The sequence below is a fragment of the Globicephala melas genome, chromosome 16, assembly GCF_963455315.2.
Source record: "Globicephala melas chromosome 16, mGloMel1.2, whole genome shotgun sequence".
NCBI classification, from domain to species: Eukaryota; Metazoa; Chordata; class Mammalia; order Artiodactyla; family Delphinidae; genus Globicephala; species Globicephala melas.
Genome location: NC_083329.1, coordinates 9,767,425 through 9,911,603, shown reverse-complemented (window position 1 = coordinate 9,911,603; position 144,179 = coordinate 9,767,425). Strand labels below are relative to the sequence as shown.

The 144,179-nt window shown below is 47.5% G+C and overlaps 1 protein-coding gene across 9 annotated transcripts; it reads right to left on the bottom strand.

Moving 5' to 3' along the window:
- Window positions 1-29,414: 29,414 nt before the first annotated feature.
- Window positions 29,415-133,295, bottom strand: FGFR2 (fibroblast growth factor receptor 2). 9 transcript variants are annotated; one of them, XM_060285833.1, is made up of 18 exons: window positions 132,853-133,295; window positions 128,750-129,041; window positions 105,434-105,700; window positions 104,473-104,550; window positions 93,616-93,785; window positions 82,318-82,441; window positions 66,478-66,668; window positions 63,606-63,750; window positions 61,341-61,543; window positions 52,271-52,422; window positions 49,378-49,499; window positions 46,938-47,048; window positions 44,834-45,024; window positions 38,312-38,434; window positions 37,692-37,762; window positions 35,900-36,037; window positions 34,107-34,212; window positions 29,415-31,091 (listed from the first exon to the last, which is right to left on the bottom strand). In XM_060285833.1, exons 2-18 carry the CDS (start codon window positions 128,913-128,915, stop codon window positions 30,927-30,929), a joined length of 2,523 nt encoding a protein of 840 aa, XP_060141816.1. In that variant the 5' UTR covers window positions 128,916-129,041; window positions 132,853-133,295; the 3' UTR covers window positions 29,415-30,926. The 9 variants fall into 9 exon arrangements, with proteins under 9 accessions (XP_060141816.1, XP_060141817.1, XP_069900053.1 ...); XM_060285834.1 differs by having other exon boundaries at window positions 61,347-61,543; XM_060285835.1 differs by having other exon boundaries at window positions 31,069-31,183.
- Between the last annotated feature and the right edge of the window lie 10,884 nt (window positions 133,296-144,179).

Here is a 144,179-nt window from a genome sequence, read left to right as displayed (position 1 = left end):
GATGGCTTTCTCCAGTAGCTTCTCAGCCTTTCCACTAATATTTACAGCCTCTCGTGAACCCCATACTATTCTGAATACTGCTCGCATCCAAGACTACCTGCGGCTATTATTATTTTCCTGTCATTGATTTCGTGCTGGGATTTCTAACTCCCCAATACAGATCTCACGCTTTCATTCCTTTTTCTGTCCTTGGAATGTGAAATATCTCCCAATTTACTACCATCTGCTACCTTAATTAATAGGCTGTTTACCGCCCCTGTAAGACCTTGCAGTGATTCTCTTGGACTCCATCCCTCACTTGGTGCACATTGCAGGCTCTCATTAGTCTTGGTTCATAATTCAGCTTTCAATCTCTTTGACAGCTCTCATCTCTAAGCCAATTTGAATTACATTTTTCTTGTAAAATTTCATAAGACACAAATATGCTTTTTTGGAACCTGGAACAGATTACGTCTACTACATTCCCTCTGTCCACTCCTTTTATAATTTGAAGGGCACCCCCAAATAAATAAATAATAACATCAATCTGGCTTGTCTGATAGAAATTCATGGGTTCTCTCTCTGCATCGGAGCCTCGGGTTTGCATGACTATCTCTAAGGAGTCCTCTCTTCCACATAACATGACTTGGTACATTCCTCCAGCTTCCCTTCACCCCAGCACCCTCATTAGCCAATTTGAATTGCACACAGTGCAATGGTACCCAAATGCATCAACAAAGATGTAAATGAATAAAGGGAATGGCTTCACAGCCTGAACTGCCAACATCACTTATAGTCGGAGGTGACTGGTTAGTCATTCAAACTAGAAAACAACCCATCATTAGAATTTCTGTTGTTGTTAAGTGGAATGGTCATTGTTGCAAATGTCCCTTAAAATGCAATCGTTCTGTATTCATAGGTACAGCATACAGAAGTGAAAGGGGGAAGAGGGAAGATCTGCATTTATTGAACTCCTCCTTTGTATCAAGTCCTGAGGTAGGGCTTGGCTTCACAGGTTTGATTTCAGTGATGAGTTTTAAATCTGGCTTCATCAACCTCATCTGAAGATTTTGGTCAAGATGCAGACATCCTGACCTCACTCCGAGGTCTTCCAAGTCAGTAGTTTTGGGGTGGGGCTCAGGAATCTGTGTTTTTCAAAAGTGCTACCAGGCACTCTTGTGGTTACTGAGTGATTTGGGGAAGCATTAAATTCTCAAAGCAACCCAGAAATGTCCATTTCAGACATTTTTGTCCATCATTTGTTGGATGAGGGGGATAAAAAAGGCTCAGAGAGATGAAATAATTTGCTCTGTGTCACAGGCTGGGAAATCATAAACCCAGCATTAAAGATGAGTCTGTGGGATTCTGGAGCCCATCCTTTCTCCATGAGCCCACAGAGCCTCCATTTTGATGGGAAACAGTTTTTTGTTGTTGTAATTGAAGACACTGAAGCATCATTTTAATGAAAGTAAATACTTTTTCAGCACTGCCAAAAGACATTTAATGTACACTAATGTTCATAGCTGCATTATTCCCAATAACCAAAATGTGGAAATAACCCAATGTCCATCAGCAGAAGAATGGAATATATATATAAACATACCTATATATATATATAAAATTCAGCCATTAAAAGGAATAAAATTCTGACACATGCAACAACATGGGTGAACCAACCTTGAAAACGTTATGCTAAGTGAAAGAGTCAGACACAAAAGTACAAATATTACATGATTCCACCTCTATGAGGTATCTAGAATAGGCAAATTCATAGAGACAGAAAGTAGACTAGAGGTTACCAGGGGCTGGGGCAGGGGGCAGGGGAGGTTATTATTTAATGGGCACAGAGTTTCTGTGTAGGATGGTGAAACGGACTCTGTGGTGATCATTACACAACATTGTGAATGTACCTAATGCTATTGAACTGTACACTTAAAATGGTAAATTTTAGGTTATGTGGATTTTATCACAATTTAAAAAGCATGCAAAAGATACCTGGAAGAATGAGAGCCCCCTGGAACATACCCTAAGAGTGAGATTGTGAAGTAAGCCCCCAAGACTTTCTTCTATTTTCCCCTAAAGTTGAATGAAAAACCGATTTCTGGTTAATCAAAGGTTCCGGTTGGTCACGGCAACACTGTACTTTACTCTTTGCTCATTTTTTCCTCATAGAAAGAATGGCTGGGGGGTAGCATTTTGGCGTGTAGGGTATGAAGTCACCCTGTGTGGTGGGGCAAGTGTATCTCCTGGTGCAGCTCTGCAACTCCTCTGAGGGACAATCAGACAGTCCTCTGGTGTACGTGAGCACATGACCCAAGTTCAAGGCTCCTTTTTGGAACCTGGAATGTCTCCCCTGTAAGAGTGCTGTGGCTGGTGGACGTGAGCACATGACCCAAGTTCAGCAAAATTGAGCCCTTCTCTTGGATATTTTTTTTTAACTCTACAGACTGGAAACATCCTCCTTTTTTTGGCACCAAGCCCCAAAGATGCAACCCCCAAGGTATGGGCAGCACAGGTCATCCAGGGCGGAGAAGCTTCTGCAATTGCCCGGAGGGGCCCAGTACCTGCTCCTGAGACCCTGGAGCTGACTGGCCCTGGGGCCCACTTCCGCCCTGAGAGTTACCCCTCTATCTTTTGCATAGTGTCTCTCTATTTCTTGAGCAGGTTTCTGGTGTCTGCAACACAAAGTCCTGAACACTATGGCACAGTTTTGGTTAAATGCTTGCTAAAAGTTCTTGTTTTGTTTTGTTTTGTTTTGTTTTTGCGGTACGCGGGCCTCTCACTGCTGTGGCCTCTCCCGTTGCGGAGCACAGGCTCCGGACGCGCAGGCTCAGCGGCCATGGCTCACGGGCCCAGCCGCTCCGCGGCATGTGGGATCTTCCCGGACCGGGGCACGAACCCGCGTCCCCTGCATCGGCAGGCGGACTCTCTACCACTGCGCCACCAGGGAAGCCCTTGTTTTTGTTTTAATTTCTTGTTTTTTTAAAAAAAATTTTTAGCTTTGGTGATTGTGAGGTGTACTAGACAAATGAACGTTGTATATATTTAAGATGTACAACTTGATGTATGATTTGTGTATGCATCGTGAAATGATCACCACAGTCAAGCTAATCAGCATACCCGTGACCTCATATAATTACGTGTGTGTGTGTGTGTGTGTGTGTGTGTGTGTGTAGTGAGAACACTTAAGATCTACCGTGTTAGCAAACACAAATATACAATAAAGTATTGTTCACTACGGTCAGCATGCTGTATGTTAGATTTTCAGCACTTGCTCATCTTGCATAACTGAAAGTTTATACCCTTTGACCAACATCTCCCCGTTTCCTCCACCCCCGGCTCCTGGCAGCCACCACTCTACTCAGTGCTTCTAAGTGTTGGACTATTTTAGATTCCACATATGACTGAGGTCAGGCAGCATTTGTCTTTCTGTGGCTGGCTTATTTCACTCAGTATAACCTCCTTCAGATTCATCTGTGTTGTCACAAATGGCGAAATTTCCTTTTTCTTTTTAAGGCTGAATAACATTTGTTATGTAGATATGTATCACAATTTCTTTATCCATTTATCAGTGGGCATTAAAAAAATAAAAAACATTTAAAGATTAAACACGGACATTTAAAAAACAAAGTTAAATCCTCTGATCCTGCGAAAGTCGTTCCATGCCAATTTAAGCAAATTAAAAGTTTCCCTTTGTGAATGAAGTGTCTCGTCTAAGACCCAGGGTGGCCAGCACAGATGATGCTAAGACAAGATGAGAACAGGAGATACAGATGGGAGAATTATGAAATAATTCAAAATAATTAACTTATGTTTTTAATTCAGTTTGAGAAGTTATTTAAGGGAATTTTCTCCTCTGCTATGTTTTTCTAGATGATTTATATCTTCAAGGAAGATGTGATTACATCCTGCAGATCAAAGATACTGAAAAAGGATGCCTATAAAAGAACATTCTAGGCACATGAAAGTTAGGGCTCATGTGCTTCTGCAATGAAAAATGCAATCTGTTCCTTCTGAGAGCAAGAGTGTCCCGTGCAAGCCCAGCATTTGGTTCTAGCAAAGGGAGTTAAAGTTGGAGAAGAAATGCAATGATTGTTGGTCCTCATTTCTCCAGGGCTGTGAGTCTGTTGGATCCCAGGGGACAGTGTGGTGAAGGTAAAAATGAGGCTAATTGAACTTGGCAATGAGTTTAAACACCATGAATCTAGGCATGCAAGTGAATCAACATTAGATGTCCTGAGAGCCAGGAAAAGAGCTACAGCTTAAAGCGAGATCTGCTAAAGCAACAGGAATGGCGTAGGCTTTAAATAAACTTCAGGTTTGTTAGAAATACTTTTTTTTCCTCTTTTAATAGTTAACCTGACCCCAGCTCAAGAATCCAAGATACTGAGTAAGTCTATTGTGTACCTGGAGAAAACTTTCAAAACCTTAATTACTTATAATCTTGGTTTCAGCAATAATCTCAGTAATGCTGGGATAACCCTCCCCTTTCACAGCTCCCAGATGCCCCAAACCAACACACATCTTATCTCCAGCAGGAGACTCTGTTTTTTATGATTTTAAAACATAGCTTGGAAGAGTCTCCATCTTATCTTGGAGCAGAAGTGGTGTCACTTGCCAGCCCAAATATTCTAGTAAGAGTTTGCCTCTCACTCAGCTGCCACAGCTGCTTCTTTCAGCCCCAGCCAGACTCCTGCTGAGATAAAAATACAACTCATTTAGGTCAATGATTAAATGGAAAGTTATAATATTACTAATTAAGTTTGAGCAAATAGAGAACCAAAAAAAAAAAAAAAACCCCAAACAAATTCCTTGAGGGGTCACCTCCATACCTGTCCTCACAAACAATCCCCCCCCATCACTCCTCACCCTGAAAGTAGAAAGTCTCAGGAAAGCCTCCCCCATGCCTTGTCACTAGGGTCTCCGCTTTCAATCTCAAAACAACCACTTATTGTCTCCTAAGCATATTTTTATCTGAGAGCCTGTGTGTTCATTGGACTGTGGAACAAACCTTCCAGAGTCTAGCTCATTTCCTGGGACCGCCAGCCCTGAAGGAGCTGGGGAAGGAGATGCACACTGGAGAAAGAAGTTGGGGAGCCCACACTGAGAGCTATTTATAGTGCATAGGACTCAGGTGTGGCGAAGACGGTAATGCTTCTGAAGATTCAACCAGCTATCGAGGTAAGGCACACTTAGGACAGGGCCTAGGGAGCTGAGAGCCAGGCGCCTGGGATGCAAAAGGCCCTCGGGTGCCAAGTCTGCACTTACTGTACCTCCTAAAAACTGGTGCCCTAGGTGCCTCCCTTGCCTTCTCCATCCCAACCCTATGGTCCACACACCCCCAAGGATGGCCATACAGGTTCCGTTCTCCCAACTCGGCTTGTTTAAAAGAAGACTTAGTGGCGGGCAGGAGGGGTGTTTCTTATCGTAAGCCAAAGCATGGCTGCCCGAGCTGGTGATCAACTCACAGTGCGTACACCTCAGCCAGCCACATCTTCTGATTCCTCCCCAAGTCACCAAACATCTTCCTGTCGAATTCCTGGCTCGAGTCCCAAGCAGCCTGGGCAGAAGAGCTGGGGCTCCCTCCCAGATCACAGTACAGGAGATTCCCCAGCCACAGATGCACAGTGTTCTGGCTTCATTGTGCTTCAGTGGGGCTATTACCCCAGTGATGATGGGCTGACAGTTCTCAAGTAATTAAACAACCCCAGGAGTCTTTAAACAATCCTCTAATTACTAGTCTCACCACCAGAATTATACCTTCCAAATCCTAGCTGATGCTACCTTAGACTTTTGGGAGCTACAGACGCAGACGATGGGAGAAAGATCCCAAGAGAACGTCTCGTCTGGGGTCATGATGTGTGAGTGGGTACAGTTTCCCAGGGTGGTGGCACAGTCAAGACAGCAGTTCAGGGCTTTCCTCTGGGCCATTCCAGCCCCCAAACCACAAAGACCCTCTGCTAAGACCCAGACTGGCAGGGATGTTTTGTTTTGATTTATTTTGTTAAGAGCAGTTTTACGGTTACAGAAAAGTGATCGGAAAGTACAGAGAGTTCCCATATAACCTCTCACTCTCTCCTCATTCCTACATATTATGAACGTCTTGCATTAGCGTAGTTCATTTATTAAAACTGATGCACCGATATTGATACATTATTATTAACTAAAATCATAGTTCACGTTAGGACTCACTCTTGGTGTTGTACACCTTATGGGTTTTGGCAAATGTATAATGACCCGTATCCACCATCATAGAATCATACAGAATAATTTTACTGCCCTAAAAATCCCCTGGACCCCACCTATCCCTCCCTCCCCCTAAAACCGACAGGAATGTATTTTGATCCCCACTGTGCTAGAGACATTTGTATCTTTTTCTCTTTTTTCCCTTGAAAATAAACGGTGGTGATTCATTCAGGTCACAGGCTCATCACCAAGCTGAGCTTGCAAACTCTCAGGAAACCTGGTCAAGAACACACCGTACCTCCCGTGTGCCCTGTACAGCCTGGAGAACCTGGGCCGCTCACTGGACCATAGCAGCCTCTCTCCAGGAGCCCAGGGTCAGAGCCAAACTCAATGGGTGCCCTTTTCTGCTGGTAAAGGATGGATGCGGACTGCCTAGTCATCCTCTTCCTACCTTCACATTACCCAGTGATGGTTGGGTATGCGTGAAGTCCAGACCGTGCTGTAGATAGACGAGTACCCAGAAATGGTGAGAATGCAAAGAGCAGGCAGAGCTTATCAGCTTAGAGCTGTGATTCTCAAAGTACTGCTCAGGCATCCCCAGGGGTCCCCACAACCTTCTCGGGGTTACATGCGTTCAAAATGATTTCCGTAACGAGACCAAAAATTGTCTGCCCTTTTCACTCTCATTGTCTCCAAAGTGAACAGTGGAGTTTCCCAGGGACTACATGATTTGTATCACAATAGACTGACTGCACAAGCCAGTACAAGAATCCAGATGTCTTCCATTAAGGCAGGCAATAGTTTTGCAAAATGTAAAATAACGCCACTTTTCGCTCTTATTTCCTTTGGAAAATATCGTTAATTTTCATTGAAAAAGTTATACGTATAATATATAATGGGATTATTATTGTTGATTTATGTGAAGTAAATACTTGTGTTTTTTCTGGTTTTATTTTCTAATATGGTAGATGGATAGATATAGCCCAGGTTAACAAAGTTTTTTTTGGAATCTTCAATAATTTTTAAGAATGTAAAGCAGTCCTGAGACCAAAGAGCTTGGTCTGATTTATAGCAAATGACTTGGAGCCAGACAGACCTGGGATGAAAACCCAATTCTGACACTTGGACGAGTTATTTGACGAGTCATTTACCCCCAACCTGTCCACCCACCCACCCAGAACCTTGGCTTCTTTATCTGTCAAATGATGATAATAATGTTTACTTCATGGGATGGTTGCAACAATTAATGACCTGACATATAAAAAAAGCACCTATGGGGCTTCCCTGGTGGCGCAGTGGTTGAGAGTCCGCCTGCTGATGCAGGGGACACGGGTTCGTGCCCCGGTCCGGGAAGATCCCACATGTCGCAGAGCGGCTGGGCCCGTGAGCCGTGGCCGCTGAGCCTGGCGTCCGGAGCCTGTGCTCTGCAACGGGAGAGGCCACAGCAGTGAGAGGCCCACATACCGCAAAAAAAAAAAAAGCACCTATGGTCGCTGGCATAGACGAGGCAGTCAATAAACAGTGCAGAGGAGAAGGAGGAAAAAGAAAGTTTAAAACTGAGTTCCCATTCTCCAAATGAATATACAGCATGAGATCATTCATGTATCAATACAACTGGGCATGAAACCACAGTAAATATCAAAGGGGACCTTCTCCCTCACTGTGTGCTACAAGCAATGGCGGCCGAAGCTGGTGGTCCTTGAAAGATGGGGGAATTTCCATGAGCAGAAGGAAGGGTATTTCTCTGCTGTTCTTACAGGAAAGTAGAAGGAATGAAGGCTCAGGGGGAGCAGCGGGCAGAGCCTTTCTGTGGGACATCGAGCAGACTAGCCAGCCTGCCCCTACGTACACTCACACACCAGGCACGTGGAATGAGTACGCATAATCAAGCTTCTTGCACAATCATAATATAATTAACAGGGCCTTGGTGTATCACAGTTACCAACCATCTCCTCTGTTGCTTTTTTTTTGTTTTTTTGTTTTTTTGCGGTACGCGGGCCTCTCACTGTTGTGGCCTCTCCCGCTGCGGAGCACAGGCTCAGGACGCGCAGGCTCAGCGGCCATGGCTCACGGGCCCAGCCGCTCTGCGGCATGTGGGATCCTCCCGAACTGGGGCACGAACCCGTGTCCCCTGCATCGGCAGGCGGACTCTCAACCACTGCGCCACCAGGGAAGCCCACTTTTTTTTTTTTGACCGCACCACGCAGCTTGTGGGATCTCAGTTCCCCCAGCAGGGATTGAACCCAGGCTGTGGCAGTGAAAGCCCAGAATCCTAACCACTAGGCCACCAGGGAATTCTCATCCTCTGTTGCTTTTCAACCCTTGTCTGCTTATCCAAATCCCAGGCCCCATCCAGAGATCTGGATGCAATAGGTCTGGGTAGAACCCAGGCATCTGTATTTTTATACACGCTCCACATGTGCAGCGAGAGGAGAGGCCTCCAGTCCAGTCTGGGCAGGTGCCCAAGAAGGGCCTGAGAGGTTCTGCCTTTAAAGAGCGTGCCTGTAACGTAACTGGAAAGATGAGGTATAGAGAAGGGGCTAAGCCAGTCTGCTACGAGAAGAGAAGGCTCTGTCCAGGGGAAGCAAGACCGTCAAGAGAGATCACAGGAGGTGAGAGAGGGAGAGAGGACTGAGGACTGAGACATCGTCAGGGCCTTGGCAGGAACTGGGTGGCACGCTGCAGATAGGATCATTCTAGAAAGTGGAGTGAGAGGAAGCCCACAGTGCGGAAACAGGGCAACAGCACAGCCCTTACCACCTTCAGGTATAGTTACCATACCCCCAGGGAACCTTGTATGGTGAGAAGCTTGAGAGAAGCAGGGCCCTGGAGTCAAGTGGCAATGCCAGCCTGAGGTGGCTTCACAGGAGGTAGCGGGGGAAGATATGGAAGGAATAAATATCCCAAACCCAGTGGAGGCCAGTGGCCTGCTTGTGTGTCTATATGTGTCAGCCTCTGAGGCAGAGAAGGTGGGGAGAGTAGAGACTGGTTCCACAGGGGCAAAGTGAAGATGTCAGCCCAGCTCAGATGGCCAGAGAAGGATTCTGAGCAATTACTACACACAATTTCAAAGTGGGAATACCCACTTTGAAAAGTCAACATATGTTTGGTTTGAGCCCTGTGATAGTGTTCGCCTGCCCTCCTGGAAAAGGACTGGGGACGCCCTCGGAGAATTATCTAATGTGTCTCACTAGCCCAGGAGGAGGTGATGTGCGGCCACACTAGAAGTTCTCATGAGCAGCCCTGGCCACAGCCCATCAGTGCTAAACACGGGAGGCTTGCCGGCCTGTGCCACGCACTCCTCCAGCACCTGGAGCCCCTACAACCCAACACAGCAGGGCTGGTTATATGTGGGCACTGAGGCTCTGAGGAGTTAAAGAACCTGCCTGAAAAGAGAGAGCTAGACAGCAACCAGGCAGGATTCAAACCCAGGTCTACCACACAAGAGCTTGAGCTCTGGCCATCCTATCATGCTGCTTCTTTCCAGAAAATGAAGTGTGTGAGGAGAATTCTCCATGGGTACCTGCATCCTGAAACTGAAATAAGGGATTGTATTAGTCAGGAGAATTTAGGCTATGATGCAATAACAAACATACCACATATCTGAGAGGCTTAACCACCCAGAAGTTCATTTCTGGCTCCCATCACTGTCTGGTGCAGGGAGGCAGGGGGCTCTGCTCATTGTAGTCACTGGGGGCCCCAGGGGTCCATCTCAGCATGTGCTTCCACAGTGGCTGTGGGAGGGGAAGGGAATGTAGTAAAGAGTTCTCACCCGCAAGTCCCACACATCACTTTACACGTATTTTATTGGCCAGAGCAAGTGCTACGGCCCCACCCAAGTTCATGGGGGTGGGAAGTAGCGTCCTCCCCATGCTGTGTCCTAACGACCTCCGTGCTAACCCCCTTGGGCTCTTACTACGTGCCAGGCACTGTGATAAGCAGTTTGCACGTATCATCCTGTTTGAACTCCACAACCACCTACGAGGCCGAGTGTACTTATAGCCCCACTTCACCAACGAGGGCTGCAAGGCACAGAGAGGTTAAATAATTTGCTAAGGTCACACAGGTAGCAGGAAATAGGGCCATGGTTGAATCCAAGCAGTCCAACACACTCAACCACCAGACTCTGATCATTTATTGATTATCCAACTAACAATTATTTGTGCAGGGCCTGTATGGGAGGGATTGAGGACCCAGTGGAGATCCATGTCTTTTCACTGGTGGATCTGCAGTGCAGAGGACCATGCATTCTGCCGGATTTCATCTTTAGAAGGTGCCTGTTAGAATTTTAACCCCAAATCTCAAAGCTGGGAAAAACCGAAGAACCCGAGTTGAAACGACCCTCTATCCCATCTTCATCCCATTTAATGCGGATTCTCTCTGCATCACCCCCTCCTCTTCCCTGGGGCCTTACAGCCTCTGTGTCAACACCTCTGTCTCTGGGGACAGCTCAGCTTACGACTTCTTCACAGCACTGAGCCCTCGGTCTCCCCATCCTGAGGCCAGGGGCAACTGGAGTAACCCTGTTCCTTGTGGCATTCCCCTGTCACATACTGGAAAGCGTTACCACATCGTTCTCTGGATAAGAATCAGATAAGAACAATGTTTTCAATGCCCCATCCTGCTCCTGGAACGAGTGAGTTTCTTTAAAGAAAGGCAAAGTTCCCGGCATTTCCCAGCCTGGCCTCCTCCCCGTGGCTGCCTCTGTTGTTCTGGTTGCCATCATGTCCCCACTTCTTTCCTTTGTACCAGGCACTCCCTGAAGATAACATCTGCCAGGCCACCCCTCCGGGCCAGGTTTTTCTGTTGGTGGGGGAATACCCACTTTGAAAAGTCAACACATGTTTTGTTTGAGCCCTGTGATAATGTTCGCCTGCCCTCCTGGAAAAGGATTGGGGACGCCCTCGGAGAATTATCTAATCAGTTCTAGTTTCCCAGGCCTTTCTTGTTGGATTTTAACTTCATTTTTAAGAGAAAACAGCCAAGCACCACAGGTTACTAAATTTCTTTCTTTTTCATTTTCCTTTTTATCATAAAGATTAGGTCCAGGCACTAAGATTTGAATTATCCTATGTTTTCTCAAATGGACCATATCAAGGGGCCATGTAACCATGATACCTAGTACTTGCTCAGTACTTTGAGGTTTACCTAGCACTTTTATATTTATACTCTTTGATTTGATTCTCACGTACTTCCAGTGAGATAGGCATCAGAATTCTGTCCATTTTACAGATCAGTAAACTAAGGCTTAGTGAAGTTCAGAAGCTGGCCCAATGTCACATGGCCTTTAAGTGGGAGAGCTGGAGCTTGAACTTCTAGTTTAAACCTACCATGAGGCCATGGCCACTGCATGCTTGCCAAATTCCACTTCAGTGAAGCATAATTTTCACTTTTGATGCTTTTGTGGCCCCAGAATGGAACCAAGATGTTTATTCAGCAAGTGTATAAAGCATTTCTGGGCAAGTGCTATTTGGGAGTGAGCCTAGAAAGGGCAAGCGGGTGGGCAAACACCGGGGGTCCAGCCGAGAGAGGGTGCAATTCATCATTTATCCTCACTGTATGCAGGTGGCCCTACTGAAGAGCCAACCACAAGCGGGCCCCGGGCACTTCACTTGGGATCTGCAGAGAGAGGGCTCCCGGGACTGGGATGCAGAAAAGGCGTCTCCCCCGAGGGAGAGGTGTGGGCAGGCCTTCGAGCTAGGACTTAGAAGACCACGATGAAGGTAGAACAGGCATAGAGGAAGGAAACTGAGCTTCTGGACAAGAGCCCCCAAGGTTTCTCATGACAAAGGTACAAGCTTTGGGGGTCAACAGAGGCCAAAAAGGTGCCCCCCTGAGTCCCTGAGGTAAAACCCTTCAGCTCCAGCTTCTTGTTGTGGTTTTTCATTTCCTTGTTTCCTCCCTCTTGGCTATAAACTCCCTGGGGGTGAAGAGTAGGTTCATGAGACCCAGTGTGCCCACCGAGCAGCCCACAGCTGGTGCTTGATCCGTGGTGGCTGGGAGACTGAATGGGAGGGGCATGGCCAGAGCAGAGGCTGGAACCTGAGTCATCAGTGGTACCACCTGGGCCGCTGCCTTCCCCTCTCCAGCCTCAGTCTCCCTCTTAGAGTCAAAAGGGTTGGCGTGGGTCATCTCTAAGACCCCTTGGACTGTCTTCCTCTCTCTCCATCCCAGGAGCATTTCTTGGCAGGCAGGCAGAGGAGTAGTTTTGTTCAGCCCCCACTCATTATCTCCTGGCCCTTTTTGCCCCAGAGCTTCAAAGTTTGCAGAACAACAGGGAGTTCTCATAGCTGGCATGCATGACCCGCCCCCCTACCGCACACCCCTTGGGCGTTGCTTAGCCGGTAGGGGGCTGTGCTCTGAAGCAGGGGCCTGAGCTGCGTGAGGCTGGCATCTCCCAGCCCCATTATCACAACTGGGCCATCTCTCGAAGCCACATTTCAGGATGACGGGTCAGCCTGGACCCAAAAATGTCTTCAGGTCTACCAGACTTAAAAACGCATCCAGGCCTCAGAGGTGTTAATGAGAGGAGGAAAAAAGACTCATCCCACAGCCAGAGGACCAGGGGCCGTCTGGGCTCCCCATCAACACCCAGTGTTGTGTTTCTGGCTTTCTGGCACCCAATCCAACACCCACTCTCCTCACTTTCTCTCTCAGTAACGGCATCCTGATTTCCTTTTGGAAACTTGCAAGCTGTCTGATGAGACCGTCATTCAAGATGCCTCGCCCTCCCCAAGACAAGAGATGGCACCTGAGCCCGACAGAGCCCACTACGCAGGTTTTCCTTGGAATCTGAATCCTGAGCAGAGGGACAAAAAGCAGGAAATGGTTGGTGGCCTTGTTCCAGTGGCACCACCACAGAGAGACCTTCCATCTGCTTCTGCCAAGACTCTCAGGGCAGCCGCGTTCCGATCCTTCGGCCCTGGCTGGTCTACTTTCCCCTGATTCTGTCCCTCATTCGCAATTGCCTGTTCTGTTGCCCACATCCCCAAAGCCCTATCTGATTCACCTTTCAAATCCAAAGGCAGAGGCATAGAGACTGCACAGCTGGTCATCTTGGGGTAGCAGAGCGAGACCCCTGCCTCTTCCCAAGAATCAGGACCATCAGTGTGGCAAAACCACAGGTGAGACCAGAGCTCCTGTCCCGATGCCACCTCTCAGCTGTATGGCCTCAGGCTTTGGACTTGACTTGGAACCTCAGTTTTCTCATCTCTAAAATGGGAAAGTTTGCCTACCTGTTGGGACTGGGGTGTGGCTTAATAAAATGCCCAGAGAGGACCTAGCACAGGGCTGAAAATCTACAGGACTTTCCGGGAGGGTAGATTAGATTGTCATTCTGATGAGAAAGTCTCATTGCTTCTCATCTGTTAACCCCAGATGTATTTGAGAAACAGAGTCAGCTTCTTTCTGTTTAACATGCACTGAAATCATCACCTTTTCAGTTGCCCAAACCATTGGGTCACCAAGAAAAGCCTTCCCAAGCCTCTGTCGGGAAAGGACTTCTTTTTCTAACTTGAAACAAGGAGCCATTTGCCAAACTGAAATAGCGCAGAAACCTTAGAACCCACAGATTTGAGTGAATTCTAATCTTGGCCAAAACTGGCAGGAGTGTGAGGGTGTGGGGGGAGGGGGTGGATGAGTCAGAGATTCCACCCTTCAGAGGGGGCAGCCTAATATGGCATTGGGGAGCCACGAGAGACGACTTAGGTATGCCTGGACTTCCAGACTGGAGCCACGACTCTGGCCAGGACCCAGCCGTACCCCTCCAGCCCCACCTACCCTCACATACACATGGAGCAGAGCCTTGGGTGGCCAACCAAAGCTGGGAGCCCAGATCAACTTGGGAGGAGCCAGCCAAGAGACCAGGACCTTGACCCCAGAAAGGGTGGCACCCACCTTTCTCCCAGCATGCCCTGGGGCTTGGGCCAAAGGTGGACCTGTCTCTTCAGGCAGGACGTGGTCCTCACTGACTCCAAGGTCTCCTGAGGGCAGCCGACATTGATCAAGTCTGTGATAGGGACATAAACATGTAATAGTGAGTAATAGTGAGGCTTCACTCCACATAACCTCAGAGCAAGTGAAATTTATCTTCATCCCTGGAGAAAAAGACCGGGTAGGGGAGGACCTTCAAAGGCGAGAAGTGATTTCTGATGGTTTTACAGTTTAACGAAAACACAGAGATGCCTCTTCTTTTTTTCTTTAAGAATAGATACCTGTTCATGTATAACTGAATCACTTTGCTGCATACCTGAAACTAACACAACATTGTTAATCCACTATACTCCAGTATAAAATAAAAAGTTTAAAAAAAACAAAAACAAATAGACAAACAAAAAGAGATGCCTTTAAATGGCGTGGGTGGAAGCACAGCTGACTTTTAGACCTGGCTTAGCTCCTCACTAGCTGTGTGACTATGGGCAAATTGCCTTGCTTTTTGTGCCTGTATATATATATATATATATATATATATATATATATATGTTTAATCATCTATAAATTGAGAGAAGTGCTTCTCAAACTGGAGTGCTCATCAGAATTACCTGGAGGGCTTGTTTCCTGGGCTCGGGCTCAGAGATTCTGACTCAATAGGTCTGGGGTAGGACCTAAGAATTTGCATTTCTAACAAGCCCCCAGGATTACAGAATTGCTCAGGCATATTCAGGGGAAAAACAAAGTCTCCTTGCCCTGGATGCCCAGCAAAGGTCCTCTGATTGGACTGGCCTTCTCACGGCTCCATCCCTGGAGGCAGCATGTGAATCCATTCCCCCAAACCACTCAGATCAGCAAAACAGAGATTGCCGATAATTGGGAAGGGCCGAAAGAAGGAATGATGCTGGAGAGAGAAGCAGCAAACACCTCCCTTGGTGTCAGAGCTGGCACTGGAACCCCAGTGAGGCACAGTCTTCAGCCTCTGTTCTTTCCAGCCCACCTGCCTCCAAAGTGGACTAGATCTGGGAGGAGTCCTGGTTCAGGACCCCACCTCCAGGGAAGACTGTACCTAAACATACCAGACAGATGAACCCATCCACATCCTTCCAGGAAGGAGGTAATTACCTTGGCTCTCCTGACAGGTGTTCCCCAGGGAGACTTCAGCCACACGCAGGAGTCACGCTGGGGCATTCGTGTATAAACCTGTGTCCTGGACAAACAGACAGAAAACTCTCAATCACACTTGGGCTTGCAGACTTGCACAGTGTCTATTTGCTGACCTCACAGACACTCCCAAAGGACAAGGGTGGTGATGAAGGTGATAATGAAGGGACCAGTGTGTCTCTGCCTTTGTCCCTGAGGTTTGATACTCCCTAGGAGGTATCTGTTCAGATCAGGATTTCAGGTTTTAGATGATCTGTTCCCAAAAGTGAGCCAGCCATTTATCAGCCTTCCTACCCAAGGAATCTGGAATAATATCTTCAAATAATATCTGGAATAATATCTTCAAAGTATTCGTAGTCTAGGGGAAGATAAAACCCAAAGAAAGAGAAACCACAGTTCATGACAAACACCATTGCTGAGCTTTGGATAAAATTCTAACTCCACGTGCAAGAGACCACGTGGAAAGACTTCCAAGGGCTGTGATGTTTGACCTGGGCCTTGAAACAGTTTGCCAAAGAAAGGCGTCTGGGGAAAGCCATTCTAGATATAGAGAACAGAACGTTGATTAGTGGAGAGGTTGTCCATGGAATGATGGGTTCAGAGTGACGGGAACATAAGGTCTCAGCGGGGAGTGGTGAATGACAAGCCTGGAAAGTTGGTTAGTACGTCATGCTGCAGAGTTTGGATTTTATCCTGAGACGGCAGGGGCCAACAAAAGTTTTTTTAAGCAAGAGAATGGAATGGGATGAGACGTGACATTTTTAGGACTAAAACTGGTAGAGGGTGGAGGGTGGCCTGGCCAGGGAGAGATGGAGACAGCCGGGCTAGTCAGGAGGCAAAGAGATGGGAGGACGGAGGGAAGGCCATGGTTATGGAGATGGGAATGAGAGGGACAGAGCCAGGACAGGACAATGGACAGGAAGTGGTGGCTACTGGATGTGGGAGAGGACAAGAGGGAGGAGTCAAGGCCACATCCAGAGTCTCCGGTTTGGGAGGCTGATGAACGGTCTTGACCAAGTTAGGGAGTGAGGAAGAGGAGAAGACTTGAGTAGCTTGGCATGAATGGAGCAAATGGACACGTGTTGGGCCATTTTCTGTAGGCCACCTCTTCATACTTCACATGGCAAGTAATTCTTGAAAAATACAAATGACTAAGTGATACAGAGTAGATTTCCCCCCAGAACAATCATCTCAAGCCTGGAACTCTATCTCCTGATCCTTAAAGCCAACAAGATCATCAAAAATACCTGCAAAGGGCAGGCAAGGATCAAAACAAGAATAATACGCAAAGCAGTACTGGGAAGGCAACCTCTTCTTAACTCGTAATTGAATCACGTCCACTGACTCTTGTCGGGTGATATAAATTAACACACTTGAGAGACATCCACGCTAGGGACTCTACCAAGGCCCCATGTCCGTGTGTACCCCAACTGGGAATGATGGACAAAGTCCCCTTTCATGCAATCCTCTCCCAATAGAAAAAGAAAAAAACAATTTTAACCACGGAAATAAATAGAGAAGATGATGGCTTTAAAATTAAATGTTGGAAAAACGTCATGCAGCAAAATCCCAAACCCCAATCGTGGTTGAGGATGCCGCAAACCACACACATTTGCACTTCAAGAGTGAAAGATGTTTTGAAAGAGTCCTTGAAATAAAGATTCCCAGGTTCCACTGGGGGAGGACCAATTTCGGTCCAAAACACATCTTTATGGCTGGGTTTTTAAAGCCCAGGAAAGTGTTCCTAATGGAAAGGCTGACCGGTCTGTCCACACACCACACCAGCAAGATCGAGGCTCTTTAAGAAAATGAGATTTTCCTTTGCAACTAGGTCAACGTGGAAAGAAAACAAGAGTTTCTTCTGGAAAGTTCACAGTTTTCAAATGGGACGTTAGAAAAATAACTTCCTTATGGAATGGGATGCCTTATTGCTTTCTCTTTTACCTGAAGCCAGGTTAACTGGTTGAGAAAACAAAGTGGCAGAAAAACAGGAACCACCTGTTGTTCAGAAGTGCTGTCTGACGGGCTGGGAAGACAGACCCTTCCTAGGTAAGCAAGTTCCACTCAGGTGCCACAGGCTCAGGCCCACCGAGCCCAGGCAGGTGCATTGAGAAGTGAGGCTGGCCAGGTAGGGGCTGACAGGTGGAGCTCATGTGCCTGGTCACGAGGGAACAAAGGCTAATCTGCTCTGGGCACTGTGGCCACGTGATGCCAGTGTCACCAACACCTGAATTTCCAGGGGGAGCTTGAGAGATGCATGTTTATGTGAAATCTTCTGAATTTTAACACTGAGAACCAAGTCCAAAAAAACTGAAACACAACATGGGCCAAACACAGCCCAGCTTGCCGGCACCATCTGAGGTCTCTTCTGTCCCGTGCTAATCAGGACTGAGGCAGAATTTCAACATGTCAAGAGAAGGAAAGAAAAGAGAGGACTCGTTTGTTAGGCACTATCTTGATACTAGAAGCCGGGAGACTTGGGTTCCTGTCCCAGCTCTTTGACTAACTCCTCGGTATGTCGCTGGGCCAGCTGCCAGCTCCCCCTTCTCCGGGCCTGTGAAAGGAGGGGCTAGGATGAGGTGAATTCCAAGCACTTGGCCACCTACAGCCTGGGATGCTATGCCCTCAGCTGATGGAAACCATTCAACGCGTAAGAGGTGTTTTCTGGGAATCAGAGGTGACCCTGAGTTAATGGTTCAGGAATTCAGGTGGGTGCAGCCCTCTGTACTCCCCTCTTGGTTTTCAGGTGATTTCTCATGAGGAATCTCCCTAACCTCCAGAAGGAAAAAGAGATGATAAGCTGAAGTCTCAGTGAGGCTCCTGTGATATGGCTCCTGTTTTCCCACCCCTGTGTGCTCCACAGGGATTTGCTGAGGCATTGAGACTCTAGGCAATCTCATCACGCCTCAGCCTTACAATAAGCCTGGAAGGTAGGTACCCTTGTCCATTTCTTTGCCTGCATTTTGAAGATGAGGCAATGGAGGCTCAGAAGTGTTTATCATCTTACCCAAGGTCACACAGCAAGGAGAAGGCCAAGAGAAGGTCACAGTAAACTGAGGGTGGTCTCTATCAGGAAAGGCTGGCCCACCCATTTCTAGGCAATAAAATCCCAAATACTGTAAGAAGAGAGAGTGTCTCAGTTAAAAATGGGCCACTTTCAGCATCTTTGCACACTCTGCCCCTCCTACAACTTTCCTGGCCACATAGAGACAGCCGTGGGTAGCTCTGCCTTAGGTCCAACTTAACAACTCCTTCTGGGACCACATTTCTGTTGTTTTGAAAGATCAACCAAGTAGCCCACCCTCTTTCTAGATAACTCAGTTTAAAAAAAAACAAAAACAAAAACAAAACACAGATTCGTTACCTGGAAAGAAAATCGCTTTTTCTCCTTTCTCTTTGATGGTATTTTCTTTCAGAACCCCGGATGTGGCAAAGGACAGGATATTTATCTGTGTTTATCTGACAAGTGCAGGGGCCAGGACTGCCGGGCCACCCTCATCCTGGGGGGTATCCTGACATCAGAGGACACATAGCAAGTATGCCTTTTTCTCCAGAGAAATGACGTTCCCCTGTGCCCTGGGAGAACTGGGTCTCTCTTTCTCTGGAACCATGTGCCTCGAGCAGCCAGAAAGAACCAGAGAGTCCACACCGCCTTGTCCGCAGCAGAGGGTCACCCCCCCACGGGACCCAAGACTCATTCCGTCATGCCCGAAGCTCCCCTGTGAACTTGGGGGTCTGGGCAGAGGTTATCTTCTTCGTGACCGAGACCTTAAGGTTTTTATTTACAATCACGCTTGCAGTTGCCCTTTAGACCTGTTTCTGTTTTGCCTCTTTCCAGGGCTTTTCCCAAAGTTACTGGACAACAGCTGTGTTGGGGGGTGGGGCCAGAGACGATAACTGCCCCTACATTATAGATGAGAAACCTGAGGCTCAAGGGACTAAATGGCTTGCCCAGGGCCATCTGGCTGGTGAGGGCTGAGCTGGGTTTCAAGCCCAGCTCCTGACCTCCACTGGGCTGGGCGGCCTGCCTCACTCTGCCCCCCTCTCACCCCCACGTGAAGGCCGAGAGGGCTCCCTGCGGTCCATCCAGTGAGGGCGGGCAGGAGATGCCAGCCCTGGCTTTGAAGCCCATGGCTACTCAGAAGCTACCCCACTGGCTTGGAGAGACAGGTGTCGTGTCTACAGCCCCTGGCTGAGGTCTGTGGAGAAATGCAGCCTGTATCCCGGGGGGACAAGGTCTGAGGGCTGGACATGAGACCAGGAAGGAAAGGAGAGGAGGAAGAGAGGCAAAAGGACAGCTATGGACTGAATTGTGTCCCTCCTCAACTCACGTGGAAGCCTCTGTTCCCTAATGTGACTGCATTTGGAGATACGGCCTTTAGGGATGTAATTAAAGATGAGTGATGTTATAAGGGTGAGGCCCTAATCCAATAGGATTGGTGGCCTTAAACCAAGAGGAGCAGAGTCCTCTCTCCCTCCCTGTCCTGTCTCTGTCCCCACAGGCATTGAGGAGAGGCTATGTAAGGACACAGTGGGAAGGTGGCCATCTGCAAGCCAAGGAGAGAGCTCTTCCCCAAACCAAATTGCCTGAAGCCATGTCCTGGACTTCAAGCCTCCAGAGCTGTGAGAAGTGGATGTCTGTTGTTTAAGCTCCTCAGTCTGTGGTATTTTTTATGGCTGCCCAAGCAGACTAAGACGAGCACAGACTCAAAGAAGAGGGAGAAAGAGCAACCTCGCTGTGGCCAGCCACCACCCAGGGTGCGTCACGCCACCCTCACCCCTCAGTTCCCATGCCTGACACCCTCCCCCAGACCCAAATCTCTTCCATCTCCAGGAGGCCTATTCCACAGAGACCTGGGCTGAGATCTACCCCAGTCAGCCCAGGTAACCATTCTTTCCTTAAAAACTCCCCTTCACATGGACAGATTTTCTCACTGTTGACTCCGTTGTCCACCAGGGAATGACCCTCAAGGTTTCCTCTGACCTGGGTCACGTGCATTCCTCCTCAGCCTGTTCTATCCTCCAAGAAGGTCAAGTATGGGTCACCACCTCATGCAAAGCTCATCCACCAGGGAGGGACTAACTGCTGGGCAGTTGCCGGAAGTATGCATATTGAGGAAGGTCTCCCAAATCTAGAAACAGGCCAGCTCGGGTTTGGATCCCAGTCTCCCACGTGGCAGCTGTGGAACTGTGACTACATTGCCTTAACTTCCTGCACCTGTCTCGGGAGAGCGGTGCGAACATGAAAGGAGATGCTAGGAAGACCCACCCCCGCTGAGTCCCCTTCTCTCCAGGGTCAGGCGGGGAACGGGTTTACTGCTCTGGCCAGTCAGGACACCAGAAGGCCCTCGGATAAAATGGGAGCCCCCAGATCCACCAACCTGATTGTAAAATTATTTGAGAGGCCACCAAGTCTCAAATATCCCACCCTCCTCCTCCGTAACAGGTTGAATAGTGCCCCCCCCAACCCCCAAATATGTCCATGTCCTAACCCCTGGAACCTGTGAATGCGAACTTTTTGGGAAACAAAGTCTTTGCAGATATCATTAAATTAAGACTTTCAAGATGTGATCAACCTGGACCATGAAGGTGGTCCCTAGATCCAGTGACAAGTGTCCTTATCTGAGACGCACAAAGGAGTAGCGATCATAAGGAGAAGAGGAGAAGCCATGCGAAGACAGAGACAGAGATGGCAGTGATGCAGCCACAAGCCAAGGAATGCCTGGAGCTGCCAGAAGCTGGAGGAAGCAAAGACACATTCTCCCCTGGAGCCTTTAGGAGGAGCACATCCCTGTTGATATCTTGATTTGGGTCTCGAATGGTGGCAGAATAAATTCTGCTTGTGTTAAGCCACCAAGTTTGTGGTAACTTCTTACAGCAGCAAGAGGGAACTATAGGACTATTCAACAATGAATAATGGCTAATACACCCTCCATCCCTGGTGCAGTGCTGGGCCCACAGCACATAGTTCATGACTGGCTGGCTTGGTGGAGAGTGCTAGAATGAACATCTACGTCATCTCAGAAGTTGTCCCCTGACAAAGCAACTTCACAAATGTCCTTTGGGACAGTCTTAAAGGGCCATCTCTGCAGCTACCATCCCCCATTCTCCTCACCCAATGTCAACTCTACCCAAATAGCCTCTCCTCCCCTGGAAACAGGGTGTGGCCACACATTTCTAGACTGCACCGTGACCCTTGGTTCTGCCTCATGGGAGCTAAGTGAAACACTCCACCGGAGCCTCCCTTTGCACAAACTCTGACAACGTTTCTGCTGTGCAGGACAGACACTGCCCTGCGTTCATCCCGTGGAGCGGGGCCCCGCACCAGCTGGAGTCATGCACGACTTCTTAAGGGGCAAGAAAGGATGCTCTGTGCTCCTCGCTGCCTGCTATGGCTGGGGAGCAGGGGTGGGCAGGAGTGGTTAGAAACTTGGTCTGAGGGACTTCTGGGGAGAAGGCCTGAGAAATGAAACTGCTCAGGCTAATTAGACCTCTCAGAAGAGGTGGGCAGTGGGGGGAGGGGGGTTAGGGACCTTTCAATGCCCCCTGTCCAATCTCCAAGCCCTGAAATGCAGCAACATCAACAACCAAACCATTTGATTTACATAAAAGCAGAACGCTTGCAATGGAAAAGCAGCCCCAGACCAACTCCCTAAATCCTCAAACCACCTTCCACACCGATTGCAGACCCTCCACCAGTTCTGTGAAGAGATTCTGGAACCACCTCTGCCCTCCCACCTCTTTCCTTCTTAATAGCCAGTGTGCTCCTCTGTAGATGTGGAACGGATCTGAACTCTCCTAAGGTGTGCTTGGGTCCCATGAGATCTTAAATAACCAGGAGGCCCTATGTCGTGGGGCGACCAGAGGAATTCGGAATGTTTTTATTTTTCTGAAAAGCTCTAAAAACCTCATCTACGATGGTGCGTGTGCACACACACAGGCAACCACAAATCCCCGCCCGGCCGCTGCCCAGGGGCCCCTTCTCAGGTTCTCTTTGGGTCTACAGGTGCCATGTAAATCAGGTCAGGCCAACAATGTGTACCTTTCAAGGGATAACCACTTACATCCTCGCCTTCTCCCTCGCACCCGCCCCGGCTTTCACTCTGGGGAGCTGCCAAAGGCTCAGCTTCCCCAGAGCAGCTACACACGCCCCGGCTTCCTTTCCCAGGGGTCCCCTTCATGTCATATATCCTGCACTTGACTAAACTCACCTGCTTTCAGGTCAGAAAAATAAGGGCTTAGTGCTTGATTTGCTTTAAACCTCATTTAGAAGACAAGGAAAAAGCTGAGACCAGATCCAAGCATTTTTATTACCTGCATACATATATTTATTGCATATGTAGGTTTTTTTTTTTTTTTCTGGATCTGTGTACGTGGGAGAGTCGCTTGTTGATTTATGGGATAAGGGGCTCTGTCATTTCAAGCCTTCAGCAATCTGACCTTTAGAGATAACTTTAACTCCAGATTTAGGGAAGCAAACAGAAGTCACGCTCAGTGATGGGTCCAGGTGAACTCAGGCAGCACCAACGTGATCTGTCCTCTGATGGCCTTTGTGTTCAGGGAGAAGCTTGGACCAGAATGTGTGCCTACCATCTCATCCATGAAAATCTTAATGCACGCGAGAACACCGGAGTGATGGAAAATAAGGTCCAGCCAACAAGACCGTAAGGAGGGCCACCCTGCCCCCTGACCACAGTGTCCCAGCCCTGCAGAGGAATACAGAGTGTGACGGTCCAAAGGTGCTCTTTCGCTGGGAGAGATCAGATTTACTTCCTGCCAAACAAGCATCATTCAAATCCGAATGTCAACCGCTCTCCTTCCCTGCTTCTGAAAGAACCACGTTATTTATTTAGGCTTTGGTTTGGGGCTGTCTGTGGCAACCTTGTTTGGAAGAGTACCGGGCATGCTGGTACACGGCACTCCAGGGGAGAAACGGCGCCAGGAAGGCTTGTCTTGACACATCACATTGGCCGCTGTCTCCAAAGGATCTCAAAACATCCCGCTTGGCCAAAGGGTATTTTTCATGACTTTCATCCCCACCTGCCCAGGCCTTTCAAGTGGACCCTGATCCTGAAAGCATCCCCCAATTTCAGAACCTTGTTATTTGCTACTATCCTTGACCATAAGCCACTTGCATGGGCCTGGCATCCACCTGGTACATCATCATCTAAACCAGGGGTCCATCAACTTTTTTCTAAAGGGTAACAGACAGTAGATATCCTTACTTGTGGGCCATTTGGTCTCTGTTGAAACTACTCAGCTCTCCGATATAATATGCACTGAAGTGGCCATATACAATAGATAAATGAATAAGCATGGCTGTGTGCCAATAAAACTTTATTTATAGGCATTGAAATTTGAGGGTTATGTAATTTTCACGTCACAAGATACATCTTTATTATTTTCTTTCAACTATTTAAAAATGGTTAGCTTGCAAGCAGTACAAAACAGCAGGTGGGCTGCCAGATTTGGCCTGTGGGCCATAGTTTGTCCACCCCTGTGCTGCACGAGAGCGAGACAAGCTCCCCCACTAGCCACACCCCTAGCCCCAGTCATTTCACTGCCAGTTTCTGGTTTAACGTTTTGTCTTTGCCTTTTTCATTCCCGGCTCTGGCTACTACGGGGAGATGGCCAAAATGAACCAGGAACTTCTGTATTTTGGTTAAATCTAAATCCACTTAGAAGCAACCAAAGGGCTAGTCTCATGGGGAATAAAGACCAGGCCAGGAAGGAGTCTAGGTTTCTGATTTCCTCTCCTGCTGTGTTAGTATATGCACAGATACAGTTAGCCTTTTTCCAGAAGAGGCAGCAAGTCAACTCACAAAACAATGTAAAAAGGCAGCTCCTATTCTGAATAAGGCTCTGGCCATCTTCTCCCATTTAAACTTCTACAGTATGATTAGCAGCAATGAGAGATGCCTGTAGTCGGCCAGATTCCCTGATGAACTTCCCCACAGAACGGAGAGAGCTTATTTCAACATTTCCAACCCTGTGTGGGAACTTACGCTAACTTCACAACTCTCGAAGATTCATTGGGACCGCCCCTGAACAATTTACAATCATAATCCTTGGACAGCACTGCTTCAGGCCTCCTCTATTTTTTCCATGTGATATTTCCATTTGTCACGGTACCAGTTTTGATTTGCTTATAACGACATCACACACAGAGCCAGAGAGGAGCTTCCCTTGCAAAAAACCCTTCCAAACTTTTACATTTTTGGTCTGGTCTGCTTTTTTTTTTTTTTTTTTAACTGTGGTACTTAAACCCTTCACCAGCTTGGCTGGTACAGTCCTGAAAGCATCGAATCGTCCCTTAAAGCTCATCCAGGGCATTGCCTGGCAGTATTTATGAGCAAATGCTTGTTTTAAAAGGGGAATATAATTAACATTGTACATCAACTATTCTTCAATAAAAAAAATAAAAGGGGAACATAACAGGTTCACTGTTGTAAACATAATTTCATGATTTAAAAAAATTTTGATCATTATTTTCACTGACTTAAAACTTATTTTTTTTGTTTGTTTGTTTACAAAAGTGGGGGAGACATGGTCCTAGTGAAATTCACAATTAACTAGCAATTTCATGAATAAGTTTCTTCGGTAAAAATGACAATTATAAACACACACATGTACATATATTTTTCTTTATATCTGTCTCTACATCTATGTCTGTCTACATCTAGATTGCTCGATCGATAGATAAATAAAAGAACAGCTAATATTTGAGTGCTACGTAGCAGGCACTGTGTTTAGTAAAATCTCACTGAATTCAACTCTCACTTGAGAAAGGGATCATTTGTCACGCCATTTACAGACCAAGAAAACATTTCCTCCTTTACTCTTAATTTATAAATCCATAAATCTGTCCCTTTCCAAGTACATTATGCTGAGGATTTTGACTTGTAAGCGATGCAGGCAAGATTCAGTTAAGTGCCGTCAACTAAAGAATTAGAGGGAAAAAGAGACTCAAGAACACACCAACCCAACAGAAGGCAGTATCCTGAGTCACAGGAAGAGAGACAGATTACTTACCTGCAAATGTATTTTAAGCCTAATTCCGTCACTAAACTACATACCCTAGAATTCTACTTTGCAAATAAAAGAAATCCACTGCCTTTTATTTCAAAGGTCCCAGGAGGATGGCAAGGGCTGCTGGAGTTTCCAGATGATCGGCACTGACTGTCCTCATATCCACTGTCTTCTGTACCACCTCATGTGACCTGTGAGACAGGCCTTGGAGGCAATTTTGAAGCCCCTGGGACACCGACGCAGCGGCCAAGTTTATTGGTGCTGGGGCTGCCACAGTTGGTGTGGCTGCTTCAGTGGCCAACATTGGAACAGTGTTTGGCAGCTTCATCAAAACCCCCGGAAACCCTGAGGAAAAGAGGACACAGAGGGGCCCCATTCCAGAATGTCACTTAAGACGTGGAAGGCTTCTGCAGTCCTTGCCCAGCCAAGTCATTTCAAGGCTTCCAAGGAATGAAACGTGAGAGAAGATAAACTTCGCTTTCATCTTCAAAAACATCAAAAAATAAATAACATCAAAATGCAGGCTGGATAAGGACGACTCCAATGTGCATACATAAGTAATGGTGCATTAATCGGTCCCAGGGGATTGCTCAAGCTCACTAGACTTTATTTGCTATAAAACTGGGGACATGGGGCAGACAGAGAGGCACTCAAGGATTCCAGCCAGAAAGAATCTCTGTCCCTCTGCATCACGCGTTAGTGCTTCCTTCCTTTCTCAGTCAAGAGGAAAGACATGGAATTGATCAATTTCTCAGGCCCTCTACTCCGTGAAGCTCCACTGAGCCCTCTTAGCTCTCTTGGCCAGTTTATAGGTGCAAAAGCCAGCCAATTCACTGAAACATCTTGTTTTAGAAAACCCAGTAGCTATTATGTACCTTGATCCATGATCTAAGTCTTATTTCCTCAGCTACTGAAATCTTAGGAAGACCTTTTACACCCACTAGGATGGCTATAATAAAAAGTATGAACAATAACAAGTATTGGCAAGAACATAGAGAAAATGGAACTCTCATACACTGATGGGAATGCGAAACAGTGCAACCATTTTGGAAAAGAGTCTGGCAGTTCCTCAAAGGTTAAACACAGAGTGACCATATGATCCAGCAATTCCACTGCTAGGTAGACAACCAAGAAAAACGAAAACATACGACTACGCAAAACTTGTACACAAATGTTAAGAGCAGCACTGTTCGTAACAGCCAAAAAGTGGAAACAAGCCAAATACCCATCAACTGATGAATGGATAAGCACAATGTGTACCTATCCACACAATGGAATATGATTTGCCAACAAAAAAGGAATGAAGTACTGATATACGCTACAACATGAACGAACCTTGAAAACATTATGGTAAGTGAAAGAAGCTAGACACAAAAGGCCATATATGATTCCATTTATGTGAAATGGCTCGAGCAGGCAAATAGCAGATGGGTGGTTGCCAGGGCTGGGAGAAGGGGGCAGTGGGGAGTGACTGCTAACTGGGACAGGCCTTCTTTTTGGAGTGAGGAAAATGTTCTGGACGGTGGTAATGGTTGCACCATCTTGTGAATATATACTAAAAAACCACAAATATACAAAAACAGGTTCTCAGGAAGAGAAAACTGTTTATTAATAGAGTACCACCTGCCAGAGCTGAGCTAAGCTCCTACGGGCAGCCCTCATGGTAAGACCATGACACTGGTGATAACCAGTTTTACAGCTGAGGAAACGAAGGTCCAGAAAGAATCCAGGACTTGCCCGACATCACCCAGCTATAAGAAATAAACCAATCCAGTTCCCTCCCAATCCACCATCCATCGTCTTCCTCCTGGACGGCATAAGGCTGCAGCCTTGTTTACTTAGACCATTTCCCAGCCATGTGACCCTTAGGAACCTCAAGCAGACCCTCAAATTCCTGATCTGTAATAGTGGTCTCTGTACCTAGCCCTCCTAGAGCCTCAATTATACAGTACAAGCTAGCAGACCAACATCTTGTTTCCAGAATGGGGCCTGGGTCCTCAATCCTCAGCTGTTCAAGTCTGTCAGATTGTTTACTGTAACTGCACGTTTTAGTTTCCTATGCGTGGCATCAAGGAACTTCCCAAAACATCTGGTGGAGGCGAGCTCCCTGAGGTAACAAGGGATGGAGAAGCTGAGAGGAGAAAAGGGTACCCGGTTCTCAGGGAATCCACCCAACGCCCCTGAAGGCCTGACTTCTCCACCGTGCTTCTCCATCCACACATCCTTTCCAAGTTCGCCACCAGCTAGACCTTGAGCAGCCTCTCGAATCACCCCGCTTCCGGGCCGGAGACAGCAGCGTCAGGAACCCCTCCTTCCTCACCAAGATGCCTGCGACTTTTGGTTCTTCACGTCTCGATGACAATCACACTGTGTTTCTACTCATTCCCATTGTTTCCTTAAGTCTCAGGGTGGGAGGTGGGCTAAGCTAAGCGGGGCAGGGGGAAGCCTTATGCTCCAGGATTCTTACCAAGCCTTGCCCGTGTCGGTTTATTTGGGGTAGGTATCAAAAAAGAAGTAGCTCCCATCCTTCTCATGGACCACATTACCTTCGTTCCCTTGATGACAAATCTAATTCTAAAACTAAAATGGCCAACAGCTAGGAGTATAATCTACCTTGTCTATTTACAAGATAGCTTACATTGTAAAAAGCCGTAAGCTGCTCCTTCAGTCTCACAAGTATAGAAGATGGACCGTGGATTTGCATGGATGTGGAGAACCAGCAAGTCCTTCCCGCAGCCTGGCCAAGGGGAGCCCATTGGTGTAGATGGCCAGAGGGCTGCAGAATAATCTTCCTGAACACATGTGACTAAAGGCTGCTTTCCCTTTTTTAATTTTAATTTTTTTATTGAAGTATACTTGATTTACGATGTTATCTTTTTTTTTTTTGGCTGTGCCACGCAGCTTGTGGGTTGGTTCCCCGTCCAGGGATTGAACCCGGGTCAAGGCAGCGAAAGTGCCGAGTCCTAAGCACTGGACCACCAGGGAATTCCCGTGTTATCTTATTTTTTAAATCCCATTCTTTTGGGTGGGATTATAACCCTGTCCTGATAATAAATAGCACAGGAGATTGGCAAATGCACAACTAGGGCTGAGGCCACGCTTCAGTTGGCTGGTGAGACCCTCACTCTACCACTAATGGCCTCAAACAGAACAAAGATGCCACCTTCTCTTTTTTTCCCCCCAGGAGAAATATTTATTTATTATTTTATTTATTTATTTATTTGCGGTATGCTGGCCTCTCACTGTTGTGGCCTCTCCCGCTGCGGAGCACAGGCTCCGGACCCGCAGGCTCAGCGGCCATGGCTCACGGGCCCAGCCGCTCCGGGGCATGTGGGATCTTCCCGGACCGAGGCACAAACCCGTGTCCCCTGCATCGGCAGGCGGACTCTCAACCACTGGGCCACCAGGGAAGCCCGAGAAATATTTATTTTATTCTGAACTGAAAAGTTGAGTTCTGGCCAAGGATGGCACTTTTTAACCACCAACAGCCCCAGAAGGTTCTGAGAGCGTGGCTGAAGTTCAGAAGCCGGATTGTTTTTGTCTCCTTTTCCTGGTGTTGAGGCTGGCAAGCAAATATAATGAAGCCGTAACAGTCACAGATTCACATTTGTTAAGAGGCCAAAAAAGCCCTTTCCCTCTTCAGATTCTGGGTGGCATGGAAATAAGTAAAATTATTTTGAAAGTTTGTTCAAGTTGTCTTTTTGAGATTTTGAAGCAAATTCTACATCATGAGGAAGGCAGCCTAAAAGATTTCAAGGTGCCCAGTATCCAGACCTTCTGACTATCTCCCCTCTCAATACCTCCCAGCCTTAGAACAGCTACCCGTTTGCACAGCTCCCTCTGATGCCATTCATGTGCTCCTCTGGGAGCGGATGGGGCCCAGAAAGGAACACGGACTCCCCTGGGGTCCCAGGGAGCAACTGAGCCAGGACTTGAACCAGCCTCTTCTGATTTTCCATTGGACCCACCTGTTGCAGGTACTGCTGGTGGCGGACAACCCCTCTGACAAGACACCGTTTGTAGCAAAGAACAGACCTCCCCAGCTCTGTCTTCCTTCCGCACAATCGCACCACACAGCATGCGTCGGCACCTCCGAACACGGGAAACCATTTGGTAAGACACAAGTATTAAAAAAATAAGCTGCGTGACATTTATTTTGTCTTGTTAACATTAATATCTGTAGAAACATTTTTATTGTCAGTATAAAAATTAACAGGCTTTATTAAATACTTTCTCCAACTTCATAGCACGTTAAAAATCAGTGTCATCTCCATTCATGCTGCATGGCTACAGCAGAGTGAGTAGGTGTTTCGAAAGCAAAACACAGCACTTTCATATAGAATGGACAGCGTGGCAGTATTCTGACGTTGGCATTACGTGGGATTCTTTTGGTGAGGTCCTGCTAGGCGGAAGCAATTCCTTAAAAAGGTGGAAGGATCCCCCAAACTATCAGCAGAACAACTCGGTGTTTCCATTTTCTTCGATGGGACATGAAGATTCTAAAAGGCTTCTCTGTCGCCAATGAATCTAGAAGCCATTATGAAGATTCGCCGAAGAATACAGGCTAATCTGATCAACGTGCAACTCAGGGGCAGAAGGCCAGCTGCCGGAGAGCAGAACACTCTGCTAGCATCTCAACGAAGGGCCCTCCTTGAGGAATGGACTAAGGCATCTTTTTAAGAGAACGGTGGTACCATTTGTCTTGGCGAGCCCAGTTAAACGTTTATGGGCCCAAAGACAGAGCTGCACCAAAACAAAACGCCTTCTTATTAACGAGTTCTTTTTAACATGGGCATTTAGGTGGTTTAAGAACAATCATCTGACAGCAGAGTTGAAACACAAATAAATCAAAACTTCATTTTCCCCAAATCAGTCCTAGTTTGTGAATATTTCTTTTCAAAGGATCTGATAACTAGTTAAGTCCAAGCAAAAGGTTAGCTAGTCTGATGCGCTGCCGGCATAGAAATGTCACTTAAATTACCAAAAAAAGCCAAAAAAACTATAAACAATTGTTTTGTATATTACCAATTCATTAATAAATTAATGTTACACCATTTTCCCTGAAAGCAAAAGTACTTTTCCACCTCTGCTCGGTGAAAATTAAGAAATTCTGTGTAAGAACAGCATTTAGCAAATAGCTATTTAAAAAAAAAAGAGAGAGACCAATTCTCTAGGTGCGTTGGGACATCCATTTAAAATCAATACAAAAAATAATTCCTTGTAAATATATAATATATATTTATACATAATTTGAATATATTTACATACAGCCAGCACCTATATACTGCAATTGTGCTCTATAAGTATGTGCTGACATATATTTTCTCCATTTATTACAAAATTCACAAGAAATGCAGAATGCATGTTTGCCTTGAGTCTGGCTGGTCCACAGCCAGTACCCACAGTGGGTCATCAGAACGTTATGGCCCATGGCAGTCCACTGCCCCAGAAACATTCTTCTTCTCCTGGTGAAGATTACAAATTCTTTACACGTGTGCTGATTACTTTTCCAATTATTTACTCCTCTGATGCATATACACACACAAGCCAAGACAACAGGCTCCCAGAGGCAGGGCCTCCCTGCTCAGTACAGCTAGGTTCCTGGTGCCGCCCTGTTTGCGGACGGGGGATAAGCCCATTCATGTTTTAACACTGCCGTTTCTATGTGGATACTGAGGAAGACAGGGTTCGTAAGGCATGGGGTCCGGAGAGAAAACAGAATCATCTCCCGAAGAGCAAGAACTCCTTGTGTCAGGGTAACTAGGTGAATACTGTTCAAGAGGCTGACTGAGGTCCAAGTATTCCTGAAAGAAGGGAAGAGAGACGTTTTATTTCATCTCGGGTCAGGATAACAAGGTGAATACGGTTCGAGAGGCTGACTGAGGTCCAAGTATTCCTGAAAGAAGCGAAGAGAAGACTTTTATTTCAAACGCAGGCTCTTGAGACGTTGATACGGGAGTTGGGACAACATGGGGGCACCCCCAGCAGGTTGAGACCTGCCCACCCCGGCTTCCACAAAGACCACCTTGAGACCCCAACTTTATCTCCTCTAGGCTGCCCTTCACTTTTCTTCTCAAGCCATCTCAAATTAACTATCGGCAAGTAGGGAATGTTAACACCCAGCTGAGCAGTCACCTCGACGGGCACAGACCCAAGGACCTGCTTGTTAGACCACACGGTTCAAATCCGCACCCAGCAAAATGGAAAAAACAGAAGATGTTGTGGATGCCCGGGACCCCTTTCCATAGCCGAGACCATGAATATTTATTTCACGAATTACATTTTACTATTGTAGTTTCCAGGATAATTTAAGGGGAATATGTCTTCATTCAGCAGGTAATTTCACAGATGCAATTCATTACTCTCAGAAGCTCTCTGAGTTGAAAATGTAAACAGGTTCAAAAAAGGCTTGGATATACTCGTGTTTGTTACACCCACAATGGACTGCTGGAGAACAGTTTAGGAAAATGCAGGTTGCGTTTTAACGTTTTGAAGGTTTGAAATTCAAAAAGGGCTCTTCTGCTCCCCGAAGTATCCATCGGTGTTGCTGTCAGAAAGCCCACCCGATGGCCCCCAGATAACATTGCTTCCGACTTGAGACAAGGAGAGAGCTTACCGCCTGCTCTTGTGTGGCCCGTGAGCTAAGAACGGTTTTTTAACATTTTGAAATGGTTGGGAAAAAAATCAAAAGAAGAATAACATCTCATTGTATTAAAACTATGTAAAATAACAAAATTCACATTAAATTTAAATTTTAGGGTCCATCCAGTTTTATCTAAGCACAGACATATTCATTTACACATCGTCCGTGGCTGCTTTCCTGCTACAATGGCAGAGTTGAGTGGTTGCTACAGAAACCCACAAAGAAACCCATAAAGCTGAAAGTTGACTGTCTGGCCCTTGACAGCAAAGGTCTGCAAAGTATGAAAAGATTTCTAAACTGGGGAACTTCTGGGCATCACTGCCTCAACTGGGCTAGCATGTTGGGGTGCTTCTGCTCACACCCCCAAAAGCCAAGGAGAATACTATGACACATGGTTTTGCTGAAGGGGGCAAAAAGTGCAGACCACAGCACAACCAGCCTCAGTGTTATCAGAAAAGAGCCCACAGAATGTTGGCGACTATACATTTTAAAAGACAAAAAAAAAAAAAAAACAACAAAACCCAAACCACCCCTGTAATTCATCACCAGGTTTGGCAAGAAAAAGAGTCCCCATCCAAGAATGGGGGATGTGTCAGTTCCAACAACATCAGGAGGAACTGCACAACTGGAAACAAACACGCCCACCACATCAAAAGAGAACTTTTTTGCTTACAATGATAAAAATGAAATTTTGTCCTAAATGGAACCAATTTTCTCCAGCATATGGTAATGATTTTCAGAAGGAAAGAAACTTCGATTTTTATATCCGTTAGACAATATGGCATTCTGCTTTTTAATTTTAGGATGCTAGATGTAAATTTCAGGGTGAAAATGGGCCCACTTTTAATGTAAATATATAAATAAACAGCATAGAGCACGGACACAGGATCATTAAAATGGAACTTTAGTGCTTTCCCAGTTTCTAACTGAAGCCATAAACGTTCAGATCTGATAGGGAAAAAAAGAAAAAAAACTACGGGTATCAGTGGATTCCAAGTCTAGGGTTAAAGGAACTTATACTAGAAACAACAATTTTGGCAGGAGAAGAAAGTTGGTGTTTTTTTTTTTTTTCCCCTTGAACTGTTCCTTTCAACTTCTGAAGGTCAGCTGTATTCATTTAAATGCAATCTCTCCCTCTATCAGCTACAGTCAGACGCACAGATAATATTGCTGGCTTGAGGCTTCAAATCACAATATTTGATTATTTTTTTAAAAAATCAGTCTGAAACTATTAAGTGCATTATTTTAAAATAAAGGTATTCTTTTCCTTCTAAAATATTTAGGCAATTTTAACCTTTTTTTGCTGTTATTAAGACAATTGTAGGGTTTTTCTCCCCCCCCCCGCCACTGTTTGGAGGAACACTATTCTACATCCTCATTAAATATCTCTAATTCATTCACTAATAAGTTCTCCCTATCGTGGGGTTTTTCTGGCCTTGATGGGTTTATCATCTTTCCTGCTCAGACCACTTTGTTCCCACAACCAGAGATGACTCTCTCCTTATGGTGAAGCAGCCACTGACGTGGCCGAGTTTGGACAATGAGTGAGAAAAAAGGGTTTCTTTTGTTGGTATAGATTATAAATATTTTCTAGAAAATAAATATTTTAACAAAAGGTATGAATTTTCACTTAAAGATCCTGTAAGTCACTCATTAAAGGAAACTCTGTGTACATTTACGCTGTGACCAGGCAGGGTCACATCATTATACAGAAGCTGGAATGTGTCATGTAGAAGCCGGAATGGCACAACTTCAATGCATCCCATCAAGCTCATCAGTAATGGACCATCAGCAGCCCTCACCCTAATGACCAGGGCAAGGAATCCAACCAGCACAGAAACCCCAGCTCCTTCCCACGCAAACCCAAACACTGCAGTCGGCCATTTCTTTCCTCTCCCCATCCCCCTACATATACGCACCCTGGACCCACCACCCACATGCCACAGTGAGGGGCAGCCTCAGGTGGGGTCCTCTGTCTCTGGTTTTGTGAGACAGAACTCTCAAGATGTAGTTCTGAGAAAAGTCAGGATTTGGGAGGAACACTTAGGTTCACTCTGTCTGACCCCTGTGGAACAAGGATAAACTATACCCCAGAGTCCAACAGGGAAGGCTACATTTCAAAAACTGTGCTGGTCTCCCAAGCAAGGACCCTGGGCTTCTGGAAGGAGGTTCTTACCTCGTTGGTTGTGAGTGTGAGAATTCGATCCAAGTCTTCTACCAACTGCTTGAAGGTGGGTCTCTGTGAGGGCACCGCATGCCAACAGTCTCTCATCATCATATACCTGGAAGAGATGGGTTTCCTTGGTGAATTAAATCCCTAAATACTAGGGGGCATGGCTATAAGCCAGTCTTAATAGTCAATATGGAGAGATGTCCTCAATTACGAAAATGTGTCAGAAGTTCCCTAGCAGCTAAATTAGGGGGTGGGATCCACTTTGCCAAAAGAGGCACTGCTTGATTCCTCTGAAAGGCACTTGGATTTACAAAAACATCACGTTCACCAAAACGTTTTAGGAAGGTATATATGCCATCAAAAGAGACACTTCCATGAGTTTTCACGGCTGACTTCTGGTATCCCTGTGGCAGTGACTTATAATAGGGTATCACATTTCCACGGCACTTTTGCACACTGTGGGAAGAGCCCTAGAGGAGCAGGAGGGAATCCGGTCTTCCCTCCCCACACACCCCTGCCTGGACCAAAGCTGCTCTACTGTTATCTGCCTGACACTCTGAACAAAGGTTCCTCAGTTTTAAAAAACTGAAGTTTGAAAACTACAACTTTAAGGCAAGGTTCTTATGAATTAATCTGCTGTCACTGGGCTGTGCCTTCACTTCCTGATTAACTCTTGGACAGGCCTAGGTTCCCAGGCCTTATCTTGAGGATGGGTTCCGACAGACCCTCTAAGGCAGCAAAAGCACCAGGAATGACAAGGAACACAATAAAACGCAAGAGGGAGGGGATATGGGGATATATGTTTATGTATAGCTGATTCACTCTGTTATAAAGCAGAAACTAACACACCATTGTAAAGCAATTATACTCCAATAAAGATGTTAAAATAAATAAATAAATAAATAAATGCCTTTATATAACATACTATAAAATGTGGCCATTCATCAGATGTCCACTGTACACCGAAAAGCACTCATGGGATGACTGATATAAAATCCCATGAAACGATACCCAAGAGACCGCGGTCTCTGGGACAATCCCTCTTCTTAGTCAATTCTGAGGGTTGGAAGGAGAGACTCCTTTATAAAGCACTGACGTTACTGTGCAAGACCCATGTCACCAACACAGTGTAATTCCACTTAAAGTGCGGGGTAGGTTTTGCTAGAAACCAGCTCATGGTTTTAGAGTCAGATCGGGTACTCTAAGGATGGCACCTGGACAAGTTTTTAATTCTCTGCACTAAAGTATGGGTAAAATAGAGGTAACCAGATGCTAGTTCATTGGCCCTGAGGAATGTGGTTCAGGTCCATCTATAATAGCAATTTTCAATGGTCACAAAGAGGCTGCAGAAGAACCCATTCTCCACTACTCGCCGTGCAGGGGCCAGGCACAGCCCATGAGGAAAGGGGGCGGCCCCAGGGCTTTTGAGCTTGTGTATGTGGGAAGCCTGATGTACCTTCCTGTCACTCTGACAACAGCAAGGCACAGTACAGTGGCCCAGGAAGATCACCGGGCTCGCTGTGTGAAGTCAGGAGCCCTCGGCCGGGCAGCCTGACACCCTCTGTGGTTTAAAGCTCGTTCCATACACCTCAGAAGGATGCTCTTTCTTTTGGACAGTCAGGGCTGTCCATGGAGCTCTCTAGCTCAGTTCCAGGATTGGGCCCAGAAAGTTTCAGCAATTCTTCCTCTTAGGACATGTTTAAAAAACCAGGGGCCTTAGAAAACCAAAGCATCCAGGAGAAGCATCACTGGCGGGCAGGGGCTCCTGGGGCATCGGGAGAGACGACGGCCCTTACAGTTCATTGGTGCAGTTTGCCGGCTTATCCATCCTGTGCCCTTCCTTAAGCAGCTTAAAAAGTTCCTCCACGGGAATCCCTGGGTAGGGCGAGCCCCCTAAAGTGAAGATCTCCCACATTAACACCCCGAAGGACCAGCTGCAAAGAAGGGAGAAAGCGGCATTAGTAATCCGTCTGAATCACAGAAACCTAATCACGCCCAGTTAAGAAGATAAACGCCCACTTACTTCTTACATTCAAAGACAACTGACCGGGGCCCTCCTACAGTTCATCCAACTTGCCCCTTCCTGCCCCCAAAGAGCATCCCCGGACGACAACGAGAGGCTATTCTGATGGAATTTTCCATCAACAGACAAGTGATACGTAAACCACCACTCTTTTGGGGGGCAGAGGGGAAGGTGGAGATTGGGGTTTTTTTTCCTCCTTCCATCATTCTCAAATAAAACTCTGTCTTAAGGCAAGTGTTATAAACATGAACTTCGAAACTGCAAAGCCCTTTATGCTCCTGTCCAGCTCTGCCGCCGGCCTATGTGCCTGTAGGGCTGTGACCTACAGTATGAGCAGTTGACAGAATAAGGCCAGCATGCTAATTCTGAGCGGTAACAGCTGCCCAAGGTGGCCAGTGGACCATCTGAGGGCACAGAAGTTTTCCGACTTACTAAGGTCATGAAGGGAGTTAGCGCCGGGCTGGGATTAGGATGGAGGAGCCCTGTGCCCCAGACAAACTTCATACGAAAGAAAGCGAAAACATCTCACGGGGCACAATTTATACCTGACCGTGCAGAGACACACAGTTGGATCCGGAGCCTTGTTCAAGAGACTCACAGTTCCTGAGCTGATCAGGCCGAGAATCCTGCATCTATCTATGTCACTGGAAATACACCCTCACTGATTCTGTTGAGTTTCAGAAATGAAACCGCCTTTGGTTTTGTGCAGAGCGAGAAGAGCAGCACAATCCAGGCAGTGTGCTCACTGCAGAACCGGGAATCGTAACACTTTCCTTCTAGGACTGCTGAAGAGGACCAGTGGCTATAGCATGGGATCCATGCCTGCCCCAGAAATCTTCCCACCCACACAAACAAGAATAGCTCAACTGATTTTTTAATTCATAGGAACTTGCAAAAAATAGAACAGAGAGAGATCCTCTGTACCTTTCACCCAGTTTCTCACAATGGTAACATCTTTCGACCACATTTCCAAAGCTGGAATTCGAAAATACCAGTTGGAGCCTGGCCCTAATAATAGCTTTAAGTGTATCACAATAGAAATACTGTATAGTTTGCACTCTATTTCTGTAACATTATCAAGGATGCTACGACGAGATCAGAATTTTTTCAAAGGATAAACAGGGAGCGGGCCCTGTCGAGATCATCCTAGTGGACCGTGTCCCAACCAGCTTTCCCCTATGAGGACAAACCTAGGACGGGGAAAACATGACAAACTACTCTCAAGTAGGAAAAGTTTAAGGGCGCGAAGAACATGCCAACAGCTTGGCAAATTAGATAGCAGCTTTGTACTTGCACATCCGTGAATTAGTTCAAGGGGGAGAACTTCCGCTCTGGCAGGAGCAGGTTAGCGGTTCCACCTCCTGTGCGCTTTGAAGCCGGGCAGATTAGTAACAGAGCATTGGTTACCAGCCTACCATAAAATCCATCCTTTCTAAGGCCAGCTCCTGCACCTTCTCTGCATGTGTGAAATGCAGCAGGGACCAAAGAATGAAGGAAGGCAAAGAATGTACGAGGTTTTTACAGCTCAGCCCGAGGGAAAAGGCAGAGACAAGGGAATTACTTACACATCACTCTGATGGGTGTACACTCTATCGAAAAGGGCTTCGGGAGCCATCCACTTGACTGGAAGTCGGCCCTGCAAGTGTAGAAGAAATGTAAAAACCAATATATTAAAACCGATTCATTTTAGCAGGTTCAACCGGGCTGTGCCCTGTTTATCTTAAGAGCTGACACTCTAATGGTTTTTGCTGGACAGTCATTAGCGCAGAAATAAGGTCCAACTGGGACGACACAGAGCGTGAGAGATGCACAGATTTGGACACGTGAATAAAGTGTCGTGTCCTTGGGTTCTCATCATCATCTATCTCCCTAGCAGGCCCTGACCAACTCCTGGGTGGAAATTAACCCAGAAACTCCCAGGCTCTAACCTTTGCTAGGAAAGGTCTTGACAAGGAGCCTTACGAAGGTTCTTGCTGCTGACTACTCCGTATATAAGACTGGTTCACGTTTACCAAGAGTATCTTAACTGTAGTCTAAACTTGCTTACTGAGAAGTTCATAAAGAGTAAGGCAGAAGAACAGGAGTAAAAAGGCATTGGTCCTTCTAGCTCTGAGCAACATCTCTCACCTGGAACATCCCGTGCCACCTCTCCACCCCTTCCCACTTCATCACTGCCACAACTTACGTTTGTGGTCTTTTTGTAGTAGTCTATATTGTTGATATCTCTGGCCAGTCCGAAGTCAGCTATTTTCATCACATTGTTTTCTGTTACCAAAACATTTCTGGCAGCTAAATCTCGATGAATGCACTGAAATCGACAAAGAACGCATTTCAAAATGCTACAAGAATAAAAAGGTAACATACGCGCTTCTTATAATGCAGAGAGAAAATACATCTTACATCAAAAATTGGTATTTCTTTTCTAATTAAAATAAAAGAACAAGGCCCCAACTATTTCAAAGAGCAAAGGTAGATAAGGAAACACATGCCCTTTTATCTGCAGCTGACTGGTATCCTTCGTATTATGAACAGCTAAATGACCTCTTTTTTTTTTTTTTTTCTTTTTTTTGCGGTACGTGGGCCTCTCACTGCTGTGGCCTCTCCCGTTGCGGAGCCCAGGCTCCGGACGCGCAGGCTCAGCGGCCATGGCTCACGGGCCCAGCCGCTCCGCGGCATGTGGGATCTTCCCGGACCGGGGCACGAACCCGCGCCCCCTGCATCGGCAGGCGGACTCTCAACCACTGCGCCACCAGGGAAGCCCTAAATGACCTCTTTTAATGCCACAATTATTCCCCCTCTGCAGTTCTGGACACTTCTGCTTTCTTGCTCATTTTTGAAATTGTCCCCCCACTGAGTTCTAAACCCATCCCTTCTCTTAGCTCACTCTTTCTCTCTCCCCGATCCCTCAGATTCCTTGGCTTTAGCTTCTCTCTCCCTCAAAATAGAGGACCTGTCCCATTACTTTTGTATATTTCCACATATCCACATGGCTTCCATTCTTAGATACATACAGAAGATCTGCAAATCCCTATCTCTAACCTGACCTCTCTCCTGGGATCCAGATTCTCATTTTCAATAGGACATTTCCACATTGACATCCCTTTGGCACCTTTAAATTCAAGGTCTCTACTCTATTCTCATTTTCTTGGTCTTTTTCGTATACACCTGAGATATATACAGCAGAATTCTTTACACACTCCTCCCAAGTTCTTTTGATTTCAACCCCCAAATGCCTCTCCAATTTGTCCACCCGGCTCCGTTCCCACTGCTAAGCCCTTAGTTCAGGGTCTCATCACCCTTCCAACAGGTCTCCGTGTTCAAACTCAGCACTATTGCATCTTCTCTGCTTCCCTCAAATTATGTTTCTCAAGGAGCTGATCACATCTGTTCCAGGCTTATATGAAGGCCAATGCCTGTCTATTCATATTCTCTGTCCAGTTCTCACCCAACACCTGGTCCCCACACGGGGCCCAACCTGTGTCTGCCACAAACACGGGGGCCAGATGCTGAGATGCTCGCTACAGGGCAGCTGATTTATGGTTCCGATACTAACTCTTTGGTCTCAGAAAGCTCTAGTCATTATAACTTCTATGTTCCCTTTCTACAAATGATACGTTTTTGTAAGCTGTTAAAAGTGTTTTAGCTGCACTTTAATACACCAAGATTTTACCAGGATACATGGTAATTAGGGTCCCAAATCATCACCTCCTAGTTTTGGAAATGGTAAGGTATAAAGAAGTGAACAAACATCCCTAACAAACATTTTTACACAGGTTCTAGGCAAAGGCTAACTATTATATGAAGGAGAGAGTCTTACCAACCGATCTGACACGGGTGAAATGGGGCTGATTTGACATTGATACTCCGCAACATGGCCCATTGAGAAAGGAGCAGACCAAACTCTCTCTGAAGAATAAATGCGGGATCATTTTTTTCTGCCCACCCTCCAACTATTCCTTGTTTTTAATCTGCTTCTGTGGCCCCCTGGATGGGCCAAGATCATTGAAGGGACGGCAGGAGAGCCCCACAGGCATGCCTGTGCCCGGCCAGAATGGAAGCAGGAAATGTGAGAGCTCCCAGAAGCTGCCCAGGGATCCAGCTGGGGCGGGAGCTGTGTTCCTGGTTTTGGAGGCCTCTTCAAATTGAACTTCCAAGCCCTGGGCCAAACTCTCCCAGTGGTGTGCTCCCTGCCGACACAACTCTGTGAGTCTGGCAAGCTGTGTGGTCAGAAGAATCTGACTCCCTGTGCGTGGGGCTCTGACCACACATAAGGGCTCGACTCAAGAGTCACTACGACGGCGACCCCCATTTTCTCCATGAGAGCCAGAACTCAGCACCAAACTTCCCGCATCCCAGGGTGCTAGGAAACACCAAAGCCCACCCTCTGGGCTGAACAAGAAGAGACTTGGAACCAATACCAAGAAAAAGAAAATAATCAAAGTCAAGCCAAATTCCCATCATCTGCAGAAATCTGAGTTATTCTCCAGTGCAAAGAGCTGACCATTTTACATAACTAGGGCTCTCGGACTGTTTGGTGTTCCATTTCTTCAATAAACAAAGGTCAACGGGTCGCTAAGGGAGGGAAAACTAACACCTCTATGACCCTGACAGTGTGCTGGGTGCCTCTGCACAGCTGATCACATTAAATTCCCATAGCAACCTATGAGATGGGTATTATTATAGCCATTTTACAGATGGGGAAGTTAGAGCTTCCTAAAAAAAGAAAAGCCAAACAAACAAAAACAAAAACAGCTGCTCAAGTTTAACACCTGGGAGGTTTAACTGGCCTTAGGATTTTGTAAAAAAAGAAAAATTAGTGTACTTTGCACTGAAAATAGAAAGGCTTCCATAACTGGTAGAAGGCTCAAATCCCACATCACCTAATTGTATTACTGTACACATCATGGAGTTTCTTAACTTGTCGACCCCCAGCGTCCCCAGGTCGAGGGCAGGACTGCAGGTTCATCTCTACATTCCCAGCACAGAACCTGACCCAGTAAACGTCCATTGAGCTGAATTCCTAATTACACTCCATCAGCAATGAACCAGATGTCTCACCCAACAGTTCCTCAGGCGGGTCTCTAACAAACTTATCGCCATCCACTGGGAGGGAATGGGTGTGACGGGGCTGACCTGTCCCCTGCTTCTTCATTTTCCACTGTCAGGAATAAGCCCTCCATTTTTGGAAGCGTGTTCCACTCAGGGGACCGTTCTTAAGATCTTGGTCTAGAACCTGCTTCAAACCTGTTCTAGGTCCTTAATTGCCGGTTGCCTTCAGCAAAGAGCTTTGGAAACACAACTACAAAGCCTTAGGAAACAGGACTCTGTCCCCTCTACCCCACCATGGGTTAGCAAACAAAGCCCCAACACAGGGCATCTCAATGGTCCTCTTCTCGGTCCAGGGAGGCAGGGAATACCTGAGAGCAGGATAGGTGGGTAGAGAACAAAAAGGCCAGGTCTGGGACCAGCCACTTTACTCTCCAGGCTGACGAGTCCCCAACTCAGAAATTAGGACAGTGACTCCCTCATACCTGGGCTCAAAGCTTTCCTGGCACTTCCAAACACTCCCCTGCATCCTTATCCATAAGATGGGGATTTAAACACACCTGTTTCTGTGTTGTTCTGGGGTTATGGACGATTATGTAAAATGCTTGCTCCATGCCTGGCAGACATTAAGCTCTCACAAAGTGGTAGTGATTAGTAATAATGATTATTATTATTACAATACTATTAATAAGGGCATTTTCAGTTTGTCATTCTAAAATGTATCCTTTTCCCCATTTTGCCAAGTTCACCTGATTCTTGGTTCTCTCTCCACCACACCAAGCAGCTTCAAGGCAGGAAGGATCTCGTCCTCGGCGGTATGGGGGGGACCCACCACTGCTCCACAAGCCAGACTCCACCAGCTCCTTTCTCCTATTCCACCTTCCTGAGACTCCTCCCGGGGCCTCTGTGAACCACATTCTGGGTTCCCTCCTCCCTCTCTGACCCTCTCTGACCATGTCTCCTCCGTCTTTTCCTGTGCTTTCAGCCCATCTCTAGATTTGAGAGTTTTCTCAGGGTTTGACTCCAGGCTTCTGTTCCCCCTCTTCTCTGTCTCTCCCCAACCTCCCCACCCAAGGAGAACCCATCCATTCCCATGGCTTGAAACTACCCTTCCTTCACTGGCTCCGGCGTCTAGCCCAGCCTTCAGAGCTGAGCCTCAGCCCGCAGCTTCCCGGTCGACACCTGCCCTCGAGTGACCCTCAGACATGTTCAAAATGTACGTTGGATTTCCCGCCAGAACCTATTCCTGCCACCGCCCCATGCCCCCATCTTCCTCATCCCGATGAAGCTGCACCACCATCCAGTTTCCCAAGCTGGAAACCCAGGAGTCAGCCTTGATCCCTCCTCTTCTCCCTCCTATAGCTACTCAATCCCTTAGCTGTCCTGATAGCAAAATATATCCCAAAGCAACCTACCTCCCTCGTGTCTATCGGGGCCAATAAACCTCAGCCCAAACCATGGTCCCAGGAGCCAGCTTTACAGCTCAAACCTGATCAAAATCACTCCCCCTCGGTGGCTTCCCCAGAGCCCAGAGCACAGGGCAGAGTCAGATGCCCTAGAGGCTCCACACAGCCCGTCCCTCTGCGGGAGGGCTTGCCCTTCACCTCCCCTGCAACCTCCCAAGTCCCCCCTGCTCCTGACCTCACACCGTCGGTTTCCTCCACAGCACGGTTCTCAGCCTTCCACACACTTATTTTATGCCCACATTTATTGTTGATTTCACCTGCTGCCCCCCATAGTTCCTGCTCCAAGAGGCCAAGGACTGTGTCCATCCTGGTCACCTGACCCAGGATACCAGGCACCCGAATCAGGAACGCTCAGGAATATTCGTTGAAGGATTAATAAAATGACCAGGCCAGTCTCCCACCACTTTGGATTAGTAGCAGTGCCCTGCTGAGTCCAAAAAATCCTTCCTCCCTCTCCCACACCAGGAGGACAGAGGGCGACCAGGAACAGAGGCTCAGGACAGGCAGCCTGCGGACAGGCTGCCTCCGCAGGGTTTTATTTAGCAATAGTTCCAAGCTACAGAAAAGGCGAAAGAGAACAGCTATCCGGGTTTGCCAGATTCACTTGTTACGCCTCCTTGCTCCCTCTTTCTCTCTATACCCAGTCTCCCTGTACACACACACACACGCGCGTGCACACACACACACACACACACGTTTTATGGCTGAACCACTTAAAAGTGAGCTGCAGACCTCATTAGCACATACCTCCCACCTTACACAAGACCTCTATCACCACCCCCAAATTTAACATTGAAACAGTCACATTATCTACTATCCTATCAATTTCACATTTCAATTGTTCATAAATGTCCTTTATAAAAGCGGCAGCCCCACCTCCCATCCAGAACACGATCCCTTCCGGGATCACACACGTACATTCAGTTGTCACGTCTCTTAAGCCTCCTTTAATCTGGAACCATCGCCCCAGCATTTTTTGTCTTTTGGGACACTGACATTTTGAAGCAATGTCTCGTCAAATGTCCCACATTCTAGATCTGATTGTTTTTTCCTGCCAAAGACTTGTCAGCTGGCAAAGTCCGCTGTGCACACGCACGTGTACACAGTCGCACAACCCTGTTTCGGTTTCCTAAAATCTATACTTTGGGACATCTTACAGGAAGAAAAAAGCTCTGAAAAATCTTCAACTCTGGACTCTCTTGAAAATAAAAAAACAAAAAACAGAACATGTGGTGGCTCTGGCCGTGTTCCCACATGGCTACAGACAGCAGGGGCTGAGGTGCAGCCACCGGTCCCCAAATCCCTACTCGGTGTGATGTGACAGGGGCTGCCTCACTCACTCATGTGACTGGCATGGCCAGGACCCAGCCCAGGCCACAAGGGGACAGACGGTCCACGCCCACCAGAGGCTCTTACTTCTTTGGGGACCAGAGGAATCCCTAATGCTGCATTAAGCTTCAGCGCGGTTAGGAGCTGACCCACCTCTGCCCCAGAAGGTAGGTCTGTACTTCCCCCCAGGCGTGGGCCAGGGAAGGGTGTCTTGGGCCGTCCAAAATACCCCAGGGGATATCTGGGCACCTGTCTAACTGCTTTCACAATAACTCAGATGTTTCAAGTCCACTGCGTGTGGCATGATCGGAATACAGGCGATTCACCTCAGGGGACCTGGCCAGCTTCTAACCGCAGAGGGTCACCCCGCCAACGAGACAAGATAAATCCAGCGGATACCCAGCACTCGATGTTACCGAAATATCCCTTCATTTGATCTTTGTTCTTAGACTATTTAACGTCATTTCAAACTCAAAACCATGAAGACAACACCCGAAGTCCACGTCCAAAGACTCAATAACCACGAAACAAATAAAGCCAAAAATTCCTCAGAATTAAAGGCAGCGCCCCCCCAACCCAACTGCCGTCCACCCGGAGAGCCGACTCCCTGGCAGACCACAGCCAGCCGTGCCTGCGAAAAGAGACTTCCCTTCTGCTCATCTCTGTGGTGTCACTGCTGGTTTACGAGGCTTTGGCTTTTAAAGAGTTCATTAAACCCCAATGTGGATAACGCAAGACATGGTCTCCAGGTCGTACAAGACAGGCGAGGGCTTGATTCAGCAAATGAGCACGTCCCAGTGGTCTGTTTTCTTCAAAGACATTTTTCACTGGAATCCACCCAACCAAGGAGAATGGGAAGGACTCACTTTTTGGGAAGCCAAGTACTCCATGCCCCGGGCCAGCTGGTAGGTGCATGACACCAAGTCCTTGAAGGTCATCTGCTCCTCGGGAACGCGGGTGATGTCATAGGAGTACTCCATCCCGGGCGGCCTCCGGGCTCGGAGGTATTCCCGGAGGTTGCCCTTTGAGGCGTATTCAACTATGACATAGAGCGGCCCTGTGGACGAGAACACAAGTTGGAGAGGCAGGGGAGCCCGGATCTGCCCTGGGGCAGCTCAGCAAAGGAGTTTTACTTATTACAACCCAGTGCTTTATCATTTTTTTAAAAAAATTGAAACATACAGAAAGCACACACAGAACACCTGCATTCTAATCTCCCCCAATGACAACCGACCCCTGGTCGAGATAGCCTCAACAGTCTTTGAGAAATAAAACAGCGACACTACAGTGAGTGCCCTTTCCCTGTTTCGCCCAGCCTCTCACCTGCACCCTCCTGGAAAGCAACAGCTACCATAAATTGGGTCCTTGTAGTGCATTTTAACTATTTTACAGATACCTATGTATCAATAAACAATGTATTATTTTTAATCACATGAATGAGTAATAAAGACATAGCTTTGCACCATTTTTCCCCCCACATATTACCTTTCTGGAAGCCAGTCAGGCTGATAAAAATAGACCTAGATCATTCCTTTTAACAGTTACATAGATTCTATCATATAAATACACCACATTTATTTCTCCATCCCCCTATGGGTTGTTTCCGGGTTTGGGCCATTGCAAACAGTGTGCAGTGAGCACTGCTATGCACGTCTCTGTATATATGCAATAATTTCCCCATGGTATAGATGAGCCTGTTTTTGAGTGTAAATGTTACCGGCACACAACGTGGCCCATTCACTTCTGTATTGTCTGTGGCAGCTTTCTCACTGCGGCAGCAGAGGTGGGTAGTTGTCACAAATTCGAAAATATTTATCATCACCCTTTACAGAAAAAGTCTCCCGACTCCTGGTATAGACCTCAAAGGGAAATTGCTGAGGCAAAGACAGGCATTTTCAAGTTTATTAATGATCATCAAACTGATTCGCAAAGTGCCACAGATCATCCACGAGAGAAGTCAGGGGTCTCGCTCCCCTGAGGAAGATAATGTGCCCCTTCCTATCTGTCTCCCCTCTTTCAGGCCACTCGTGGGAGCTCAGCCACCTGGTACCCATAACAAGACATGGGTTCCTCAATCCCCACTTTAAGGGAAGAACTTGTCAACCAAAATGCAGGATCTTATTTGGAGAAATCTCTCTTAGCACTTACAAAACGAAAACATAAGGAGGCTGCCTTTTCCAAAAACCGTCCAGGTTATACCCTAAAAACAGGAGGACGCTTTAGGCCTTCCCATCCAGAGTCGCCCAATGCCCACCTTCCCGCCCCCAGAACCCAGGCACAGTCATAACGTCTTCTTTGTGTTCGTGGCCAGGAACACTTCCTGACGGGTTTTGTTTTTTTGGGTTTTTTTGGCCACACCACATAGCTTGTGGGATTTTACTAATTTTTTTACTTATTTACTTTCATTTATTTATTTTTGGCTGTGTTGTGTCTTCGTTGCTGTGCGCGGGCTTTATCTAGTTGTGGTGAGCAGGGGCTGCTCTTCATTGCGGTGTGTGGGCTTCTCCTCACGGTAGCTTCTGTTGTTGCGGAGCACAGGCTCTAGGCGCGTGGACTTCAGTAGTTGTGGCACGTGGGCTCAGTAGTTGTGGCTCATGGGCTCTAGAGCGCAGGCTCAGTAGTTGTGGCACACAGGCTTAGTTGCTCCGCGCGGCATGTGGGATCTTCCCGGACCAGGGCTGGTGGATTCTTGGCAGGTGGATTCTTAACCACTGTGCCAGCAGGGAAGTCCCAGCTTGTGGGATCTTAGTTCCCTGACCAGGGATTGAACCCAGGCCCTAGGCAGTGAGAGTTCAGCGTCTTAACCACTGGACCACCAGGGAATTCCCCCTGAGGGGGTTTTTAAGGAAAACTTTAAACATGCACTTGAGAGGCCCTAGGAGCAGGATCTAAGAGTCCATCCATTTTTAAAACGACGCTGACATTGAACCCTGGGTTATGTGGATAAAAGCTCTTTCTCCTCCTACTCACCATCCTGAGTACAGGCTCCGAGGAGATTTATGATATTTTTGTGTTTCCCAATCATCTTCATCATCTCCATCTCTGACACCAGATCAGAAAGGTCCTTCTCTGTGGCATCATCTAGGAACATTAGGTAAATTACAGATCAGTTTCCTCTAACCCGTCGGTTGCTACCGTTAGCTGATGAAAATTTGGTTGAAGCAGTATGAAAGTCAATTTTAGAACCAGAAAAACTTTCCAAATCATCTTACTGGTGAAGCGGGAAGGGCCCAGCACTGCCCTGCTCCGTGTCGAATAGCTAATTTGGGGTCAATAGGGTCAAAAGTCAGAACAAATATATAGGCCTTAGATGCCAAGGCCAAATCTTTTCCAGCAAACCTCACAAATGAGGGGGCATTTTTCTCTATCGTGAAATAATTCCATCCTCTGGCAGACCTAAGGTACCTGAGAAAATCACATCAAAATTCATGGGGCCTGAAAGCAACTGTGAGGACTTCCGGGAAGGAAGAGGGAGAGGAGTTTGGGAGCATTTCACATCACTTCAGACTTTCTCTGCACCACGTGCTGCTAAGCTGAGCCCTCGCAGCCCACAGAGCATTCACAGCTGGATTCAGAGGACACCCTGTACTGAGGACAAAAGTGCGTGTGTGCACGCGCATCTTGAGGGGGCAAAGGCCCATGCCTTCTACGGGCTTCCAAAGGGGCTGGGATTCCCCTCCTAAAAAATTAAGGTTTTAAAAACCTCTGCTCCATAATTTCAGCAAGAATGGCTTAGGTTCTGCATACACAGGCTCACAGTTAGCTTCCAAAAAGTGGCAAGATTCTTCTCCAGGTATCCCCCTTTGAGCTAATTCAATATGGGGAAATCAGGGCTTACTATAAAGAATGAGGTAAGGGCATGGATAGAAGCCATGCTGCATAAAGCTTTTTAGCTTCACAAAAGGAAGAGCAACACAATTGCCTGGAGTGTCAAGTCCACGCAGACTCATGTGGAGGACTGAGCGCCTGCCCCTTGGATGAAGAGGCTCCGCTGCGGTGACACTGTGGGGTCTCCTCTAAGCTCCGAGCCACCCACTGGCTGTAAACATGGCCACGTCATAAGGGCTCTGTGGCTAAGGTCCTTCTCCATCCTAAGGGAAGGCCAGCCTTGAAATAACCGGAGAAAGAAAACTCCCAGACCTCCTCCCCCTGAGCTCCGTAAACCGAATCAGAAGCTCTGTCCACAGAGACCGGGAGCCTGGGCCTTCCATATACTCGGCCCTGGTACACGGCCAGGGGCTGTCGGGGCGGCCGGTGGGAGCCCACAGCTCTCTGCACCTGCCACTCGGCAAGGCAAAGGCACAGGAGGCAGGCCCAGGCCATGCAGGATGCAGGCAGAGGGCTGGCTGCCTCTGTCGGTGGAGCTGAGACATGCAGGGTGGGAGAACATAGTCCTCCCAGGCATCGCACCCCGAAGTGGGGAGCAGCTCAAAACACCCTAGTATGCCTTGGGAGCCATTCAGATCCATAGCTAAAAAAACAAACAGAAAGAAAACACCCAACACCTTTCTGACTATTTCCACCTTGCTCCCTCCCCTCAGGGAGAGACGTTGTGACTATCCCACAAAAACCCATGAAAGAAAGAAAAAGCCACGCCCCCGGGGCGTCCACAATGTGTGAGGCCCCCCCCATGTCCTGAGAACAGACCTCTCTCCTCCGGGACACGTGGGAAAAACTCAGCTTGGGGTGTCCTTTCTGAGATGCCTACAATGGGAATTATAAGGCAACCATTCCCTATAACTCCTCTCATGAAAGAACACTGTGGGAGGATGAAGTTAATGGTTAAAAGTTCTTTAAGCTCCTTGGACGCAGGCATGAAGCAGGGTTGGAAGGTTAATGCAGAGACATTCAGGCTCCCACGAACGCCACTCGACATTTACATCCCTGGGTAACGGCTCACACGTCCCAGAAAGCTCTAGACCAGCACCAATCCGGTGAGTCCCCTTTCAGCTTCCCAAGCGACTCCCACAGACAACGTCATTCCTGCTTTGTTCCTCCTGCAAAGGAGTAAGTGTGTCCTCCTCTCCCTGAGCCTCCTTTCTCCCTCTAAAACGGCCAATTTTCCTTCATTTGTAAATTAAGGTTTGCGTCCTGAATCTGACATACCAATACTCATCTAAATTAATCAATTCTACGTGAATCGATACTTTCTAAGCACGTACAAATATAAAGGGAATTAGGCTGCCAGTTTCCAATACAACTGGCTTTTCTTTTTTATAAGTGCACACAGCTCAAGATAAATAGTCTGTCCAAGATGCTGATTTATACTGAAAACTTCTCAACCCCTAGGTCAACTATGTGCTCTCTAACCCCCTGCCATGATAGAGTTCACATGCCACAAAAGGAACATTCTTGATAAGGTGCCCTCACCCCTCCCTTCCCCCACCCTCCCCACCTCCGCCCCACTCACCTTTCAACATCTTCACGGCCACAGTGACTGCTTCCTTGGGCTTCTCTTTGTCAATTCCCACTGCTTCAGCCATGACCACTTGCCCAAAGCAACCTTCTCCCAGGGGTTTGCCCAGCGTCAGCCTAAATGTGTAAAGAGAGGATTAGCAAACAGCATCTGGTGTAGCGAGGGAAATTCCTGAACTCAATATAAAAATCTTTCAGCGGCTTACAAAAGCATGGAGCATTTATCATATGGAACTAATGAGACTTGGGGTACACATGCGCTTGAGTATTTTCTTAGTGACGTTTTGGAGAATGTCAATTACTGCTGGAACAGCTATTGAATTTCACATTTGTATTCTCGATTTATTTTCTTTATGGACGGTATCGTTGCAAGTGAGGTGGTCAGCCTTCCTAAGTGCTAAAAACGAGGAGCTTTTGATCTTGAGCCTATCGAATTTTCATCATTTAGAATATCTCAAAGAAAACCATTAAAGCTGTTATTTTTTGTCTCTGTGATGTCTTTAAAAATCGCTATTATTCGAATACCAATGCATTTTACGGTCACATTCTGGGCCAAGTTACAAGATATGAATCTTAAACGCATTTCAAGGAATCTCTATTTTTTCATTAAAGGAAAAAGGAAATGCTAGAAATTGGGGCAATTTTTTTTTTTGACATAATAGTTTAGAAATCCTTATGACTACCCAAAATTAATAATGAAGAAATCCAAAGTGATCACAACAAACTTAATTTCTAAGCTCAGAAGCTCTACATGCATCATACTAATAGCCATACAGACCCCTTGGGCGTTCCAGAAACCAACTGAATGGAAGAGACTTTGGAACACTTATGAATGTGGTTTTTTCATCTAAGCATAACACAGCAAAGTACCAAGCTGCCACTAGTAAGCAGTATTTTTGGTAAGTACGCAATGGTTTGCAAAAGTCACAGCAAAGACCGAGGGCAGTGTGTGCTATGCTGAGGTCATTCCCTTTCTATCCTGAGCTAAAATTAAATTTAATATCTTGGCAGAAAATAAACATTTGCATTGGAAAAATGACTAATTTATGTCCTATTGCCCTGCTGCTACAAGCATAACAATCCCTTCTTTGTATAACGTCTGCCTCTGATCTAATAAACTGCTTCTAAATGGCCTTCATTCATTGGAAATCTGCTCCACCTACGGTTGTGCTAAACACTATTTTGAAATGCTTTGCACTCAGATTTTCCACACTCCGGGTACCCCGGGTGGGAGCTAACAGACAGACTCCCACTGTTGCCAGTGGTGTCACACGTGGCAAAAACCACTGATTGAACCTGAGCACTGCAGTTTCTTAAAGTATGATCACAGCTCCCAAACTCAGTCCTATATCCATAGGAATGTGCACATTAACCCACCTACTTGTTTGATCAAACCAGGGAGCTGAGGGGGCTCACGAGAAACACCCCCTTTCCACATTCTACAGGTAAAGAAATCATTCTTTGTTTTTTCTGGTACCTCACTGGTAAGTGTTCAGTAAACAAGTACTGAATGAATGAACAGTACACAAACTGGAAATCATTTCCATTAACACTCTAACAGAATGATATCGGTACAGTAATTTGGTTCTAATGTATGCTGCACATTAATAAATGAGCTGTTTATTATTTAAAGTAACGAGCCATTAGAAAACAAAGCTGGTTGGAGCTGTGTGAATCGAAATTACAAGTGCCATGGAAGCTCTCTCTCCTTCCAAAGGGAGCACATGATATCCAGACCCTGGAAGAGCTTATCTTTGTATTTCCAAATTTGTGTATGAGTTCCTTCTCCAGTAATTAGACACTTCTCCGACATAATCTCACGGAGATAGTGCAAATGTCAAGACCAATAGGGTTGCTGTACATGAGCAAGTCAAAAGCTTATTCCAGCTGATTTGATGCAGATGTATAGTCAGCGATTTCTACCTTCCATTATTCTCAAGCTGTTTGGACTCTGATTACTACAAGAGAGACCCTGGAAATGAGCTGACAGCCCTTCAATGACCATCGTATTCATTTCAGAAGGCGAGTCTGGGGGCTGGTCCCTAGCTAGAAGATGGAGGGCTGGTACTCCAAGATCTGTCCACTGACTCGATGCCCAGCTCTGCCATCTTGCTGAGCTTTGCAGTTCAGATCTCTCAGGTTATGAAGGGAAATGGAAGGAAGGGAAATTCACATGAGCCAAGAACTGTGCTCAGTCCTTGGAGGTCTGTACCATGACCTTCATTTCATAGAAATGAAGTTCAAAGAGAATCAGGGAACTCACACAATGTTGCCCAGCCACTGGCTGGCAGAGCCAGGATTCCAATCCAGCCCAATAGAATCCAAAGTCCCTGAACTTGAAGTCAGACCAAGAGACACACAGCTCCCAACAATGCCTTCAGCAGAGCCCAGGTGGCCACACTTTGACTGAACATCTGACTGGAACACACCCATATCATCCGATAAGGAAAATACTAGGGACCACAAGAAATTCGATGTCAGGTACCGTATTTGAAGATTTCTAGCCCAATATTATATTAATAACTATTAAAAACAGCAACACTGGGTGAAGATTCTTAAGGCAGTTTATATGCTAGACCTAATTTCTCTAAGGAAATGAACTGTAGGACAGACACGTTCTAGGAACCAGAAGTTGGAATGTCAACTCTGTTTTATAAATGGGATAATCCCACTTTGATTCCATTTGACTGGGTTTGAATTATCTAGAAGCTAAAAAAAAAATGCTACCAAGGTACCATTTTGTTTGGGGATCAGCCATGGCTTAGTAGCTCTGTTTTAAAAGAACTATTAAAAGAGAGAGAAAGAGAGAATTAGTTCTTTGTGTCAGCCCAATACCCCCATTTTATATTTCAGCCCCCACCAGCGATGCGCCCCACAGAAGTACTCACTTATCTCTTGGAAACTCCCATTTTGGATCTTCTGGCAGCTCGTACTCGGAGACCCCCGCCAGCATGGGGGTGTCTGCTGTTGAGGAGAGGCGAGTTGTAATCCTCACCAGTGGGGTATTGGAGTTCATGGAGGAGCTGGACTCAGCAGAAACCTGGATACAAAATACAAAGACACAGATGTAATCCTGGCTCTACCTGCGAAGGCTGGAAGCCGGCCAGAGCCCTGCCAGCCAGTCAGCTCTTAGAAAGGTGGGAAGGTGAGGGTTGGCCAAAGTCGTGAATGAGGACCAAAACCCTGGATTCCAACTCCTCTGTCTTCCCATCCATGCAGTATGTGCTAGATTGCATCCAAATTACACGGGCCTAAGGCCAGGTTTCCAAACAACAGTTTTAGAGAGTGCCTGATAAAAAATGTCTTCTTTCTGTCCTAATTCCTCAAGATAATCACTTGAGGACATACAGGCAGACCCCATGGGCTTCATTCTTGCCTTCTTCCCTGTGCCTGTACTGGAGCCCCGGATTATCAATCTCCTGCCCGTAGACCAGCAGGGATGGTGAATCAGTGCTGTGCTTGTGAGATTCCACAAAAACTTCTGGAAAATCGGCTCTTCAATCAGCTCTATCTTTTGAAACGTAAGCAGAATACCTCAAGGAACTAGCTCTAGGATTTGAATGTGAAAAGCATTCCAGTAGCTCCACGTGCCTTGACTCAAGGTAACCAGAGACCCAGGCACTGGGGACCACTATCTGCTTCTCCCTAGTCCTTCTGGGAACTGGTTGATGCCCAGGCCATTTGAAGAAAATCAACTGCCTCTTGTCAACTTCAGTTTCAGAAACTAGTGGAAGAGTCAAGGGAAAGAAAAGTACCTCTTTATTCACAATCTCGTGGGAAAGCTCCTCTCCCCCGGGGAAGCCTGCAGGGTTTCACCGAGTTTTCTCATTTACTCTAATCCATTATAGTCTGCATTTGATAAAATGGTTATTTCTTAACTATATCATCTTCCCCGTGCTGGTTTCTGTAAAGGAAAACACCATCGCGGGCTGCCTGACCATCACCTTATTCCAAACCGTGAACAACACTCTGGCCCGAGAGAGCTGGAATCGGGGGTTTGACGTGACCCCTCAAATGTGGTTCTGTCCCCTGCATGACTGCCCACATCAACCCATCTTCCCAGCTCTGCTTACAAACACTTTTTAAATCGAGGTGGCAAGGACCAGGTAAAGATGAACATATTTAATGGGGATGAACTTTCAAGGTGGAGCCTGGACCATTCCCACAGGGAACCAGAAGACTGTACTTTCCTGGGAACGTCCTACTTAAAAAATTGTTGATTCTCTCCTTTTTAAACCCAGACTGCCCTTAAAAAGCAGGTAGGAGACCTGAGAAGATGTCGAAGAATGGATTCGGAGGGAATCATTTTAGGAACAGGAAGTTGGTTTTCGTATTAATATCAAGAAGTAGGCAATTTTTAACACAGAATTTCTATTATCTTTTTAAATGTCCATGAAAACATTTCTGAGCCTTTTGAGCAGTCTTTTGTCAAAGGTTGTTATTCCTAAATTTTATTATGCAGACAGTATGATCAATGTTTATTCACCGTGAGCACAGTAAATAATTTTTTTTTTTAAGGAACTGAACAATCATTAATTTTGGAGCTGAGAGGGGCCTCATGAATAGATATGGTTCTAAGAGGCTGAGGCTTCACACCCAAGTGTCTGGGCCACAGAGGCAAAACAGCAGAAGCAGAAAGAAAAAGACGAAAAGCCCGTGGAAACGACCTCCGCAGTGCGCTGACCTCAGCTGCAGGGCCCACCAGGAACGTCCTCAAGACCTCGACAGCCTTCACTGACCACATATATATGTCTTGAGCTCCAACTGCAGAGAAGGGTTCAGAAAGATTCAAGGAATAAGTTGGGCGAAAAATAATTCCCCAAATCCTAACGCCCTGCGTCGGTTTTGAGCTATGGATGCAAAAGGAGACTGGTGTTCTCAGAGACAAAAAGGTCTCCCACGTGAAGAAGCAAAAATCGCCACTCATTGCAGTGGGAACCGGGCTTGAAGATGACAGCCAAGAAGATTCGGAACAGCAGTCAAAGTCAGCCTGGCAATGAGACAGTTACAAGCCCCAACCAGACGAGGGCTGGCAGATTTCACAGACGAACACCCCCTCCAAGGCCAGCAGCGTAGCCCTCCTTGCTGGACCGCAGGGTGGCCAGAACTGCTACGCATGGTGTGCTGGGATCGTGGTGAGGGAGAAACCCCTGGGGCGGTGATGGGGGGTGCAGCTCTGGGTGAAGAGGCCCGTCTGGCCTTCCCTGCCACGTCCCCGCACATCACACACGGTTGAGGCTTCAGGACACAACGCAGAGGAGTAGCCTTCCCATGGCAAGGTGTGAGGACACGGGCACTGAAAACAAGCCTCAGGAAGGACATATAAGAGCCTTAGCCGTGGTCACCTTTGGGGAGAGAGATTATAGGACGCCGAGGGACGGGGTAGACTATGTCTTATTTCAGAACTTCCTAAACCATCTGAATTTCATTCCCATGCATATGTATCTCTTTTACGTTCTACGAAAACAAAGCACTTTTCTTTAATGACAAAAATATTTTTAAGAATAAAGAGAATCTGGACTGAGGCATGGCACTGGGCGGGGGCGGAAAACAGGGCAAATGCTTAAAATACACTCACTTCTAAAATGAGTTAAAATGACGAGATCACTGCTGTCGCCCCTTCCCTGGGCTAGAGGCTGGGTGCGGGCGCGTCTCTGCGTCCTCCCGTGTGGGTACCCAGTGACCTCCCCTAGCCAAGCAGCCACCCCTAGCTGGTGCCCTTCGCCTGCAAACTGTTTATAATGTGGGGCCGTGAGCCGGTGGCGGCACCCTGACCACCGCGGGCTGTGGGATCCCTGTTCCAACAGTTACTGTGAGAGCTTCGGCAAGTCACTTGACGTTCCTCGGCTCCGGTTTCCTCACCTGTTAAAGGGAGACCGGAACAGTTCCCACATCACAGAATGACCGTGATGGTAAAATGACGTCACACCCATAAAGTGTTTGGTGCCGGGCCTGGTGCTTGCTGGGAGCTCAGTCAACTTTCGCTACCAACCCCACAAGGGTTTCTCTTAGCATCTTTTTAGAGTCATTTGCTGCTCAGATCCAAGGGAGCTCAGAGGGCCCCTCCCCGGGGGAAGCCCGAGGACTTGGAGCCCAAGGCTGTTCTGTGTGTGAGCTCCTGTGACATGGTGTGCAACGGGGGAGAGAGAAACCCCACCGGCGGCGTTAAGGGCAGGACTTGCCTTAATGGTGTGAAAGACTAGATCCTCTGCTCACAGCCAGGATGCGCCGGGGCTCCAGTGAGCAAAAAAGCAAACCCCAGAAATTAAGGACCCAGGAGTCAGGGCACGGTCCCAGGGCAAGAGGAAAGCTAGAGAGCAAGAAAGTCCTCATGACAAACAGGGCTTAGAGGCCGCTTCAGAAAGAAAAACGAAACAACCAGTCAGAAGTTAACTGCTCTGCGGCTAACCTGTGACCCCAAAGGAATCTTGGCCCACAGACCGTGACGAAAGTTCACACCCATATACATCTTCCCCCACAAACAGATTGTCTCCAACAAGGTTTTAAGGTGAGAGCTTTGAACATGGAAAACCTTTCCAAACTTAGTTGCTGTCACTATGATTAAAGTTATGGAAATTTTGCTCACATTAAGTGCAGAGGTTTAGATTCCATGTACAGATCTGGAAAATACTTTTGTAAAACACACAAAGAGAAAAAAGGGAAGAAAATGCCCCAAGTGTAAGAAACGACAGAATTCAATCACTCTGTCTGTGGACGTATATCTTCATTTTACCCCCGTGCATTTTTACTATGCTTTTAAAATCCCCTCTGGGACTGTAAAATAGGACTGGCTTTCTCTTCACTCCGTTTCCCTCCGCGTGCTAACGTGTCTGCAGGGCTGGCCCGACCCCTTGCAGGCAATTCCTCCGTGGAACACCGTGTTTCTGGAGCTTCTCTCCTTTGGACCACACTCCTTAAGGAAATCCACTGTCCACCTCTGAATCCTGCTTCTGCAGCAATGTTAGATGATCGCTATTTTTCTTTGGCACAAAATCATAATCCTCCCTGTCAGATATGCTTCTTCAATTCTGGGTTTCCTTTTTATCTAATTTTAAAATAGTCCATCGATAGAGATCATTTAGTTATGTACAACAATAAACATGAACAGTCTAAAACAAGCCCTTTTTTCCCCACTCCCAAACCCTGGCAGCCACGTTTTTAGCATGTTTTTTCAGTCTCCATTCAGCTTCCTCACTTTCCAGAATCTCTTTACCATAAATTCCTCGTGCCATAAATCAAGCCTTTAACTAAATGTGCTTTTTGTCTATTTCCACGGTACATAAAGGAGATGAAGCAAGGAAGCCGGGCTTTTTTCTTTTCTTTTTAAAGGGCCACCGAGAAACTATGTTATCTTTTAATACTAGATTCAATTCAACAGTGAGAGGGGGGCCCACAGAGAACAGAGCAGACAGAGGCACAGATGCCACAGGGAGGAGGTATGAATATCCGTGCGCCTGCTTATTCTGAGGACTCACAAACGGACCCCAACCGGCCAGAGAAACCCTCTGACTCTCAGTCCACGGGTCCGCATTCCCAGACCAAAGCACAAGGTCCTGGAGTCGACACAGGTTTGCTATAAGCCTTGCCCATCACTCCCCGACGGCAGGCAAAATGCCTTCACCAGCCCAAGCTGAAATAAAGGTCCAAGGGGTGCGGGGACGGGATTTCTTTTCCTTCCGTAACAAATTTTAGGTAAAGAGGCAGGGTAGTCGATCTGGCACGCACTTTTCTCCCTTAGCAAGTCTCCGTCTCCCCAGACCTCCCCCCAGGACTCTCCAGAGTAAACCTATCAAACCCCAACCGGCTGGTCTTCCTAGAAGATCGCACCCAGGCCCGAGCTTAGCCAAACTGTTGTGTCTTCTGGAAGCAGAGAGGAGAGAATGGCCAAATGGGGGCTGGGAGGGCCAGGCGCCCACACAAAAGGGCAAATTCCAGTTAAACCATCCATGACCATCTAATTACCCACATGCTTTCTGGAACTGGCGAGGTTTCATTAGACCACTTGATTGACCAAAATACAGAGAATGTTCCGAGATCACGCCGTTTAGCTGCTAGGTCGTAAATGAGCTTCTAGAAGTGGGACTGCCCTTCACGGAGTTCGGTATGTTTCATAGCCATTCATACCCAGCCCCAAGAACTGGCTCCTGAATCACACACGCCATCTTTGCCCTGTTCATGGCGCCCCTGGGAACGTGCCATCTGCCTCAAAGACATTGTTACAAAGCATGACCTTGGCAGCCCCTGACTTTTCTCTGGCTTTCAACCTATCTGTATTGGCAGCCAAGAGGGTGAAACTGAAGTCTGAAAAAAGAACAAACAAACAAACCTGCAGCCCCTTCTGAGATGCTGGTGGTGGTGAGACAGCATGAGCTATACCCACGTGTATGTCCCCACCCAGGACTGCGTTTATCTGTTTATGAATCTCCATCATGCCCTATGGAAGTGCCTGGCTCCAGAGAAAGAGGCTGACGTGCTCCCTGAAAAACCAATGCAACAAACGCAGCGAGGCTGCTCGCCTCCTGAACAGACGTCCTCAATTCCCTTCACACCCTTCCCTGCCCCCACCCAACCAATTTGTGCAAAACGCGGGAAGGGTAGCCCTCCCTGTAATTCACGGATGTGCAAGGAAGGCTTCACAATGGCCACGCCGTCCACCAGCAGCCCTGGAAACGTGTACAAGGGCCGACAGGCTCACGCAGACGCCCCTCTCTGGACTGGCTCTTGCTGGTCCCCTTGCCTGAGCCCCAGCTCAGAATGTGGGAGGACCCCCGTCAAGGGGAACCAGGAGATGCCCCGTGCTACCCGCCTCCCCCCCACCTAAAAGTTGTTTCTCTTTCCCCAAACATCAAAACGCATGAAGAGTCTCAAAAAAATTCATGGTTACTGGGAAATGATCACAAGGAATTTCTTCCTAGGTACTGGAGAAAAAGTATTTTTGTCTCAGAAACAAATAAACTCAAATGTCTGTCTTACACTGGTAAGTCCAGTACAGATTAGTAAATGTCAATGAAAAAAAAAAATTCACAGTAGGATAAAAAACTTTTTTTAACCTTCTCTTGTTCTAAAAAGGGAGCAATGACTGATTGAGTGAGATGCGGTTTCTGCACCTCGCGGGAGGGGCGAGGGTCAGGGCCAAGAAGATGAAATTCGGACTCACCACAAAGACGCAGAATGCTACCGTGTAATAAAGAGGGCCGGGCACATGCAGCATGACAGGCGCCTAGCAAATGCCTAGGAAAAACCCAGCCCCTAAGACATCTGATTACAGGCTCACCTGTCGCCAGGTAAAGGCATGCGTGGCATCCCTGTGGTATGCTCTCCGTCATCAACATATCTGCCGGCCTTTCCGGGGCTCTTCATTCCAGCTACAGTCCAATAACCCCCTTTTATCCAGCTACCTGCTAAGCGTCTCCTCCACCAAAGGGGCTGTGCTTATTATGGACGAATCGCTCTTTGGGAAGAATCAGTGCCTCCCACATGAGCAGCTGAGATGTGTCAACATTTCCACAAATAAACTCCCAGAGATTTAATTTTCCAGGGAACCGTGTTTGCCCACTTTGCTCTGCTTCTCTTACAGTACTCGACCTTACTGAAACACAAGGCAATTGCATCTCAGGCCCCCAAATGACCTTGGAGCCACTGGCGCAGGCGACGGGCCACGTCTTATATGGAACCTGGGTTAGACTAAGCACTCAGAAAATTATGAAGGAAGGAAGGAAGGAGGGAGGGATAAAAAAGGAGGAAGAGTTCGGATGTTCCCTTTAGTTACACAGGGGGGCAGAGGAGAAATGGCCAACTTAGGTGGAGATGACAATGAAGAAAGGCCAGTCAGCCAGAGAGAAATAAAAACACAATGAACAGAGTTGAGTCGAGGGGATTCTAAAGGCATCTGCCTCGTTTATATTAAATAAAGAGAAGCGCATTGTAAACAGCTGCAGAAAAAAAGATGATGAAATAATTACAGGACAATGGTCTAGCTACACCAAATTACAGGTTTCCTCTAGAAGGCAGCATTTTTCCCTATTAGGAAAAAAAATAATAATAGAGGTGGGAACACCACTCCCTCTTTCAGCTCCCTGGAGCCAGGCTCTCAGGATGGTGGCTGTAAGGATGGCCCAGAGGTAACTGGTAAGGAGCAAGGGTTGGGGAGGGGTGGCCACATCACCTGAAGGTCACCAAGGGTACCAGCTTGTAAGAGTCACCTTAGGACTGGACTCTCCCAGAATCAGGCAAGTGGTCTCATCATCGCTGCCCTGGCCCCAAGAATGACAGTGGTACCTTTAATAACAACAGCATTCTTGGAGGCAGGGGGACCGATGGGCACCCTTCTCCCCCCCAACTCTTAACCCCATTTGAGCACTTGCCTGCACATGACACATACTCCAGATGCTACCCTCAGTCTCCATTTAGAAAGACCTGCTTGAAACGTGGCTTCAAAGAAGTCAGCAAGGACCTGTTCAGCCTGGAGTTCGGAGGTGGGCTGAGAACAGCCGGATCTGTGCTAAAACCGCTGCTGACCGAATGGTCCCTGATCCTTGCCAGGGCCTTGTCCAGAAGATGTCATCGCCACCTGAAGTCCCAGGAGGGACAGGGCTGGGATTAACCCAGAGTTGCTCAGAGTGCATTTCAGAATCACTGGAGGACTTGCTTGAAATGCAGGTTCCTGGTCCTATCCAAGACCTACTCAACCAGAATCTCGGGGGCTGAGACCAAGGAATCTACAGTTTTAACAAGCGCCCTGTAAATTCAACTGAAGTACACACTGAGTTAGGGCCCATGAGGTAGCCATCCTCTTTGCTGTTTCAAAAAACATGACTTTATCGGAACCAAGTTCCAAGTACTTCTGGAAACACTGCCTTCACACCCGTTTCCCCTTTCCATCTTCGTGAGCATGAGAGAGAATCAGAGCACTGCCTGCTCTGTCAGCTCTGCAGGGTTTCGGCTGAAAGCAGAGGTGTAGGCTGCACCTTGCCCTGTCTGCCCAAAGCAAGAGTAAACCAATCAGGAGGAACACACAAGGAAAAAGTAACCACCAAAGACCAAGTGCGGGGCTCACAACAATCTGTTCTCTATTCATTACAAAAATCATTCTGGGGGCTTCCCTGGTGGCGCAGTGGTTGAGAGTCCGCCTGCCGATGCAGGGGACGCGGGTTCGTGCCCCGGTCCGGGAGGATCCCACATGCCGCGGAGCGGCTGCGCCCGTGAGCCATGGCCGCTGAGCCTGCGCGTCCGGAGCCTGTGCTCCGCAACGGGAGAGGCCACAGCAGTGAGAGGCCCGCGTACCGCAAAAAAAAAAAAAAAAAAAAAATCATTCTGCCACCGAATCCACAGTCACAACGTTAGTGCAAACAATACACTACAGGCATACGATTCTATTTTAAGAATCAAAGAGGTGGCGCCAAAGTTCAGTTAAGACAGAGCTCATGGGGCAGTAGTTCAGTCACCTCCTCATGGGGCAGTAGTTCGGTCACCTCCTCATGGGGCAGTAGTTCAGTCACCTCCAGGGACAGATTTCTGAACTTGACTTAAGAAAACATAAGTCTAAGAGAACTAGAGTCCCTTGCTTTCCAACTAGTGGCATGAGCCTGTCTCTAAAAACAGCGTTAGATCACAGGAACAAAAGGGGCTTACGCTCTGAAGAGACCACTGCACTCGAGTCCCACCGAACGCACCAGGGCACTGCCTCCTGGGTTATTTCCAGTCATGCGGAGGAGCTCAGAGTCTTGCACCATTGGGCTTTCCTGCCCTTAGAACTAGACTCGGTGGACCCCACTGATGCACCAGGACTTGACCCTCCAAGCTCCAGACACTCATCAGATGGCCACTGGGAGGCCCACGGGAACCACTGGCACAGGGACACTCCCGGAAGTAGAAGATGGCACGAGGCAGAGGAGGAGACCCAAGAGCTGGCTGGGCGTGGGGGAGGGGTAAGGTTCTTCAAACTCTTTATCTACTTTCTGTTACCTGTCTCCTCAGAGGGATGCGCTTGGTCAGCTTGTGCACAGCCGGCTGGCTGCTGAAGTCCGGCTTCTTGGTCGTGTTCTTCATCCGGCACACGATGACCCCCACCACCATACAGGCGATCAAGAAGACCCCTATGCAGTAAATGGCTATCTCCAGATACTCTGGGGAAGCTGTGATCTCCTTTTCTCTTACTGGAGCTAGATTGCAGATCACACGAGAGGAACAGATAAGCAGGCCACAGAGTTAGGACACTGGACGGATGCATCCTGGCAGAACTACAGGAATCAAAAGGCGACGACCGTTCCCAAGGCAAGACGGGCTTCCCGATAACTCAGTGCTGCAGGAGGGCATGGGCTCCGGGCCAGCCGTGCACCTCTTCCAAACGAAGGTGAATAGCCAAGCGTTCCTCACTTGACCACCGGGGCCCGGGTGGTCACTATCTCTATCCTCAACGGGCCTCTACAATCTTGCGATTGTGGTGGATTGACTGCCACCAAGTTACAAGGGGCAGGTTACGAGGTCACAGTCTGTTAGGCATTTGGGCAGAGTAAAGCAGCCAACCACAACCTCAACAAAAGGATAGTCGTCTTCCTTGATGGTCTCTGAGGCAAACCATTTAAAGATTCTTAAATAGGAACGATGCCCACTTTTATTTCTAAAGGAATGGCCTCAGTCTTATTTGGGTAAAGCTCTTCCAAAGGAAGATGCGACAAAGTCATTGACCCAGATGAACACAGTTCCATAGGACATGAGATAAATATTCATCTAGTAGGCCGGACTGGAAAAGGTTCAAATTTCTTTATATAGTCCAGTAGGTTATTCAACTAAACAAACAAATGCATTTAATATAAAGACTGAATTGCTTATAATATAGAATCATTACGTCCATACGATAAAAAGCTTGTAACATTCCTTCATCAATAACCATTTAAATTTTTGTGTATCTCGTTATACTGATGTCACTGCAACTTTTCCCTTCAAGGGAAAATAGAGATAATGTCGCATGTGAGGATACATATCATGACTTAAGTTAGCACATTCTTATACCAAGTTCCAATAATGTCTGCTTCCTCCTTAGTGCTTAACGGTCAATCGACAAGCAGTGTATTTCCAAGTAGTGTTTTTCTCAAACTGCATTCTTAGTTAATGTGCTTGTGCTGTCAGGCAAATTGGTTACGAAGTGCCGATCAGGCACTTGCAGAATGCAGTACTGCGAGTAAAAGCAAGCTCAATACAAGAGGCATCTCATTGTCTCAGAGCAAATGTTCACAGAGCAGATTCACAACAAAAGGAAACACGAATGCAATGGCATTATTTAAAGCTTATACATTTGAAACAGAAAACTATTTGCAAGATAGTCAAAACTCTTAGCAGCACAGCACAAAATGAAATGCTCCATTTATTTTTACTGGATATAAAATAAGCATGCAGGTAGGCACCACACTTTAAAAATAAGGAATTAATAACTGGAGTAGCACATTATGAGCTAGCAAACCACAGTCTATGCAGTTTCACAAAGGAAATGACGAAGAGACAGATGCATTAAGGAGACAGTAATTATCAAAAAAGCTTGACTAGGATAGAGATATCGGTTAAAGATTCAGACAGCAGCAATGTTTAGGCAACAGGGCTTCAGCGATGTTGATTTCTCTGTAGGGTAGAAATAACATCAAACCCAAGATGGCAAGAGCATGCTTTGCAGTAAAAGCAAACTGAGAGTCCGTTGCATTCCACCATGCAGCAAGCCACCGATCCCCAAGGTAGGTAACACACTGCTTCTGTACGCCCTACGCACGGGGGTGCTTCTCCCCGGCCACCTCAACACACACCCATCTATTTACATCTTGTTAAAAATAGAAAGCAGAACAAAAGTAATAAAAGTACTTATGGGATTTTAGCAAAATGGAATTTGACACGAGAAAAAATTACTTTGGATTTTACAAAGTAATTTCAACTTCTTCCTTAAAAGAAAGGGGGATGGGTAAATCTATACATTGACCCACTGACTCACTAAAAATATAAGATCCCTTCGGGTTTGAAGGGTGAAATTTCACTTGATCATAAATGTGAGGGTGGGATCTCATTGTGAGTGAATTTCCAAGGCAACTTTCTTATCCCTGGGGGATAATTTTTAAACATTTAAAAAACTCTTTATGCAAAGGGGAAAAGGGGCCATTTCTGAGAACAGAAGCTGTGTTAATTTTATAGCAATCAACCCAGAAGAGGGAAAAAACCATGGAGAGAAAGAGCAGTATATACCTGGCAGAACTGTCAACCATGCAGAGTGAAAGGATATCCCAATAGAATTACCCGCCAAGCACGTATATTCCCCAGCATCCTCAAAAGTTACATTCCGAATATAGAGAACCTCAATTTCTTTGTCCGTGGTATTAACACCGGCGGCCTAGAAAACAAGGAAAGCAAGAGAAAAGGCTAGACGACACAGGAATGATTGTGGAGGGGGCCGTGGAACCATGAGGCGTCGCGCCGGGGGCTCCGGAGGGTACCGGCCACCGGAAGATTCCGATTTGCAGCCCATCCACAAAGCCCACAACCAAGAGAGACTGAGCGACACGGAGCAGCTCACCTCCACAGGCCCGTCACCACACTGGCTTCACCACCTAGACATACATGCATGCAATCAGAGGCATGGAAAAATCAACCCACAGAGATCCATTCTCTTGGCCTTTGCTTTGCTTTGCTTTGGATATAGGGGTGATTGTCCAAAAGTATGGCCCCCAAAAGTCCAAGTTGGGTTCTGGTCCTGTTGGCTGCAGACTCCCACCTCGAAAAAAGGATGGTTCTGCCTCAACTGTCGTGTCGTAAGACCGCACACCACAGATAAGCCCAAGTGGACACCTGGCACCTCCTTCCAGGCCTGTGGGAACCACCAGGGTGAAGGGAGTTTGTGCTGGTCAGCAGGCTCTGCTTACGTTTACTCCTGCGTAACCATCCTGACATACATTGCATTGAAAGAAAATGGAAGAAGGCACGATCTTGGTAGCGAAGAAACCGGACTCTGTTTTTTCTTTTCTTAATACAAACATTTGAACGTGAGTCATGACAAATCGAGAAAGGCAACCTGCTGTCTTCAACAGTGGCCAGCAGTGCATCTACTCATTCAGATGGAATATCCTTGAACTGGGAAAACAAAGTCAAGGACAGCATTCCTTAAGCATCAGTTACACAATCAAGAAAATGATGCTCTGTTGAACCGGTTATATCATGCCAGTATTTCTTTCCAACTGCGGGGCAGAGGAGGTATGAATTCTGCTACTATGCAAATGCCACAGATTCAGTAGGCATGCCGGTGTGCGCTTACAATGGTGCTGGTGTGCAGTAATGATGGGAGACGTGCAGCCTGAACGAGATAAACCAGAAGGGACAACTTAAAAACTGGGTGGGGGTGGAAGGTAATCTTTAGAAGAAGTTAGAGCAAGCACTTTGAATATTGTGGGCATTTTTCCATGGCTGCTGGTATCATACCAGCTGCATCACCAAAGAAAGATTATGATGAATATACCAAGACCACAGAGTTATCCTATAAGCTGCCTGCAGTCTCCCAAAGCACCAAGTCTTTTCAGCTTCTATATCCAGCCTTCTTTAAAACAAAAACAAAAACAAAAAAAAAACGTTGTTACCTTGCTGTTTTGGCAGGACAGTGAGCCAGGCAGACTGGTTGGCCTGCCCTATATAATTGGAGACCTTACAAATATACTCCCCAGCATCCGCCTCAGTCACATTGAACAGAGCCAGCACTTCTGCATTGGAACTATTTATCCCCGAGTGCTGGAACAGACATAGGAGAACAATATAATGGCCAACCAGGAAGGACTTCACACTACCTAGGGGCCCACCACCAACACACCACAGAAAAACAACCTCCATCTCATCTAAACAGCAACATCAAGGGGCTGTGGGTTTAGAAGGAAGAAAACAAGTCAACTAGTGGACAGCAGAAGTGACCCAGTGGAGAGGGGAGGAAGGGTGTGATCAATCCCCTTGCAGAACGGGTCCACAGCTCCCCAGGCTGGTCATCTCTTTCCAGCTTTTTGGATCCTTGGTGTTTTCAGCTGGAGAGAACACTTCACTGGTTTAATGTTCTGAGTTGAGCTTCCTATGGTCCTACTAGAAGACTGTTCTTTTTTTGGGGGGGGGGGTACGTGGGGCTCTCACTGCCGTGGCCTCTCCTGTTGCGGAGCACAGGCTCCGGATGCGCAGGCTCAGAGGCCATGGCTCATGGGCCCAGCTGCTCCGCGGCATGTGGGATCTTCCCGGACCGGGGCACGAACCCGTGTCCCCTGCATCGGCAGGTGGACTCTCAACCACTGCGCCACCAGGGAAGCCCTGGGAGACTGTTCTTTTAAAGGACATTCTCTATGAGCAGCTCAACGTGGGAGACGTGGCAGGCAGTGCACTCAGAGCATCTGTACAGACTTAACTGCTGCTTGCTATCACCATCCTGAAGAGCAAGACAGATCTACGAAATAAAGAGGCTGGTGCTATTAAAACAAGGTCTTGCAAGGAACCAAATAAGGACTACAAGGGGAAAGAAAGTTTCCTTGTTCAGCATTACATGAGTGCAGGAATACCTTCTCAAGCTTATCACTAAACCACTTGTGAATGAATTTCAAAGGTTAAGGGGTCTCTCTTAAAAGGAAAATCTAAATTGTTTCTAAAAGGTGGCTACTAAAATGTGATCCTAACGTAGTATTAAGGGATATTAAGAGAAGACAACATCAGTGTAACAATAAACGTTGGTACAACGCCTCGAGTTTACAAAGCTCTTTCCAGCTACTTCATCCCATTAACTCCGCGTAACGCCCTGTAGGGGAGATATTACCACTTCTACAGATGTGCAGCTAAGCCTAAATGTCCCATCTAAGACCTCAGGGCCGATAAAGAGCTCAACTATTCTGACTCCAGCTTTGGCAGTCCTCCCGCTACCCCCTGGCTCCCTTCTGAGGCGTTATCAGCAAGCCTAAGGATCTGCTAATTCTTAAACACACGCTGTGCTGAACACGTAAGAGAGTCCTCTTCTCTCAAATCCAACGGGAAGCCAAAGAACCTGTGGCCAAACCCATCAGGGAGACCCCGGCCGTGGGCGTCTTTGGATTCAGAACGTGCTCACCTTCAGAACCTTGAGGTAGGGCAGCCCGTCGGGCCCGTATTTACTGCCATTCTTCTCCACGTGTTTGATCCACTGGATGTGGGGCTGGGCGTCGCTGTACACTTTGCAGACAAACTCCACGTCGCCTCCGACCACGGCGGAGGCGTTTGCTGGTAGTCCGGCCTGGAGGATGGGCCGGTGTGGCGATCGCTCTGGGGGAGAGAGGGGTGGAAGGGGGAGCAGGGCCAGGACGGGGGGGGAGAGACGAACAAATAAGTTGTGTTGTCCAGAAGGCTGACCGTGAACTCAAGCCAAAAAGGCCTCGAGCCTGCTGGCTGACTCCTTTGAAATAACACCACAGCCCGACACAGAACAAAAACGACTTCAAAGGAGACGGCTGGAGCGCGACCCTTGTGAAAGGAGTACTTATTTAGAAAACTGAGAGAAGAACTTACTACATCATGAGTCACTGGACGTCCGTGGCCACCTGACGAACAAGGGATGAGATTTTATTCTGACAATCTAAAAGACAAATGGCGGGGAAAGAGCGCCTCTTCTCTCATCCCACTGGGGACACCATCAGAAGCTCACCTTGGTCGTCAGCTTACCAAATCCCAGGGAAGCGACAAGACTAACTTTAAGGTCGCCCTGAATTCCAAAATGGTGCCTATAGGCAGTGTCTCCCCGTGCATTTCTAAGATGCTCTGAGAAGACTCCCATCCATTGTTTCAAAAAGAAAATAAACTAAAAGCTAAGGCCCAAAGCTATGAACAAATGGTTTCGTTTCTTTGCTGTGGCATTCACTCCATTCGGTCATTCTTTGTCCCATGCCCCCATTCACCTCCTCCATAAGTAGTTAAGTGTCACTGTGCGTCCCATGCTAGATGCACAGACAGACATTCCTCAGCTTATTCAGACGTGGCACCGAAAGAACAAAAAGCGACACCGGTTCCCAAACCCTGGCCATGTCTCAGGCTGTCTTAAAGGAGGCCCCATAGAGAAGAAGCCAGCAATGACTTCCCACCCTCCCTCATCTGCCTCAGTCTCTAGGGAAACTCTCCGGTTCAGAGGTGGTCTCTGCAGAAACCCTGGAGAGGCACCCACACCAAGGTACAGGAGCAAACACACACCAGGCTCCTCAAGAATCAGGTAACAGACCAGCCTGTGTGTGATCCTGTCCACAGAGGCACCAGAATCACAACTGGACTGGAACCTTCCTACACAGCAGCTCGGTCAAGAGTCACACACCCAATCATCCGTCCATTCACAAATATCACCCCATCCCCACCTACCTGTACGCACGGGCCACCGCCCACTTCCCTCTCCGCACTGTGGGTACCATTGCCTTCACCCTCCAGCCTAAAACACCACCAAGGAAAATGAGGACAGGCCAACAGGCCCAATACAGCAAGGATGTCTCTATGCTGCGCCTAAGTATCCCCGCGCACTGGGCGGGAAACAGCCCATCAGCACGATGGCTACCTAAGCCTTTCTATATCTGGGCTTTCAGATTAAAATGTCATTTAGTGGAATGTGTTGGACAAGAGCCAGACCATGCGCAAATTGATTTTACTGCAATAAGCCTGTTGCTGGTTGTAAAAACTTTAAAAAAAAAAAAAAAGGAAGGAGGGGAGGGAGGGAGGGGGAGGGGGAGGGGAGAGGGGAGGGGGAGGGGGGAGGGAGGGAGGGAGGGGGAGGGGGGAGGGAGGGAGGGAGGGGGGAGGGAAAATCGAAAAAAGAAAAAGTGCTGGCAATTACTCTGAGCACATTTCATTCCAGAATCTCCCATCACTTCACAGACACCTATATTTTTACATTAAAAAGATAAAGATTTCAGATCCCCAAAGAAGTCATTCATTTTTCACAGTATCACCCGCACAGGCTAAGCAAAGAGCCCAGAAGTCAAGTCTCCTAGTTTCTGTGGGCAGAAAATGTCAAAGCCGGGATCCTTTCACGCATCACTAGAAACACTCACTGCTTGCCTGAGACACCATCCTAGCGATGGGCCACTGCGAGTCTCCTGGTCCAGCCGGGCGGCCAGCTGGATGCTACAGGGACCCGCCAGCAGCTGGCAGGGACAGAGCTCTGGTTCAACCCCGGCTCGCCCCATCCACGTGAGAAGAACAGAATTAAGTCCACACACACTCTCCCCACCAGGCCTCCTCCCAAGAGATTTAAGCCCAAGGTGCACTGCCCTCCGGGCTGGACACGGCCAGCCAAGTTCACAAAACAGGCACCTCTGCACCTATCAAATATTGAGGTAGTTTACGCCTTTCCACAGAGAAATGAATGTCAGGTATCGGTTCATTCTCTGGCTCAGTTTTCCAGTTTTGCGTGCATGTGTTTGCATGTTCAGAGATAAATATTTACAGTGAACCTAAATATTTATTCTCAGAAACAAAGGTACTATAAAATCTTAAATGTCATAAGCCAGATCAACTGAATTTCAAACCAAGTCCTCTTTCTTAAACATGCTTGTTTCTCATAAATCGTTTCACAAGCAAACACTGTGCATGTAATACCAAATAACGATGCCCATGAACAATGAGGTCTTTCATACGGCACGACAGCTCCAGCCTGCGCCAGCCTTCAGCGGAGAACGTCGTCACTGGGGCAACACTGGCAGGGCCCACGACGGAGCTGCAGTCTTGCTTTACTTGTGGTCAGCATGCTGCTGTGCTCTGGTTATTAAGTTATTCCATTGCTATCCGGACTATGTTCACCAAAAAAAAAAAAAAAAAAACAAACCACCACCTTTGCAATGGTTTCATGTTATTGCATTTGCAAATTACAGCGTACCAAATGTTACCGCTTATAGTCTTGAATTCATCCTTTCAAGTTTTCTCACCTTATTCAAAATAACCTCTTAGCCACCCCAACTCCCCCTCAGCCCTTTCTCACTTTGGGTACAAAAACTGCAAGCTGGATCGCTCTGTAACCGAAACCTTACACCGCCTTCCAAAACTTATTACAGCTGCCTTCAGTATAAAATGAAACCTTAGAGAATGTTATTTAAAATGTTTTTAAAAAGTCAGTAGGCCTCATGTTTCGTTTCTCCACATCAGGCTTTGATTTCCTTTGCAACCTTATTCTCTGCCCTTAAACGAGTAGGAGAATGAGGCCTGAAACATCTTGGAAAAGGTCCCTGGGTGCCAGCATCTGCCGAGCACGGCATTCCCCTTTCCCAGATCGTTCAGTGATCACTCTTCCTTGTGTCCATCAGACCCTTAAGAACAGGAATCATTAGTGAGGGGATGACAGCGATTGGACTCCCGTTCTAACTTCCGAAAAGCTGGGGTGAAAGCAGGGTGCAGATGGCAGCTAGGAGGACAGGCTGGGTGGCAGCCCCCAGGAAGCGGGCAGCCCCTCCGAGGCCCGGCCCAGCGGGCACTTGGGAAGCACCCCGGGGACAGGGCAGTGACGGTGGGCACGAAGACCCTCCAACAGCGAATGTGTGCTCCTCGGCCCTGGGCCACACCAAAGCCCTTGGGTCTGCAACTCTTTTGGGCAGCAAGCTGATAGAAAAAGAAGAATTACTGAGTGGATCATCTCTGGATGAGAGAATAAAACCCAGAGCCGGCCCATCTCTTGTCCTTCTGCGATAACGAAAGTCACATCTTCTCCGCCAGGAAGGATTTCGTTTTAGGCAAGGGTCTCTTACAGCATGTTCAACTCTCAGATATTATAGCAAATAGATTTTTCTCTTTACCGGGGGAGTGAAATACATATACAGAAAAGCTGATGAGCACCTCACCTGTGTTTTTACTGAAATGTTTAAAAATACATATTCTGGGTTCAGCAGGTCGCAGGGGCCAGTTCATGGGCCCAAAAGAGGATGAGAACTCTTAACAATAGAGATTCTAAGGTCCCTGCGTGAGCTCCAAATTAAGACAGAATGGAAGGCAGTCCAAAGGGCGGGGCTGCAGCCAATGGACAGTTGGCTGCCCTGCTGGAATGAGGTTCTACCAAATATATGTGTAGTAAACACAGCCCGGAGTGCTTTAAAAACACATTCTCTCCCCCGCATTCTCCCTCACTCCCTTTTGTCAAGTGCTCCAAATGAGTCCACTTTACCGAACCCGAAGGCCCAGCTGCTAAGAGTCTAAACGTCCGACGGCCTGTCTCAAAATCCTGCTCTGAAGCTACGACCAGGAAAGCAGGAAGAACACAGCCTGCTTCATTCCAAGGGCTAATTATTGAGAAAGAGAGAGAAAATACCTGAGTGACAAAGAATAAATCTTTGTTAATTGACCATTTGAAACTTTATAACACGCCCATCCTCTCCTGGACATAATAATACGTTTGCTCATAAGAGATCTACAACTTTTGCTCTGACATAGCAAAGGCCATAAAAAATGTCCACCGGGCAGAGGGGCCTCCTGTACGGACTCAGTAAATACGCATCCCGGGGATCAGAAGGAGAACCAGCTTCTTAAATCACACCCTATAAATTAATCAAGCCCAGAGTTACTGGTTTCCCAGCACACACTGGTCTTGTAAGCATCCCTCCCCAAAGTTCAGCAGCGCTTGCAGCAAAGAACCATTTCAAAACCCCGCTCTCTGGCAGCAAAACACCAAAAGACTCCAATCACACCGCTTGCCCAGGACTGATCTGGAAACAGAAAGTCTCCTCTCGGGGCGCCCCTTCATTTAAGGAACGTGAAGAACCCTGCCTTCCCTGTCTTTAAATTAAAATCAAAATTTAATTACCTTTCCTCTAAAACGGCAGTTTCTTAGCAACTCCAAGGGGCTGAATAAGGAAAGAACATTCTGCGATTTAGAGAACAAGTGAAAACAACTGAGAATTCTTGTTTCTAAAGCCCAGCCTCCCTTTTTTCTCAAGAGGAGGCGGTGGTGGCTTTTGTTGCATAAAAAAACCGCACTAAACCAGTTAGCATGAGGCATGGTTATTAGGGGAGCCGATCAAAGGCCTCTGAAGTTTGAGGAGCCCAAAAACCTGCTAAAGCCCTCATGCTAATTACAATTAGTAGAATGAGTTCATTGTCTTGTCAAGACTGTGCCAAATGCCCTCAAACCAGACAGGCTACATCTAGCTGGGTTCTGAGTTTTGTTTTCCCTAAGCTTCCTCCAGCCTCTAGAGACTGGCACAAAAGAAGGTCAGAACCAAAAGTGATCTGGAGGAAAAGGGACAGTTAGGATATAGGATGAGAAGGTGTGCCACGGGAGGAGTACACATTTCTTTCTTTCTCAGAAAGAATCAAGGTATGCGTAACCAGTATTTTGCTTGTCACCTTCTACAACAGGCTAGGGATGCTGGGTACCTGGAATTACTTTAAAAAAACAAAGCGGGGGGGCGGGAAATGCATTTTGGTAGAAAGTGACTGGTTTGCCGCTCTTTCTCCAACCTGCACGTCGCCTCGTTTTCCTCCTGCTTGGACATCTGACTCTGGAAGGTCTTGAGGAACTGGGCTGGGGATCCATCTTCCTCTAAAACATACATGTTTCTCGGCGGAGAGAGCAAAGTCTGGGGAGTAAAAGCTGGTTTGGGAAAAGCCAAAGTGTTCTCCCTCCGGCACTGAGGTTCCTCAGTGACTTATGGAGGCTGCACCATGTGAAATGCTAGAAGCAAAACACCACTAATTCCTTTGTGTTTGCTCGATGAGGTGGAGACGCAGGGTGAAGTGCTGGCTGAGGCCGGAGGGCCTGGGAAGCCCAAAGCAGGCGGAGGCGCAGTGCCTTCCTTAATTAATGTCATAGACGGTATTATTTGGCTGGGAGTTGAGTGGCTTCTACCAGCTGGGTGTCAATTTAGGTCTTCTTGGGCAAATTACAGGAGCAGGGCCGTGTGCTATTTACACCCCAAATGTTTACGATACCCTGATCTCTGTGCCTTCGAAAAGTTAAACTGGAACTGAAGACTCTTTGGCAGCCACAAAGGTATGCCAATTTTAGGTTCAAAAATGCCCTTCTTTTTGTTAAAAGGACGCATAGCTTTGGGATGATGAAGAAGTTCTGGGAGCGAGAGCGGTGATGGTTACACAGCAATTGTACTTAATGCCCCTGAACTGCGCACTTACACGTGGTTAAAATGGTACATTTTATGTTATGTGTATTTTACCACAACTGAAAAAAAAGAGAGAGAGAGAGACATGGCAAAGGTGACAATATCACAGAGTAAGATATAGTCCTAGGATCACGGAAAAGCTGCCTTCTCAATTAGTTTAGCATGTTTATCTTGTCCCATTGACTAAATGAAGGCTTTTCTCTCTTCTGACGCAAAGACTCTGCACAAGGTCCCCCACCACCACCCCGTATTGTGCTTGGTTTTCACGCTGATGCGAAACTCAGACATCAGTCTCCCCAGGCTCCCTCCTGAGGAGCTGGGGTAAACACAGCTGAGAGCAGTCACGCTGGGGAGCTCCATCACGGAGCCTCAGCACCCCGCCACTTGCCATAGCGGGTGCAACATCTTTCAGGAATGCAAGATTATCAGCTGTTGTGTGCAGAGCTGGGTTCCCTTCATGGGAAGAGTATGCTAGAAACAATAAAAAAAGAAGAGAGAAAAAAAAAAAGTCCAGGAATTAAACATACCCTCTTGTTACACAGGCAGAACTCTGATTTAGAATATCTTTTCTCAAATGATCTGCAAAGAAGCTAAAAACCAAACCATGGAGGAGTCCCAAAGACAGCAGCGATCAGAATGAAGCTGTTTAGGATGAAAATGTCGACATCAAAAAAGATCCAGAAATGGGTCCTAGAAAAATATTCACCCAGGTGCCCAACAAACAGGTGTATGCAGAGCTTGTCAACGGAGCCTCTCTGGTAACTGGAAACTAGAAGATGAACACAAGTTAAATACCTAGCAAAAGGGGGATGATTAAATAAATTATACTCTGTTCACAACAGACAGCACACAGGCCACTAGGAAGAATGAAGCAAAGAGATATGTACAGACATGGAGAGATGTCCACGGTAATAATGTTGACAGTTTCATCAACTTTCACCATTAAAAAACCTTACTTCTAGAGGAAGTCCAGAAAAATCTATCATGTTAATCTCTCAGATGCCTTACTTTGCTCCTGGGGCGTGTCAAGCAGAAGCAAAAGCTTTTAGCCCATCTGAGCAAACAAGAAATGCCTCCCTTTGGTAACGAACCATAGGAGAAGTGGAACAATAAAACCTCATTTGTTTTCTTAGAGGCAAACTCAGACCCTGAAAATAAAAGTGATTCTAGATAATTCCTTGCTGTAAGCATCATCTAAAGAGAAGTTTCAAAATAGTCACCCAGATCACAAAAGGCTCCAATATGAATTCTACGTCTCTTCTCACCATCCAAGGCAAATGGGAGGCCTCAGGCCAGCCTGCAACCCTGCCCACTGCCCACCCATCACTCAGCGATGGTTCACACACAAGATGGTTTTGTTTCTTTTGGCCAAAATGTAAAATTTAAAGGACTAAATCCTTCATTTCTCAGTCTCAGTCCAGAGTGTATACGGAACCAAATAAAACGAGGAATTCCTTTTTCAAAAAAAGCACAACTTCCAGAAGATTCCTCCCAAATAATATGCAATGCGTATCTTCAAAAAAGAGCACTTTCAGGCTGAGACGATAAAGAATGTGCCTGGGGCGCCACCTGACCCGTGATGTGCGCATTTATTGGGGAGGGACCGAATTCCTACAGGCCTTGTTTGAGAGAATTCTCTAAGGGGGAGGCTCCAGGAGAAAGAAAGTCAAAGGAGAAGTTCTATCAAGATCCAGGAATCTCCGTCCCTACTTATCATCTTCTCACTGCGGCAGTTTGGGGTCTTTTGCACTGTGAGCTGAGAACCCCAAGAGGCCAAAGTACGTGTTTCATTCAACCAATTGTCCCAAACACCCTCTAGGCCAAGCACGAGATGCCCCATAGATAGAGGATTAACCATTACAGTACAATCAATAACGACAATCCCTGTAGAATGCTCTGCTCTATCTTTTCCCTCTAAACCAAGGCACTGATGTCCTCGTCTCCTCATCTCTCTCTTCTCAGAAGGAGAAACAGAAAAACTTTCCCAGAGAAACACTAACATCCTCCCCTCAGCCATCTCTTCCCCACTTCCAACCCGACTCTGACCTCATTATGGTGAAACTCTAAATGCTGCCTCTCCAACTCAAACCTGCTCTTGAACTTGGGAACACACCCCCGTTACGATAGGTCGTTTCTGCCCTACCTTCTCCTGACGGTGAAAATAAACCAAACACAAGACCTGAATGTAACAGCAGGGTGTTCTAAGGGAGGGAGACTCCATAAAAGCACTCTGGTGGAAGTATTGTTTAAAAGGGGAAGAGTTTGTTGGCATTTCTACACTCATCTTAATGAGAGTCGGCATAATACGTCTCAACTGGGGTCTTTTGTGAAAAAAGGTGACCAGTAATTGAAGCTGTATATATACGTTTAGAGAGGAACTCGGAAGATTCCTTGCATTAGGATTTGCCATATGTTAAGAACCACATGCCCCCAAATAGAAGTAACTCAGGCTGTTCTTCTACTATTTCAATTCAGCACATACTGATCAAAAGCTTGCTAAGTTCTAGCTCAAATCGCTGGGCACTCTGACTGCCATGGATGAATCTACATCTTCACGCCACGCTTACTTGCCCAGAGACTAGTAGCAACAAGCTTTCTCTCTGCCCTCTGCGCCCACCTGAATTATTTCCAGCTACGACGAAGAGACCCTCTTACAAAATGCTGTAAGTCGTTCACTTGTCTGTAACACTTCTACATCCTCTTTGCCCACACCATAGACTCAATGCCAAAGATCAGACAAGAGCTCAAGTATCAGCCCTCACCCCAGTCACCGCAGTCAGGCCCACGGCCAGAATCCAAAACAATCAATAAGGCTTCCTTCCTCAGCTATGGAGCAGAGGGCAACTGACGGCTTGCAGAGAACATCCAAATATGCTGATACGGCAGTTCTCGCATGGTCCCATCCAGGCCAGCGTGTGCCTGCTCCAGCCCCAGGAGCTGGCACCCACAGGCATCACCTGCCCTCAATGCCCAGAAGGAGTAACTCTGAGCTGGTATCAGTCCTGCAGGAAAGCGCTTTCCGCTCAGTACCTTCGGCGCTGATGTAGCCACCCACTGGCCAGCTTTTGCCCCTGGAATACCGGTTGTGAAATAGGTATGAAAAGCCACTCTGTAGCAACCAAAAGGCTCGTTAAACAGTAGCTACCAAAGGAAGTTTTGAAATCTGCGTCCTGAAGGAAAGGAGAGGACCAACCACTCCTTTAGCCAGGGCTGAGCTGAGTGTACATGTCTCAGCTGAGAGCTATGAAAGGAGGTGTGGGACCCCCTAATGACAGGACTAGACATCACCAGTGGGTCCCATTATTTAAAAGCACCGCCCTCCTACCAAAGCATGCCATCCCCCATTTTACAGATGAGAAAACTGAGGTTCAGAAGTTCCATGACTTCCCAGGCCACAAAGCTAGCAAAGGATGGAAACAGGATTTGAACCACTCACCCACGTAATTCCCACCAGTACCTGCAGAGGTGCTCAGGTGTCCCCCCGAGGGTTGATGCTGGAGCAACGGGTAGGACAAGGGGGGCAGTATTGGCTGCTGGAGCCACAAAAGCAGCAGGACTTGGCCTCCTACACAACTGCCGCTACAGCCCCACCATTCCACGCCCACTTTAACAAGCCCACTTAGGAAGGCGTCGCCGTGGCCCGTGCCTGGCATGGCACCTCCATCCATCCGCTCTCAGCTGAGGGGCTTGCTGCCTTCCTCCAGCTAGATCTCACAACGTCAAGCTGGCACGCAGAACCAGTATCAGGATAAACACCAAGTCTTGAACTCAGAGCAAGAAATGGAAAAGAATTCATTGGCATCAAAATCATGAATATGGAAAATCAAATGAGGTCTGGCCAGGAAGCTTCTAGGTCAAGATGCTTCAAGTTGAGAATCCCAAGGGGCTCTGTGGAGCTGAGGCCTGGCGAGTGCCAGGGAAATGCACAAGGGCTCCAAGTTGGAAGGTGAGAGTCAGGTGTCCAATGCGTTCAAATCTCCAGATACACGGTATTGTGTAGTTTCATGCCACCTGCACTGCAGCCACCCTCTTCACTCAGAGAAACAGAAGCAGTGTCCGGGAGCCATGATGTGACAGAAACTAGGACAGAGAAGGGTCTTCCATAAGGAGCAAGTGGCTGGGAACGGTCCTAATAAACCAACTAGTTAATTAATGAACTAGACCACCATTTCTTCATTTACTGAAACACCACTTTGTTCCAACCTGGCACCTCCCACCAGAAAGAAAGGTCCGGTGCACTGCAGAAGTGTGGTTTCGGGGGCTCTGACTTGCCTCAGTCCCCTCCCTAGGGCTCAGGGATCACACTGGGTCCTCTGTCTTCCCAGGACGGGACTGCCCCAAGCAATAAACGATTGACACCACCTCTCCCACTGGACGGGCTGCCGAGCGCTCAACGTCAGCCCCTTAGTCAGGCCTATGGGTCAGCGCCCGCAATAACAGCCTTCACTCCTCCCCGACACACACCTGGGGGGTGGCAGTCAGCACTGGCACGGACTCCTTCTTGCTTTCGGGCTGAGTCCCATCACGTCTGAAGCCGGGTTACAGCAGATTGATGTCAAGGGCCAGTGGACAGCACTGTCCCTGTCTGCCGCCGAACAAGTCAGCGCTGGCGGAGGGGCCTGGGTGATCCCCTCCCAGCCAGAAGGGACTCCTGGCCCCGATCGGCTCCCAACCAGCCTCCGAGACACTGTGTGCTGCTTATAGCTCTTGCCCCGGGAGGACAAATTTCTGGAAAGTAGACTGTAGAGGAGTAGGCAAGGCTGGCCTCTGCAAATCCAGAGGCCCCGTAACCACCTCTGCTGCTCTGCTGTCCCCCAGAATACCCCATGCCAGGTGAAAAGCTCACAAGTTATCTGATGGTCTCTGGGAATGCAGAACTGGACATCGAAAGGGGGCAGAGTTCACAATTCCAAGCCAAAGAAAGGGTCTATATGAGTCAGAAGGAGCAACTGGTCTTCTGAATACTTCCATCTCTCTCTCTCACATTTTGGGGTTTTTTGGAAACAAAGAGCTGCACATGGGGTTCACCTCTGAGTCTGGCTGCGGCAGCTGCTGACTCCACAGCAATCCTGAAACAGAGACAGCAGTGTGTGGTGCGCGCAGCACGAGTCTAGGATTCGAGAGGACCCAGCTCTGGAGTTCCTTCGAGACCTTGGCAAACATCACTTCCCCGCCCGGAACCTGGAGGTCCCCAACTGTAAAATGGGGTGGGAGGTGGAGGTGGAGGTGACGAGACCAACTCGATGAACCTGAAGCTCTCAAACTCTACAACCCTCTTCTGTGAGTTCAAGCAACTATCTCAGTCCTGGGAAAGCCCTGACGACAGCATTAACCAAAGATGGAAACCTCAGCAGGACAAGTGACCGTCAGCCACTGGCCGGTTCTGGCGGTCCCAACACGGCAACCAGGTTGTTCAATAAAACTTCTGGTTGAGTCCATAAAGGCCATTTAAGACGTCTTCTAACCCTCAAAGGCGTTTCCAAGTTTAGAAAGGGGGAAAGTAGCATTTGTTGCTAGCCACCTAGGTACCAGTTGGGTGTTTTCACCTGTTTACCCAACCGATTTCTCATAACCACTAGAGTGGGTTGAACTGTGGCCCCAGAAAAGATGAGTCCATGTCCTAACCCCCTGGCACCTGTGAACGTGACCCTATTTGGAAATAAGGTCTTTGTGATGGAGTTTAAGGACCTCAAGATGAGGTCATCCTGGATTGAAGGTGGGCTCCAAATCCAACGACAGGTGTCCTTACGAGAGAAAGGCAGAGGGAGATTTGAGACACCACGGAGAGGAAGGCCACGGGAAGACAGAGCTGGAGGTGGAGTGATATGTCCACAAGCCAAGAACTGCTGACAGCCACCAGAAGCTGGGACAGAGGCATGAACGGATTCGTCCTCGGAATCTCCAAAAGGATCCAACCCTACAGAGAGCCTGACTTCAGACTTCTGGCTTCCAGAACTGACAAGAGAATAATTTCCTATTGTTTTAAGCCATCCAGCCTGTGATGATGTGTTACAGCAGCCCCTAGGAAACTGATACAGCCATCACAGAAACGAGGTAAGCATCATCGCTGAGAGAGGCTCAGAGGAGCTAGTCACTTGTCCCAGTTCTCTTGGTCCCCAGTGTGTGGGCCGACAGAGCCGCTATGCTCACAACACCGGGCTGCCTTTATCTAACATTAGTGAGTCTCAGCGCCTTCCTTTTCAGACACGAGGAGAGTGAAAAAAAAAATGTCATGAAGAACCTAGGGGTAAGACAGGAATTAGGACACAGACCTACTAGAGAATGGACTTGAGGATATGGGGAGGGGGAAGGGTAAGCTGGGACAAAGCGAGAGAGTGGCATGGACGTATATACACTACCAAACGTAAAATAGATATAGCTAGTGGGAAGCAGCCGCACAGCACAGGGAGATCAGCTCTGTGCTTTGTGACCACCTAGAGGGGTGGGATAGGGAGGGTGGGAGGGAGGGAGACGCAAGAGGGAAGAGATATGGGAACGTATGTGTATGTATAACTGATTCACTTCATTATAAAGCAGAAACTAACACACCATTGTAAAGCAATTATACCCCAATAAAGATGTTAAAAAAAAAAAAAAAAAGTTAAAGGCCTTCTGCCAGGCTGCTGCTTCTTGGTGGCGGGCCCCAGGCAGAATTCTGCGCTCCAGCCTCACTCACTGATGAGCTACGGGCGAGCACTTGCCACCTCCCAGAGCTCGCTATTTTAAGGAGAGCCCGTTTTATTATCACCACAATTACTGAGATGTGGAGCTTCACACTAATTTTCCCTTGCAAGTAAATGGCTGAAAAGTAATGGTGTCAATTTTAATGAGGATCAAACAAGGCTCCTAAAAGGCTCCCATAAACCAAAGCGTTTCCCTCACACACAACAATGGCTCGCTATTTAATTCCAGAACACAAGAATGTCACTTAAATTACACAGCTTTTACATTAAAGTGCTTATGGGAATGCCTTTCCAGGGAAGAATTTCAATAAAAAGGTCTCACCCAGTTTGATGCGTCGTCATATCCAAACTACAAGCCTATGTATCATAGCAACAAAAATAAAACCTCGGAGAACGGGAACTAGGTCAGGACTTCACTTTCTCTGGGAAAGAGTCTCTGATATTCTGTCAAACCGAGATGGAGGTGAGAGGCTGCTACCACGCAGCCGTGTATTAAACTTGGACCTACAGGCCACCAGAAATTCACAGTTCAAGCCTGAACCCCTTTTGTTTCCACTTGCCGAGATGTTCAGGATGACTGTCTGCCAGCCCTGTAAGTCTGCCTGAGACGCTTCAGCTGACTCAATTCTTATTTTATTACCACTTCTCAAAGCAATTACTAGGGTTTTGAGCAAAGATGAGAGTATTTCACACCTCCATCTTTCCTGAAAATGTCTTATACTCCGCTGACTTTTGGCTTCTATTTATAAAGAAGGTTCAAGGCTTGGAAAATTATTGGGGTTGAGCTTTAATGGATATTCCCAACCAGCATTGTGTCATTATTGGCCCACGTTTAGCTGGGCGATCTCCCAACTTTGTGACATAATCAGGCCTTTCTCTGCATTACTCCATACACTACGCTCCCTCCACATTACACCACTGAATCATACGCTCTTTTCAACAAGACTGATTGCCAGGGGATTAACATTAGACAGCACAATTCCATTATTCAGCAGCACAATTCAAATCCAACCCTAAACTCTAAGAGAGATTTCAGGGCTTCACAGAGATGAGCTGCCAGCAAGCTGAAAGGGGAGGTGGGGTGAGGGGCTTTTGAACATTTTACATAACAACTCAACCTAAAACCTGCTAGAAGCGAGAGAGCCCGTGGCTCAAGTGGCCGAGATATGACTCCTGATTCCTGGAATGGCCCCAACCAATCTTAATGAATGATTTGTAGATCTCTGCAAAGCCAGGATCCCCAAAGACTGCTGTTAACACAATGATTTTATTCCCACAATAAATGACTTTTGTCCAAAATTAACTATTTAGAACTTTTAGCCCCAAAACTTTCTTTCCTTTAATAGGAACACTTTCATGTCAAACTCAGGATATGCGAGGCCCAAAGTGAAGTCCAAGTGGTGTGCTCCTCTTTTTTTTTTTTTTAAATTAATTTATTTTGGGGGGCCGCGCCATGTGGCACGTGGGATCGTGGTTCCCCGATCAGGGATTGAGCCTGCGCCCCCTGCATTGGAAGCGTGGAGTCTTAACTGCTGGACCGCCAGGGAAGTCCAAGTCGTGTGCTCTTTGATTGATAGACTTATGACACATCAATGCCAAAATAAATGTTAACCATTTTCTTCTCATGTGTGAGTGTTACTTCTCCTTGTGTTTGTTTGGTAAACTATTAGTACGTAGTGATTCCCGCTAAGAAACATTCCACAAATATCTCTGTGAGAAAAGAAGGCTCTTAAAACTCAGGCTTTGATGAATATCTATAGAATCTATATTATACAAAATCCTTTCAAATTTCACATTAAGGCTTCTGAATAACAAAATGCTGTTTTTTTCACTGAACACTTTACAAATGGAGATAAAGACTGAATCATGCTTTCCAAGGCAGAGTTTCTTATGGATTTAATTTAACCTGATAGAAAATTAAAATGGTTTTCTATTTAATTTTCAGTTAACCTAAAACTTCAATTAACCACATCTATGTAATTTGGTTTATCAAGATGTCGCAAAGTTTCTTTAATGGCTCTTTGGGCAACTCAAATATCTATGGGGTCTCTCTCCTCAAAGAGTTTATATTTTATTGAAGGAGAAGAAATGCCCACATGTGAAATAATACTAAGGGCACGTGCACAGGAAATGATGGCGGAAGGCCTTTGTTTGTGGATGCACAGGGGGCGGGCATGAGTTTGTGGGGTTACAGAGGGTCACACTAACGCAAAATGAGTCAAGGTGAGACTGAGACTTTAGCAGGAGTCAGAAACCTGCATGTGGGGATGTGCAAACCGATTAGGTAACCCACAGCAAGGACTCAAGGACAGGTGGCCACACCGAGAGTCAGGGTAGATGGCAAAGACAAAAGGTGGCTTCTACAAAGGAAAGATCTCAGCCCACCATCCCGAAACGAGACACCTCCTAGGTGTAAGTTTATCAATCCTCCAACAAGACAGAGAAACAGCCTTTCTTCATCGGTTACAACTAAACCCATCATAATAGACCAGACTTAGGAAGAAATTTGAGTTTCCAGGACAACAAGTTATGTTGTCTTAAGATATTTCATTAAAATAGTTTATTTAAGCACTTTGATTAAAAAAAGTATTCATAAGCCCATTAAAACAGTTCCCTTTTCACAGAAGAAATAGCTTCTAGGAATAGATGTTGAACTTGTAGTGTTTAATGACTTTCTTCTGATGGGACTGAAGGGTCCCTTGACGTTAACCTTAGTCCAACCAGCTATAATCTCAGTCATTATAATACCTTTTCCTTTACTCTTCAGCCAGCATTATATAGTTGCCCTTCTTTCAGCAACAACGTTCTCCCACAGTCTAACTGTACCTTTCCCTGCAGATACACTAACATTTTGCAGAGAAATCTCAGCTTCCAGAACATCAGCACATCTCACACCACATCCACATTACACAAAATGATGCTTGGGAGCCAAGGGGATCACGCAAAACACATAAAACTCAGCTAATCAGGAAACAGAACATTGTCAAATGACAGAAGAATCCTTCCCAAATGATAGCGTGTATTTAGAAAGAATGAAAACAAACCAAGCCTCCTGAAAGCATGGGGAGAAACAAGACTCACTTTCACAATTTCAAATGAGTAAAGCTGCAGCAGGCTGGCACATGGCTGCCGCTCGGGGAGAAGCAAACTCACCAACAACATCAAGGTGGTACGTGTGATTGATGGACCCGTAATCGTTCTCCACCACACAGGTATAATTTCCTTTGTCGGATGGGACCACGCTTTCCATGATAAGGCTCCAATGCTGGTTTCGTACCTGCAAAGATGAGAGGAAAGGTGGTTATTGAACAATCTTAGTACAGAACACCAGGCGCTTTGCTTTCTTGATTTAAAAAGAAGTTGAGGGAGACAAGGAAGGCAGAGAAGAATCACCTGAATTCTAAATTTTCCTCATAATAAATACTCAGACTGGTGACAAAGGAAAACAACAATTATCATCATGGTGAACATCTGGCAAGCTGACATCATCATGTTAAGATACAAAAGAGTGTTTGCAGTAGGTCTGTCACTGTCACAGGTTTGAGGGGTCCTCCAGGAGCTGCCAAGTGGCCGGGGAACCTAACACTAACCCACAGCATCAGTGCCCCAGGGCAGGTGAGCCTCAGACTGCTCCTCCACTGGGAGCCCTCAAACCCTACAGCACCAAGGAACTACGTAGAGCAAACGCCAGTGAACACGTACCGTAAACCAGGCACTTTGCTGAGCGCTCCTTTCCACCTCAGCTAACTTAACCTTAACTCTCCCAAGGAGCCCACAAGGTAGGTGCTGTTATTGTTCCTGGAAGCTTCTGGTTTGAAGTCCTCTTAGATCCTTCCCCACAGCGCTTAGATGCTGTCAGGACATCTCAAGAAGTTTCAGCTGGAAACATAGGTCTGCCCCTCCCATCTCTGGCTGAATAGATGCTACATGTTCCTGAGATACACTCGGAATTTCAAATATGGGAGCAATGAATCCTCAGGAAACTTAAGTTGTGTATCCATCTGTTTACAAACTCCTTGAGACTTTTCAAAGATAAGCAGCACATGAGAAAAGAAGTTATTGTGATTCTTACCCTAGTTCTGTCAACATGCAAACAGACTAGGTTCTAAGGTTTCCACCTTGCTTTCAAAGTATTTCAATAGACTCAGGCTTTCAAGCAAGCATGATTTTTCCTTATCAAGGTCAAAATGCAGATTTCATCTTTCAGGTTCATGGCTTTAATATTTCTCTCCAAATCCGTATCATTCTTTAAAGGCATTTTGGACAAGGCATTCTGGAGAAATGGAAAGAAAAAATAAAAAGCCAGGGCCTACTCATCCTATTTCAGGGATTCCAACTGACCTTCTGAATGATTCCCTGAGCACTGCAAGTGTTTTCTGCCTTAATCACATAAAAAACCGATAATGCCAGCAGAGCCTGCGCAAGCACATGAGAGATTCTAGGAACTAAATTAGAGAATAAAGAAAATCGTCTCGTGAACGCTCCATTATAAAGAGGGGAGGGCAGAGCAGCTGTCCACTTGGAAAAGCAGAGCCAACAGAGGTAAGAGGTTAGAAGAACACGCGATAGTACAACTCTTTTCATGTCAGTCGTTCAGTTCAGCACAAGCCATCACGGCAGAGTGCAGTTACTGACGCTGAGTCCAAAAACAAGATTGCTGGTCATCACTAACAGTCTTGGGAAGCATCATGGGGGCGAAGGCTGGATTCTTCTTCTTCACAGACTACAAGCCCTGAATTAAGACTGCGTTCCGAGCAGTCCCTTTGCTTCAGCTGCTGCCTGAAAACGACTCCCCCTGTAAACCACGGAGGTTGTTTCAGTCTAAGGTCCTAGAGCTGGTGATGGGGTGTTCGTCTCACTGTCCCAGGGGAAATGTCTGGCAGTCAATGAACTTGAAGTCATCAGACCTACAACGGAGAGAGTCTACTCTCTACATCGGAGAAGACTCACTTTCTGCTCTTGGCTGGGCCACAGGCTTTTAGGAGAACCAAAACGAGAGGCTGTGTCTCCTCTTGGGAGAAGCACCTTCTCTGCAGAATGCATAAAAGGGACGCTCAGGAAGAAGAGAAGATGTGGACACTAAAATCTCCAGTTTAAGCATTCCCTATGGAAATCCTGGCCCCCCGGGGGCTACCCCGGAGCTGTAGGCTCAGAGCACGGAAAAGGCAGGTGCTAGCTCCTTGACTTAACTCGAGGCAGGTGAGCCCACAATGAGACCCTCCCTCTCCAGAAGCGCTCAGCAGTAGCAGGAATGGGGCTCTCTTGGCCTCTGAGGAACCAGTCACGTGGAGGGTAACTCGGGCCAATGTCACCAAGCCACGTAATCCAGCATTTAGCCCCGCTGTAAATATTCAGTTCTTTGAGCCCCTGCTCAAATGTCATGCCCATAAGCCCTTAATCATGGCTAGTGCCTGTCTCTGGACCCCATCCAAACTGTCAATGTCTTTCTTGTGCCTGGATCCAGATTTGGCACAGAGTGGATTCCAAATGGAGCTGAACCTGAACTGTGCAGGCAGGGCATGGTCTGTCTCTGCCCGAGACATTAAATCTTGGCATATACAGCCCCGCACGCCACTGCCTTTTTTTAACCCTAGGGCCTATGGTCAGCTCCAGTCTTTCGTCGGGGCTATGGCATTCCACGTAAGATCTACAAGGGCATGTGCTCCCTGGATATTTACTTCCTAGAGATGCACGACAATAATGTTAATAAGTTAACATTTATAAAATGCTTTCACAATGAGAAACACATTTACCCAACAGGGTGCTTCTGCCCTTCCAGAGACCTTGGTACTCAATCAATATTGCCCCATACAGTGCTGTTAATATTTATTTTCTTACACCATGGCTCCAGTATTTGATTCCTTGACATACCACCAATCCCAAATTTTATGAGCTGTGGCATTTTCCAATGGATGCCCTTGGAAGTCTCCAACAGGGAGACTATTTGACACTTTTGTAGGGGACATCCTACCATTAATTATTGGTTGCTTAATGACAAGCTAAGAGACTACAAACAGTAACTCTACAAAGATGGGGAACAGAGGCACAAAGATTTCTGTGCTTTTTTAAACACACCATTTCCATACCGAGATTCCGGGTACACCTAAAGAAACTACAAAAATGTAAGATGTCATCTTCGACACGTTTTTCTCAATTCCTTTTTTTGGCTTTTTAATGCTCCATTGTTTCTGCCACTTAGGTCGAATGAACATAAACCATCTTTGGTTGCACAGAAGAGGGAATGTAAGTACTCAACAAACATATGAAAAGATGCTTAACCTCATTAAGGAGCAGGGAACTGCAAATTAAAACAATGATGAGGGCTCCCCTGGTGGCGCAGTGGCTGAGAGTCTGCCTGCCGATACAGGGGACGCGGGTTCGTGCCCCGGTCCGGGAGGATCCCACATGCCGCGGAGCGGCTGGGCCCGTGAGCCATGGCCGCTGAGCCTGCGCGTCCGTAGCCTGTGCTCCGCAACGGAAGAGGCCACAGCAGTGAGAGGCCCGCGTACCGCAAAAAAAAGGAAAAACAATGATGAGACACTGTTATTCACCAGTTGATTAACAAAAATTAGAAAGATCAATGTCATTGAGTACTCGGTGAGGGTGGAGGGAAATAGAAACTCAAATTGATAACATAAGTTGAGAAAAACCTTTCTGTAAAATAATTTGCTAGTACCCATTAAAATTAGCAACACACATTTTATTTTTTGGACCCAGCTAATTCCACTTCTAGAAATCTTGCCTACACAGAAAAGAGCAGGATTACTTCAAAGCACATAATAAAATTGTTGCTTCAAGCACAGTTTGTAACAGAAGAAAACTGGAATCCATCAACAGGAGACTCATTCAACATGAACAGTTTATTCCAAAAGAATAGCATACAGTCATTAAAAAGAATGAGGTATTCTTATGTTCCGTCCCGGTAAAATATCACTGATAGTTACTGATGAATGAAAACAAGTAGCCTGAGTGCAAATATGTATATTCATGATTCCATTTTGTAAAAAACATACACACACAAGACACACACATGACACACACACACAACCTTCTAGGCACAAATAGGCCTGAATCTGTAAGCATGACTTGTGTACAAGGTAAAATCAGAAAGAAAATGTACTCAACTGTTAGTGATATACTTTATATAATTAAGCAGTAGGATTAGAAATGTTTACTCTTTTCTCATTTTCACTTTTCAAATTGAAACATAAATCTCACACACACACAACAGAAAAAGTGAAATAAACCCTAGGGTAGTAGTTGTTTTGTGGCAGAACCACCGCATGTGTAACTCTCCGGCGGACAGACCACAAAAGCCAGGGAGAAGAGAAATCCTGCAGTAACTGACCATGCACAATCCCTTCTTCTCATTCCTCCCTGTGGCTAAATCTTTGTGGAATTCATCAGTATTTTTCATCTGCCAAGGAACAAAATGAGAGAGCATGGAGTTTCAAAACTATGTTCACTAAAATCTTCTAAAAATAACATTTCAATACTGAAACCAAGCAGACTGAAGCTAATGGCCTCAACTCTCTTCTTACTTGTAATCCAAAAACTGGATCCACAAACATTCTACACCCTGTCATTGCAAAGACAAAAGGTGGCCCAGACAGGTTTTCTCGGAATTCCTCAGTTACCTAAAGCCTCCACGTTGCACCTAAAACCCCTAGCCTTCAGCTGACAACTGGGAATGTCGATTGAGTTGGTAGGACACCAAAACACCTAGGTGAAAGGTGAAAGGTCAAAGACCCAGCTGTCACCTGGATGTTTGCTTTCCACATTGCAAAAAACTCTGAACATTTCCAAACACCCAGGTGTTCGATAACAAGCAGAATAAACACCCAGAAGCTGGATGGAAAGTTTTGTTCTGTGCCAAATCGAGGAATGATGTGTCCACATGATGGTAAATACCCCCAAGACTTCCTTCCACCAGTATCAGGGCTCAAATTATGGAGAAGGACAGCACTCCCTTTTAACCCTGGCCTTCATAAGGTGCCCCACGAACTACAATTCAACATAAACCAGGTGTCATGAGGATGCCTAAAATCTTACTAGCCCATGGCAGATCCCCATTTTCAGCTGGTTCCTGGGGGACTCCAGACCATCCCTCTGGGATGTATACATACAAACTGAGCTTACATGTGCCAAGGGCTGTAGCACACGCTGCTTCCTGTCACCACGCAGACCTGGAGACAAACACCTGTTTAATGCTTAAACGCCAAGAGGTTTGCTTTTCGGGAGGGGTCCAGAGAACAGGGCTGGGTGAGCTCTGATCTTTGAGGACCAATGGCAGAAACTCTTCCCTCTACTCAGTAAACAATGGATCTCTCCAGAGGAGGTGGGAAGTGAATTATAAAATGCAAGGCTGATCCCTTCGATGCCTGTTCCCTTCGATGCCTGTTCCCTGACGGTGCCCAGAAAGGTGCTCTGGGGACAGACTGCCAAAAGGGCATCCGCTGCCTTTTGAACTTAACTCTTTAAAAACGTCACGGCCTTCTTTAAAAAGCTAAACACAGAATCACCATATGATCGAGCAATTCCATTCCTAGGTATACACCCGAAGGAACTCCAAGTAAGGACTCAAACAGATACTAGTACACCAATGTTCATAGCTGCGTCATCCACAGTAGCCACAAGGTGGAAACAACCCAAGCGCCCATCAACAGATGAACGGATAAACGAAGTGTGATATATCCATATAATGGAATATGATTCAGCCACTCTTTTAAAAGAAGGAAGTTCTGATAGATGCTACAACATGGATGAACCTTGAACATATTAAGTGAAACAGCCAGATACAAAAGGACACATTTCCTATGATTCCACTTATAGGAGATACCTGGACAGGCAAATTCACAGACAGAAAGTAGATTCGAAGTTACCAGGGCCTGGGGAAAGGAGGAGGAGGGAATTAATGTTTAATGGATACAGAGTTTCTATTTTGGATGATGAAAAAGTTTTAGAAATAAATGACAAATTTTATGTTATACTTTTACCACACACCAAAAAAAAAAATCTCATACAGGTCACGGAAGCTAGAAGAACAGCGTCATACCCCTCCCCCCAACTTTACTCTCAACAGTATACCCTGCATCAACTGATAGTTATATGCTCTTGGGAAGCCATTACTACCTACGTGTCTTTCGTTTATCATAACAGTGTTTGGGGTTTTTTTTAAAACAAAACATGGAACCATATTTTAATATGGGCATGAACTTTGGAGCAAAAATTGCCTGGGTCCAAATAACAGCTCCACCACCTAGGAGCCCCATGTGCAAAGGGGACAAAAGAACAGTGCCCACCTCTTTGGGCTGTGCAGGGGACAGGGTGCCATGTACACAGGAGGCACCTGGAACAGTCAGGACACAGGTGAGCAGACAACACATGCCAGCAGATACCAGCATACACCTGCCCCGCGTCACAGTCTCCCTGATCTGACATTAAAGCAGAAGTGTCTTGGTTGAAAAAAAGCTCAACAAATATGAATACATTAAAACGCAAATTAGTACTGATTTTTCCAAATAAACACACTTTGGGGTTAAGCATTACACTTAATAACCTAGAAAATGTAAATCTAACCTAACCATCAAAACAACCAGTTCAGTTGTGATAAGAAAATAATTTTTGTAGTTGTCTTTTCTTGGACCTGAAATGTACTTGGAAACTAACAGTCCATACTCTACAATGCTTCCTCTCCTCTGCCAGGCCGCTCCGTGGGAATTCTAACCTCTTGGATGCCGTGGGCTCTTGTGCCAATTCTATGGCCGTGTTGAGGGAGAGCTTTATCCCATGATCTCTCTTGGGCCTTATGCAGTTAGTAAGTGGCTTGAAAGATGGTTTTTAAGAATGTTCTTCTCCTCTATGCCTAAATCATTACCTAGGAATGAGCTAGCAATTGAGCTGGTCTATTAATTATCTCAGTCATCTTCTTGCTTTTCTACATTTAATTGTAATCACTGCTCAGAGCCCTACTAAACATCTAGCCTTAAAGGCAACCTCCTTATAAAAAACAAACTCTGCTGCTGTTTAAGATGAAAAATGGCTGATGCTGCGTTATGGTCAGGCTACTAAATCACAGGTTTTAGTGCTGGAAAGGATCAGACGTTAGAGATTTCCTATCCCATCTTCTCATCTTAAGGATAGGTGATGTGAAGCCCGGAGATCTCAGCCAACTTTTTAACTGATGTTAAAAAGCCCAGGCATCAGCACAATTAGGGAGATATGGTTCTGCTTCAAGTCAAGCTTCGTCATTATATAACATCCAACCAGGCTTTGCCCACATACTAAGAAAAACAGTAATTTGACTCTTAATAACCTAAGAATGGCTCAGCATGAGTTCTTTGATAAGTAAGACTGAAACACAGAATACCAAAGAGCTCTATGGGCCATTTTAATTAAAATGAGCTTTCTGTCCTGTTTCATAATTCCCTTTGACTTTGTTTTGGTTTTTTTGTGTTCCTTCTCCCTTCAATGGCCACATATGCATAATACAGTAGACCAGGGCCCAAGTGCCCAGCCCATAAACAGGTAGAAAGAGCTAGACAGACAGCTGGGCCATCAGAGCACAGCCATGGTTTATGCAATGAGATTTATGAAGGAGAAAAAAAAAAAAAAAATCACAGAAATGCACACCAAAAAAATCACAATTTTGTTTGTGGGAAATTTCAGGTCTTGCTTTCTGGAAAAATACATCTTGGAAAACTTGACACTTTGCTTCTTCATTAAATAAAAGAGCAAAAGGACGGGAGTGAGAGGAGGGGTCATTTGGACATCAGTCGGGCCCTCCACGTGAACAATTAGGTCTCGGCTTTGGGGGGAAGTGCCGAGGAATGGAAACTACAAACTGTACAATACGGATCCCTCAAGTCACATGTTCAGAGACACAGTTCTTTACAAGTGTATGTAGGTAACAAAGGGAAACATCAGAGGGAAAACCTCCCATCACGACCATGCTCCCCCCTCTGCCCTGGAGCTCAGCCCAGCAGGGGTGGCCCTCAGGTGGGAGTCCACCTCTGTGACCTTTAGTGACTTCATGGCCTAGGAACCTGGGGACCTGGGGTGGGTCTAACACGTCATTAGCAAGACTTAGGCTTTAGGTAACTATATTTTCCCAGGAGGTAAGAGATCTCTGTCTTTTCCTTTCAAGTCCCAGAAGCCCATTGGGCTCAATGGAATTTCTAAGGGTGTCCCGTATTCCCAAAACGAATGACCGATGCCACAACCGTTGTGAATCCAGGTTGACTACCCTTGCAATGATGCGGCAAGCCCCCAGGCCAGTCAGGCCCACAGAGAAAGGCCAGCTGGGCAAGAGATGCATCACTGCCGGCCGCACTCCCCACCCCCGCTCCAAAGGTGTAATACTCTCCCTTTTGTTTGCCCTTTTCATTGAAAACAAAAACAGAGTTTAGATTTTTCTCCCCACACACTCAAATTCCATTCCTCTTTCACTCCAGAAATGACTCCAACATCAAACAACAAAAATACTTTGGTCGTCTGTGCCTCCTCGGGATGAGGCTAAAGGTTCCCAGTTTCACTTTTAGAACATTAGCTGCTCTTCATTTAGTGGAGTGTTGTCATCAATAATCAAAACCGAACTGCACCTGTTGAAAAGCAAGCAGCATTTCCTCACTCGGCGCCCTCAGTCTCCCAGCGTGTTTGTAACCACTAATTCAGATTTGCAAAAAGCTCCTTCCCCGTAATAATGATGTTGGTCCTATTTATTTTGAGACCGGGAGTTTCTGGAGGCTCACTGACCCTTTGCACTCATTTCCCAGACTTTCTTGAGGAAGGAAATGAGTTAACCACCAAGATTTTGACCACCCTTCTTATACTCAAGTTGTATTTAAATAAATCATTGGAACTGCATCAGTTATGATTTCAGAGAACGTTTGGTGGTTAGAACAATCCCAGGGGCCTCGATTTTAGTGGTTTAACTCTTCCTTTACCACCAGCATCACCTAATGAAATCTCTGTCTATTCATTCTTTAAAAAAAAAAAAAAAAAAAAAAGCCAACCTCCAATCTCATTGTACCAATCTAAGGACTGAACAAAGAGACAAATCGTCCTCCTGCTACTGCTTCCCCCAATGAGCAGGAGTCGTAGAAGACAACCCAAGTATTTCTACTCCACGGCTTCAAAGGCATCCACCTTCCAGCAGATGTGTTTCACATCTGTTTCACACATAAACTGCCCACACGTGCGCTTAGAAATTTACTCATAGGCTTTCCCAATTATCCTCTGGGTTTTGGCTTCTAGAAAGTAATTTTTCAATGTTAAAACAAAAGTCAAAAGTTCCTACAGACGAAAATACTAACCCTTTCAAGATGAGTAACTGTGTATAGTGTTTCAGGAAAGGGCTCCGGGGCACTTTGTGTGGAGGGAAGCCCCATTTGAGAGCAGCAGGGATGGGACAGGGACTCACGTGCCATCTAAAGTGATGTTGCTGTGTTAACACAGGTAAGGGGTACATCAGGGAAAGTCCTCCTGGGTATCACACTGCCGCCACCAAGAAATCCTCTCCCACATGGTTCTTAAGGACCTGGGGCCTGAGTTGATGCATATCCTGCTTCATCCACTGTGCAGGTTCCTCCGATGCTCCAGTGATCCCCGTGTTTCCTGATACTCGTGCCCTCAATAATCACCTCCCTTGGTGACTTACTTAATGGTAGAAAACAGCAAAAGTGGTGGGATGGTACTTCTGTGATTAGGTTACAAAGGCTGTGACATCTATCTTCCTCATACTCTCCTCTGTCTTGTCTGTTCCCCCTCAGGAAGCTAGCTGCCATGCTGTCAGCTGCCCTATGGAGAGGCCCATGTGGCCAAAGGGTGGCTTCCAGCCAACGGCCAGTGAGGAACTGAGGCCCCCAGTCCAACAGCCTGCGAGGAAGTGAATCCTGACAACAACCACATGAGTGAGTCTGGAAGCAGATCCTTCCCCACTGACCCTTCAGATGAGACCCCAGCCCTAACTGAAACCACGATTACCCTCCTGTGAGAGGCCCTGAGACAGAAGGCCACCTAAGTCACACCTGGATTCCTGACCCATGGAAACTGTGAGAGAATAAATGCTGTTATAAAAGCTGCCAGGTCTTGGGGTAATTTGTTACAAGGCAATGGGTAACTGATACACCCATTCACGTTCCAAATGCACCAAAGAATTTCACAGTAAGGTTCCTTAAGTCATCCTTATATACTAAATTCGTAGAGTTCTCCCCTTCCACACTAAATGATCTGGAGATTCCACATCACTCTTCTGAGACAACCTTCCTTCAAACTCAGCCTAGAATCCTTTCCTGATCTCCTTTACCTTAGTCTCCCAAGGAGCCAACATCACCTCTCTGCACATCCACAGCACAACCTACTCTTCTAACTTCACCCATATCAGTGTCTTGATTGCCAGCTCTTCTGTCTGCCTTCCTGCTGGACGAGGAGCCCCAATAAGCTAGGGCCGTGCTTTGCCCAGAGCCTAGGACGGTGCCTGCTACGAGGGCACTCGATCAACATTTGCTCAATGGATGGACAAACGCCTGAAGAGGCATCTTCAGGGAAATGGTTGCCAATTTCAACCTCCCCAGTGAGTGATGAGACTATATTTCACCACATTCTGTAATGGGCTCTTCAGAATCCTTGAGGATGGAGGACAGGGAGATTGCCTCTGTCATCTTGGAAGTGTTCTTTTTTTTTTTTTTAGTTTTATTTATTTATTTATTTGGCTGTGTTGGGTCTTCATTGCTGCGCACGGACTTTCTCTAGTTGCAGCGAGCAGGGGCTACTCTTCGTTGTGGTGCACATGCTTCTCACCGCAGTGGCTTCTCTCATTGCGAAGCACGGGCTCTAGGCACACAGGCTTCAGTAGCTGTGGCACGCAGGCTCGGTAGTTGTGGCTCGTGGGCTCTAGAGCACAGGCTCAGTAGTTGTGGCGTACGGGCTTAGGTGCTCCACAGCATGTGGGATCTTCCCGGACCAGGGTTCAAACCAGTGTCCCCTGCATTGGCAGGCGGATTCTTAACCACTGCGCCACCAGGGAAGTCCCGGGAAGTGTTCTCTCTTAATGAGTAGTATTTCATACCCCAGTCTCTCATCCAAGTCCATCCACTGTTCATACAATCCTGCTCAGATAGGGCAACTGTACTTACAACACTTCTCAAATTCCGCTTCAGTTTTAGTTTTACAGACCATAAAACATATAGAAAACAGACTCTCAACTTCCGACCCTTCTATTACTAAACTCTCTTCATATAAAGAACAACACAAATGGGGATTGTACTTTAAAATTACATGCAAGTCCAGGGTAAATTTTTTAAAATATCAAACATGGAAACGATCAATTATGATAATTATTGATTTTTTAAAAAAAGAATATTCCTTCTAGTTCCTGCTAACTTTTGACTACTTAAAAAAATAAAGAAATAAAAATTGAAGAAATAGAATATTTTGAAAGCTTCATTCTACCTTATAGCCTCCAATGCGATGTTCCTGCTTAAATTCCTTCCCGTTTTTCAGCCACCTCATCGTTGGTGTTGGATTCCCCCCAGCTGGACAGCGGAACTTGACAGTGTTGGCTGCTGGGACGGCGTGCAGCCGTTTTTCCATCTTTTCTGTGTTGGTCCAATACGGTGCCCCTGTTTTGGAAAATGACATTATAATGTACGTAGATGGATAGCTTCATCTCCATCATTAAATCCTAACAGGTAAGATCATTTTCTTTTGTAGGTGAATGATCCGACGCTTTCAAAATCTTTGGGTAATATTTACATCAGGGAAACATTTTCTGAAGTCTGCTCCAGCTGGCCTCCCAGAGGCCCCTGGGGGTGGGCTGCTTGATAGTTTATGTCTATTAACAGGGAAGCTTCTCTCCCTGTTCTTAGTGCCAGAATATAAATGCATGAACCATGCTTTAAATGCTACTTTAGACACACGGGGACGACACACACCGTAACAACAGCTTTAGATCACTTTAGATCACCACACCTATGAAAGGATAAACAGGTTGTGCCCAAAAGCCACATCAATTTATCCATTGGCGCTTCAAAGGGTAATCAATAGTATAACTTATCCCAGGAGGGTAGAATAGTTCAGGGAGGATTCATTAATTTCCCAGCACTTTATATGACAAGTCAACAAGCCATGCTACTAAATATGTTTTAATTTTTAAAATGAAAAATGAAAAAAGGTTTCTTTCCTCTCGAATGGTGGTTGTGAATGCCATAATTCTACCAGCACGTCTAAGCAGGTAACTCAATAGGAGGCTGCCAATTAAACATTGTTGTGCCCTCTAAGGAGCCCTCAAAGACAGGAACACTAGGGATTTTTTAAACTCAAAGAAGGAGACACCTTTTTCAATTACCACAGGAAGGACATTTTTTTCTAAATTAAAGTCACAGCATCAATCGGGAATACTGCCATAAATTCTTCAAGCCTGCTAATAATGGCTCATGACCACTACTGACTGGGTGCTTCTTATTTGCAGACAAAGCCCCCAAAGCTCTCACGTGGTTTACTGTATTAATCCTGACACAATTCAATTATAATCCCTGTTTAGGGATGGGGAAACTGAGTCACGGAGAAGTAATCTGCCCACAGCCACACAACTAGGAAGAAGCGCGACCAGGATGTGATCCGAGGCAGTTTGATTGCAGAGCCCACTGTTGGTCTCCTACCTACTCTCCAAAGCATTGGAATCCATACCTTTAACCTCTCTGAACGTGCAGGACTGGCGTCCAGGACAGCCTCAGCTGAAGGCACACTGCCTCCGTTATTACTGCCCAGGATTTCCAATGAAATCTTATGCAGCAATTTAACTTGTCACATGCGTGATTCTGTCTTAGCAAACAGGTAACCAAAATCCCTGTATCCTCCCCAAAGCATCCATCAGCAGGGCCTTTAACATCCTAGAACATTCTAGAACACTAAAACTCTTGAAGACTGATCCATAAGTGCTTATTCCTAACAAGGGTTAGACTGAGCAGCAGCACACACCCTCCACAAACCAGAAGCAAAAACGGGCGTAGGAAGGGGCTTTGTCTATGATGCAGACTTAGAAGCTTCCTCCTCTGTTCTGTGGATGACACAGCTCGTTCCTGGCGAGGTAACAATGCCCTTCACTTAACAGCCAGGCTGTCGTGGTGGAATCAGAAAGTGGAAAGACTGCATCCAAAACACCTACCCTTCTTTGACTCACCCTTGCTCTTGAAACCTGCTATAAAAGGTGAAACAGGGATTTCTTAACGGGGACATGCTGTATCTTCTTTATCCTTCTGCTTATCTAAGTGTCAAGGTGGTGGGGTATCGACATGATGCCAAGGCAGAGCAAAGGGAGGCAAAACTTGTCAGTCATGTGCACCAGAGAGAGAAAGGCCAGTGGGAGGGCGGGAGGGGAGCTGGGGGAGAAAATAGAGCTGCCCTTCTTTCCTCTGAATCCAGTTGCATCTGTAATGAGTAGGCAACTTGGTAGCCACTTGACTTGGGGTGTCAAATGCCCATAAACACACCTATTCTTTTGAGGGTTCCCCAGGGAGTACTCGATTCCTGTTTATCATAAGTCTCCCAGGGCCTGGCATATACTGCAACAATTTCAATCATCTTTCATTTTAAAAGCTCCTACTTAGAAAAATTCCATCCACAGCCACTAAAAAAGAAAGCAGTGAGAGCACAAAATAAATAATGAGCTTTGTCGCTACACAAAGACTTTTACAAATCTGCCCTAAATGAAAAGCATACCTCATGCTGTCAGGTGTCTGCATTCATGTTATCTGTTTAAGTAAACACAATAGCCTATTCATACGAATTAGCTAAATATTAATGTAGTGGCTCTTTCAGATACCATCAATTACAGCTGCCCTGATCCCGTGGAATGTCTTTGCATTTTTATATAAAAAGAAATCAACAGACGTGTGCTTACGTACCAAGAGGCACGATTTCCATGTTCCCTATGTGGAAAAACAGGACTCAGCTTTAGCAACTAGGAACGCTGCGTTGCTCCTCCGTCACTGGGCTAAGCTGCTGGTGAGCCTGCAACCCACATGGGGATCCCCAGGCCACATGGGCCTGTACAGTCTTGGCCTGTGGCAAGAGCACACTGGCAACCAGCACCTTTTTCCTGGAGCCTGAGGAATTATTTAAGGACAAGGGTGAAAGAATTTTGTTGGAATTTCTGGCAGATAGCCACTTCCCTGGGGTGAAATTTCAATCATCAAACCTGCACCTATAAAATCTGCTTGTGCAAAACAGACACACAGCCATGCTTCTCATCTCAAGTCTATGGGCTAATTCAAAAAGAGTCACGTACCACAATGTTCACTGCAGCACTATTTACAATAGCCAGGACATGGAAGCAACCTAAGTGTCCATCGACAGATGAATGGATAAAGAAGATGTGGCACATATATACAATGGAATATTACTCAGCCATAAAAAGAAATGAAACTGAGTTATTTGTAGTGAGGTGGATGGACCTAGAGTCTGTCCTACAGAGTGAAGTAAGTCAGAAAGAGAAAAACAAATACCGTATGCTAACACATATATACGGAATCTAAAAAAAAAAAAAAAAGGTTCTGATGAACCTGGGGCAGGACAGGAATAAAGACGCAGACGTAGAGAATGGACTTGAGGACCCAATGGAGGGGGAAGGTTAGGCTGGGATGAAGTGAGAGAGTAACATTGACATATATACACTACCAAATGTAAAACAGATAGCTAGTGGGAAGCAGCTGCATCGCACGGGGAGATCAGCTCGGTGCTTTGTGACCCCCTAGAGGGGTGGGAGGGAGACGCAGGAGGGAGGGTATATGGGGATATATGTATACGTATAGCTGATTCACTTTGTTATAAAGCAGAAACTAACACACCATTGTAAAGCAATTATACTCCAATAAAGATGTTAAAAAAAAAAAGAAGAAACCAGAAAAAAAATCTTTTTAAATAAAGTCTGTGGGCACCGTGTGTCTCATCTAAAGGCTCAGAGATCGCAGGTGGGTGAGGCGCCGTGAAATCTAATCAACAAAGTAGAAGCCAATCACCTACATGACTGTCACTGGAAACCCGAATTCACAACATTCGCTTTCTCTGAATAACGGCAAAGCTTGACTCAACAAAAAGGGCCGTCAGGCCAAGTTCTCGAGGTTCCCTGAGTGGCAGTGATGGGTCACCACCAACTCCGTGTCCAACACCACTCCGGGTGCTAACGTCACACAGGCACCATGTGCTTTCACGATGAGGCCTTCCTTTAAGAAGTCAAGCTCACGAATTTTTTTAAGAACATACGCTGGAGGGGAGGAGTTATTTTATTATTTTACAACGGCTCTTTCTGAAATAAACTAGTTTTATGGAAAACTTGAAGAATCTGGAAGGTCCAGAAAAATAATTACACTGTAGGAATGGCCCTGCTGTGTTTCCATCATCAATGTCCTATGTCCTCTGCGAACTCTTCCTGTCTTCAATATTTCCTGCTATGTTTGCAGTCTGGACACATGGAAATGCCAGGGTGCCCACCCCAAGAACTACAATGCAGCTGGAGAGAAACAGGGATCAGGCTCCTAAAAAGCTCCTCTACCTAATGAGGCCTCTCTATCCCAAGGCTGTGAACAGCATTAACAACTTTCATTTGGAGGAGGAACTCACTTAACAAATTAATGATCTACAAAAGCAGAGAAGACTCTAGCACACAGTAGATGCTCAATACGGATGGCCAAGGCCACACCATGTTGCTTGAAAGAGGTGTACGGCATCCACTTTGTACGCCTTCCCTGACATAATCTTAGGGATTTATTTAATAGAGACGGAATCGTGGTATAAGCCCCTGATGGCATAAAACATGAATTATACTTAAATCAGGAGGAAATAAGTTGACCTAGATGATAGGTATGGCCCCTTCTGCTCTGACACTCTCAAATCTTCTGCTGTAGTATGCAGCAAAAGAACGACATTCTCTTAGTCATTAAATACTAATAACGACCAAGTTAAGGGAACAGTAAGACCTAGCCAAAATAAATCAATAAATACAAGCCCATCATCAAGGTTTAGCGTATTGACTCATTATCATTTTCTACACTGAAACAGATACTGTATGTTAGTAATAATACCAAGTAAGTAGAATTTTAATTTAATACAACAGAAGTCTCTTAACTTGTGGCTGGTTAAGCAGATTCATAACCCCACAGAAACTTCCCTCAAGGTTCCCTCAACACAGCCTTTCTTAACCCCCCTTCAACCCACAATAAAGATTCATCATTCCTTCTCTGGTCCACCATCTTCCTGGTTATTTATGTCTGTTTCCATGCCCAGAGTGTTTCTCGACTGAAATATATTCCTCTCGATGTCTGCTGACCAATAAGGGCAGATCACCTGGAGTGTGCAGCTCAAGCCACCTTCAGACTGTGAAGCAGGCACTCAAGTGTTTATTGAACAGATGGATGGATGGATGGATGGATGGATGGACGGACCAGATGGACGACTGTTAAAAGCCTGAGCTATAAAATGAGGGAGCTGAACTGAATGTTCTGATAAGGCCCCTCCCGTTTCTAACATTCTTTCCAGGTATCTATCTATATTCTACACAGATATTGATTCTGTCAACAAATGATAGGATCAGAGGATTTATTTTGACCCTGCAACCTAAACCCAAGGAGAAAACATGGGCTGCTGAGCCAGCTCCCACAAAAACTCTTACGTATCCCCACCCTGACACTGAAGGTTTATGGTCTTCTCTCTCTCTCTCTCTCTCTCTCACCAAATAGAGAGAATACAGCCTGGTGGTTTAAAGGAAAAACATGGACTCAAATTACCACTGTACCAAAAGGGACCTCAGTGACCATCTGGCCCAACGGCTGGTGTGATCAATGTCATCCAGAAAGGTTAAGTGATTTGATCAAGGTCACATGGCCAGAGGCTGGGCTGAGGCTAGACCCAAGTCTCCAGCTCCCTGAGCAGTGCTCTTTCAACCACTCCATGCTGCCCTTTGAACTCTCCCATGGTAATTAAGTCAAAAGTTCAAGATTTATGTGAGCTGTGGCCGCTGATGACTGCCAACTGTATTTTTATTGATGTAAAAAAAAAACAACAACAGCCTGTTTCAGCTCTTAGATTAAGTCTCACAAACTCTCTAAAGCCTCACTAAGGCCTCTGTCTTAAGTCTATAATTAGTGCCTTTAAAAATATCACTAATCAGGACATTTCAATGCTTTGACCCCTGATGAGGGAAGGAGGCACGTCTCTGAGAGCTCTACCCCATCCTTGCAGTAGACTGCAGTTCATCTGTCTTCAGTTTTGCACAGAGAAACAGAAAACAAATCCAACAAAATATGGAGATGTCAGTGAAGGTGTGACTGTGGGGCTCAGGGGGGCTTTATTGGAGAAATCTCATTAAAACAACAGCTTGCTGACCAACAAGGCATTCAATAAGAAATACATTAAAACAAACCAGGCAAGCGACCCACATGTGAAACGCCTAAGTCCACTGGGAGACCAGTTGCTTGGGGGAGTTCCCAGGCTCTGCCTTCAAAAGAGAACCCGCTAGTGGCCGGTGATGCTGCTGGACCAGAGGGGAGGCCGAGAAAGAAAAGACGCTCAATCTGGCCGAATGGATGGAACACCACCCCCGGCCTTTGTGATAAAACACCCAAACCAAACTTGTAATGAGGTTTTCACCGCAAAGGTGTTTCAAAAACTTTAGGCAGCTGGTACATTTTCTAAAAATTTGTTTTCTTCAGTTCCTGGAAACTTCAACACAACTAAGAAACCAGCATTTACCAACTTAGGTACGATCTCTTCCAAGGAAAATCTCAATTAGAGCCAAGGAGACGGTGAACTGTTACGATCAGCAGGTCTATCAATGAACGTTTAGAATCTCAGGCCAAGAACCTTCATTTTCCCCAGTTGCTTACAACAACAACAACAAAAAAAAAAAAAAAAAAAAATTGCCTTTCTCCCTAATATGGAGGATGGGCAGATGCAGGTCTGAACGAAAATAAAGCCAAAATAGAAAATTACCTTCTCTCTCTTTACTCAATAGGAAGAACCACTCCACCTGATACGACTGTCTTACTATCAATTCCCTCTAGTTAAGCAGCCAACCTGAACCTTCTGTCACTCATGCCCTTCCCAAGAAGTCAGTCTCAAGTTCTCCAGAGACAGGAATCACTTAAACACAAGCCGGAGGTGATAAAAAGTACCTCGAAAAAAACGGACAGACACGTCTATCTATTTGCTGCCAGATAACCCATTAAGATACCTAGTACCTAGGGAAGGCAAGGACTAGTTAAGTTACGCTTTTTTAAGCTAAAGCACAAAGCTTGAACCTTTTCAAAATCCTCAACCTGGACGCATTTCAAAAATTAGCATTTGAAATCACAACTTTCTGTCCGGAGAAAGTCTCTTTCACCAAAGGGCATATGTAGCAGCATTATTTCCTGGCAGCCGGGCTCGCAGTGACATCACAAGATTGTTCCACTCAGGGAAACGTCTAGCACTGGTCAAGTGTGAGGTCATCAGCTAGTCAGCTGCTAAAATATGACCGAAGAATGCCCTTCACATCTGTGATGGAAGAACTTGCCTTAAAGGGGAGGCAGTCAGATCAATCAAATCAGCCCATTGCGGGGATTTTCAAAGCACGTGCAGCAGGATGTGAATAGATGCTATATTTTAAAAAGGGTCTTACGGTCAGTAAGTTTGGAAAACCCAGGGAAAGGACAAAAAGAAACAGATGTCTTACTACAGAACTTCCCAGAGCTTGTAACAGGCTGATGGACACTGTAAGTCTTCAAGAAAGGTCACGGTATGAGGTATTTTCCAAATTCATTTCAAAATACAGGTCATTTTTGGCAGAGAATTATGCCGAACTAGGGTTCCAAGGGATACTCTTTGAGAAACATCAGCTTATTCTCTTAATGTACAAACCAAACCTGAACGCTGCTCTGTTTTTAATGGGATCTGTAAAAGATATACGTGAGGACGGTAGTTCCACAAAATATTCATTCAACATCCAGGCTAGTCCTTGCCCTCCAGAAGCAATCTACCAGAAAAGGCAGGTCTGAGATACGTGATACTACACGTGATACAATGTACACTACCTGTGATACAACAGAACCCGTGAACAACAGTCAAAGCCACTCAATCGCCCAGTGTAAACAAGGAAACCCCCTACAGAGGAGCCCACTTTTGAGCTGGGTCTCGCAGGATGAGGTAAGAGTTCAGATCAACCCGAACATTGCAGTACGTTCCTATAAAACTCAAATCGGACCTGGAGGTTAACGGATACCAGTTTCACGGCCAAAATGCAACAATCCTGCCTTAAGTTTTGACTGTTCTTTTTGCCATTATATTTGACTACCATACTTTTTGTACTCCGTACAGAATCTAAGAAGAACTCTACCAGGCAGATAAGCTTGGCTTCTGAGAGTTAACTGACAAAATTAGATAAACAAGAATACCAGCAATGAGAGTAACCTACAATCTATTTTTGGAGTCACTTGATGGAGAACTAACGTAGACCAATCCTAAAAGAGAAAAACCCTTCTCAGAGAAGCTCAGAGCTATCACTGTCAGCACAGGGTTACTGGCGCATCATTTGTTAACTTCACTGAAGGGGAACTTTCAAACACACCCCAGTGGCATCTCCAGGCAATCAGAAGTCACCGAAGGAATCAATTTGGACACATGAGTGGTTTCCAGGTGGCTGAAAATGCAAAGAATTCAGTGCTTCTACAATTTTCCCTATTAATCAGGTCAGGCATTTGACACTCGAGGTGGCAAAAAATTGTCTTAATGGCAACATCCCCTTCCCCGCCTTGCCAATTACCCTGGCCATGGCATTCCTCTGTCCACACGGGCCACAGCTGCTTAATCTCAGCTGCCCCAGGCTGCACCTGTGAATCAGACCGGCCTAATCACACTAACAGATGGCAGAGGCCAAGGAGCCAGCTAAGAACTGCTATCACTTTAAATCGCATCTAATGTTTCACAGGCACCAAACAGAGGCAATTCCCGACAGCAGTATCTGCCTGGTACAGCTAACACCAGCCCTTAATCACTGCAGAGCACCCACTTCGGGGCAGAGTTGGTGTCATTCGAGAGCTAATTACAAAGAACCCTGGTTGCAAGGTGAAGGAAGGCACGGCCATTCACTCAACGTGGGCTGGCGTGCCTTAAATGCAACACTCTACTACCTGGCCCTACCTGGGCACTGAGCAGTCAGGACTAGTATTCAGGATGAAAAGAGAGTCATCAGAGAGAGATTCAGTTCATTCAGCCTACCCTGCCGTTACATTTGATAACTTCCTGCATATTCCGGGTAACGTGTTATTAGGCAGGGGACTGATCACCAGAACAACACGGTTCCCAGGCATGCCAACAGAACCGCGCTGAATCTGATGTCCCAGTCACCAGCAATGGCTCCCACACACGGGTACCACTTGAGGGCTGTAAACAGCTGTGCGAGCATCCTCCCTTCACCCCCGTCATCACCCTGAGTATTGGCAGAGGGGCGCTGTGATTAGACATGCAACAGGCCTCTCTGACTGAACTGCGGCTCGGCTATTGGCTCACTGAATCACAGATTGCCAATGAATAAAACACAAACAACTCCTGTCTCCACCTTATCTGGTCGTTGGGGGCACTGACTGAACCAGCAGCCAGCCCAGAGTCGGCCCAGAGCAGACCCTTTTCATCACTGTCAGGGTCACTGCCTCTCCTGCCGGAGCCAGAGAACTAATAAGAAGTGAGCGGCATGTTGTAACGTACCAGTGTTTTATTACTAAATCGCAATGATAACAACCACCTCATCAGAAGGCTGGTACAAAGCACAGCGGAAGACACTTTCACTCGCCTTATTACCCACTGTTTTACCAACGAGATCGCTAACAATAAACTCCTTCTGGAAGCAGATCTGCATGTGTGAATCCCTAAGCCAGTGGTTCTTACGCTTCCTGTGCATCAGAATCACTCCCAAAGTTTCTAATTCAGTGGGTCCGGGGTGGGCCCCGAGAATTTTCATTCCCAGTAAGTTCTTAAGTGACGCTGATGCTAGTGGTCGCAAGCTTTCTCTTGCCAAAGAGTGAAAACTATATGAGCCAAAATACCTCCCTTTTTGCCTAAGCTGCTAGGAGACTCAAGAGACAAATCCAGTTCCCCACTTAAGCAAAACATTATCCCAGGTGCCGGACAACATGGATTTTTCTCTTCTTCCTTGAAAAAGCCCTGGGTCTATTTTAATAACGAATTATCTTATTATTTAGGCCTTGTTTAAAGTTATTAAAGTAATATCCTTTTGAGAAAACGTAGCATATAACATCTGAGCAAAGAATGCCACTGACCAATGCAAAATCACTTTGGAAATATTCCAACCATGTTATTGGAAATATTTGATCTTCTTTATTGAATAAACACTCACAAATATTTTTCTGAGCAATGTACAAATAGGGACTCACTAATCCTCATAACCCCCAAAGATATTGTGATTATTCCCATTTTACAGATAAAGAAACTGAGGCACAAAAGTTAAATTACTTGCCCAAGGTTACCCAACTCGGCAGTGGTGGAGCAGCATTTGAACCGAGGCTGCCCAGCTCTGAGAGGCCACATTCTCACTCACCATGTAAAGGCCTCCTAGTGTCAGTTACGGCAGTGCTTTAACTGCCTTTAAATGCGCAAACAGCATTCGTTGCCCCCCTTTTCTATCTGCAACGTAAGACACACTTCCCTTATTTCTGCTCAGCAAGCACTAATGTTTCACAAGGCCATGGTTTCTCAACCTTGGCACTATCCACATTTTGGACCAGATAATTCTTTGTTATGGGGCTGCCCTGTACATTGTAAAGATGTTTATTAGCAGCATCCCTGGCCTCTGCAAAGCCACTAGCATCCCCCCAACTTCCTGTGCTGAGACAACCAAACATTGCCCAGTGTCCCCCTGGGGAGGGGGAAGGAGGAGAATCACCCCCCGTGGAAAACCACTGGGACAAGCCAAGCACCGTCGACGGTTATGAACGAGACCAGGATGTTACACGGCTCTGCTGGCTTTACGTCTCCAAACAGCAAGAAGCCAGAGGAAAAAGGAAAACCAAGGAAAGAAAAGTCATAACTGCTTTCAAAAGAAAAGTGGCTACTGACACAATAAGAAAGAACAAACAGTAGAGAAGGGTGTACAGTAATGCTGGTTTATTCTCAGATTTGAAACTCAAGAGAGGAGACACAGCAGAGAGAGGTGGGGACCGCGGGCGACAGCATCCCGAAGAGTCGACAGGGAGACAGCTTAGAGTCAGGCCTTCCCACTGAGCTCTCCTCTCTCGGGGACCTTCAGAGACAGCAATTACTTACTCTTGCTGTTACTGTTCTCACTGACAAAATCCTCCGAGCCATCTGTGTCGTCCTCATCATCTCCGGATGAGATGGCATCTGTATTCAAAAGAACATATCCATGGTTGTGTTTTTGCTGAGCCAAAGGTTGCAATCATCTACAACTTAGTCTTTCTGGAAAGGGGATTCAACAACCCAGGAACCCAGGCAAGAAGTCTGAGACCGTGTTTAGTTAAGATGGTTTTAATGGCTTAAATTTTCACTCCATGATGATAGTTCGTCCATATTATGATTCTCAACGTTTTTTGCTTTCACCTTATTTAAACATGCTATAAAATTGGATATACTGAAACTGGATTTTAAGCTTCAAATGGTACTCGAGTCCCCAACGAACTTACTGATTGTGTAATATCCAAAGATTCTTTCCAACACAAGCTTTCAGCACTCGGGGTCTACTTCAAGAAAGCAAATTAGTCGCTAGAAAAACTTAGCCCCCGTGTGGCCTTCTGACCGTTTACTAATATTCTGAAAGAGGAACTTTAAACTTGGCTGCAAAGGGGTCCTGTGCAGTCCCTCCTCACCACATGGAAGAAAAGTCAAGGAGAGAAACTCAAATTTTAACAAAAGGAAGCAGAAATCTTCAGCATCCAAGTTTCAATTCTATGTTCTAAATGCCAAGGATGCCGGTGGTATGGGGGTTAAAAAAAAAAAAAAAAGATGTGTTTTTACTTATAGGAAAGTGTGCTGTCTTAAATGAAAAATGTTACTGTGCACATGAGAATCCCGTCATTTTTAACGACCAGCCTCTGATATACCAGGTCCCGTAGAAGAACTTCAACAACAGATCAATCACAAACTGTGAAGTTCTGTGCCTGGCATCCAATTAGCAGATCCCACCATGATTTCACTTGTCCAATAACACTTTACCCAGAAAAATGGCTACAGAGAAGAGAGAGAGCAGACAGCTGGCAGGCCAACTCACCTGTGACATTGACCATGAAGTAGACAGTCTCACTGTCTACATTCCTAGCAGCAGTACAAGCATAGAGGCCGGAGTCTCTAGGCGTGGCACCTTTTATCTGCAAGTACTCCCCAATTAGCACTGTCCTATTGTTGGGCCCCAAGTGTACCCCATCCTTAGTCCAACTGATCATGGCGGCATCTCGCAACAGGCAGCGCAACTCTAGCGATTCCCGGGGCGCAGCCACGTAAACTTCTGGTTGGGAAATTTGGTATTTGGTTGATGGCTCTGCAGAAAGGTGGGAGAGAGAAGACGGAGACAGATGGGAAAGAGGGAAAGGAGAGAACGTCCAACAAAGGTCAGTGGAGGCCCCTTGACTCCCAAGAGAGGCAGTTCATGCTTTGCAAATGGCCCCAGGGTGTCTGCTTCTCCTCGCACCCCCAGAAGCCGCCCTCACCAAGGAGAAGAGGAGAATCCAAAACCAACCAGAGGAAGCACCCGGCAAAAGCTGCCCCACTGAGTTTCCACAAACTGTAGAGCGTTAAACACAAACCCAAACCCAACTTGGAAAGACACTGTACAAGAAAACTCTAAAGTCGATTATCAATCCGAAGCCTGCTTACACTGTAACCCCCGGGAAAGTCTATCATCGTGGCGTTTCTAATCTGTGAGATCGTGTGTTTTACAAATGGTTTAATTCCACATGACTGCATGGCTGTGTACACACACACGCACGCACGCACGCACGCACACACACACACACACACCCCTATTTATTTGTGCTGACTCTGCCTGTTGTCATAAATCTGAGCTTCTTAAAAAGAAATGCCTCAAACTCTCAGGCTCAGATCGGAACATTGCTGGTCTGGAGTCTTACTTCGGCGCTGGGTGAGCTGGGATACACTGCTTTCCCTTAAAATAATAATAGCCTGAAGGCGTTAATGTCAAAACAGAAAAGAGAAAAATGCCCCCAGGGAGCCAAGAGGCGGTCCCCAGCCCCCATTACACGTAAATGGATCCTGAAATGAAGCTGCTGAAGGCTGCAGGACTGTCGCTCCGTTCGCAAAGCTGGACCGCTCCCTGCCCAAAAGCCCCTGCCATACACCCTGGGTTTCAGCCTCCTCAGGCCTCGGCCTTTGTCTCCTTTAGGGCTGTTCCTTCCTCCCTTGCCTCCACGCTAACACCAACCCGCCCTTCAAGGCCCAAATCACTCGTGCCCTCCCGGATGAGGGAGTGCCACCAGCCACCCTGGCCCAGAGGGAAGCGGGTCTCCCCTCTTCCCCAGCTCCTGGGGACGGACGACATTCCTGAGGGACTTGTCCTGTCCAGAGGAGATGCCAAGATCCTGAAGCGAGGGCTGAGGTCTTGTGGCTCTTTGTGAGCCCCTCCCCTGCCCCAGGCAGACGCATGGAAGGTGATCATTTCGAACAGGGCAAGATGGGACCTGGCAGGATCCAGCCTCCGAGAAAGGACTGACAAGGAGCCGTGCGTCAAGAACAGCCGGAGCTGCCAGCCGGGACCCACGAGGGTCTGTGAATCGGCTTTCATCCTCCACAGGGAGAACTATGAATGGTACCCAGAGTCCCAGGCCCAGAAAAACACAAAGTTTCCCGGCTCTGGGACGGTTCCAAAGCTGGGCAACATCACAAGGCAATTGTTTTGTCCTTCTGAATGTGGCCTGGACCAATCTCCCACATAAGATTGAAAGAAAGTTACTTCACGTTTCAGTCCCTGTATCCAAGGACCAGCAAGAGCCGCACGCATCTGGTTCTAGAAAAATCCTTCTCCCCACCACCACCGCCAGCCAACATGGAGGGCCAGGGCCCCCCCAAAGGGGCACCCCTAGCCTCACCGAGGCATCCACGCCAAGAAGGGCCCAGACGTTGAACAGGATGGGAACATAAGGAGGTTACCACACAAAGAGGAGAAAATAGAAGTCATGTTTAACATGGAAAAACACACCCCAAAGCAAGGGCAGAAAGCCCCAATGACAAGCAGGTTACATTTCAAAAGTTTGTTTTTCTCATTCAACAGTTATTTATTGAGCACCTACTACGGGCCACGCTGCTTTTCATTCCGGATGCTCAAGAAGCAACAGGAAACAAAAACAGTCCTTGCACTTATGGGATATTAATTACAGTGGGTGACAGACAATAAATACAACATCGACAAAATGAGAAAGCATGCAGGGTGGTCCTAAGTGTCAGGGAGAAGATTCAGCAGGTTAGCGGCACACCCAGAGATGGAGGCTCCGGGCTCCAAAGCAGGAGTTGGCTAACCACAGCTCCCGGGCCGAACCCAGCCATCGTCTGTCTTTGTAAACAAAGTTTTATAGGCGCACGGCCATGCTTACGTATTGTCTGGGGCTGCTGTGATGTGACAGTGGCAGAGCTGAGTAGTTGAAACAGAGACCTAATGGCCTGCAGAACCTAAAATAGTTACAGTCTCGCCCTTTAGGGCAAGTTCACCAACTCCTGTTGTATAGCATGGTCAGAGAAGTCTTCTCTGGAGAGAAGTGAAGGGCAAAGCAATGCTTAAAAGATGTTGCTGGGAACTGAGCTGGAAGGTCCTCAGATGCGGCCTCCCAAGGCTAAGTCATAATGCTGCCGAATTCAGGGACTAATAAAAATGTTTTGAACTCTGGATCCTGAGCAGAAATGCGGGTAAGAGGGGAAACGGAGAAGAACAAAGGAATCAGCTTGGCCCGTAATCTCAGAGCATCTCCTCTTCCCACCTCCTAGAGTCAGGGCCAGTCAATATCTGAAATGACGGGCCCCCAAAGGCCACCTGGCCCACCCCTTTCACAGCTGGTCAAGGCGAGGATCAGATGTCATTTGGGTCCTGGGTCTCCAACAACTGATCACAGAAACAGCACCCACAATGTTAGGATGAGCTGCCAGTGGCTTAGCCTGGGTCATAAAATAATCGATATTTATTACAACCACATTGTATGATCAGCAAGTTACCAAGAATGTTGTGGAATCTGCTTTCCTCTGAGCCAGAACTGGTCATCAAGAGATGACTGAGCAAGAAGCCAGCTGGTCAGAAGCTGCAACACTTTCCTCCCTTAAAGGAGAGCCCAGGACCCGTAGGGCCAACCTGTTCTGTCCTGGCCCTCGGATAAGGGGAAGCCATGTCCCTATTTCATGGAGGCACTGGAAAGCTCTAATACTGTTTTGCTTCTGTTTTGTTTTGTTTGTTTAAAAAGAAAAAAAAGCAAGACACTTGCAGTTATGATGCAGAAAAATTTCCCTCCGGACAAAGGTGGAATTATGATTTCTCCATTTTTAAAGGAAAGCATTTTGACTGAGAAGCCTTTCCTTCATCTGAAATGGGTAAACCACAAAGTCTTGCTGAAACCAGGAGTATCTGAGATGCTGGACCAACATCACCGAAAGGACACTACCACCTGCTGCTGCAGAAGGAGGTAACACGGGGCAGTAAGGACCACGTCCTGTTCAGGCTGGACACACAGGAGATGCTGGTTAAGTGCGTGTGGCCTGCCTGGGAAAAGGATGAAGCCCTGAGGTCCAAGGCTACTCTGCTCCTACCTAGGCTCTCGGCCTCAGCTCCTCATCTCCTGAGAAGCAAGAATGCCCCCCAAACAGGATATTATCTTGAGAATCCAACAAGCCATTCAATATGAACCTGACCTTCCAACTATACCTTGTTGGGCCCATGACGGTCACTATCTCCATCATTCTTCAAGGCTGAAGACACTACCACGATCTCGAGCGCCTCTCTTTTCGGAGGATCATCAGAGAGACTCCTTGGATTTGTATCGCCATGGATACAGAGTGATGCTACTAATGATTGGCTCCCAGGTCAAAAGGACTGGTAAGGTGACTTGAGATACTAAGAGTGGTTTTAATTTCCAGGAAAACCAGGTCAAAACTGTCACCCAGGGCTTCCCTGGTGGCGCAGTGGTTGAGAGTCCACCTGCTGATGCAGGGGACACGGGTTCGTGCCCCAGTCCGGGAAGATCCCACATGCCGCGGAGCGACTGGGCCTGTGAGCCACAACTACTGAGCCTGCGCGTCTGGAGCCTGTGCTCCGCAACAGGAGAGGCCGCGATAGTGAGAGGCCCGTGCACTGCGATGAAGAGTGGTCCCCGCTTGCCGCAACTAGGGAAAGCCCTCGCACAGAAACGAAGACCCAACACAGCAAAAATAAATAAATAAACTAAAGGATTTCATTTCTTTAAAAAAAAAACAAACAAAAACTGTCACCCAAGGCATCCCTGGTGGCGCAGTGGTTGAGAGTCTGCCTACCGATGCAGGGGACACGGGTTCGTGCCCCGGTCCGGGAAGATCCCACATGCCGCGGAGCGGCTGGGCCCGTGAGCCATGGCCGCTGAGCCTGCGCGTCCGGAGCCTGTGCTCCGCAACGGGAGGGGCCACAGCAGTGACAGGCCCACGTACCGCAAAAAAAAAAAAACAAAAACCTGTCACCCAGTTTTCCAATTAGATGATAAGCTTCAAGGGTAGTAAAATAATTCCCCAAAATACATCAATAAGATAACAATGTTCATTCATAACATTAAGCCATCCACCTTCAAGGTCTGAAACCAGTAACTACTACCAGTGGGAGATTCTACAAGTGTGTGCTCCCCCTTCCCAGCTGATTATTTCACAACAGGCTCATCTGGGGGTCTGTGGCGGCTTTGGGGAACCCCGGCAGAACCCAGCAATACCCCTGCATGATCTAGGACTTCAAGCGCAACTTAGGGAGGATGGGAGAGTGAATAGAAAGGGGAGAAGAAGGGAGAAGAGGTTGGGGATTAAAAGTCGGGGAAGACCAGTGGGGCACATGGTGGGGGTGAGGGGCAGAACGACACACCCATCCCAGGCCACCCAGCAGCTCCCGTGGCCCAGCTCGTAGGTTCCTGCATCGAAGACATCCGAGGGTACGGACACTTAGCCCGAGACCCAAACCACTGGCTCAGTGGAGGCAGCTCTGTCCCTGCCCCTCCCACGCGGCCACTGGGGCTTGGTTTCTCTTCTGCGCCGCTATCCTCCAGGTGACTCCCTGCCACGTGCTCCCGAGTGCTCTGTGGACACCTCCACAGTGGTACCGACCTCACTTTGCTCCATGGAGACAACGGGCCGGTTCCCTCTGACATCAGTGATGCTGCATCTGCGGTACCCTACCCACCCCTCTAACTGTGATGTGATCACCTCCCAGGGTCACAGGTCATGCCTCCCCTTGAGTCCACCAAGCTGCACGGCCTGCTCTATAAAATATGATGGTTGACACGGGGCAAAGTATTCCCTGAGAGATTTAAACGATACCTTTTATAGCAATATTAATATCTCCTGCATTTATTTTTTCTGGTACTGTAGCATACTTTTTACTCTTTCTTACAGACAGGAGTGGAGAAATCCATGCAGAGCACACACACAGCCCAACACTTCCGTCATCTGTTCTCACCAAAACACAACGAGGAGAAGGCTCCAGAAGCCACTTTGCTATGCACCAACTGCTCTTTCAGAGGCTTCCACGGACAGAAAATGTTTCCTCATAATATTCTTTCATAATATAAATTACAATCCACAAAGAAGCAAGAAGGCTGGAGCGCACACACCAGTGCTGGACATTCTTTGTCTCTGTACCTAAAAGTGTTAAACAAACAAGGCGCTGAGTTTACTTTCTGGGAGGACGAAAAGGCACGTGTTTCTACTTGCTGAGGCCACACGCCTGGCGGGGGCAGCTCGGCTGTGCAGATCTTCGGTTGCATCAATCTGAACTTTCTCCCCACAAGTTTCAAACACTTGAGAAGCACAAGTGGCATCTTATCACACAGCTGCTTTCCAATAAATGGACTAATCTGATATTAAAAAATGAGAGATGGGCATCTCTGCAGCTCATCAAAAAGTGAATGGTATGACTAACAGCCGCCACTGCACACGGCTGGTGTGTGATTCCTGTTCGGAGCTGCATCTCCTTCCCACCCCTAAGAAACTCTGAAGCCGGGATGCTTTGGGAGCTCCTGGAATGTAGAACTGAGGGGCCTCCAACTGCGGAGAGGAGATTGAGGACGTGAGGGCTGCCTGACACCCCAAGTCCCGCAGTGGATCAGGGCAGAGGTGTGACATCACGCTGATGTCACCAGCTTTACTTCACAGGAAATCAACACAGCGAAACCAATCCTTGCTGGGGGTGAGCAGAGCCCAGGGAGGGGCAAGTCTTGTAAAAGTCAGAAAAGGCTGTGGTTTCTGGGACTTCGCTGTACATGACCAGCTGAATTCTTCCCTGGTGTCATCGGGAGGCCGTCTTGAGACAATTGGAGAGAATTGGAACAGGAGAGAATCTGGAACAGGGAGCTATTTCAGGTAACACTTGATGCTGCCGTACCAGCCATAGCAGCACTTCAGACTGTCACTTTTTATAATGTTTGCCTATAAACTTTTCCCGTGTGGTTTTTGAAATGGCGCCCAAATGCAAACAGAGAACAGATGGGAAACCCGCGTCTTGCCCCGTCCAATCATTTCGTGGAGAATGGATGACAGATTTAAACTGTTAAGGAAGAAAAGAGCCGCATATGCCAAGGGGACAACTAACTACACAAATTCAGCCTTTTCTGGGGTTTCCTAGGGACCAGTGTCTTTTCAAAGGTCAAGATGATCACAGCTAAGAAATGGGAGCCCCGGCTTCAAGGATGCAGGGGGGTCACCCCTGGAATGCATCCCCCCTGAGGTCCCTCCATCTGAGAAAGTCAGGGGCATCCAAGCCCTAAAGACATTCCTCCAGGAAGGGGAAGAAATGGAGAAAGAAATCCCTAAACAGATTCCTCAGCAAGAGAGGAGGGGAGGAAGAGACAGGGAAAGGGGTGTCCTGCTAGGGCGTATGGGTGGCAGGCCTCCCCGGGAACTACGACACCAGCATGTGAGGCAAGAGTAGTAAAACAGCCCTGGTTTCCTGGTGCCCTCCCGACCTTCCGCCACCTCGCACGAGAGGAATAAATATCACTGCTGTGGGGCTGCCACTGTCTTGACAGAAGAAATACACAGGACGCAGCTGCACACGTCACTGCAGTGTCACAGGGCACAGAGCAGGTGTCTGTTGCAGACTCATCCTCCTGGTCTTTACGATGGCCCGTAGAGGCCACACTCCAGTCCCGGCAAGAAGTTTCAACTGGCCACCCCCCCCAGTTCCTGTCCATAGGAACAGAATACAGAATCCCTCACGTACACAGCACTGCCAAAGTACTTTCTACCAGCCGGAACGGAGGGAGTCTGGACAGACAGACATCTATATCGCATTGCTTTTCCGTAATCCATGGTGTCTTAGAGCACAGGGGCTTTGGAAGAGCGAAGCCCACACTTTTCTACGGCATGGTTTCCATCTAGGTGGCATCAAAGCTTAGCCGTAGAAAGATTGAAAGGTTCTGGTGTCCCTGCACTCAAGTCAGAAATGACCACCCTCGCGTGCCCTAGCACGGGGGTTCCGCAGACACCCAGATGGCAGCAGCAGAGCTGGCTGTTTCTAGCTCAGACAGGCTCGAAGCTTCTCCTTTATGAGAACGGGCTTGCAGGAGACAAAATCCGGGCCTCAAACAGAGGCCTTATAAGGCCTGGGTACTACTTGTTCCTTAAGGGGGGAAGGGAGAGACAAATACTCTGCACAATATAAAGATGAAAGTTCTCTACCTCAAGAAATACTGCCAACATAAAAATGGGGGCCTCCAAGAATTCAAAGCCCTGGAACACAGATAAGTAAACAGGCTGCAGTTTTCTCTTCCAACCCTTTGTCGGGGTGTCTTGCAGACTCACGTCAGGACTTAAAACTCTCCTTGGCGGTATCACGGGGGCCAGGACAACCACTCATAGCTGTCTCTGCCACAGTAGCCTGACTGTTCCAGAAACTCTAGCCTGGCTCACATTCCTGGTGATCAGATGGGATAATGGCTAATGCTTCCAATATGGTAACCATTAAAAATTATATATTTAGGCGCACCCCTCATATAATTTAGGTCTGTCTTTGAGAAACCCGGTGAACAGCTCTCCAAGTTTGAAAAGAAATGACATTGTTACCTAAGAGAAAATAAAAATGTGGAAATAGTAAAGTGCCAAAGAAAGTACACATTTAAGAGTGAGCCACCGTTATCGCCCAATATTCGGACCCCAAATGCGGAAATATTCACCCCGTATTTTGTCAGCATCCCATCTTCTTTTGATCCAAGGTTTTAGGCTATGAATGATAGTATCCTCCAAAAGGAAGCAAGAGGGACACAAAAGAGGTTTTCCCCCGGTCACAACGCGTGCATCGAACTCACGTTCGGAGAGCAAAATTCCCACGGGACCACCAGGAGGAGGGTACGGAACAGAAGCACCTGCATAAAATCCCTAGATATTGGTAGCTTTGCTTGAGGAAGAACTTCAAAATTGAGCCCTTTGTTCAAAACCCAATTCCCAGAGAGACAAGCCATCAGGGTATCTAGTGCCCAGGAAGCAGAAACTGGCGCTAAGAGTTGTGTCGAAGTAGCTCCCCTGCCCCAGGTCGGATATACAGCGAGCCTATGCGTTCAGCCCCCTGGTCGTCCAGGCCCTGAGCCTGTCTTCTGGGAACACGCTTGCTAGACACGGCGGAGGAGGCTGGCCCTTCTCAAAATCTAGGCTTCCTAGGGCATGCTGTTCTAGGAAAAACCACATCATCAAAAAGCTGGCCCTGCCGACTGACTGAGACCACTGGAAAATCTGTCTCTTTTTCTCAGCAGAAGGTTTTGTACTCCCTGTATCACCACAACCAGGAAGGGAAAAGGGGGGAGCGGGGATGGGGGCGTCGCGAGGAGGTAAAGGAATGAAGGAATGAACGGGATCTGCCTGAAGTGGGCTTGCAGAGGCATCGCCTGTAAAATGAACAGACATCATCATCTCCGGTCCTGAAAAACGCATCCTCTGCCCCCCAAAACAGTTTTGTCCCCAAGTCCTCGTGGCAGCCCTTGACCCCAGGCAGCCCTCCTCACTGTACAGAGTGGGAGGCCACCTTCCTCATCCGATGCTCCTTCAATTCCTGGAGATGTTCCCTGTGGTACCTTAGCGTTTAGCCTCACTTCTGTCCCCTCCCTGGTGACTCTTCAGAAAAGGCAAGGACAGGCTGGGGATGTTAAAAGACCAGACTCAGAACAGGCCTGAGTCTCAACTCTGCCACTTAGAAATTGTGTGACCCAGGACAGGGCCCTCAGCTTTCTAATCACTTCGTCGTTCTTCCCCTGCAAACCAGGAACAACCATAATTGACAGTGCACGGAAGGCACTAAGCACAGTGCCCAGCACTTAGCGAGTGCTCAAAAGTACCAGCCGTGGGGAAGAACCTGTGGCTGAAAGCCTTGTTCCGGGGCTGCAGTTGGCTAACCGTGAACGGAGGAAACGGCCCTGACCAGGTCTTCTCAGCGTGGAAGGCTGGCGATGATAGGAAAGGGAGAGCCCCTGACACACAGTTCAGTGCCTATTTACCTACAGCGGCATGCTGTTTTCTGCTGGCGTGTGTGTGTGTGCGCACACGCGTGTGCACATGTGTTCTCAAGAACAGGAACGTGCATGGAGACCTTCCCGCCCTTCTGGGAATCTCCTCCCCGCCCCGCATACCTGTGGATACGCTCTGAATTCCACCCCCAGCTCCTCTGGTCCTTCTCCCTGTATTCTGATCTCCTCCATCTCTGCAGCTTTTCCCACCCCTACATGGCAATGCCACTCAAGCCCCTGCTTGCAGGTTCACATTTCCACCTGCCCGAGGGAACACATTACCTGGCTGTCTACAGAGGTCCTATCTAAAGCAGGCAGATGACCTTCAACCTCCTCCTCTGGCCTCTTGCTGAATGGAGTCACCACGTGACATCAACGCAAGCTCCAAATCCACCCGAAAGCACCTCTGCTCCCTCTCGTCTCCCACCTCGTCAGTCCCCACATCTCCTCCCCTATTCAGTCTGTCTCTGCAACAGCTCTGGAGATAAAGCAAGGGCGGCTTTCGGTCCCACGGGCCCACTACTCCAGGCCTCTACCATCTCTCCGAAAGAGCTCTGCAACACCCCCCAACCCATCACCCATGGGCCGCCCCCTGTGTCCTTCATGAGCCACTAGAGCAATCTTCTGAAAAGCAAATCTTACCACCACTTTAAAAAAAAAAAAAAAAGGCACAGATCACTCCACACTTCAACAGGGTGAAACCCAAAGAACATCACCCACACTAAGGCCCTGGCTGCTCCTGGCCCCAGATCCCGCTCTACCCTCTCTCTCACACCCGAGGCTTGTCTGTTCACATGGGCACTGTTCCCTCTACCTGCATCCCCTGTCCCGATACTCTGCACGGCAAACTCCTATTCAGCCTTCAAAGCCCAGCTCAAATATCATCTCCTCTGATTCCCATTAAGACAGACTGCACGGTTCCCATCTCCAATTCATCAGGTCTTTGTTTATCCATCTAGTATATTCCCAGCAGAATACAGTCTGCCTCCACCCACCCACTCCAATTGAGAGCTGGGGGCGGGGGGGGGGGAGTGGAGGAGGGGGGCTCTGCTTCTCAGCCTTTACTTTGCATAAAGATCACCCAGACACAGCTTCCAGGGCGCCCCTTCCAACGTTTCTAGGTCAGGAGGCCTGAGGTGGGGTCTGAGATTCTGGATTTCCCACAAGTTCCCGGGGAATGCTGATACTACTGGTCCAAGGGCCGCCTTGTGAGAAGTTCAGCTCCAGTGTCTAAGGACAAGCTTTAGACCTGCTGCGGCAGTGATGAACCCTGTCAACTTGGGCGGCCCCTTCTCCTCCCTGAGCCTCAGAGTCCTGGTCTGTAGAAGAGGCTACCTCCAGGCTAGGTCAAGGTCACCACGGGGACAAAACCAGAGACTGCCTGGGAAGGCTTTTGTAAAGTGGGGGGCACACCTAAGAGAAGCCTCCACCCCGGCAGGGGTGCCCTGCCTGCCTACCCCTCAGCACTGGCCAGAGCAGGCCAGGCTCCTGCTTGTGGGCTGTAGCTTGATACTTTTTCTTTTTAACTTTTGAATTTTATTTTATTTTTTTATACAGCAGGTCCTTATTAGTCATCCATTTTATACACATCAGTGTATACATGTCAATACCACTCTCCCAGTTCATCCCACCAACACCCCACCCCCCGCCGCTTTCCCCCCTTGGCGTCCATACATTTGTGCTCTACCTCTGTGTCTCTATTTCTGCCCTGCAAACCGGTTCACCTGTACCATTTTTCTAGGTTCCACATACATGCGTTAATATACGGTATTTGTTTTTCTCTTTCTGACTTACTTCACTCTGTATGACAGTCTCTAGATCCGTCCACATCTCTACAAATGACCCAATTTTGTTCCTTTTTATGGCTGAGTAATATATTAACTGATCAGCAGATTACATTTTTCCAATCACATGGGAACCTCAATTTGAATTTGTCTGATTTTAAAAAGGGGTTTTCTTTCAAATGAACAAATCTGCCACATCATATATATGTAAGTTACCAAAGTGGGGATTTCTGGAATGTTCTCAAATGGAACTAAACATCCAAGGATCTTGTGAGAGTCGTCGTCATCAACGGCTATGTACAACACCTGTTTGATTACTTTTGTAAGGGAAGAAGCCTGTGGCTTATTAAAATACCATTTACTATTCATCCATCCAACAAATTTGAGATAACTGATATTTGTATGGGGGGCATGGTAACCCCCCAAAGAACTCCCTAGCAAAGAGGATCCCAGCTGGGCTCAGGGATGACTCACTGCACCCCGACAGCAGGCCATGAAACCCCCTGAACGCCAGACCCAGAGGCCACTAGCTTGAGGACCTGGGCTCCAGTGAGCGGGGTAGTTGGCCTGCGTTCCAGAGAGCACGCTGCAAAGCCAGCAGCCTGACCACATTCAGAAGCAAGTTTTCAGGGGCGGTCGCCTTTCCACCTTAGTGTTACCTGTGGCTCACATGGCCCCATTACTGACATAAATGGTGCCAACTCCAGGGGATACATTTGCCCTCTAAGTCCCGTAAAGGTCAGATCAATGTCCAAATCCTACTGGACATTTTCCCGAGCCCCTCCCTCAGCGAGTACGTTCTGAATACATGAATACTTTTAAAGCGGCCCCAGCTGCAAATGAGAGGGGAAAAAAACAGGAAGCTTGACGAGGAGAGAGGGAGGTGAAGAGTTACTCCTTGAGGGCAAGGCTGCCTCGGGTTCTGCAACTCAGGACCTTATGGGGGTACTGTTCAGCAAGTTTACTTAAAGGGCTCGGCCTTTCTTCTCTCAGCAGGACCCCAGTTCCAACACCCGTTCGGAGCCTGCAGATGTGTCCCCCAGACTGGTCCCCCCTCCAGCAGCATCCCAGCCATTTGCAAATGAAGGGACAGCAGCTGGATGCTGGGAAACAGATGGGCCTCCTCATTTGAATGGGTTTGATCTGGCAGCCCGGGCCTCAGCAAGTTCAGGCCCGGCCAGCGCTGAAATCCGGCTCGGGCAGGCGAAGGCACAGATTCCTAGCCCGAGGGGTCTTCAGCGAGCAGCTCGATCAGAATCACCCCTGGCAGAGGTCTCCCTGAAGTCAGAGGGGGCGGGGAGCCTCTGTGGTGGGCAGGGCCCATTCCCAGCCGGGGGCCCGGCAGGACCCAGAAAGGCACGACAAGCCACAGGGATCACTTTTCTCCCGTGATATGCAGAGAAAAGAAAACGTCTCCCTAGGGGAATCCTGTGCCTGAGGATTGAAACCACATTCATTCAGGAAATTCCAAATTAAGATAGGCGCCACCGAGGTTAACCTTTCTCCCCAACCCTAAGCCGCCTATTTGCAGAGAGGTAAAAACTTCAAGGAAACAAACTTTGAAGAGCCCCTACCTCCTAATAGAGCCCCTTTCAAAACCCTTGGGAGCATTTGCTCTTGGAAACGCTGTGCACGGCTCCCCAGCGTCTTGGCTTCCCAAGACGTGGACAGGGCGTACCAGGTCCTTTCTTAAGCTGAGATTGTGCACCCCTCTCCATAGAAAGAGGAGGAAGCCTTGTTTGAATCTCTGAATGCCCAGGTGAGGCCCCCGAGAGGGGACCAGAATCGTGTTCACTAGGTCTCCCTGGCTCCCCGGGGCCGTCTACCCGCATCCACGTGGGTCTGGTAAGGAACTGCAGCTCCAGACCGTCAAGGAGCGAGGAGATGCCCCACTCAAGTGGCGGCTGAGGGATGCCCGTGACCTCCTGACTCGCCATACCTTTAAGGGTAGATACCTCTTACCGGACAGCAGAGAGGTCAGGAGGATTCCCAAAGTGGGCACAGAGCAACCTAGCTGGCACACCTGGCCGGGGCTGACTAGGGCCAACGCGGTGAACTTACCAGCAAATCAAGGCGGCACCCACTGCCTGCAAGACCAGCCTCAGGAAGGCGCACGGTTGGAAGACCCAGAAAAACCCTTAACATGGCACGTAGGCTGCCTCCAGCCCCGCCCGGCCTGGCCTGCTTCCGCAGCCCCATCTCTAGCACACTGGCCTCCTCGGGGTTCCCCGAATCCCTCTGAGACACACCATGCTTTTACTTCGGATTACCTTCACCTCAGATTGGAAGGTGCCCCTTCGTTCTTTGCAAGTATTTGACAAATGCCAGTCCCCTTCCCCGCCCCCCGTCCCCCCCAATTCAACAGGACTTGAGACTTCTCTGCTTGTCATTCTATCCCCACAGAGCCCAGCACACAGTAGGACATAGCAGGGTCTCAACATAATTGGGGGACAAACTCAAAGGAGTCACAGCAACGATGCTGCAATCTGAAAGGTGTGCCGTGGTAATGACCTTGGCTCTGGAAGCTGCGGCCGCACCAGGGCTGAGAGGCTCAGAGGGAACCGCGCAGTGTCACCTTCCAGCCAAGCATCCTACAACCTCTCACCCACACGGAGCCCCCCTTCTGGATGCCTGCGTCTTCTGCGTCACCGAGCAGGTGGCCGGCGCGGAGTGCAACTGGCTGAACCAGGCTTGATTCACCTCCCCGTCGGGCTGGAACCGCTCAGAGTTCACTTTCTTTTTTTTTTTTTAAAACCACCAAACTGAACTTCGTTTGCTTTAAAAACAGGCTCTGCACCCCGGCCTCTTTTTTCCCTCGGGACACCCTTCCTGGCCAAGGCTACAGGAAGTATATAGGTGTTGCTGCTTCTGCCCTTTCGTTCTGGGAATTTTTTCCCTTCCCCCACCTTTTATTTATTTATTTATTTTTGCTTTCCTAGCTTCTGACATTAGAGGGCTCAGTATCTGTCCATGACCACAGGTTGCAGGAGCCCCAGGTATACCAGTCTGCAGAGGTAGGCCTTGACCCAACCTCAAACCAGAAATGCTGAAGAAAAGCTTGACACAATGTCAAACTGACGACCAAAACTGAACACTGAGTAGGTCCCAGGGCAGACCGCCTGAAGCACCTGGGACGAGGACAACGGGATGGCCTCGTGCTGCTGCCTTGCGGACCGGCCCTTCCTGCTGTGACTCCTGCCGCATGACACTATCTGGGACTCCACGCAGTCTCCCTCTGGTCTCCTGCGCAGCAGAGAGGGTTAGCTTCTTACCAATAAGCGACATACCACCAGAGGCCATTCCAGAAGAATCACGAAGTGGTAATTATTGGAATGGTTTTATCGTCTACGACTTTTCCTCAAATAGCTTTAGGGGAATAGATGTGGACAGATGAGAAGAAACTGCATCAACCAGCACTGTCCTTACATGTTTAAGAGTCAAATGACAGATTTAAGAATGAGCAGCTCCCCACAGTATTCCACAGAAGAGCCACCTGCTCAGGAAAGAGGAGGCCACTGGGAAATCTTTGTTGCACCAATCAATGTACCCCAAGGCCTGGACACGCACTCACTACCTACGGGGCCTTGGAGGAATCGTTTCATCTCCGAGAGTCTCAGCCATAAAATGCGAATGTGGATAGCTGGGGTCAGCTGCATTACTAAGCTGAGAGGTGGTGGCGGGGGGAGGTATTGGAGGAAGGTGGTTCAGAAGGTACAAAATTCCAGTTAGAAGGGAAATAAGTACCAGGGGTATAATGTACAGCGTGACGACTAGAGTTAACACGGCTCTGTGGCTGGTATATGTGACTGTCATTAAGAGAGTTAATCCCAAAATATTGTTTTCTTTTTCTTTTTAGTGTCTGTATGAGATGATGGATGTTAGCTAAACTTATTGTGGTAATCATTTCACAATATATGTAACTCAAATGGTTATGCCATACATCTTAAACAGTGCTGCCTATTATATCTCAATAAAACTGGGGAAAGAGATTAGAGATAACATGTCAAGGCACCTAGCACAATGTCCAACACACAGCAGGCACTTAATAGAGGGTAATAAGAATTACTGTTACCACCACCTGCATCCTCAGCCTCTCAAGGAATGGGCTAATAGAATATGACCCCATCCACACTGCCCACCCCCACTCACACCCCCAGTACCATGGGTACCATAACAATCTCCTTGAGCTCCCTTCCACGAAGACTGGAAGCCCAGCAGACTGCCCGGGGGAAGTCACCACAGGCCAACCTGGCAGAGCCTATCATAACATGCTATGGAGCTCCCCTCACGGGCCAGGACAAAAGCAGAGCATGTGACACCCCCCTTCCCCGCCAACCAATCCCATAAACCTCTCTCCATCCTTCTCTTTTTTTTTTTTTTTTTTTTTTTGGCTGTGCCGCGTGGCATGCAGGATCTTAGTTCCCTGACCAGGGATTGAACCCGTGCCCCCTGCAGTGGAAGTGCAGTGTCCTAACCATTGGACTCCAGGGAAGTCCCTCTCCATCCTTCTTCACAGGGCCTCTTGACAATCCTTTGTTTGGAAGCCCCAAGCACAGAACTCCTTGCCAAAATATATTGCTCCTTATGAAGCACATATCCAGCCGTTATTACACAGCCGCAACTGACTTTTTTCGACAGGGAAAAAAAATGTCAACCCTGAACCATTTGGACTGCAAGCAGCAAGAGGACCCCATTTCTAGGGTCCACACTTGTAAATGCCCAGGATAATACAAAGGGTTGGACAGGCTCCCTTTCTACTTTAATTAAAGTAAATGCCTCTCATCAGAATATCTGTCATTGTATATCGTAGGGTAAACATCCCAGAAATATTGGTTTGACATCCTATCTCAGGTTTTTACCTCTACAAGGAAGTGGGGTGGGGCAGGGAGGAAACTAGCACTTACTGAGCACCTACTATCTGCCAGGAACTACTGTACGGGCTTTACTTGCATTTGATCCTCATGGTCCCCCTTTCAAGATAGATGTTATCAGACCCACTTTTAGATAAAGAAAGAGAGGCTCAGAGAGGTTATCTAACTTATCCAAGGTCACAGCACCAGTAGATAACGGAAAGATTCAAATCTGCTTTGTTTAGCTCCCAAGGCCAAGTTCCTTCTGTGAGTTTCGGTCCCCAGAAAGCACATTACATACCATTTTAAATGATTTTATTCATTTCTACGGAAAAAAAAAAGTCAGATGCAGAATTTACGATAATAACATAGAGTATTCCTGGTCTTTTAGAGATCTGAGTGATTTTCTGTTTGAACCCTAGGATGTATAGTTAATTGTGCGCCTGCCTGGGTCAGCTAAAAAGGCAACAAGTTTTGGTCAAGATCCAGGAGGCTTAGTGGGATGGGAAGGAGGTGCGTTTTTTTGGGCGGAGGTTAGGGGTGGCCGCCACCTGTGCAGCCAGCTTTCGGGATCTTAGTTCCCCGACCAAGGACTGAACACGGGCCCTCAGCAGTGAAAGCGCAGAGTCCTAACCACTGGACCGCCATGGAATTCCCAAAGGAAGGAGGTGCCTTGAAGGCAGCCACACTCCTTTGGGGCAAACTCACTGTCTACTCACAATCTGAAGTGTAAGGGTTTTCAAAGAGTTTAAACCCTAAACTCACCACTGCGAAGATCTTTCCATACATTTTATAGCACCCCCCCCCACCTCCTACCCCCCCTGCCCCCTGCAACACACAAAGTTGGACTTTTTGATGTCCTGATATTCTTAAAACATTACAGCTGGTTATGTATGGCAAAACTTAACAGTAAACTGGCCTTTAAAAAGAGGTCACACATAGTAACTCAGAAGAAGTTCTAGTGTTAGAAAATAATCATGACAATATATACAGAGTTTACCGTATCAATGTCAGAGCTCAGAACTGGGTTCTTTCTTTCAAGTCAAGTGCTGTATATAAATCATAAAATATATATGTCCCTTGACCTCAATCTGAATCTGTCAGTCTTTTCCTTATAAGCTATTTTTTTGACCTCCCCATAAAACACGTTCACCACGACCCGACATTCTATATATGTGCATTCCATTCAGACACGACTCGGAATTTACCATGCTTTAGTTGGACAGGGGTTAGAGCAAAGAGTAGGCCACACCTTAGCTCCCTGACTCAGTACAGTCAAAAAGAAGTTGAAATTTTTAATATTCACATGAAATGGCAAAAGTCCAGAATGGGACGTAACTACTTATGGGATTCCAAAGTGGAATAAATGACAACAGCTCACACCCAACATCTTAAAACTCCATCATGGTACAAGTTTCCTAAAACCAAAATTACTGAAACTCTAAAGCATGCCTATTCTACTTGATTTGCACTCTTCATGGACAACAGTGGTCTAGCCTGATAATTTAAAATATCCTTTTACATGATTATATAAACGGTAAAAGCTTGAAGTTACACAAACAGAGGCCAGTGAAAGCCTGCAACCACCATCTACCACTGACGTGGCTACCATTTTGGGTTTCCTGTCATGCCCAAAACCGGGGTAGTAACAATCAGAGCACGGGGGAAAAAGAACTTGGGAAAAGTGTGACGTTTGTTAATTTCAAAAGGAGACATCTCCAAGACATGGGGGCCCATCATAGTGAAAAGGCCAGCAGCTTGTTCAACCAGACTTCTTCACAGAACTCGGCCTCAGCTCCCTTCCCCACCTCCTCCCATTCCCTGATCCAGGAAAGCCAGAGCTGAACCTGGCTGGGTCACTCCAGGTCTATCTGGGTAAGCAGGAGGAAGTGGCCAGTTTGTGCAGACTCTCGGGCTGCCAGAAAGCCTTAAGGCTTCCCATGAAGATAAACACTGTCCGCAAAATGGAACACGAGTTGTGCGTAGCTTTAAAAACTCCAGTTCAAGAGCCTCTAAGCCTCTAAGGAGTCAAAGCTGAATTCTTCGGGGTTTGTTCATCTTGGATATAATGATCAGAAACCCACCTCTCTGGCTTAAGGCCAAACGTTCAGCCCTTACATTAGGTTCACGATTCAGCCACATATGGCCTTCAGCACTGTCACCATCAGTTAAAAGAAATTACTGCTAAGATGGTAAGGCAGAGAGAAGGACGTGGGGTGAGGGTGTGGCATCAGGCACTGCAATGCCAGGGAAGCCGGAAAAGCAGAGCCATCTCTAAATCCCACCTGGATGCAGCAAAAGCACAAGAAGGATGCAAAACCTAAGGCTAAAGTCATCCCTCCAGGAAAACCAAATAACAATAAAGACCATGGGCCTTTCTGCACAGCCTCATAAACCCCACTGGATCAGAATCATTTGTGGGACGGCCTGAAAAACTTCCAAACAATCACTTCTGAACTGCTTACCAAGGCAAGCACCCTGCTAAGAGTCAAACCGACACAGCGGAAAGGAGCACACTAGCTGTATTTCCTACCGAGCCTAAGATGCCGGCACCCAAAAATCAATTTCCCACATTTTCCTTTAAAGACTAAGATTAGACAGCATTTTTAATGGAAACGTAAAAGTAAGCCAGACTCTGATGAAAGAGGGGGGCAGCCTTTTAACAATTACCCTGGATAAGTAAATACCCAAACAAGAGACTACAAATGGGACGGCTCCTGGACACATTTTACTGAGAACACAAACATTAAACAAAACTCTTCCTGTTTAAACACGACCCCAGTTATTTCATAACCATGTAATTATTCATTAAGTCTGATATTGGAAACATCTCATATTGGATTGCTCTAGTTATTTGAATTCTCACCCTCAGCTGCGCAACAAGTCTTCAGTTATGGCCTAGCAAGGACTAGTCACCTAGTAGGTACTCAGTGTTTTAACTGGTTAAAATAAAAAGGCAAAATACACACACACACACACACACACACACACACACACACACACACACACACACACACACACACACGGAATTTGGATGAGAGCGAGCCAGTACAGAAAGTATACAAATACCAATTCTCTGGGCTTGCCAAATTTTTGCTCTAGAAGTAATATTAAACACAGCTCTTTGTCTATGAATTGTGAAATACTTTATATACTAATAAAGAATGTGTACTTCGTTGTGTATTGAACTGCATAAGCCTACGTTTGGTTTAATTTACCAAGAATAAGTCCTTGTTCCTAAGCTATCAAGTTACAGTCAACTCTTAAATATTAACACATACTGAGGAACAAAGATGCAGATAATACAAAACAGAAGATTATTTTAAATCATTCATTCTTGGTATGCGGATATATTCTTTTTTTCTTTTCTTTTAACTTGCAATTAAATGCGTATGGCTGATATCATGGCATTTACAATACTTCTAACAAAGGACTTAAACCATACTGGAAAAATCTGAGGTAAGGAGGTCTCCGTGTGGACCCCATGCTCAATCTCTCTGCTACTGAACTTTGGACCAACTCACATCAGTCAGGATCACCTTTGCCCAAAAATTGATTAAAAAAAAAAAAAAGGCATACTACTTTCTTCCCAGGTTGTTGCTTTTCAGAATGACACTTTGTGGAGGGTGGAAAAGTAATAAAGGGTTTTGGGTTGGAAAAGCCCTTTTATTTTAGCTCCTACTGGGCTGATGTAAACAAAGATGTGGTTAACGTCAACAATGACTTAATTAACCAGAGTAGGTGACAATGCCAGGAAGAACTTGAAAGTAAGAGTCGCCTCCACCCCAAGGTAATCAAGCTTGACTATACTTTAAATAATTACAATCTTAATCAACAGAGCAGTACTTGGCATTGAGGACTACTGGCCCCTTCGAGTCAACTGAGTTTAAACCCTTCGCAGCTGGTCACCTACAAAAATGAATGACCAGTTGAAAATATTCATTTTTAGTCTGGAATATTAACTAAAATCTTCTAGAGATTATTTTCTTCTTAGGTCAGTTGAGTAGACCCAAACCTACTGCCACCACTTCAGAATGTGTCCAGAGACAAATGATATATGACAGATGATGGGATATATGATGTGATGGTACATGGTAGATGAGATGATGTGATACATGATATGATGATGGATGGGATAGGGTGATGATAGATGACATGATACTGTACAAAGCTGGGACAATTGGAAAAGGACCCTCTAGCATTAGGGCTCCTTCCTGGAACTTAGTTACCTTTTTCTCCGCACAAATTTTCCTCTGGTCCAGCCCGATACACATTATCTAAACTGAGCTTCCCAATTAGCAAAACAAAAATAAGATAAGGCCTTGTGCACTAGAAGGTCAAGGTTGAACTTATTTTAACCAAAGCTACAGTTAAACTCACCATGGAGGACAGACGGGGACTGATGGACACACATGGATGGGGGACTCTCTGTCTGTCTCTCTCCAATTCGTTGGTACCACAGCCTAAACTGGAGCTGCCCTACTTAGTCTGCTTCCAGTTGCTAAAATCTCCTCTTCCTCATCTACAATTAGATTACCTTCCTAACAACCTCTGACACCAAAGCAAAACTCCGGCATTGGAAGAACTCATCTTAGGGCTCAAATCAGTTGGAAGGGGAAGTACAGACCCTACAGAAAGCAAACAAACATAGCTGCCTGGAAACACGAAGGGCCTCCTCCATTAGAGAGCAACTTTCTACTCAACTGTCTCCAAAAGCCTAGATGTTTCCTGACACTGTGGCAACTGACCCAGCCAGCCCACGGGACCAGGAAGATGCATGTGCCCAGCTCACTGGGAACAATGATGACAACACATCCCAGGTGCTCATTAGACGCCAGGCCCTGTGCTAACCGCACTTCACGTCCAGGCCCACCTAAATCTCCCAGCAAGCTTTTGAGGCAGGTCATCAGAAGGCTTCTGAGGATATAAATATTCATTTAGCACGAATGAAGAGACCCTGAAGACTGTCTTAGCCAACCCTCAGACGACAGAAAGGGAAGCAAACTGAGGTCCAGGGGTTTGTGAGCTTTTCCAAAGTGACCTCTTTGCAGGCTTTTGCGGGGTCCACTAAATCTTTTTTTTTTTTAACCTCTCACAACTCTGGACACAAACCTCATAGAAGCTATGAACCCCGAAATATGCACAGAAGGACATCTGCAAAATATGACCTACCATTTCAGGGAATTCAGGCACCTCCCCTCAACCCGCAAGCGCACAGATGCCAAGTTGGGAAGACCTGCTTCCAACAATACTCACATTGTTGGATGCACACTTTTAACCAAGAACCACCGTGCGGACTCCATCCCTGTCCACTGCTTTTCCCCCTCTCTGCCTCACCTCTTTCTTCCAGTATGTGCACACATATTTTAAACTCTCTTCAATAATTAAATATGATAAAAAGAAGTCCTCCAGGACCATTTTACACTTTATGTTGAAATAAACTCCCAATAATGCTGCCCTGGAAGTCTAAATGAAAAATGACATTTTCCTCCTAACCTGGGCCATTCCTGGGAAATCCCAGCTCAGCTGCCTCCGTGTGGGCTGAGCCACGCACTCGGCGGAAAACTGGCAATTAGAGAAACATCCATTTTAATTATTAGCAAAATTAAAGAAGTACAGGCATGACTTTCAGAAACCAGGACCCTTTTCCCTCAAGTTAAACCCTTTAAAAATGCATCACCTGGGCTTCCCTGGTGGCGCCGTGGTTGAGAGTCCGCCTGCCGATGCAGGGGATGCAGGTTCGTGCCCCGGTCCGGGAGGATCCCACATGCCGTGGAGCGGCTGGGCCCGTGAGCCATGGCCGCTGAGCCTGCGCGTCCGGAGCCTGTGCTCCGCAACGGGAGAGGCCACAGCAGTGAGAGGCCCGCGTACCGCAATAAAAAAAAAAAAATCATCACCACTGCACATTACAGCCATGCTTATGTCACAAGGAGGTAGTCACAGACACAAGCTCCTACAAGATTTCCTTCCCGGAGATCTGGAAACCTCGGCGATGTCACCGCACCTGTTCATTATAAAGCCTCCGTACCTCTGTGTAAGAAAAAGCGCATGAGCCTCATCTCACGACTGCTGGACTGCTTCCGGTAAGAAGTCCCTCCGTCTTAGAAAAAGATATGCCTTTATGCTTCCTGACTCGGGGTCTCAGCGGGAGCCCCCCTCGGATGGGGACACAGCCCTCCCTCCCGCGTGGTCCTAGACGGGCTTGCGGTCCTCTTCTGTGCTGGGTGCCTTTCCAGAACAGCTGAGCTGACCCCAGCCCACTCAGGCCCCCGAGCTCAGCAGGCACCAGGTGGGCTCTCAGCAAACAGGTTCATTAAGTGGCGATGAGTGCTAGGATCTGCCGTTTTATTCTCAGATTACCACTTGAAAAATAGCTCAGCTACCGATATTCCCTCCTGATGACAGATTTCAGTGCTGCACCGAGTCAGGGCTTGGCTACCGACATCTCTGGAAGGACCTGGGAAGAGTTTCCAAATCTGCCCGGCGGGATAATTCAGCCCTGTTCGGTGCTCACAACTGGCCTCACGCCTTTCTGTACCTTCCAAAATGCATAATGTGTTGCCTTCATGCAATTTCCAAAGCTGAAACACCAACGCACGCCCTGTTAGATCTGGAAGTTCTCAGAAATTCAGGAAAGGCCCAGGTACACTTCAAATTGACTTAAAATAGAATCTACCGCTTTGTGACGTACTGCTTAAGTATTATGAATTACAATGGCTCAAAAGAATGTAATGTGTCAAGCACCTCCGTGCTGAACTTCAGAGGCTGCTTTTTCTCCTTAGACAATGAAAATAAAATGTAAGCATTTCAGATGTCGGCAATTTCCCTTAGTGACTCCTTTTGTCAGAAAACAGCAATTCTTTACACTGTGAGCAAAACTTTCTCCAGTAAGCATGCTCCTGCAGAAAGCCCTAGATGGCATTCAGCTACAAGCTCCCCTTCCACGGCTCTCCTGGGCACTGGATAAACTGCCCGCTGTCTCCCTCACCCAGGTCAGAGAAACGCACATGCCAAAAAACCACCAAACTACACCACTCTGCCTGCAGTGTCCCAGCTGGGAACCTGCTCTCGTAATCTCTGGCGTGCGGGGAGCAGACAGCCCACTCTCCCTTGCTCTTGGAAGACTCATTTACAACGTAAGGGGCAGCTGATTCTCAGACAGGCCTCGACCTAAGTGCCACTTCCCCGGACAGATCCCAAAACAAACTTGGTACCCTGAAAGTGAAATTAAACAACTTACCTTCCGGCTCCACCGTGGTATCCTCAACTAAATTGAAGGAGGGCCGGGCCAGGGACAAGGTTGCCATGGTGACCACAACCAGGCCGACGAGGCGCCCCCAGCTGACCATGGTTACAGTGCCGATCCCCCGTCCTCTTCCATATCTCCATGTGGACGTTAATCCCATCTGCACACTTCCTCTATGAGCATGGACTGCCTGCAGCAACGCCTTCAGCCAGCGGTGGGCTCAGGAACCGAGGTGCTGTGACAGCCTCTGCTGGCCCTGCAGCCACTTCTGCTGCTGCTGTAGCTTCTAGAGGAGAGAGTCGGCAAGTCAGTGAAATCCTCCCCAACTCCAATTCATTTCAACCCAGTTCTTTTTCATTATCTGCAAATGCCTTCCATCCGCACGTGAGTCCCAGGGGTTTCCACCAGACCCGTCCACAAAAGGTGTTAGGCTGATCGTTTAGAAAGCCTACTTTTAAGAAACAGAGATAAAAAAAAGAGGAGCTACAGGACACAGATACGTGCGGCCACTTCAGTTAGGCAAAGTGTACTCTCTTCTCCTACCCACTGTCACCTCTACCGCCCTCAAGAAGCAGAAGCAGCGTGACCTTAGCTTCAAGGGCAACTACAAAAGCAAGTTAATGATGCTTGGGCTGGCATATCCAGCCTCTCGTTAACTTCTCTCAGGCCAACTGCGCTTCAGAGGCATCTGCTTCTGGGGGCTGGAGCCCTCAGGAAGAAGGGAGACAAGCAAAGTAAAAAGAACCCCAGGAAGGCGACCAAAAATTCCCACCAGTTTACACTTGTCGAGATTCATTTTCAAATGCAGAAATGTATTTCAATCTTTCGCCAAGCAGCCACTTACAAAGAATGAACGGAACTGCAATACATTCAAAGCAGCTGATCCAAAAAGAGATTCGAAGGCTGAATCCCGTTCCACTATGACTAATGGCAACCCAGGCCTAGTGAATGTCTTCAGACAGAGTGGGTTAAGAAGTGGAGCAAATGCAAATTCTGATGAATATCACAGGCATTTATTAATGATGCTGCTTCTGCTGATATGTAAATTATTATCAAGGTATGTGATTGGGCCAATAACTTTCAGTATGCTAACCTACTGGCTAAAATTTCAGAGCAGAAATTACAAGGGGGTGCCCAACCTGCTATTCTGTTCACTCATTTGATCCAAAGGCAAAGAAAATTTTCCGCACTTAAGATATTCCAAATAACTTTAAATTTGTTCGGTATCAATTACTAAGTATAGAATCGAAATGCACAAACTTTAGAGAATTTAATCGACACAGTCAGATTCTGTGAACTATACATGCATGAACCACATTTTATAGGATTGAGGGTAGGGGTGAGAACTTTCTAAACCCCACGCTCTCTGCATGACTTGATATTTCGAATTATGACTACGATTTCAATACTGCTGGAGCCTCCCCAAAGCTACATCAGAAAAAACTTTTAGCTTTAACTAAGGATTAAAGTGGGTAAGGGAAAAGAGGATGCTGCACCACTTCCAGAGGAGGAATAAAGAAAATCTCTGCTTCAAAGAAAGCACACGTGAAGTGGTGTGATTCACGGCACAAGCAAGAAAAGCATGTGTGCCCACCCTGTTTTCAGTCTGCTTGAAGGATTTTTTGGCCAACTTTTCTTTCCTCTTCAAGTTAAGAGCCTCAAAAGATAATTCCATATCTATTTCTACATACACGTGGGAGGGAAACACACAAACATTCTCATTGACTTACTAAGCATTTCCAGAATGCATGGGAATTTTCTGCCTCACAGGAACAATCTTAAATCCTAGCAGGAGAGTGGGCCCCAGGCTGCTTCCCCAGCCGCCTCGCCCACCTGTCCCAGCCTAGAGGAGCTTCCTTTGCTCTAGGCAGGGAAAGGTGGACAGTAAGTGACCTCAGCTAAATCCCAAACCATTCATTCATCCCAACAGCTTGCACCAGAAACTGACTTTTAGCCATTTCCAGGTCCAGGTCCCGCGGCCACCCCCTTCCCAAATCTCTGGAAGGTGGAGGCCTAGGGCAGCAGGTCTGCACAACTCCTCACCGGACTGGACAAAAGTATGGAGGGACCTCCTAGGCAGGATAATGAGGTCCCCAGGCTCGGTGTTGGGAACACAGGCCCAGCATGCCACTGGCGGCCACAATCCCAGCTTCCTGCCTTCAATACCATAATCCCTCCTGGAGTCTGAGCCTCAGTGAAAGCCCCAGCGTGTTTATTTTTCCCCTTGAAAGGGAACTCTCTTCTCCGCCTGGGCGCGGGAGAAGTTGTCACCCTCCCAGTGATGGATGGCTCTTCATGGCCACCCGTCCCCCTGGTCCATTTTCACCTCGGCACAAGCCCGCCCCCAAAGACAGGCAAAGTGACAAGCGAGTGGGCTTGGCTGGGGAGTGGTCCCTATGCAGGTCGATGCTGGGCTCCTCGGTTTACCAGAACATTCCCAACCCCACCACCACCACGCTCCAAGAAGACAGCCCATGCAGCGCCCGCCTTACCTGAGTTTCTACCCCTAAGAGGTTGTCTGCCTGCCTGCCCGCCCATGACGAGCACTTGGGTGTTTTGTTCCCAGTATATTTCACATCAGTCAAGAGAGCCAGGCAAGGTGCGGGGGCGCCCAGGTCCCCCGGGGGCAGACCCACCTCCTGGCTCAGAGCCTCCCTAGCTCCCCTTCTCCCCACAGCTAACAGGGCAGGGGCCTCTCAAGGGGTCAAATGCGGTGGGTGTGGGGATTACTCAACATACTGAAATTCTCAAAAAATGCAAAATACAGGCTGACCTGGGACCACCTTCTCTTCCCTGTTAACGCTGGCAAGCCAATGAGGACTTGCCGCTGCTTCGGGAGAACTGACCACCACCAACCCGGCTTCATTGTAGCACTTCTTTCATTTGTTTGCTTGGAATATCTGATTTTCTCCCCCTTCTCTGGGCGCTAAAGAGCTCAGAGAAATCTGCATTTTAATTGACATTCCAAGGGGAGAGAGAGAGAGAGAGAGAGAGACAGAGAGAGAGAGAGAGGCTCCCGATTGCTTTTCTATTCAAACTAAACAGTCTTTTCAGATGAAAATGAGTCGAGGCCAGTGGAAGATTTACAGGGATTTGGGACCACGGGGACAATGGGGTTTTAAATGTTGATAGCGTTTCACACCAAACACATAATGGGTGAAAGCAGGTTTGCCTTTAAGGGTAGGTTTTATTGAATTGGGCGAGAGGAAGGAAGGTCGCGAGAAGAGTCTGCAAGGGAGCGGACGGCGAGGGGAGCGGCGGAGACTCATCGCCCCCGGGCCGGACCTCTGCGCCTGGCCCTCTGGCCGCGAGGGTCGGAGCCAGCTCCTGGCCCGGCCCCCAGCTGATTCCCCGGCGCGGTCCGGCAGCCGAAAGAATGAGCGCGCAAGTTAGAACTCGCCTGCGCTTTCGACATCTCCGAGCTGCTGCCGGCGGAGCAGGCAGCGAACTAGAAAAAGTCGGTCCAGTTCGCCCCCTAGCCCCAGGCGCGCCGGGCTCCCTCCAGCGCCGACGGCGGCTGCGGGCCAGGGGCGCCCGGCACTACAATCGGGGAACCGGAGCAGCCCCCTCCCCAAATGTGCCACCCCCGAGCACCTCCTACCCTACGGAGGTGTCGCCGGCCCCACCCCAGCGGCTCCCTCCCGGGGAAGGGCACCCCCGTCGGGGCCTGGATGGAACGGGACGGGTGCTCCCCGGGCCCCGGAACGAGGCACCCCGAAGATGCCCCTCCGAGCTCCGGACCTGCGCGGCTGTGCCACCAGCGAGGCAGCCCCGCCGCTCGCCCGCCAGCTCTGGGGTCGGAGGATCTCGCCGGCCGGAGTTTGACAGGGGGGCGGGTGTGAGCGCCAGAGGCAGATGTCAGCATCTGGATGGGGGTGGTTGAGGCAGAACTTCCCTAACGCCAGCCGTCAGCATGCACCCAGCTCCCCCATCACCTATGCAGCCAAAGAGGGAGAACAAGGAACAGCCTCCACAGTGCCAGCCCTCCGCTCGGGGGACCGTGCACCCGGCGTCCCGGGCTTTCACGGCGCCCACTCTCCCGTGGGCCCACTCTCCAGTCCCGCGAGGCTCCCCGAGGGGCCCACCACGGAGGTTACCTTGAATGGCAACGATCCCCGGCGACCGGCTCTGTCCCCGCGCCCGGCGTGGGTCGGGACGGAGCAAACGACGAGCTCCCCCCAAAAAGTGGTCCTTGGGTCCTCGCCGGCGCCAAGGCTCCGAGGCTTCAAGCGCACCCCAGGTTGCGGAGGCGCGCGGGCATGACGCCCGCAGGCTGCGCTTGGATTTGGGGAGCGAGAGGAAGAAAGGACTCAGGCTTGGCGTTTCCTCCAGCAAACTTTGCTCGCAACTTGCGAACGCTCGGAGCGCGCAGGAAAGCCGCGGCCTCGGGGCGCCCGGGGCTCGCGGCCGGGCCCAGCCAGCATGGAAAGGAGTCGCCGCGCGGGGCCAGCTACGTCGCGCGCAGACCCCGCGGCGCCCGAGCTTTGTGGCGGCCGCGCTCGCTCGCTCGCTCGCTCGCCCGCCCGCTCCTCACCCGCCGCCCGCCCGCTCAGCTCTCCGCGGCGCTCTCCACTGCCGCCGCCGCCGCCCGCGCCGCCGCCGCCGCCGCCCCCTCCCGGCGGGTCACGCCCCCGCTGAAACCCGAGCCGTTTCCTGGACGGCGGCGCCCGCTCTGCCAATCAGCGCCGCGCGCCCCGACCGCCCCTGCTCCGCGCGGCTCCCGACGCCTGCGAGCGGCCCGAAGACCCCGGCCGGGAAGGCGAGGGGCCCGGCCAGCGCCGGGACGGAGAGAGACATCAGCATCCTCGGTGAATCAGGCCGGGTCCCGCGCCCCCGCCCCCGCCCCCTTTCTTCGGGAGTTGGCCTGACCGACGGTTTGCCGGGCGGTTGCGTTACGTTGTCTTATTTCAAGTCAAAACAAATGACAGAATGCCTGCTCTACCCCCGAAAGAGACTTTAATATGCGTCTGCGTGGTATTGGGGGGAGAAACGTAATGCAACTGAAACTTTGAGAGGAGAAGAAGCAACTTGGGAATGGTTGCTGGACGCTACACTGCTCTGTCCTTCAAAACGAGAGCAATGAGAAAAGAAACGAATATTTATGGAGGCCCTGCTATGGGTGGGACACACGGAATAGTCTTCTTTTTAATTGACACAGCCACCCTGCAGAGTAATAGTCCCAGTTCCTGGTAAGGAAACTGAGGATGAGAGAGGTTATTTGTCCAGGGTTAAACAACTGGTTACTGAGTAGGCAGCAGCTGAGCCTGGCTCTGAATCTGGATCTCTTAGAAAAAGTTCAAAACTGGAGGAAAAAAAGTGTTGTTTGGTAATATATATTTGGATCAATAAATTCGGAAGATTCTAAAGACTCAACTCCACTGTAAATAGCTGTACGACCTTGAGCAAATCAATTCCTCTCTCTCAATCTTAAGATTCTTCAACCAAATGCCAAGCTGTAACTGGTTAAAGTTCATATTTTCCATTTACCTTTTCCACTAGGCTGTATCTACCGGATAATTTATTCTTTAATATACTTTCTCTTCTTCACTCATCCAGCTCTAAGCAGTGGTGCCTTAAGTCCAAGACAATATAGATAAAAACCTTAATTATTTTTCCTTAGAAAAAGGTCATTAAACCCAGAAGTGCTTTTGAGTCCTGAAGATGGATGAAGCAGCAGTACCAAAGTGACCTGGGAAATCGACTTTTCCTGAATTTAGAAATGCAGTTGCTCATGGGTCATTGACACTGCACACTTCATAACATTTACGGAAATATTTTTTCAAGGTGCCACATCATTAGAAAATCATTTTTCTTCACAATACATCTCAGAGAACTTTTATGTAAAATTCCCTAAAAGCCAGGAGTAACAGATCCATTGAAATGCTTCAGGCAAATGGCTATGAAATTCTATTTTGGAAACGTGACAGCAAAAGTAATAGTCTGACTCTCAAGTAAAACAATTAGTTCATGTATATGATTGGGGGAGGGCTATGTGTTTTGGTCAAGTCTTCAAACCTGGATCAGTCCCAGAACCTTTTAATTCATGGACACCTCAGCCAGGTGACCCTCAGCCATCCACCACACCTGAGTTGTTATGACCACATCAGTACCTTTTCAGCATCTCAGATCAGGGGTCACGGAAAGAGACGTGGCTGAGCGTCTGCCTGCTCAGAGACTGGCACTTACATCTTTATATTCCCTGCCAATGGGGAACTCAAGCGTCTCAGTACAGATTCCTTTCCCATCCTGCAAGGAATCCATCAGCCATTGAAAATGCTGTTAACACATTCTCACATAAATTAGTGGTGCAGGAAGCTGCCGTCCCTATCCCCCATTCATCAATGGCTCTATGTACGTCAAATAAAAAGGAAGCCTTCCGCTGAAAATGACAGATAAGAACACCTACTTCAACGTCCAGATGCAGTTTGCAGAATTTATTCTTTAAAGGGACGAAAAGACACCCATCCATCAAAAGCCCCTTATTCCCTTAAGAGTGTCCGTTTTTAAGTGAGTGAAGCCCGCAAGCCCACAACAGCAAACTGGTTTTTTGAAAAGCAAAAGCATGTTTGGAATTTAAAAAAAAAAAACCAATCCTGTCATCATATTTAGGCTTCGAGTGACCTCAGAGGGTCTAGGAAAGCTTTCACACCAGCGAGGCTTCTGAATGAGAAAATAATCTCTTTACAGTTTTTTTCTCTTCCCTCTTCAAGTGGCTGGAACCCCTTTTGTCAATGGCCTCCCGTGAATGGTGTAGCTAATAAGCCTATTAATGAGCTTCCACAGCCGAGTGTGAATAGGTAAATAAGCCCCAATCTGTTGAGGTTCAGGGCCGAGGGCAGAGAAGCCAGAAAGAACTAAAGGTGACAGTTTGAACTGAACCACGAACGCCAGCACCAGGTTTCAGCTGGAAGAACCGCCAGACAAGGCCCCATTCACAGCCCCTCCGCCCCCCACTGAGGCCCCTTTTCCTCACAATTTCCCCCCCTTTACAAAATGTCTTGAGTAGTCACCCATTTTTTTTCAAAAGCCCTCGAGACGCCCTTCTTTTTTTCACTCCAGTAATGATACATCAATGGAAGGAAGGAAAATGAGGACACCAGAACTCCAATGCCCCATAAGCTTCAAGGGACAAACTGCTGCTCGCCCATTGGTTCTGCGAAGAGAAAAGGGGAGGGGGTGGGAACCCTAGCTGCCATGGGCCTCTCTCCTTTAAAGATTTAGAATTTCTCTTTTAATAATTTGTTTTTTAATGGGTGGCTGTTCACCCGATAGAAAAGTTAGAGGAATAAAAAGGCTACTGACATTTAAGTGCTAATGAGCCATTTTAACGTGGTTCTGAGCGCCCTGCAAAACTAAGAATTTTATTCTTTAAGCTACATCTCAAGAATGTCTGTAGCATAAAAGAAGCTTTCGAAAGGAGAAATCTACAATAGTCCAAGGACTATGGTGACAGTCCTTAATCCTAGGATGGGCTGGTGGAGGCAGGGGGTCGGAGAGCTTGGACCCATCTTCGGGGAGCTTATGACATTTTAGCTGAAGCAACATCATGAATCCCAGCACTGATCATCACCAATGATTCTACACTTAGAACAGGGCCTGAATCTCTGAGCCAAGACTTCCCTGGAGAAAAACTTAAGTTATCTGAGTCTTCCATGTTCTCAGCTATAAAATTAGGAAAACAATGGTACCTATCTTGTAGTACAGTAAGTCCCCTACATCCGAACCTTCAAGTTGCAAAGTTTCGACGATGCAAACGTCTTATGAACCTATTACAGTACAGTACTATATAGCTGATTGTGTTAGTTGGGTACCTAGGCTAACTTTGTTGGACTTACGAACAAATAGGGCTTAACGAACGCACTCTCGGAATGGAACTCGTTCGTATGTAGGGGGTTTGCTGTAATTTAATACAGTCACTCAAAGAATTAAATGAATTAAGGTGTGACAAGCATTTAGACCTTTTTATCCAGATACCCCATGGTTCTAGAGCAACTCTTGGGCACATGGGAAATGCAATGTGTTTGCTATGATTATTATTAGCTGTTAGTATTTTTCCCACCTCCTGGGACTACTGGAAAAATTAAAGCGAGGCTGGAGCCAACACTGCTGGATTCCCCAATCCTCCTCTGCCCCAGCTGAAAGGCCTGGAGGTGCCTACCCAAGACCCCCCTAAGATGAAATGGCTGGAAGGCAGCCAAGTCATACAAATGGCCATCCAACTGGAAAGCATTACAACGCTCATTGGTACCCACTGCCCAGAAGCGGTCCCAGGGAATGGCAAGGAAGATAGAGGGGGTGGTGCTGGGCAGAAGACACTTTTAACACCAGTGAACAGCTTAAGAAAGAGCTTCTTTGAAAACGTGAGGAGCATCTGAATAAAAATTGCCACTCTGCCCTGCTCTGATGGTTTGCTAGATTTCCAAATGGCTTGAATGACATTGGTAGGTCTTCCTAGGGAGACTGGGCCCAAGGTGAGGAAGTGTGTATTAAACCATCCTGTTGACTCCCGAATTTTACAGGGGAGGAAATCAGGGTGCAGAAAGGGGAAGTGACGGGCTCTAGGCCACCACGCTGGCTGATGGCAGGGAAACCCAGAAATCTGTTCTCCCAATCAGGCTGGGATTCTTTTCAGTGGCCACGACAGCAAGTCAGCCACTTTCATCTGTTTACTCCAGGCGATTCCGCTCAGTATAGAACTGAGATATTTTGAGTAGAATTCACTGCCTCCCAAAATGTTAATATTTCCAGAGAAATTACCCACTCCCCATGGGTCCAGCCCATTTCTCCTTCTTCAAGTGTTCCAAGAAGAATCTGTGTAAGGGTTATCGTTGCTGTTATGTTATGTTTCAAAGAACCTTCAAGTTCAGGTGCATGAGATCGTCTGACATCTCTTTTGCACACTTACAATTTCATTAGCTGAATTTGCACAGTCTTCAAAACGGGAAGAATTAAAGGCCAACATTTTTGGTTCGTAAAATGATTCTTATCAGTGATATTATAAAAACAAATGGAAATGGAAGATTCTGAAGAATCGCTGAGGCTTGCGTTTGAAAAACGAAGGCTTACAAATCCACCCCACATTTGCTATTTGCATCTGGGTAACTGGGTCTGTTACTCAAAATGCAATTGAGGGGCAATTCAGGAACCTTGACTGTGTTCTGGTTCAAGAAAAGCAAAAATCGCTGTAAAAGATAGTGGGAGAGGGCATAACTGGAGAAATTTTACTCTGGTCTCAACACTGTCCCCTAGTGTCACCCCCATAAGCTGCAAGTTCCTCCCTGGCGTCTGCCAGTCTGAACACGTGAAGGAAATTTGATTGATCGATTCAACGGTTGGCCAAACCAGCCAGATGTGATATCTATGAAGCCCAAAGTCACAGGGCACTTGACAGGCAACCTTGTGCAGCAGAAACAGCACGAGGCCAGGGCACCCAAGACCTGGGTTTTCATCCCAATGTTGTCAGGGACTAACAGCAAAGTCATTGAATGTGCCCGCCCCACCACCCTTGGCATCACCCACTTTTGCATAATTGAGGTCTCCCCCTTCTAGCTGCAAAGACAAATTTGTCTATGATCTCCAGCCCCTCCCAGCTCAGAGCATTCCTTGCCTCTAGAGAAACAGACAGGTTGTCATTTACCCATCACTGAAGAGCGAACTGGTTACAGGAAGTCAACGTCCACTTTAAAGTATTTTGAAACCATAGTCCAGGAACCCTGCTGTTGACCCCTGTCTGCTAGTAACGGTATCTGCCGGAAAAGTCCTCTAATCCCCGGCCCATTGCTGCTTAAGAGCAATTTACGGCATGTCATTGCTTGGCTGCAAGACTCGTGCTCTCCTTCCACTCCCACCCTGCCCTCAACCACCACCTCTACCACAACGCCTCCAAGCGGACTGGAGAGAAAACATGCAGGTCGTTTTAGCTGGTGCAGGACAAATTAGAACGAGATCAACCATGGTGTCCTATTGCCACCTTCTGCCCCCTCCCATCCGTGCCCACTGTCGCTGCTTGGAGCTGTGCTGTCCAATACGGCAGCCACCAGCCAATGTGATTAAGTTAAATTAATTAAAGTTAAATAAGACTTCAAGTTCAGGTCTTTGTTAACACTAACCCCATTTCAAGTACTCGAAAGCCACATGTGGCTAGGGCCACCACATTGGACAGTGAAGATGTTAGAGGAAATTGTCATCATGGCAGAATGCTGTATCAGATGGACTTCCCTGGAGAGGCTCCCTGCCTTCCAAGAGGATCTCCTTAGCCAGGGGAGTCCCCAGGACCTGCTCCTGACTTTCTCCCCCCAACTCCCACTCGCTCTCCATCGTCTTGTGCTACCGGCAGGGTTTATTTTTATTTATTTATAATTTCTATTTATTTTATTTTTGGCTGCATCAGGTCTTAGTTGCAGGAAGTGGGATCTTTCATTGTGGCGCACGGGCTTCTCTCTAGTTGTGGTGGCGGGCTCAGTAGTTGCCGCGCGTGGGCTTAGTTGCCCCACGGCATGTGGGATCTTAGTTCCCGGACCAGGAATCGAACCCGCGTCCCCTGCACTGGAAGGTGGATTCTTAACCACTGGACCACCAGGGAAGTCCCTACCAGCAGGGTTTAGGGATAGGAATTCTACCCTTCGGAATGGGAAGAGTGCCAGAGAGACCCGGGATACTCTTTGATGGACAAATACAATATTACCGTTGGCTGAATAAAAGTGATGAGGTGCCTGTAGCATCACCTTCTGATTCCAGGGCCGTGAATCAGAGGGAGAAAGGCCGGCTGAACCAAAATGGCAATGCCCTGGGAGAAAGCCCGGCCGAATTTGACCTTGGACAACAATTTGGGGATAAAAGGGTTAATTGGGGACCACTAGATCATAACATGCATAAAATGCCCAGCCTGCCTCTCCCATCTCGCGGTCCAGGGCCTGGCACACTGCCTGGCTGGTTGTGGGCAGTTCATGCGCTGCCTTTGTGCCTACGGGCCCTCAGCAGGTACTTGGTGATTGATGGTGACTGAACTTAGCCTCTTTGGGGGCTTCCTAATTAAGGCGTCTGGGAACATTTACATAGGGTTTTGCAGCTAGTCCATGAAGTATATTTAGAAGTTAGAAAATAAAAGCCGTTTTACGGCAAGGCCCACCTAGCTGTGCAGTGGAAGTTCCCTTCTTCGCAAGACGCGATTTCCACAGCGCCTTCCTCCCCCTTTGCTCTTGATGTCTGCGTTTGGTTTGGTTTGCTATTTCCCTGAGGGTGCGTGTCTACTTCGTCCAAACGAGAAAAGAAGTTCACTTTAATAAACCGAAGGGGAGAAAAATGATGCGGCCAGGATCCTGGTAAAATTGGGGAAGGAGACGGAGAATACAGAGCAGAAATCGTAAACCACAAGCCCAGTAACACTTTTAGAGTCCCAGAGCTCTTGTATTTTGTCCCCAGGCTGGGGAGAAAGACCATCAAGGGGGGAGCGATTTCTTTCACAGATTTCTAAGAGCGGCGCTGAACCAAAATTAACTCCTTCGCGGGAGCCGGATGCCGGCGTGGCGCTCGGCCCGCGGCCCCGGGAGCAGGTGGCTCCAGGTGACTGAGGCCGAGGTCCCCAGAGTTCCCTTTGTTCTCCGGACTCTGCGCTGAGGCAGGAGGCGGGCGCCAGCGCCCCCGTGTGGCCGCGCGCGTCCCGTGCGCGCAGAGGGTGGCTGGGTGGGCCGGTGGCGCCCCGGCTCCGCGGGGCCGGGTGAACGAGGGGTGCAGCCCGGCCCGGAGCAGGAACGATCCCGCCTGCGCCCGGCCTCTCCCGGAAGTCGTTCGGGCAGGTGATGAGCGATTAACGTCGAGGCGTGTCTGCAGCAGGAATCCTGCTGGGACGGATGTCTTGCCCCGATGTCTGGGGTTCGGGATGCGGCAAGGGGAGCGGGCGGCCCGGCCTCCACCGGGCCTGGCCTGGCCTGGCGTGTCCTTACCTCCGGCTTCCTCTGTCCACAGCGTGGCCTCTCCCCCACACTTCCAGTGTGTGGCCACATCTCTCCACATGGATCAAGCCTGAGAACCACGTCTGCACACTCATCCCTACACCAGCTCCTACCTCCCGCCCCCGGTTTGGGCTTCCGGCCCCAGGGCCCACCCGGACTGCCACCCTCCAGGGTGGGGATTTCCAGCTCCCCTCCCACCAAAGCCCGTCCGTGCCCAGATCCGGGCTGTCTTTTGAAAACCACGCACAGCCCGACCCCCTTTCGGGTTTGTTGTTTTCCTAGCATCGCTGCAGCTGCCCTGGATCCCCAGTCCCTTAGGATTCTGGGCCCGCGTCTCCCTCCAGCCTCTGCTCTCCGCCACCCACTCTACCCGGAGGTGGCGACCACCTCCCTGCTCCTTCATCACTCAGAGCCCTGGCGGCTCATGCATCTGCTAGAACCACGACCCTCTGCTCTGTCATCACAGAGCGGGTGCCTGGTGGCTGGCATTTAATAGGCACTTGCTCTGGTCCAAGCAAATGTGATCGTGGCCTTATGGGTGACCCCCTATTGCTTACAAGGATCCTGTGAGGTAGGCACCACTCTGACCCCCGTTTTACAAATCGAGCAGTGGAAACATGGAGAGTGTGCCGAAGTCATACAGTCATGAGGTAGGGAGCCTGGCTTTGGGGCAGATGCTTGTCCCTTATGCTGCCAGGATTCCCTGAGCAGGCGGTGGGGGCCACATCAGGTCCAGGGTGGGGCAGCAGCCTCAGCTGGTGGATGGAAATGGAGGCCAATGGGGCCGATTCTTCTGATCCTTCCAGAGAGCTTGGCCATCCCATTCAGATTATAACAGTTGTGTCAATTTTTGGACTGACCCCTCTTTCAGTTGGCCTGTGGGCCTGCAGGTTGCACCCACCCTCTGCTGTCCTGGAGTGGCTGGGATCGTGGGCCCTGCAGTCTAGCTCTGCCTGCTGTGGGCCTCACATCTGCACCTTCTTTCCACATCCTCCTCTGTAAAATGAAGTAACACTAATACCATGATCAATACATGTTAGCTGGTGTTATTATCTCCAGTCTGAATGAAGAGGCATTCAGACCTCCTTCTCTGTAGCTCTGTCCTAACCCTGGCTTTGTTTCCTGCTACTTCTCTTTGCTGTGTTACCATGGGCAAGTTACTTGGGCTTTCTGAGCCTCCTGTGTCCTTATTTATAGGTGGTGAGCATTGGATGTCACCATGTTCAAGTTTCACCCCGAATAGCCTTGATTCCAGAAGCAGCTCAAGCTGTCTAGGGCAAATTATTGCTCACTTTCTTCTAAGGGGCTTCTCAGTATCACATAGAAATTCATTCCAGTGTTGGCTCATCATGACCAACAGCCGATTCTTGGTTTTATCCAACTGAGGCATCATTTAGTCCCAGCCTCTGGGAACAAGGAAAGAACCCATTCACTTCTTTGTAAAAATCCTCTGTGTGCTTCAAAACAGGAATCAAGACATTTGTTAGCCTCCAAATAAGACAAGACACCACTTCAGAACACCACTGGGTTAGCGGTGCCAAATTTAGCTATTTATAAAAATACAGGACACTCAGTTAAATTGGGATTTCAGATAAACAATGAATACTTTTTTTGTATAAGTATTCCCTAATATTGCATGAACAAATATGGCATGGAACATACTTCTATTAAAAAAGTATTCATTGTTTATCTGAAATTCCGATTGTGGTGAATGTTCTATATTTTATATGGCAACCCTACACTGGGTAGAAGGCACTCCCACAAGTTGACTGACTGGGGCAAGTCCAGGAGAGTTGGGCATTCTTTCCAGAGGTCATTGGGAACTGCCTCCCCCTCCCATCCTGGACCTGATTAATTTATGCATTGAGAGTGCTATTTGGAGATAAAGATAATAATCTATCATAAAACCATGCTTCCTCTTGAATGAAGTAGTAACTACGGTATTGACTGCACTATTGGAGAAGACATGATGTTTTGCCATCAAGTGTGTGTGACAGTCCCTGGGCACTGCAGCTCGCCACAGGTCACAAGGCCTGTGATGACGGGCCTCTCAGCTACCGTGCTTCCTCACCTGATCTCTGCCATCCTACGGGGAGTTAGTTGATGGGCAAAACACAACTTTGGTCCAAGATGGCAGCAGACAGGACCTCTGCTACAAATATGTCCCCACCCACCTGGGCCATTTTTCCAGTGGCAGCCCTTGCTACTCTACCTGACTCCATTTCTCAGAGCCAATTTTTCTGCTCAAGCCTGCTGAATTCCCAGTACTTTCTCATGACCCCACCAGTGTCAGCCGTCTGCTGTGGGTGTCACCCCAACACCAGCCCCAGAGATCATGGATTCCACTGGCCATCCCTCCCATCCCCTCTGCCAGCCCCTGTCATGTCACGTCATGCATCAGGGCTCACTTTACCCGTCATCTGCCTCTGTCACCAATGCCTTCAGCTTCCGACAGGTAAGCCATGGATGTTGGTTTCAGGCAGACCTGGGTTCCCAGGCCAGCTCCTCCACTGAACCACTCTCTGAACTTGGACAAGTTCTCTGTGTGTCCATCGCTACACCTGTTTCCTAGATGGCGTATTAGTTTCCTACTGCTGCTGTAACAAATTACCACAAACTTAGTGGCTTGAAACGACAGGAATTTAGCTAAGCCACAGGTCTGTGGTTCAGAAGTCCAGGTGGGCTCAGTTGAACTCAAGGTGTTGGCAGAGCTGTGTCCCTTTCTGGAGACTCGGAGGGAAGAACCTGCTTCCAGGTTCATTCGGGTTATTGGCAGAATTCGGCTCCCGATGGCTGCAGGCCCTGCTTCCTGGCTGCCAGGAGCCCCTCTCCACTCCCCTCTTCCATTGGTAAAGTCAGCAGCAACACACCAAGCCCCTCCCACACTGGGAATCCCTCTGATTTCTTCCCCTCCGGCATCCCTTCTGCTCAAGCCAGAGAAAGTTCTCTGTTTTTAAGGGTTTACATGATGAGATTGGGTCCCCCCAGTTAATCTCCTTATTTTAATGTCCATAACTTTAATTCCATCTGAAAAGTCCTTTTACCATATTCTGGGGATTAGACGATGGATGTCTTTGGGGCAGGGGAGGGGGGAGGCATTATTCTGCCTACCGCAGATGGGGTAGTGATTTTGTAGGGTAAAACAAGGTGCATTCGTTTCCTAGGGCTGCTGTGACAACGTGCCACAAACTAGATGGCTTAAAACCACAGGAATTTATTGTCTCACAGTTCTGGGGTCTAGAAGTCCCAAATCAAGGTGTCAGCGAGCCATGCCCCCTCTGAAACCATAGGAGAATCCCTTCTCTTTTGTCCTAGCTTCTAGTGGTGGCTGGCAATCCTTGGCGTTCCTGGCATTGCAGCTCGTCGCTCCAAGCTCTGCCTCTCTCGTCACGTGGGCTTCTCCCTGTATGTCTGTGTCCAAATTTCACTCTTCTTAAAAAGACACTAGTCATCCTGAATGAGGGTCTACCCTA

Excerpts from the sequence above, each read along its gene's own strand:
- FGFR2 (XM_060285833.1), bottom strand. The coding sequence starts at position 128,915 with ATGGGATTAACGTCCACATGGAGATATGGAAGAGGACGGGGGATCGGC. Across the intron at positions 47,049-49,377 it reads GGCCGTGAAGATGTTGAAAG|ATGATGCCACAGAGAAGGAC; the intron begins GTGAGTGGGGCG and ends TAATGTTCCTAG. Across the intron at positions 34,213-35,899 it reads GCAAACTGCACCAATGAACT|GTATATGATGATGAGAGACT; the intron begins GTAAGGGCCGTC and ends CATCTCTTCCAG.